At 32.4% G+C, this 144,179-nt stretch overlaps 3 protein-coding genes across 4 annotated transcripts; 2 read left to right on the forward strand and 1 right to left on the reverse strand.

Moving 5' to 3' along the window:
• Positions 1-11,159: 11,159 nt before the first annotated feature.
• Positions 11,160-15,800, reverse strand: LOC132743111 (guanylate-binding protein 3-like). 2 transcript variants are annotated; one of them, XM_060731628.1, is made up of 5 exons: positions 15,679-15,800; positions 14,250-14,429; positions 13,495-13,622; positions 13,179-13,288; positions 11,160-11,796 (listed from the first exon to the last, which is right to left on the reverse strand). In XM_060731628.1, exons 2-5 carry the CDS (start codon positions 14,275-14,277, stop codon positions 11,271-11,273), a joined length of 792 nt encoding a protein of 263 aa, XP_060587611.1. In that variant the 5' UTR covers positions 14,278-14,429; positions 15,679-15,800; the 3' UTR covers positions 11,160-11,270. The 2 variants fall into 2 exon arrangements, with proteins under 2 accessions (XP_060587611.1, XP_060587610.1); XM_060731627.1 differs by lacking the exon at positions 15,679-15,800 and having other exon boundaries at positions 14,250-15,634.
• A 7,214-nt stretch (positions 15,801-23,014) lies between these two features.
• Positions 23,015-82,670, forward strand: LOC132743112 (CD5 antigen-like). The gene is made up of 4 exons (XM_060731629.1): positions 23,015-23,622; positions 24,937-25,134; positions 52,201-52,336; positions 82,499-82,670. Exons 1-4 carry the CDS (start codon positions 23,277-23,279, stop codon positions 82,668-82,670), a joined length of 852 nt encoding a protein of 283 aa, XP_060587612.1. The 5' UTR covers positions 23,015-23,276.
• Positions 82,671-109,999: 27,329 nt separating this feature from the next.
• Positions 110,000-141,089, forward strand: LOC132743113 (deleted in malignant brain tumors 1 protein-like; the record flags this gene model as incomplete). Its single annotated transcript, XM_060731630.1, has 11 exons — positions 110,000-110,373; positions 110,637-111,164; positions 114,870-115,005; positions 122,922-123,094; positions 124,126-124,261; positions 124,465-124,637; positions 130,604-130,739; positions 132,583-132,755; positions 137,044-137,179; positions 137,605-137,777; positions 140,954-141,089. Coding segments are annotated over exons 1-11 (2,105 nt in total), but the record flags the coding sequence as incomplete, so codon positions are not given.
• Between the last annotated feature and the right edge of the window lie 3,090 nt (positions 141,090-144,179).

Raw genomic sequence — 144,179 nt, forward strand, 5'->3', positions numbered from 1 at the left:
GAAACCATGACAATCACACGTAAAACATCTAAACCTTTTCATCCACATCTTTCTATGCAAAATGAAATAATATCTGCAGTTACTTCTCACAAACACCTTGGTTTACATTTTTCTGATAATGGTTCTTGGCATACTCATATTAACTACATTAAGGAAAGAGCTTGGAAACGTTTACATATTATGCGTAGACTTAAATTTCAACTTGATCGTAGATCTTTAGAAATTCTCTATCTGTCATACATCAGACCTATTTTAGAATACGCCGATACTGTCTTTATAAATTGTTCTCAATATGAAAAAAATGAACTTGATAAAATCCAATACGAAGCTTCTCGAATTGTCTCTGGTGCCAGTAAACTTGTTTCTTTGCATGAGCTCAAACGAGAAGTTCCTTTGGAATCTTTAGAGTCTAGACGAAGGAAACACAAACTCATACTTCTTTACAAAATGAAAAATGGACTCTCCCCAAACTACCTTTCATCTCTTGTTCCCCCTTCAGTAGGTGAGACATCAAGATACAATCTTCGCAACTCAAACGATTTTAACGGTATACGAACAAGAACTTCTCTGTATAATTATAATGCTTTTCTTCCTTCTGCTCTAAGAGACTGGAACGACCTCTCTGCTGAATTACAAAATGCACCTTCACTATCATCCTTTAAGAGTCTTCTGAATAGTGACCTATCTAAATGTCCAAAATATTTTTATACAGGTATCAGAAAATGGCAAATATACCATGCACGCCTACGAACTGAGTGTAGTCTTCTCAACTATCACTTATTCAGAAAAAATATAACAAATTCACCACTGTGTCAATGCGGTCTTCCGGAAACAAATCACCACTTTTTCTTTGAATGTCAACAATACAATAATATCCGAAATATTCTCCTTCACACTTTATCGGCTTATTGTTATGTTACTCTCCCCATATTACTGAGAGGTGATAACAACTTAAGTGACGCCATAAACACCAGTATATTCCAGGAAGTTCAAATATATATCCGAGATAGCAAACGTTTTCCATAGTCCTTTGCAAACTCTGCTCACTCCGTTGACATACCGAATAGATTCTATAATAATATCTTTTCCTTAATATAATGTATTTGCACCATTTTTACTGAATCAATCTCATCTTTTTCTGACCATCAATCTAAATAATTATGTTTTTGTGTGTCTTTTCACTAGGTCACAGTATTAGCATTTAATGTTGATTTTAAAACATATTATAGCATGATTTCCTATCTAACTTATTTCAACTACTTATTTTTTCTTTTACTTTTAGCTCTGAATAGACACTTTTGCCGTCCTCGTCTTTCTTCATTCATCATCAAAAAATTGTTCCATGATATACTATTTCGAACATGTAATTTACCGCCGAATTTACAGTAATGAATTATATGTTAGGAAAAGACCTCTATAAGCATTGTATGCTTTCGGATCTAATCCTTTTTCAGCATTGTTTATTATGTAACTTATGATTGTATGTAATAATTGTTTGTGTGAAAATGTTTGAAATAAAATATGTTTAAACTATAGCTTTATGAAATATAGCTGTGGTGGACATTGGACAGAAACTTTAGCCAGTTTCTTGAGTAAAAATAACCATTTCTATTGAAACTTGTGAACGCATGGAGCTTTTCACAAGAAGAATCTAGTTAAACCAAGATAACAAATTGTTTGAATGTATATAAAGAGATCATTTTTATGATTAGAGTGTAGTTGTTTTACAATATCAAGTTCTTCATAATATCTAATCGTACTTTCTTAAGTAAGATAGTGCCCAAATAATTAATTATAATAAACGACTGTTGATTATATAATTTATATAACGATTATCACTATGATAGAGTTAAAGTTAGAATGAAGAAGTATCAGAACAGTATGATCATCAACTTTCGTACAAGAGAGATAATTCATATGGCGACTCGCCGCAGTTTTCTGAGATGATTTTCTCCCTTTGTATAACGATGAAACTGATATCTATGATCTTTGTAGACATCTAAATATTGTCTTCGATTTTTTTCAAATTTTAAAAGTTTTTTATACAACAGGCAACAGGTATTTATAAAATATATGAATAAAAATGTAATCTAAAAATGTAATGTAAAAGTTTCGATAGACGTTATAATTGTAGAATATGTTATAATTGTAACTTTGACATTGAAGCTGGGTGTCTGTCATTTTGTGTTCTGCATATTAAACAGTATTATGAATATCATTTCAGAGGTTTGTATATAACTTCGGACAAAAAATTGTTGGTGCAAACTTTTAACATTTAGATTTGGCGTGAAAATTACATTTAATTACTAATCCGAAACATAGCAATAAGAAAATCTCATGAGTTTTACTTTGGAAGGTCTGGAGTCGACTTACAATTGTTGCCGCAAGGATGAATAATCAGAGGGCATAACAAAATACCAGTACATTGATAGCAGGATATTGTCGTATAGATAAATGTTTTATATTGGAAGCTATTATCTGGTGACTTTATTTTTATAGGTAATTACTTCAAATTTGTATTGTTTGTATGAAATGTCTGCGTTGTTACATGTTATCAAACAATTGTGCTAACTTTGATTTTCAGAATCATCATGACCGTGACAAATTCTTATGTCAAGATTTTCGCAGCAATGACGTCATGATAATGACATGGCGTTTTTATTTCCTTATCATATTCTTAAATGATCAAGCATATAACGCTTTGTAATTGTTAAAACGTTTTATAAAGTAATCTTTATTATTAATAATATTAAATTGAGCACATTAAATGACTTTGTATAAAAAAATTAATGAGTTGAACATTACAATTTGAGGCTAGTCCCTTTGGACCTTCATATAAGTTTTAACGAGCTCATGTTGAAAACTATTACATCTATGTATGTTCTGTGTAAAAACAACTGAAGGAGAAACCATTGCAAAGTGAAACAGTTTATCGATCATTGATATCACTTACAATTCGACAAACTCGATTTTATATATATTTTTATGTGACACAATGTGGTGCATATTCTTAATTATATCCTAAATCAATTTTCAAAACAAAACGAAAAACAGAAAGAGTTAAAATGGATCAATACAATGATAACTTTAAATGATATGCAATACGAGTATATAACCTAAAACGTGACTTTAGTATACCGAAGGCTTTTTCTATCACCATTATTTTGTTCTAAATGTGTATGAAAAATTACAGATTACAAACACTGATTTCCACATTCTTCAGAAAATTCAGAAATGCTTAATAGAACCAGGAAGAAAAGAATATGTTTGTCCTCAATCATTTAGTATGAGGTAAGGACTGGCATTAAAATTTAGAAGTCCATCGAGGGTATTCAGTGCAGCTTTAATTTATTACATGAGAACTTTATTGTGAAAAACTTCACCTTTAACAAGCATTGAAAATTGCTCCATCATGCCGTGATTCAGGCCACAATGAAACAACATATGTGAATCTGTAAGAAGTATACTGATTTGGAAAGTAAATCCTGTAAGTCTACACGAATTTAATAAATCTGAGGATGTACATTTCCCCCATAAATTGTCACTTGTATGCTTTTCTTTTTTCTCCGGCATTGTAATGTTTAAAAAAATTATGTTAAGTTCATCTTTATTATACTGATTTAAACAGTTATCAAATGTAAATTTTAAGTTCCCCCTGGGACACTTCTTAGATTTAGAAACTGAACTTGATTCTTTTTTAAAAATTCGTTATCTAACACAGGACTTGAATGTGTGTAACTCATTTCAGCATCGCATTCAACATATACATTAAAAAAAACTTAACGCACCCCGTAAGGTCTCCATCTTCTGAGATGAAATCACCCTATGCGAGGTACCGGAGTCGAAGAAGAAAGAATGTCATATGGCTTTATTTATGTGCATGGAATAAAATAACTTGGATAAAAGTTTATGTAACCACAAAAATATGCCTAGATCTAAAATGAATTAACAATTCTAAATTTATGTGTATTTAGGAGAACTTGTGATGTTGACAGAAAATAATTTTTGGATTACTTGGGAGTATTTTAAGTATTTTACATAGATTTCAACATTTCTAAATAGCAAATGCTAACGAAAACAAAACATTCATAGGACTTCATGCATAATCTAATGTTGAAGAATATATGATAAGTAACTAGCAATATATATATGGTGTTAATAGGATAAAGAAATGAATAAATATTAAAATTATCTATATGATGATAGTTTTTTAAGAGTTTTCAGAAACCCGATTACACTCAATGATTCAGTATATGACACCTTACATTAGTCGGAAATGGAGTTTTGAGATGAAATGACTATTTGCAGTTCGATTTACGGTTTAATGTCGGCAAAAGTATTACCGACGGACACACTGATACCAGAGACCATATCAAACACTACACACTTTTTTAGTTTGTCTTTTTTTTCCAGAAGTCGTATTTCCGGTTATTATGGCTGCCCGGAAATTGAGGTAATAACTTATATGAAATTACATTATGAAATATCCTGATGATCTTTTGCACATGTTCTACTGTCTCATCTCTGGCTAGACTAGGCAAAAATTGTTTCGGCTGCTCCAGTTGTCTGGCTAAATTCACGAACATCGTAACACCTTTAATTGCTTTATTGCTTTTTACAGACACAAAAACACTACAATAAAAAATAGTATAAATTCAGTTCTAATCATCAATTTGTATTCTCTCAAGCTACATTTTTTCATGTAGTCCCATTTCATTTATTTCCAAGAAATGGAATAAAAATGCTATAATTTATGACAACCAAAGTATTACATAGGTACTCACAATACCTTTTTGAGAAAGAAATGCAGTACCAGTAATTGCAGCATAACCCGACTATGGCTCGAATTCACAACCCCTGGGTTGAATCAAAATGTAATACCAAAGAGAAAAGAACTCTTGAAATATAGGTAGTAAAGTTATGACAGGATAAAAATATCATTCACATAACTCCTTAGAAATATTTTGTGTTTGAAGACAAGTCATTATTTTGCATTTTCAATATGTTAAGAGAACAATTACATAAGCTAAGAACTTCATTTTCCCCCTCGGCTTTTATCATGGCTTGGGACATGCTAGTTACTAGAACTAGACAGCATTTGAAGAAGTGCAGTTTTATAGTTTGTACAAATCACAACACACTGTTTCACTTCAATATACTGGATGGTTTGAATCCACACAAAATCCACACTTCTCCCCCATCCAGTACCCAGACAGTTTCTATGAGTGTTCATGCACGTGTAATTCCGGAATTAAATGTTTCACATCGATTTTATTTCTCGTCCGCCATGAAAAATCAGTCCTGTGAAAATAAAAACAGATTCATATCATTCACAGTAAAATACAAGTATTACCTGAGAAAAAAATATTTATTTCATTACATAAAGTATTTAGTTGTAAATATTTTTTTTCAGCTCGATTGGGAAACAAGTTATTGAACCTTATATTAATCACTTTCGAGACCGCTTCCTGGACTTAACCAGTACTGGTGTCATACCAGGAATCATGATCGTGACCCGAGTCGGACTCGAAGCCATGATTCTTGGTTTAAGAGGCAGACACCTTAACCACTAGACCACCACTCCCCTAAAATAAAAGTTTGCAAAAGATGTTTAATATGTTCTTATTTCTTCTATTACTAATTTCTTTAAAAGGTAAACAGTTCATTAAAACGAAAAAAAAATGTCTTCAAAGTATGGTTAACAAAATTATTAATCCTTTTATTCTCGACACTGCAACCAATCATAAACATGTTGCAAACTTGCCTTTTTGAAATGTCTTAAGGATAAACATTTGAACTAAATATAACTCTGAAAAACGTTAGTAATAACTTTAAATGATGCTAACAACTTAGATATAAAAGTACATTTATGTAATGAAATCACATTTTGCAATCGGGATAACAGAAATTATTAATTAACAATGAAAATGACCAACAAGTCTATATAAAACATTGATCATATAAATTAACAAACTCTTCTCCAAATCCCTCCAGAGGCGTGCACGTCGCGGAGAAGGCACACGGCAGGTCAAGGTCAAGTCATCTTAAGTACCAGAGGTGATTGGTTGGCCTGTCGTGACTAACTCTGGAGGGTTGGCGCTAATGAGAGCCGTTTTTGTTATCGTCAGTATGGAACATGGACTGATTTTTCATGGCGGACGAGAAATAAAATCGATGTGAAACATTTAATTCCGGGACATGATGCCTGGCCAGTATTGTCGTACTTCTCTACCACCAACGAACGAAGAATGGGCTACAGGAAGATTCAGCTTGACAAAGACGTCCCCGATGAGACTACCTTAGTGGACCGGCAAGGATGCTAAATTCTCGGACATATGGAATTTCCGGCGCCGAGTATAAATAAACCGAAATAGAAAGAAAGAAAGAGATTTCCTACTTGTTACGGAAAATTTGTATTTCGCACCCTCAGTTAATTACTGTAAATACCCGATAATACCAAATAATCGATTCTTTTTGTTTGCAATATTACCCAAACGATAATAAACAAATAGCAAAAGAATACTTTATAGACATGTACTACATGAATAAATACATGTACCATGTACATAATATATTGTTTAATAAAATGCCCGCATTAAATAACCATTTACTAACCGCTGCAGTAAAATATCGGTTACACCGGTAACCAGTGAAAAGTATGGCTTTTTCACGGCAAATTTCCCCGTCCAAACAAGTCAGCAAGTTGTTGCTACTTCGCTTTTAGCGAACTTCGGATATAACGAACGATATTTTAATGTCCCATTGAGTTCGTTATAACCGGAGTCGACTGTATTTGGTCAATGAGTAACTTTTTGAAACAAAAATTATAACTTTTAAAAATTGAAAAAGAGTACTATCATTAAGGCTTGAATATCTGTAATGCCATTTTTCCGAGTGTTTAATGGGGGAATAATACAATTATCATCACAACAGTGTTAGTTTCATGTTTGGCTTTTAAAATATTAAAACGGCCAGCCAATAATACTTTAAAATACTTCGATTAAGCTTAGAAACTTGGTGTGAAGAGGAAAGGAATATATTTTAAAATGTCACAACTGTTAGACATAATAGATATATCAAAATATTCCACCAACAGTCACCTTGGGTCTTCCTTCATCAGTAAAAAGACAAATGAACACTTAACTATCAATGAACAACTCTTTCAACTGCCTTTAAATTTTATATCATCACATAGTCATATAGTCATCAATAGTACAAAGGGAACTATTTATAGGAGACAGTTGGCAAACGAAACATAAGAAAATAATTTTATTACGGGAAACATAGAGGTCATGATACAATAAAATTTTAAATACAATTTAACAAAACAATTAAGACAATATACAATAGGTTTACATTTAAAGCAAAAATAGAATGACGACCCGCATGGTCAGGACGGAACGGAAACTATTATGACACATATTTGACAACCGCAATATTAAAATAAATACAGGACACTAATAATGTTTCAAAAGGATGGGAGAAAATTGATTGAATCATATCAATTAGTAACATTAGAACTACATTTTGGCAAATATTAGACATCAGAATTTAATTACAACACAAGTACCATACGTTACATTTTAACGAAAAATAACCGACGACCCGCGTAGCCAGGGCATCGCAACGTGAAATTTTATTACACATGTGGACAATTTGAAATTAAAATATTTATAGAATCAAAGGAACCATACAGTATTTTTTGGAAGAAAGTAATTTTTATTTATATACATGTTAGTAACACTGGAAATATTTTTCACACAAATATTAGACAACATATTTTAATAACAACACAAATTCAAAATGTTAACATTTTTTAGCGAAAAATGAACCGACTACCCGCATGGCCTGAAGATCGCAGCAAAAATTATTTTAACATATATGATAACCGCAATATTAAAATAAAAAACAGGACACTTATAATAATTTTTTGGATGAGAGAAATTTGATTGAAACATATCAATAAGAAATACAATTTAACAAATATTAGACAATGCAAGTACATATGTTTACATTTTAGCAAAAAATAACCGACGACAACACGTACTTCTGTACGCACATGTAACTCCTCAATACATGTCTCCTGCCATTACACCAAAACTTCCACAAAACTATAATTCGAGAGCTTAGATTTTTTATTTATTATAACGTCGGTCTGGCAAAATACCTAAATACTTTTTCTTCGAATTGCTGTTACGTAACGCATCTTTTAAAAATGCAGCTAAACCGACTTCGGATGATGATGTTTTTGTTGATATGTCGAAGTTTTCCCTTTCTCCTCTTTAAGAGCTTCACATGTGTGGATGTGTCATGTAAGCATTCTGAAACTGGAAACGGTGATCTGTTCCGAAACATACAAAATGACTCCAAAATATTTTGTCACCAATGAAATACTCATATATTATGTAGATGTATATATCTCCAAAATTAGGCGAAGTGATTAATTGGACAACCTGATAGTTTTATTAACTTTGAGCATATAAATGGTAAGTCAAAATTAAGAACAAACAAGGGTTGCAGTCGAATAACATATCCCTAGCCATTGTCATTGTAGAAAATGCTATTACTTTATGTATATTTCAAATCCATTTATATTCCACGGTCATAATATAATGACTGGGGGGTCATTATCTTATATAGATAATGAGCAGGGGTCATTATTTTATGAGGTCAGTTTACAACGATAAATAAGCAATGAATGATATTTTTTAAACTCACGCTTCCTTTCCTCTACCAGTTTTAAGTTAAATTTTTATATACATGTATCTAAATTTTAAGTCTTTGATACTCAAAAGAGGCACAACAATGAAAACATCTTAATTAAAGACACTGCGAATGATTTAACATTTATTCCGGTGAAAAATACACAAAAACACAATAATAGCAACAAAAGTAAACAATAAGACAACTCAATGCATTGCATTAATTTCTTTGTCTAGCTAATGTGATGTAACAATGATTTTCAATAGCTTTGGAGTCAAATATAGTCGAACATGGCGCACTGAAAATGTTTGAATGAGCGTGTACGCTGACGGCAATGGAAATGTATGCTACCGGCCACATCCAGTAGGACCGGAATAATTCAACATTAAAATAAGAAAATTACGCACAATAAATATTGTAAGAACCATCATCAAATGTCTTCATACGGAAATGACCATAAAATTGTCATGTTAAAGTTTTGATGTTTTGTCCGAAAGTAAAGGAATGCATGTGCTTAAACGAGAAAAAATTAGATAGGACTGATTGATGCATATTTGCGTCTCCCAAATTTATTCCTTCGCCATCTGTCTGTCTTTCTGTCTGGTTGTCCGTCCCTCCGCATTAAGCTTGTCCGAGTTTCACAGATCAAACTACTGGTAGAATATCAACCAAACTTTACAGTACCATCCGTAATTGAGCACATCACACGTTTCGATTCGCTGCAAAAGAGCTAAAATTTGAAAAATCTTGCCCAATTTTCACAGGTCAAGCTGCTGGTGGGATTTCAAGAAAACTTCACAGGAGTGATGAGTACCATCCATAGCTGTGAATATCGCCAGCACGTCCCTTTTCGCTGCACAAGATGACCACCAGGGGTAAAATAGAAAGGTCAAACTGCTAGTTGATTTCAACCAAACTTTACAGGAGTGATCTCTACCATCCCTAGATGTGTATATCGCCAGAACAGGCGGCTCCGCTGCATAAAATAGCCACCAGAGCTATAACATCTTGTCCGGCTTTCATAGGTCAAACTGCTCGAAAATTTCAAGGAAACTTCACAGGAGTGATCAGAACCATCCCTATTTGTGCATATCACCAGCACGTTCCGCAAAATGGCGGCCAGAGCTATAAATAGAAAAATGTTGTTCGGCTTTCACTGGTCATTTTAATGAAACTGCACAAGACTGATCTGCTTCGCTGCACAAAATGACTGTCAAAGCTAACAATAGAAAATTCCTGCCTAGCTATCACATGTCAAAATGCTGGTGGGATTTCGGCCAAATTTCACAGGAGTGATCAGAGCCATACATTTGTTTTGGAGACATTTGTTTCCTCCTAGTTTGACCTTGTTTCTTCGACGGACTTTCCTTTGGAGTGTAATCAATAATCAATAACAGATCCTTTTGATTCGACAAGGATAACCTTTGTTATCAAGTATAGACATTGTATCAGACAAACCGCATCAAAAATTTGTACTGACAAGCACTTGTTAGAGTAACTAACGTAATGAACATTCCGCAAGATTTTGATGATATAATGTGAACGTACACTTTTTAAAGTATAAATATATAGCATTTATAAATATACACATAAAACAACAATTTCAACAGTAAGTCGCCGAAGAAACTGACAGAGCATCGAAACAAGAGGCTATCTGATTTGTACGAGGAAGACATATATTTTATATCACACAGTTGTTTCACAAATGAACATAAAAATCGATTTCTTTATTATTGAATATATTGAATTTCATCAAATACCAATACAAAAAATTGATGGTTAACTAACAACCATAGATATGTTGTTTTGGGTTTTTTTTTTCGTTTATTTGAAAATAATAAACTGTCTGCTAAAGTCGTGTTTTAGTAGTGCTAGCAAAATACACATTAAGATGATTTGTTTTTAAAAAATATCAAATTTTTATTTTTACAAAAGCTGTTAAAATCAAATGACATTTTAACAAACAAAATCTGCCAAACAATTGAAATAAAATAAAAATCTTCCATAACTTAGGTAGACCTAAAATGTTTGCCTATTCTCGTATACTTCAGGTCTGCCTTAAACTTATGTTATATATATTTCTGTAGTTTGTTACATATACATTTGTAATTTGTTATATATATTTCTGCATTTTGCGTCTCCAAAATCCCCGAGTAAAGTTTACATAGTAGGTTTGACCTCCTGAAGTTAAATTATAATCTTAGGATGATCTGCAACTGTGTTTGCACAATTATCCGCATGGCTTTCACAGCGGTATTGTTTATATGTAACATTGGTAGAGACGTTTTTAACATCATGAAATGATTAATACAAGTTCACGCATTCCCGAGTCCATTTTCATGCATTCTCTACTTTCACGATTCCATCTTTAATTCTGAAAGCTTAAATTTCACTCTTGCTATAAAGCATAGTGATACATATAATAAAATTGTTAGTTCTTTTGTCTTGAACTACCTGAAAACACTTTTATTTAGAATTAAAGCATATGCGTAACATTAACAGAAAGCATCAATATCAAAGTATTACGGGTAACAAAGTATTACGTTACAGAATATAACAGATTCACATTACATTCTGCAATTATTTAACAGACCGGGTAGTGAACATTGATAGTTGTTAAAGTTGTAAATGATACTTTCAGATTTATAATAGTTTACGTAATTACTTCTTCCGTTGACTGGCTTGCTGTTACGGAGCACCTTGCTCTCGCATGCGTACATGTAATCTAAAAACAAATTAGTTTCTTCAATAAATTCGTCGGACAGATCTTCCAATGGAATGCATTCTAACTGCTGCAGAACTTTTCTTCCACCTGGCCTATCAAAAACAAAGCACTTGCGTTTACAAAAATATTTCCAAATACATTCCCGTGGTCTGTTATATTTAATTGTTGTACTATCGTTTTCTTGCTTAAGTTTAAGACAATCTTCAAGATAGACATCTGGAGTGATTTTATTGCCATCTTTTTCTAGCTCTAAAGAAAAATCTCTAAGACAAGGAACAAAAGTTGGGAGAATCATTCCAAGCTGTTCGTCATCGACGCTTTCTGTCCTGTTCCGGAATCTTATATTTTTCGACATTTCTGTTATAAATCTTTAGGTCCAATGTAAGTAAAGTAACCAATGTTATCACACTTATGTCCTTTTGTTTTAATATTTTGATTATAAAAAATTATTTAAGTAATATGAAAGTGGAACCTTTAAAATGAAAGAAAACAGCACATTGATTAACTCTTATGGCACACGCAGATTGTAAAAAAGGTGAGTTTACCCTAGAAAACTCACATGAAGCTCTAGCCTAGAAGATTTTAAAAATAGTTCCTCTTTTTTCCTATAGTAATAAATCTAAGTAAAAGGTGACCCAAAGCGAGGTCAATTTAGACAACTGTTATGAACAAACGTGGTATAAGTCTTTACAACATTATCAAATATCTTAGCACTAGGCATTGGGCTTTGGATATTTTAAAAGGTTTCCTTCAAGAAACTCCGAAAATGAAGTAAACAATGGGCCGGGGTCAATTTGACCCAAGACCATAATTTGTACGATTTTTAAAGTGGAACACACAAAAAAATGCTGCACATGTTTTTTTAATTCTTGGCTTTAAAGATAAACAGAAGTTTTAAAGATTTCATTTCTGTAGAATCAAAAGACCATCGGGACGGGACCAGTTTTTAACCAAGGGTCATAATTCTAGCAAACGTGATGGTTTATTAGACAATTACACCAAATATCTAAGCTGAATGTCTTGTGCTTAGAGAAAATATTCTTTTCCGCCTATAGGTGGCTTTGTTCAAATCAAATTTAGCATGTGGAGTGGTATCTAAGGAATCATTGTAAATGGGTAATAGAATACGATTAATAGCCAACGACGATAATAAAAGCTCATCGTGTGATCAGGTGAGATGTTATTGGAATTGATTCCTAATTTTGGAATGAAACTGTTTTGGAATAAATAAAAACCATACACAAAATACACAAGAATTTCGTGTTATAAAAAATATATATTCACTGCAAAATTAATTTCATTTCTTAAATTTCTGATATTATACCTTCAAACAAACAAAAAGAAAAATTGAAAATAACTCTACATAGGTATGATTTAGGAAAAATAAATAAGCAAAGCGAGAAGTAAATAAAATCATTGAAGATACCCTCCAATTGAAAAGAAAAATGTTTGTGTTTTAATTTTCCTGTTCATGCGCTAAAATGGAAATCAAACCGATAAGGAGAGTGAGACAATGTTCGTAGGAATAAGGTTCTTGATAGACTATATAGTTATATGATGGTTGTATACAATTTAACCCTCGTCCAGCGGTTCGACTAATATATATGTAAACAACCGTAAATACAGGGTCATATTATCTGTCAAACATTTTTATAACAAACAAGGTGGATTAGTTTGGTAGAAGGCCTTTGAAAAGTCAATCGCAATTTTGCAACTACGTAAGTACCGGGAACCATATAATAAAGGATACGTCAGTTTATCTACAGCATCTTGGTTGAAGGTTGACATCATGTTATAGACTAAGACATTACATAGCAGCACCGCAAGCGTAAATATTCTGTTATCATGATCCTTGTCGCCCTGTAGAAAATTTGATATATGATCATGATCATTATCAAAGAGGAAAAAGACTACACAATTGTTTTATTAAATGTTACTGAACATCAAATAAGTAATTCTCTATTTTCTTTAAAGGTACAAATTATAATTATGTGCATATTTGTCATATCTGTTTCTGTTAGGAATTGTAATGTTTGTTTTGATTATAATCAATTCATATACAATACCTTCGAAACATCTCCTAAACCCTCTGTATCTAGAAGGACAAGAACAGTGTTGTCTTTAAGTGGATGATCCTTACACCATATCCAGATTCCCTTTGTTTTGGACTCTATAGTCTTTCCAAGCGGAAACCCTGACATAATACAACGTTTTGCTTTCAAAACATATTGAAGTGGCGATGCAGTTTTCAAAAACTACTAATATCGATTCACGGGTTAATGTAAAAACACGCAAAAACTTTATCAAATCATCTCTTGTTTAGCAGAAAAGACTCATGTCGCAATCCAAATCACCAAAACAAAAATCTGCACATATTTATATATTGCGTTAATCATTATAGAATTGACAATTACAAAGGTAGTGCATTTATTTTATGTATCGGGACTTTCCCTTTCGTGAATAAAATAAAAATATTGAAAAGGGGTAATCCCTCGGAAGCAATGAAAACTACAGGTAAATGCAAATGTTTGATTGAGTCTGTTCATGAGCGTAAAGGGCAACATCCGTCTCGCCTGCTTATAACGGCTTAATTGGTATCCAATTTTCAGCACTTAATGTGCCGGAATCAGTACTCCCGACTGTCCAGAAAAAATATAACGACACTAAAGTGAAGTACGGGGCAACTTTCAAAGCGGTCACACGATAATTGATACCTTCTGTGCTGAATAATATGATGTTTTCTTGTTGTGTACCGCCTTATCATTTTACCCTATTTACCTCAAAATAGTAACCCAGTGTGTAGCACATCTAAAGATTTTACCGTTCGAAGAGTTTGCAAGCCGGTTCATGAGGTATGATTTTCCAGTCCTGTATAGCCCAGTAATCGCCAGTATCACAAGTTGTTTATCAATCTCTTGAAATTTGCTTCAGTATGTCCTCGTCAACTTTGAATTTCCCATTATCATCTGTAGTTACTAAGCACTTTGGCGCTTCAAAAATACTAAATAGGTCATTGAAATTATGACTATGTTACCAGTGTTATAATGTTTTTCATAAACAAAACCATCTAAATAGCGATTTCATATTTATGAAGATCAAGTGTACATAATTATATTTCGCTAAAGCCATTGTTAAAAACAGTAAGAACATTTAATAATGATAACACAAAACGTTTTATTTAAAAATTATATTACAATAATGATTGGTTCTGCAGAACGTTCTGTCATTATTTAGCTTTGTTTTATCTCCTTAGTTGTTCTAAAACGCTCCATTGTACTTGAATAATGTGATCGGATAGTAAACGTTTTCAATTTACTGTGTACAAGTTGCTTTAAAACGATCATGTTATTTCAGATAAAATACGTTCGAGCAATTTGCTGAAATTGCTGAATGTGTAGCCGTATGAAAGGCTTCAGTAGGCTTGATATAGATTCATTCCAAATACATGTATTTGGTGAAATATGTCATAATATAGTCCTCAAGTCATCTTAACATCTCATTGCGCTCTATCTTAAGTGATAAAGGATTTTGAAGTTGTGAAATTATCTGCCAAAGGTGATAACCTATCTGGTAGTCCATAAACCTCTGTACCATCCTAATGATAACTGTCCTCGAATAGGATATAAGACTGACAATAAGAAAAATAGCAAGTTGTACTGGCATATCAGAAGCCAATATGCACACACTTTTTAACAAGTGTGTGTACCTTAAAAAAGGCTGTAACTAGGTATATAGTCGGTTTGCACAGCGAGGAATGAAAGAAGCTATGCCTTAAATGTGTCCCGATATTTTAAGAAAATTTAAAAGCTTCGATAGTGTGGCTACTTGTATCAGTAGACAAGATTGTTAAACATGTTTCTCCAATTTAAATGGGACAGTTCTTCAATTATTTACCATTTGGCCATACAGCCACTGTATGTGTTAAAAATAATTGAAGAATTATTTGCAAAGTATTTTCAGTGATATGGGCTGTCTTACAAGTGAGACAGTGTTAAAGAAACTCCAAAGAGGACTAAAATAAGTTAAAGTCCCATACATCATTGCCCAAACACACACTGAGGCAATTTTACATATCTGCTGTTAAAAATTGGATATAAGGTTTGTTAAAATACAAAGGTTTTGAACAAAGCATGTGAGAAACGGAGCATGTAAGAAATACGTAAACTATCTTTATTTGCCGGACCTTCCTATAAAATATGATAAACTGAGTTTAAAAGAGTAAAAATCGAGAAATATCTGAAGAAATTTACCTCATGTGTTTACCCTCGTTCATTGTCGTGTCGGGTTAGATTAGTAAATTTGGATAAAATACCAATCTCCTGTAAACATATACACATTGTTTAAAGCTGCTATCCCATACATTGTAGTTCGGGTGTTTTTTTTTAAATAAATTGTCATCAAAAGATATAATTTCGACAAGGCTTGTACACTTATATTGAACTAGATGATTAATGTCTTGTCCGACGAAAAAAATCTCTAAGTAAGATTTGCTATGTTTATAATGCAGAAATTATTAACTTTTGCAAAGCTTTATTTTGTAAATATTGGCTAATTTATAAAGACGTCCGTTAACTGTTTGCACGTAGATTCGTTGGTTACGGATAAAACAGCTGTGCTCTTTATCTTGCAAACAATTGCTGCACAAAATATCATTGAAAATTATTTATATAAGAAGAGACAAAAAAGAAGAACATATCCCGGTAATCCGGTTTAAAACTGACATTTATATAGAAGGTTCTACCTGCTGGCTACATGAGAACAGGCGTGATAATAGGAGTTTTAATATCTTTGTCAAGTGAAACATGACAACCGTTAGGTCAAAGATATCTCGTGAAAACTGCAAAATTTACGTCTATACATATTTATAAATTTGGTAACAAGATTAAACATGCAATAAAGCACATGTTGATTTTATTTAACTACCCCTCTGACGCTCTCGAATTCTTTATATAAAATAGTTAGTGCATTAACCCTATTACTATTAATTGTGAAAACCATATTCACTTGTTTCAAGACTATTACTCTCTTCTTTTTACATATAATGTTTAAATAAATATAACGTTTTATATATATAAAGTAGGAAACAGTTGATTAAATTTAACATTTATTTGTAGATAATATAACGAAAGAAGGGCATTCCTGATAACTATCATAATGTCAAATTTATCTTATTGTGATTATATAATATTTAATCACTTTACCTAGTTATAAAATCAACTTAGTTTACAAACTTAAGATGCGTCACATAACATTTATGTATTGTTTTACGGTGCACGGATTAACATCGTTAGGATAGGATAGGGTTTATTAAACAGACTTGACGGCAGGTAGAATGTTGGATTGTGAAATAGGCGAAACGGATTCGAATTTCGGAAGGTGCATGTCACTTTAGTTGTAGTTGATCATGACAAGTAATTTATGGTCAAACACATTGTACCCTTGCACTTGTATGTACAGTAGTTATTAGTTCTTTGCCAAAGTGAAGGTTATTAGTACATGTATTGGTAAACTGCTTGGCAGACTGTCAAGGAATGACATTTATGTCATTTCTGACAACCACTAGGTATCTGTCAAGTATTCCTTGGAGCTTGGTACAAAAATTATCTCAGCTATTTTTTACATTTTTTTATTTACTTTCTGTTGATTAATTTACTAAATGCTCCACTTGCTAGAGATGAATCGTACTCTGCTGGATTGGCTGAATCTATTTTTCTGGCAAATACCAGTACAATAATTTGTGTTCTGTAGTCCTGCAGGAGTTCATCTTACTTCGCTCATGTGCAGTAGCTCCAACCAATTAAAAATTAAACTACATGTCTACTTTGAGAATCGTGACAGTACGTACATCATGTTAGACATTCCCGACTTTGTGCGTGAAAAAAATGTGTATAATAGAAATTTAACAGTGTAAATTTATTTTCTTTCTGGTTTATTAATTTTAAGATACTTTATCAACATTAAATAACTCTAACATTTCAAATGTTCCGTCGTGTATCGGAAAGTATCAAGTAAGTAATATGAATGACTTTAGTTCGTCGTCGTTGTTGTCGGCTTCCTGCAAAACCTTTAATGTAGCCCAATGTTCAATCATTATAAAAGTTATTAACATGAAACTAGGACACAGTACCATTTTCGAGTGTGTCAGAGTGGTAGTAAAATAAAACTTACATGTGCTTTATTATTTTTTATATTTACTCATATAGAATACGAGGTTTAGCTGCACATGATGCAATTGTCAGACAAGGGACATATTTCTGAAAGCTATATTTTTGGACTTATGTCCCTGTTAAACTCTTGTTTTAGTAAGTTCATCACTGTAATAATTGTCTCTCTTTACGGTAGGCCTATTTTACTAATCTTAATTTTAAATATGTTATACATTTATTTATATTTAATGATCAACATTATTTTTTGTCCAATCATGTTGCAGTATTTTTTCAAATTTCTGCTTTGTCTAACTTTGTATAATGTGTACTTACTAAATAAAATTTACTTAATCCGTCGTCTAACCAGTGTAACTAAATTCAATATTGCATTATATTAGGGAGGAGTTAGAGGTGTGGTTTGCACTCTGAAATGTAAAATATGTAGGTACAGCATAAGCGGGAATAATAAACTACCACAAAAATAAAAAAAAGTGATCTGTTTTTCAAAGGAGCAAATCAATAGGGATTTTTTTAATGTTAGTGAATAACTTGCATCAAATAACAAATTTGTATCAATTAATAAGCTCATAATAATTTTCCTCACATTTTCAATTTATTTTAAAAGAATGTACACATTCCATTGACTCCGTTGCTTTTAGCTAATTGTATCATTTTCCCAGACATGATATTCTTACTGTAGACAAAGGTATAAATTCGGGGCATTTTATTTTAAAAAATGTGCCTGATTATATGTTGAAAGGGCCAACTAATTAGCTTATCTAAATGTGACATGTAAGGAACTTGACTAGGTTTAGACATCATGTGTTTGTGTTGTATCACTATTTTGTGAAAACCACAAAAGGGCGGGCTATATATAGGCGACAATGTTCACGCAGTTTATAAAAATGCCTTGTTTTTTGTTGTAAAATAATGTTGATCATTGAATAGGTTAATTTTTAGTAATACGCATTAACAAAAATAGTTTGTCCCATGCCTACGGCACGGTTGACCAATTATTTTTGTTAATACATATTATTTAACACTAACCTATATTTATTGTTGTTACATGCTGAGGTCAAAGTATCTACACACGATTTAAATTTAAACAACTATTAAACGTGCATAATACAAAGCACTGATAAAAAGTCTTATGTTTCATATTTAAGTTCAGATACATGTTTGTATAAAGTCGGAACGGTTGAAATAAAATCTGTCTGCGTCGCGCGTGACAGACTGGCTTTATAAACACTTTCCTAGTTACGGATGACATTTAACACTGTGCAAGTATGATACACTGAGTCAATAGCATAAAAATGATGAAATACATTGAATGTATAAAAGAATTTGCACAGGTAGTACACTGTCCCAGGACATGTCACCAATCATGTTCATAAAGTTTAAAGTTGCCAACTGGTGACCTATTAATTTTGAATCCAGTAATTCACTGAGTATGTGGTTGTTTTGTTTTTTTGTCTTTTGTGTGTGTGTGCGTGTGTGCGCGCGTGAGTGCGTGCGTGCGTGCGTGTGTGTGTGTGTGTGTGTGTGTTTGTTTTCTAAGTTTAATAATGGTCTTTCCGCCCTTTCAGTCACTGTGACCCCGAACAGGTCACCAAGCATGTCCTTAAATAGTATTAAAGTTGCCAAATGGTGACCAATTATTTTTGAATGCAATACAGGCAGTTAAACAATGGGGGAAGTTATATTAACCAAGATATAATGTTGAAATTAATGCAGAAATCAAGATGAGAAGGATTATCTCCCTTATTCATAGAAACATCAAGCTACAAAATAGAATAAAATCTCATGAAATCAAAAATGAGATCTCGACCTAGACTTAAGTATTGAGTTTGCTGGGCCACTGGCAGGCCTATCAGTTATTTACACTTTCTGTGAGAGGCCAGCAGCTGTAGGATTGAACGGTTTTGGACCTATTTCATCATCCTTCTCCTCAGATCAGACATTTTCTGTGATGCCGGCGCTGGAAATATCAAATTTAAGTGGCATTTTGTCCTTGTATAAAAAGGATTTAATCATTTAAACTTTACTAATGATCAAGAAGCAAACGATGGCTCATTTGTATGGCAAATAAGTATTTTTTCAAGAAACTGTAACAAACACACAAGAAATAAGCGATTTATTTTAGCTTGATTGTATTTTTATACTTATATGATTCAAGGTGTTTTCAAATACTAAACTAAAATGTTTAATTTCCATACATTTCTTAAAAATACATTTCTTAAAATTACTTTCTTCTAAAATCTTAATGAAACCCTAGTGTTTCATATTGCATTTTAAGTTTACTTAGTCATACATTTTATATAATTCAAAAGAAAGACAACAAATATTTTAGTATAAGTGCATGTATTTTATTATAATATGAACTTGAAACATGACGAAGATTTATGTATGTTATTTGACAATATACATGCAGGCTGGACTCGGTGGTTATAAATGTCAGAAAGATTAATAATGTACATGAGAATATACGTGTTTCATAACAATTTATGTTAAAAGCTGTCATTATAAATAGTGGTCTCAACGCCCAGTCTAGGAAGTTCGAATTTGATAGTTGACTTGTACACTTGTGTATCAGTAATAAAATATGAAACATCTGTGCGTTCTCTCTCCGTAATACGACACTAGTACTAGCCGTATGAGACCAAATAGATTTACTTTCTTTTTTTTATTTCATTTTTAACTGTAAATTATGCAGTTCTGCAATGCAAAACATCAATATTAAATATCATTATTAAATATGAATACAGGATTTGAAAGCAGGCAGTTAATATCACAGATATTTATTTACATTTTCTATTAATTCTATCATAAATTTTCCTTAATTTTTATCATTCATTGTCTTATTATATTACATTTTAAAACTTCCTGATTTCAACATAATGTGTACTGTAACCCCTCTAATTCAAGAACCCTACCTGTTCCCCATTAATTAAAGATCCATATCTTTAACCCCTCTAGTTAAGGAACCTTTCCTGTATTACATTGAAGTGACATTATGCTCATATTTTCATAGTGAAGTTGAGCTGAACTGACTATATATTTCAAAAGATAGTGATTGACTAACGGTTCATATTGGAAAATGTTTAGGATAAAATTAAATCTGCCTAAAATATAAATAGACTGCCTCACTCTTTTTATGAAATGAGCGTAACAGGTTAATTCTATTGGATATTTACGAAAATATCGTTTGAATCCATGCGTTGTTTATTATCATTTCAAATTATTTTTTATATTAAAAGGAATTATGGCAAAAGGAAAACTTATTTTGACATTCACTTGTTCTTGGATTGGCATAATGTCAATTTAATTAAAGAACCATATATTTAACCACTCTTGTTCAGGAACCATTCCTGCACTTCATTAATTCAAGTATTATATCTTTAACTCCTCTGATTCTAGAAACCTACCTGTACCCCATTAATCAAAGAACCATATCTTTAATCACTCTAATTCTTAGACCATTACAGTAACCCATTAATTAAAGAACTATTATTTTATCTTTCACTTCTTTAATTCATGAACCATATTCGCACCCAATTAATGAAATACCCTTATCGTTAACACTTCTAATTCTAGAACCACACATGTACCCCATTAATTAAAGAACCATAATTTTATCTCTTACCATAGTTTAAGTACCATTCCTGCAACCCATTAATTAATAAACCTTATACGAGGGATGATCAAAAATAAACCGGACTGTGACTGTCAATTGAAGAATTTTCAACCTATCACTTATTGTTATATATCACACTTAATCGGAAAACAATACCGGTAAACTGATGCTTTATCTAATCTGATAACGCAAAAACTTGTCCGTAACAGCGAATTCAAAAACCATGGTAACACACACCCGGCGCAGTGTGTAAATTCAACTTGACATCTGGCGCTTTAAGCTGCGTATATATTCACAATATGGCACATTTAGATTTCAAAATACGCCAAAACGTCATGAACATACTTTGACGTTGTCAGTAAAAATGACTTCATTTAAACCATATTTATATTTGCAATCACAATTCAAACGTCACATGTGAATGAAATATTCCCGTTAAAACTATGTCGTCGGAATGTATCAAAAATCGATCAATAAGAAAAAAATTGTCAAAAGTAAGACGAGAAACTGTTTAAAACGTAGAAAAAGATTATGGGTATCAAGGGAAAATTTCCAGAAAGCCACAGCATATGTTTTGAATAGCATTAAGAATTAAGAAAGGGTAATAGAGAAATTGAGAACAAGTAAGGTAGAGACAGAAAAATAAATTTTCAAGGACGTTGGTGACGCCAAGACGTTGAAAAATAACAGTCGATTGACTGCGGACATTGTCAACGATGTTCGAGAGTAGCTACGGGACGGTGCAGTGCAAATCTAGAGGTTTTAAATGATAACCAGTTAATGCGCATTTATTATATATATTGTATTCTTGGGTTTACAATTGTATCAATTATTTTCTTATTTTAGCGCAGTAGTTTTTATGGAGAAATTGTGTCAACAATTAGTGAGTCACTGTTCAAAATCGGCTATGCGTTCTCAGTATTTCTTAAAATAATGAAATTTTGTTCATAGCTGTATCTTCTTTTATTTTTTTCTATGTATGATACTTATCATTTCAGCAACATTATTTTAACATTTCATACGTATTGTAGTACATAATATAGGTCTTTTGCAATGTGCGATTTTTCCAACAATCAAGTTACAGAAGGAAAGAACGGAAATTTGCGTCATTACAGGAGCTCTTTATCATCATCCATTTTTAAAAAAAATACAATATGATACCTAATTGTACAGAAATATATGGGCAGTGGATCCGCCGCATCAACAACATGATTGTACCACGTATTGGCCTACTCCGTGAATGAGTAAAAAGCTGCTACGAAGGAAAATACGCTTGCGACGTCGTTCACGCCAATTTCAAGTTATACCGTGCGCCGCATTGCTTTACATGTACATACCAATAACAGCATAACTTTTTTATTTGTCAATGTTTCTTGTTGGTTTTTTTGTATCATTTAGGGGATAGATTCCGATTTATTTTCCGTGTATTTTTATTTAAATTCATTTAACAGGTAAAGAATCATGTACAAAGTCCGGTTATTTTTTGATCATCCCTCGTATCTAACCATTTTAATTCAGAAACCATACCTGTACCTCATTAATTGAAGAACCATAATTTTATCTTTACCTTATTTAAGAACCCTACTTCACCACATTCACTCAAAAACCATATCTTTATCTTTAACTACTTTAATTCAAGAAACATACATTTACCTCATTATTTAGAGAACCATAATTTCATCTTTATCTTTAACTACTTTAATTCAAGAATCATAACTTTATCCCAATAATACAAGAACCATATCTTTACCACCACCCCCCCCCCTCCGGACATAATTTCAGTCACGGGCAGACACTTTATACAGAACAGTTATATTATCTTCTGATAAAACTTAATAGAATATGATGTGGGCTGTCTTTAGAAGGTGTATGATAATAATAGTGTAGAGATACGAGGAAAAACTGATTACCTGTACCGTAAACACAATATATCTTTATTTAGTTAAAACATTTCAGACTTTTTGGTTAACAAGGACAAATTTAAACTCCAACGTAATAATAGTTTATAAACGGATAATTTTGTTCTAGATTATATGCGGACATTTTCATATCAAATTTTATTGAAAAAATGAAATTCCTTCTCTCTATACTCATTATCATTAATAACTTGATTGTGTTGCTTGCAAACAATGATAACTGTAGAGAAAACGATCTGAATGCTTTAATGGTACGTCTGCGTGTACTTCGAACAGATTTTGCCGACTTGAAAACCAAGCACGATGAACTGATCAATCGTATCGATTTAATAAATAACACTCAAGCAGGTCTCAAGGAAGCGAATGATAACCAAGAAACAGAACTTAAAAAGCTTAAACAAGAAATCAACAGTACATCTTCAGAAATCAACACAGAAAACAGAAAACAAGATACAGAACTAACCAAACTTAGGCAAGAAATAGATGCAATAAAAGAAGGTATTCTATTAAAATATTTATTCTAAGATGACAGGGCATTTTAAGATGACTCAACTGAGGTATTCTTTCACATGAATGGGTCAGAACCTTTTTTCAAGATATCTATACCATTTGATTTAGGTCTATACCAACACTATGTACGAAATTTCAGAACAGTAAAAAATGGTCATAACTCTTTTCCATAGTTACCACTTTCATTCCTAAAATTAATTTACTGAAAGAAAAGAAAAAATAAGACTCCAATCGGTCTAAAAGTTGCTCTAAAATTAATTTTCTGTATAGGACTTATTATATTTCTACATATATTCCATTTTAAGTGCCCCAGCTAATTTATGTAAAATTTTCAAATTTTATGTTTTAGGGTTTTGGACCTCAAAGGAGCTATTTTATGTAACTTCACAGTAAGATTCAAGAGTTACTACAACACTTTCAGTGTAGGAACTCGAAAACATATGTTATATGTCCACTTCCAGGTCTGCTTGAAAAAAAGATTCCCATCATTTGTCGCGCGCATGAACATAAACTATTTATGTGCCGATTATACACATTATTTTGCAATTCAATTTGAAATCCTCCTACTCAATCAAAATCTGCTACAAAGTTGAGTCATCTTAATGATTATGAAATTCATTTTGTGTCGCATGTAGCTCAAAAAGTATTTTACCTATAGTTATGAAACTTTACAGAAATGTTACTCAAGTTCTGTACCTGGGTCTCGCATGTAGATTAATTATGTTTTGTCAGAGTTATTGCCCTTAACTGGATAAAAATTTGCAATTTTCAGCTTGTGTCGCACAGAACTCTAAAAGTATTTGACCTAAGGTCATGCAACTTTACAGGAATGTTGATAAGCATGTGTAGATGTGCATCTTGATATTTTCGTGTAGAATTATTTTGTATTTGTAGAGTTATTGCCTTTTACTTAGTGAAAATTTGCAATTTTCAATTTGTGTCGTGCGTAGCTCAAACAGTATTTAACCTAGAGTCATGAAACTTTACATGAATGTTGCTCAGCATGTGTTGTTGTGCACCTTTGGTTTCGCTTGCATGTGGATTTATCCAGTAATCAAGACTTATTACTCTGGACTTAAAAACCCTGGAGTAAAAACCGTTCCATTAAGTTATGTCATAACGGATAATTTTGTTGTAGATTATATGCGGACATTTTCATATCAAATTTTATTGAAAAAATGAAATTTCTTCTCTCTTTACTCATTATCATTGATAACTTGAATGTGTTGCTTGCAATCTATGATAATTGTAGAGAAAACGATCTGAATGCTTTAATGGTACGTCTGCGTGTACTTCGTACAGATTTTGCCGACTTGAAAACCAAGCACGATGAACTGATAAATCGTATCAATTCAATAAATGCCACTCAAGCAGTTCTCAAGAAAGCAAATGATAACCAAGAAACAGAACTTCAAAAGCTTAGACAAGAAATCAACACAAAAAACAGAAAACAAGATACAGAACTTACCAAACTTAGGCAAGAAATAGATGCATTTAAAGGTATTCTATTAAAATATTTATTCTAAGATGACAGTGCATTTTAAGGTGACTCAACTGAGGTATTCTTTCACATGAATGAGTCAGAACCCTTTTTGAAGATATCTATACCGTTTGATTTAGGTCTATACCAATACTATTTACGAAATTTCAGAACAGTAAAAAAATGCTCATTACCCTTTTTCATAATTATCACTTTCATTTCCAAAATTAATTTACTTAAAGAAAAGAACAAAAAGACACCAATCGGTCTAAAAGTTGCTCTAAAATCAATTTTCTGTATTAGACTTAGTATATTTCTACATATATTACATTTTAATTAAGTGCCCCAGCTAATTTATGTAAAATTTTCAAATTTTATGTTTTAGGGTTTTGCACCTCAATAGAGCTACTTTAAAATGTTCAGTGCATAATATTTTAATAATAAAAAATCTTGTTTGAAATTAAAGATAGTGTTGTTTGAAAATAGTTTATTATTCAGGTTGAAGACAAACTACTGCAAAATCATTATGATCAACAAATTTCATGCTTTTTCTTGAAAATGATAAAATATGATCCAATGAAATTATGTTTCGTCTGCTGTAAGATTACTTTGCACAACCCGATGTGCAATTTACTTTGTTTTGCAAAAACAGACATTCCATAGATTACACAAATACACGAAAATTTCTTTTTAGATAAAACCATGGCATTTTATGCCTAAGAAACTATTATATTATGTGAGTTCACAGTAAGATTCAAGAGTTACTACAACATTCCAGTGTAGGAACTCGAAAACATATATTATATGTCCACTTCCAGGTCTGCTTGAAGAAAAAAATATTCCCATCGTTTGTGGCGCGCATGAACATTAACTATTTATGTGCCAATTATACACATTATTTTGCAATTCAATTTGACATCCTCCTCCTCAATCAAATTCTGCTACAAAGTTGAGTCAACTTAATGATTATGAAATTCATTTTGTGTCGCATGTAGCTCAAAAAGTATTTGACCTATAGTTATGAAACTTTACAGAAATGTTTCTCAAGTTCTGTACCTGGGGTTTTGCATGCAGATTTATTATGTTTTGTCAGCCTTATTGCCCTTGACTGGATAAAAATTTGAAATTTTCAGCTTGTGTCGTACGTATCTCATAAAGTATTTGACCTAGGGCCATGCAACTTTACAGGAATGTTGATAAGCATGTGTAGTTGTACATCTTGGTATTTTCGTGTGGATTTATTTTGTATTTGTAGAGTTATTGCCTTTTAATTTGTGAAAATTTGCAATTTTGAATTTTGTGTCGTGCGTAGCTCAAACAGTATTTAACCTAGAGTCATGAAACTTAATATAAATGTTGCTCAGCATGTGTTGTTGTGTACATTTGGTTTTGCTTGAATGTGGATTTATCCAGTTATCAATACTTTTTACCCTGGACATAAAAACCCTGGAGTAAAAACCGTTCCATTAAGTTCTGTTATTTGTTCCTTGTGTGATTTAGGTGGAATCAACCAATTTAACAGGAAAAATGATCAACATCACTGTGAAGCTGTGCACCTTGGGTTTCGCATGTGGACTTTTTACAGTTTTGTTTGTCTGTGCATTTATCCAGTAATGAAGACTTATTACCCTGGACTTAAAAACCCTGCAGTAAAAACCGTTCCATTAAGTTGTGTTATTTGTTCCTTGAGTGATTTAGTTAGAATCAAACAACTTAAGGTGACAACAGACACTTTCCGTGGTACTCACATAAATGTCATTTAAACCAACTTATTTTAGTAATAATTGTTATTTATTTAATCTTTGTGCATTAAATGTCGTTGATCAACATAAAAAATAACATATTTGAAAAAAATGCCTTTGTAAATGATTGATTTTTAATAAAAATCCTAAAATTTTAAATCGTCATATCAAAGTCATTTTTTTATTTTTTTGTCATCAAACTTTTGGAAAATAAACATACTTATAATATCTGGGGAACCGTGTCTCAAATTTTTTCTATCTTTTCTCAAAAAAATATTACGTAACGTCAAACATTTTATGCGACTTTTTTCACCATACATATTACGTAATTAAAGATAATTAAGTCGCTGATCGAGCAAACAAAAATCCCTGACACGGTTCCCTCCGTAAATAAATTCCCTTTCATGTGCTTTAAACCGCATGTTAATTGCTTGATTATTAAAAAAAGTTATGCCGATTCAAAGTTAGTCCGACCCGCATCAAACGAAGTGTCATAAATCGGCTGTTCTCTCTCGGACCCCTACGTTTCACGCTAAATAATTGCATAATACACAAATATTCGCACCAGAGAGGGTCACAAGTTGCGCTAACATACTCTAACAACATTTCATGACCAGTGACATCTGACCAATTAAAAAGTTGCTGATTAATATCAGTTTATAACAGAAATTTCTTCAAATCTTAACGTGATTTACTGTCGGTCGCACATGTCACGTGACTTTCGGTAAAATTTGAGGCACTCGGTGGGGGGAAATGGAACGTATTTGCGCACCGCTAGCGGGGTATTTAATTGTTTCACTTTTGAAGATTATTATTATTATCATCAGCATTATTATTATATTATACCAGAGTCACTCTGTCTGTGTATTCGTGTATAAAATTCCGTTAAAATATAAAATAAAATAACAAAAAACAGAGCTTCTGATGGTCTTTTAAAGTCCATGGTAAATGTAAAAATAAAAACGAGATATTATATATTTCTTCCTCCAAATTGAAATAAATGCTTGACATAATTATTACAATAGAAGAAGAAGGTATCACTCGATCATTATGATCTGACCTTTATGACTTCTTTTATCATGAAAATCATCTATGTACGGCATAGATATCCAGTTTCTACTGGGATATACAATAAATTCCATACTTTGTCCCAGGTTTATTAGTACTGTGTTCGATTTACTGGCGAACAATTTATTCAGAGCATTCACTGATAGTATATATTAATATCTTTTTTTATTGATTCATAGAGAAATGATCATCCTTAAACAATCTAAAATGGTTTAGAAATTAGTCAGGGACACCTTACCACAAGTCATATAGGCGTTCACATAAAAAATGTTGTCTGTTTTTGTTGTTGTTTTACTTGACATTGTTAGAAAACGAGGTTGAATGTAAAGCAAGCGATGAATCCGTACAAAAGTCCATAAACTCAATGTAATATCTATCAGATTAACGGGACAGACAAATTATTTTCACACATTATGGATATTTTAGCAACTATATTTTAAATCAACCCGTGGTCGTGCGATTTGCCGCTATGCTTAATTATTTATGTTTCATACATTATGTTACGTACATTGGCCGACAATTTCTTATTTTATAAAAATACTTAATAAAAGGTAGACGATATTCATAAAAGATGTACGGTATTTGTACGATACATGAATTACGAGTAGTATGGACAAGTATGGACGGGTAATTCACGGATATATGGAACTACCCGATTTCCCTCATTGATGCCTCAACAGGGGGGCGAGCGTTATCGATAATTGACAGGTTACGCGAATAGCAGATAAAATGGTACAGGTACCGTTTAAAAACGTTTAAAAACACATTTTTTGGACTAACTGCTTCCAAAATTAAATCACGAATGTGTTCAGAAAAGGTTGATAAATCTACTAAGCAAAGAATCTCATTTTAGGTATTTTCAGTAATAATTGACTCCGTTGTCACCTTAACAGGAATAGTGATCAATATCACTGTGAAGCTATGCACCTGAGGTTTTGCATGTGGATTTTTTCCAGTTTTGTGTGAGTTATTGCCCTTGACTTAGTACAAATTTGCAATTATCAACTTGTTCATGCATAGCTCAAAAAGTGTGTGACCTGTAGGCATGAAAGTTTACAAGAATCGGGTCAGGACGTGTACTAATGCAACTTGGGATTTGCTTGTGGATTTATTCAGTATTTGTAAAATTCTTGCCGTTAACTTAGTGAAAGATTTATGGTTTTCAACTTTTGGCACATTCAGCCAAAACAATATTTGACCTACGGTCTTAAGATTGACAAAACAGTGGAGAATTTCAACCAAAGTTGGCAGGATTGATCCTTGGGTGAAAGGCTTCCTCGGGTGTTCAAAGACTTTCATTCCATGCAGAAATCTGGTTGCAATGGCAAGCAAAAGGAACTATAAGAATAAATTTAAAAATCTTCTTAGGCCTAGAGCATAGATATTTTGCATAAGGCATTGTCTGGTAGACCTCTACCAAGATTGTTCAAATTATAGCCCTGGGATCAAAATTGGCCCCGCCCCGGGAGTCATTAATTTTCACTATATATACATATATAAAAAACTTAAAAGCCCCGCCCCGGGGGTCATAGGTTTTCCTTTAATGTATTTTGTAAAAACTTAAAACATCATCTTCTCTAAATTGACAAAGTCTAGAGGTTGATATTTTGAATGAAACATTGTGTAGTGAACCTCTAGCAAGATTGTTCAAATTATAGCCCTGGTATCAAAATTGGCGCCGCCCGGGGGTCATTGATTTTCACAATGTACATATAGTAAAACAAAAAATATTCTTGTCTGAAGGTATAATGTTTAGAGCTTTGATATGTGGTATATGATATCAGCTATAGGTACTCTATCAACGTTGTTCAAATTTTGCCTCTAGTGTCAAAATTAGCCCCGCCCCAGGGTCATAGGTTTTTACTTATATGAATATTGTAAAAAATCAAAAAAAATCATCTTCTCTAAATTGACAAAGGCTAGAGGTTAGATATTTTGCATGAAACATTGTGTAGTGAACTTCTAGCAAGATTGTTCAAATTATTTCTCTGGGGTCAAAATTTGGCCCGCCCAGGGGGTCATTGATTTTCAGTCACTATGTACATATCGTAAAAAAAATCTTCTTGTCTGTAGGTACAAGGGTAAGAGTTTTTATATTTTGTATATAAATATTTATTAACTTCCATCCGTCCTTTTTATCATATAAAAACGACAGAAACAACATTAACAATATGTTGAAGAGGAAGTTAACTGTCTCTAGTTTATCTGGAAAAAAATGTTACACACGCACACCAACACACACACACACGCACGCACACACGCACGCACACACACAGATTCAATAGATCATTATAGCTAAGGCAATCCGGATCCAGTCATAACTAACACGTGCAACAGCTGGGTTGGTGATCGTGGTTTGTCTTTTCATCTTGGGTGATAAAATAAAGACATTAATGAAAACTGAATAATTCTGGATACTCCCATAACTCAAACATGAACACTGCAAGGACTGGGCAATGAAACTTTATTAAAGTAATTAAAAGTGATAATTCAATTAGGGAAGAAACCCATTCATAAAAGTTCACCAAAATTGTTTTATCTTAATTATTCTTTCAATACTAATTAACCGCTGTAGAAGACTGCAAATTGGTGCTACATGTCAATATCATAGTTCTGGGCTTAAAAGTATAGAAGTAAATACTTTCAAGATATGTTTAAAAGTCTACATTATTTAAAGTGACTCCGAGGTCTGGGGCCAATACTTACCCAAGGGTCATGATTTATGTCACTTTTGTAAAGGTCAACTAAGCAATGTTACATGCCAAATATCTAAGCTCTGGTAATTTTTGATCTACACAATAAAATGTTATTAGGTTATCCTAAATAAGTCTACATTAATTATGTGTCCAGGGGGTGAAGTATTGACCCATGGTTTAATATGAATCAGTTTTGTGGAGGTAAACAAGGTTATACTACAAACCAAATATTTAAATTCTGGATATTACATGTATATTTACAGACTAAGACTAAATGTTGTTGTTGTTTTTCTACATAAATGTAAATAAATCAGATGACCAAAGCGGCGGGGCACATATTCTCAGGGCATAATTAATATTAATTTTGTGGAGGTCCACAAAACATGCTTCATTCAAATAATTAAAGCTCTGGGCATTGTAATTTCACGGAATAAGACCAAACGGTACTTCCTATTCAAATGTATATGAAACAAGTGACCCCCAGAGCTGGGCCAATATAGACCCAAAGGACAAGATCAAGATCCCACAAAAAGGCATGCTACATGCCGAATATCTAAGCTATAGACATTGTCGTTTTGTAAATAATATAAACATTGTTTTCCTATATAAAACATATGTAAATCAAGTGGGGCGGGGCAAACTTTGATCTAATAAAGTCGAAACCTAGGTTCTGCATATTGTCTCATTATAAGTGATCATCTGTCAAATAGTTTTAATTTCCTTCCATCGGTTCAATAGATACAGAACAGACACGAAATTTTGAAATTGATACAAAATAAGTAAGTGTAAACTTGATCCGAGTAAGGTCAAACCTGTGATTCTTCCAGTTCAAAAATATACAGACTAGACACGGAATCTGCTAATGGACGACCATATGCATTAGAATACAGGCCGAAAATTGTTTTGGATGTATAAAAAGTAGATTAGATATATCATTTTTAGAAAAAAGGCAATATAAAAACATGCATGCCATTTTTTCCTCCCTCTATCTATCCGTTCGACTGTCTTTCATTCCGTCTGTCCTAAGATCTAATAAGAGATGTTAAAGACAGTTGGTAAATAGATTGAGGGCAATATTATTATTATTTACGCATGTCATTCATTTTGTGTAATTTACAAAGCATGTATCATTGCCTTGTTATACCGAGGTTGTATTAATCACTCCTTTTATGTCAAAAATGTTTTACCCAAGAAATCACTAAGTTTACTCATATCGTAAAAAATGTATTTTTTTCTCTCCAAAACAACAATTCCTATATAAGACGCATTACCTTATTGTTTTCTACAAGAATTATTTAATCATGCCGTTGAAGTCAAAATAAGTACTCATTGGTCATTTTGTTAAAATAGACTTATTTAGTTAACATGTCTTAAAGAGTTTTTCTTCCGAAACTACAATGCTCAAAGCGTATAAAATTGTAATGACATATCAAATAACATTGGGGGAAGTTTCCTCTTGGTATCAGAATAATTTGGTTTATAGGAAAACTTTGATTTAAGTCTTCTTGTTTAAATAATACAATTCCTAGAACTTTCACTGTAAGGTTGTCTAACTTCTACAAAAATACATAAATTATGCTACTTGAACCAAATATTAAACACAAAATGTGATCTTATTACTTTTTAAAAAAAATGTAAACGAGTGAAATATAAATTAACGTTCAGACATTTACGTCAAATAAATTCTGCATTAATATGACCAAAAATAAAAGACATTGAAACATCGGTCTAGACTTGTTTTTATTTAACCCTTTACCTCATATATACGCGAAACAACGCATTTTCGACCCCCCCCCCCGCCTTTTTTAGGCCTGAAATAGTGAAAAATGTCCTATTTGGGCTCCAAACATCTGTTTTCGTTTGAGAAATGTTGTTAAAAAAGTGAGCACTTTTTCGGCGCCGCCCCCATCTAAAAGATACATCAGGGGGTTGCCAGAAGGGGGATGTGCCCCCTTCTGTTTGGGGGGTTTGAAGGTTGGTGGAGTCCCCCTCATCGCCAAGAAAATTTTGGACTTATGAGAGGCTTAAAATAACCCCAGGTCGATCATAAGGTAATGTGTTACCAACGCTGAAAAGCCTTTGACTCTATCTCAATCCCTTGAGAAGTTGCAGCACTTTGAAATAAGTTTTGATGGAAAAAATCGAGGCAAAATAGTGATTTTTGGCAATTTTGAGATGTCCCCTCGTTGCCATGGTAACAGGAAATTTAAGACTGAGCATGTCGTTACAAAGGCAATGGTCCAGTCAACATTTGTGCCAAGTTTGATTATTATTGAAGCATTTTTCAAAGTTTCATAGCAGTTTGAACTTGTAAGAGGAGGCTTTTCAGTGAAAATGGCCATTTTTCACATTATGCTCATGTGGGAAAGGGTTAATTAATATTATCACTGAAGTCTACCAACTTTTCAAACGTGTTTGAATTGGGCAAAGTAATTAAAGATGTTTAAATCTTTAAATCAAATTTAATTCATATTCATATAATTTTACAATATAAAATTGGCCAGGTTTGATACCGGTGTCGCGTAATTATCACACGCGTGGTAATATTACCACGTGTGTGATTATTACGCAGGGTCGTAATTATCAGACGGGTTTGGGTAGTGCCGTGATAATCACACGGACGGTATTATATTTACACTTAATATTCTTGAATTACAGTAATATAACAGTAATATAAATAATTCCTGATATAATTAAAAAATATTTTTCAGTTTAGGTTTCTCTGTCTTAAAATAGTAAAAAAAAGTCTGTTTCATGGATATCCCTCCGTTTTTTTTATTAATATTAGTTCCCCTTTTTAGCTGAAATATGTTAAGTCTTATTTATTGCGCTTTGTGTGTTTGCATGCAATTAAAGATAATTATAGTAAAATCCAAAATTAAATGAAAAGAACAAATAAATAAATAAATAAATAAATAAATAAACAAGCAAATTCGTTGAATTTATATCCCCCGCCGAGCACTGGTTATTATTAACACAACAACTGAAGACATAAGGCTTTATTTATATATTAATCGTGGCATAAACAGTAATATTCTTTGAACTTGATAAATATTCAGGGCAATAACAGAGCCATAACTTTGTGTTAAATAGTAATATCTGGAAATGCCAATGAGGTGTATGCATACTACATAACTAATAAAGGGCCGTAAATCTGAGTTATAAGTATCTGACCGAACAATCCGACTATATGCACATCTCTTAGTATCCCATCGGCGGGGGATAATAAATAAATAAATAAATAAAAGGAAGACTCGAAATGACAAAGATCTAGTTATAGTAATGGTGTGACAAAGGGTTAAGTGTGAAAAAGGGTTAAGTATAAGGAAAGCAGAGGTTCTTTTTTAATTGGCACGACATTTCCATAATATTAAACTTATATAAACACCTCTATCCGTTTTGATACACCAAAGGATGTATATGCTGTCAATTGACTCGTGAACCTGTAAAAAGTGTTGATCTGTATAACTTCAATGTAATATTTGTTGATTATGAACTTTCCCGCTTTAGTTTATATATTGTGTGATATTTATATATGGTTCTTAGCCTCGTTTATGATGTTCATTGCAAATGTCATGTTTGCATGATCTGAGTGGAATAAAGAATAGAATAGCAATGTAACTCAGAGATATGTCAGGGATATGTTTGCGAAAAAATTGTCAATTATTTCAGAAATATGCATTACATATAATTATATCATTATAGAAGTTTTCAACAAATAAGACATCAACACTATTTCAGTAGTTTATAAAAAATAAAAAAAGATTACGTTCGTATTTGATATAATGAGTATTAAATTTTCTCAATTACAACAGTTTTCACGTGAAATGTAAAAAAAGGCACAATTAAGGATTCGCGCTAATAACATAATATAATATGATATAATAGTAAGTTACATTCAGTATATGTTAAAGTAAAAGATGTAAACTAGCTCTTATTAATCATCAGTATAGGCATTTTGCAATACTATAATTGTGCAATATCTTCCCATCATTATCTGCAGCAAACTGAACAACGCGATATTTTTACATTTCTTTTTGTTTTTAGTTTTTTTTTTCAACAATCCGTGAATTCCTTTTGAGAACATTGTATACACACATTCGCATCCAACAGGTTAAGTATAAGACAAAACACAATTGTGATTAGGATGATAAATGGGCAACAGTAAAAATATATGTACAAATGAGCCAAAATTGTTTAATTCTGAATATAATTGATTATTAACAAAGTTACGTCCCCTTTATAAAACTACCTCATTAAATAACTGCTCACGAGTGTATTTTTTAGTTTGACTGTATACATATACAAGTTTGCTTCTTTAAAAGAAGCATGCGAGAGGTATTTTTGCTGCTGTAGAAGATTTGTTTAATTTGAAAATATTTGGGGATATTATATGGCATAAAAGACACAATGAATGGTTATAAATTACAATTATTAAACAAAAAAGGATTTATTATATATATTGCAATTAAAGTTTGTTTTACACTTCATCTTTTTTAATGTTTTAAAAGATTATATGCCCGAGTAATGGACTTTTTTCTTGGCGCACTAGGGATACTTTTTCTACAAAAAAATATAAAATTACTTATTGTAAATTAAATGATATACATATCATTTAAAATTTGTATTTTAAATTCAGTTCCCTTTGTAGAAAAAGTATATAATTTTATATTAAAAGTAGTATCAAAATAAAAGTTTCTAGTAAAGTTCAATAATAAAATTTTCGGTCACTGTTTTGTTAAATATAATGAAGCATTTCCTCTACATTTTCCAAAACGGGTATAAAGTATGATAATCAAACAATTTTAGTCCAGGGTTTGCATAAAAAAATGTTAATATTATTTGATTGGAATAAACAGTATATACTGTTATATACTGTTATACTGTTATATACTGTTTATTGGAATAAACAGTATATAAAGCTGCATGCCTCCAACCACAATATTAGAAGAAAATCAAACTTGAGGTAAAATTTGTGCCATTTGCGCCAAAAAATCTCCCTTTGCGTTATTTAGACATACCGGTTCAATACACGGTTCACTCGGTCATATAATAAGTTATATTTATAAATTTAGTGCTTGGAACAATATTAATACATACGTAAAAGTGAAGGGAGTTCAATGAGAAAGGTTATTAGTTCAAGGGGTTTTACTGACTTCACTATTCAAGCAAACGGTTGACTTTGAATTTTCAACTGTGTTCAATAGTTTGTGATTTTGTTCTGTGACCAGCGTGTGATTCTTGTGCGGCGGCGTATTTAGGGCACTGTTATGGTAGTGCCGTGAATAATCGTACATTAATCAGTTTTATCCGAATGATAAATGATTATTTTTTCTTCTAAAAACTAGTTCTGCGTTTAACGGTATTTTTTTTTTTAGAATTCTATTATTTGTATTTACCACCCTTCGTTATGATCACACGTTGGGAAGTAGTGTCGCTGATAATCACACGTACGGTCTTATATATACACTCAAAATAACACGAAATATATACCATTTTATTCCTAAATAAATTCCGCATACAATGGCATATGCGAATGCTATGTTTGCCCAAAACGCGGGAATGTACTCAAAAGCTCATTTTACTGATATTTTCATGGATATGAGCCGTCATTTTCATATGAATACATAGAATTGTGTTTTTATATTTTCTGGTGTATAGTTTATAAATACAAAAAAACACCAGACGTTAAAAGATATTTGATTTAGTGCAGTTTGATAAAGTGATCAAGATTATATTCTAAATCAAAGAACTGCAAGCACTGAGATATACATTAACTTGACATTACGGCATCCAGTCTTGCATAAAATCATCATAAATTACTGTTCTGGAACAATAGATATTTTATTAAATAACAAGAATTTGTAACAGAATACCAACGTCCCACGCCTCGGGGAAGTTATATGAATCATAAGATTGTGTTATTTCAAAAGATTGAGTTATGGATCTTAGGACTTTCAGTCCAAAATTATTATCAATGCTAGATCTGCAAATGCAACAATAAATTTATTAAAGAAATAAAATGAAGGTTAAGCTTTGACCTCTAAGTGTGACCTTGACCTTGGAGGTAGGGGTGTAGGTATTGTGCATGACATATCGTCTTATTATTGTAACCATTTGTACCAAGTATTCTTAAATTCCCTTGAACTATGAAGAAGTTATAGATGAGACACAAAATGTAACCTCAGTAACAGTCTATGTAAATCTTTGACCTCAAAGTGTGACCTTGGAGGTAGGGACTCATATTTTGGACCTGACATATCGTCCTATTATTGTGATTATTTGTGCTAAGTATTTTTAAAATCCCTTGATCTATGAAAAAGTTTTGTAATGGACACAAAATATACCCTATAATAGACTATGTAAATCTTTGACCTCTACATGTGACCTTGACCTTGGAGGTAGGGACACTGGTGTTATGCATGTCATGTCATCTTATCATTGTGACTATTTGTGCCAAGTATTTTTCAAAATCCCTTGATCTATGAAGAAGTTATGGACAGGACACAAAATATACCATATAACAGACTATTAACTTTTGATCTCTAAGTGTGACCTTGACCTTGGAGGTAGGGGTGCAGGTGTTGTAGTTGACATATCGTCTTTTTATTGTGACTATTTGTGCCAAGTTATTTCGAAATCCCTTGAACTATGAAGAAGTTCTAGATCGGACACAATATCTACCCTTTAACAGACTATGTTAACTTTTGACCTCGAAATGTGACTTTGACCTTGGAGGTAAGGATGCAGGTGTTAAGCATGGCGCATTGTCTTATTATATTGAGTATTTGTGCCAAGTATTTTCAAAATCTTTTGATATTTGAAAAAGTTATGGACCGGACACAAAATATACCCTTTAACAGACTATGTTAATCTTTGACCTCCAAGTGTAACCTTGACCTTGAATTGTTGCACTTGACATATTGTCTCATTATTACGAACAATTATATCAAGTATTTACAAAATCCCTCCAAAGATAAGAAAGTTATAGCCCGGATACAACATATACCCTCAAAAAGACAATGTTGACCTTGAATGAGCAAGTGCGATCTTGACCCTGGAGGTAGGGGTCTGGTTGTTGTGCCTGACACATCGTCTTATTATAACAAACATTTGTGCCCAGTTATTACAAATTCCTTTGATAAATGACAAAGAAATGGACCATACACGAAATATACCCTGTAACAGATTATGGTAATCTTTGACCTCCAAGTGTGACCTTGACCTTGGAGGTAGGTGACCGGTTGTTACGCATGCCACATCTCATTATTGTGAGCAATTGTGGCAAGTATTTACAAAATCCCTTCAAAGATAAAAAAGTTATGGACCAGACACGACATATACCCTCAAATAGACAATGTTGACCTTGAATGAGCAAGTGCAACCTTGACCCTGGGGGTAGGGGTCTGGTTGTTGTGCATGACACATCGTCTTATGATAACACACATTTGTGCCAAGTTATTTCAGATTCCTTTAATAAATGACAAAGTTATGGACCGGACACAAAAGTGTGACAGACGGACGGACAGACGGATGGAGCCTATTTCTATATCCCCCTTTTTTTCTTCGAAAAGGCGGGGAACAAAAATTATGTATCAATGTAATCATTTTTGCGGGATTACAATCCACCAGGGTTTTACCAGTGCTCTGCCTGGATCGACCGGGGCTCTGCCTGGGTCAAACGGGCTCTTTCGGCGGCAACCGGGAAAGACCATCACAATATTGATTTAAAACATTATAAATCATTCATATATGCAGGAAATATTTATTAATATCACAACTAGGGTGAGAAAAAAATGCAGCCTGACTAAGACCCAATCCAGAGACCCTCAGAATACATGTACTATACCTCAGCATTACCAAAAAACCCAGAACCCGTGGAATACCATACTGCAGGTCTACAGCTTAAACAGTTTCTCTCATCTTTACATTGCCATAACCCCCATTATATTGAAATTTGTCTTTTTTCATGGGAACACTTAATTTAAGTGACTAAGTGAATTGACCACCCTAAGCTTCATATTGGACCCTTAAGGTAACAGGGAGAAAAAGTGCGACCTGACTAGAGCTCAAACCTGTCATGCACTGAGTACCATTACACAGCTCTACCAACTGAGATATAAGGTTTCTTAATTACATATCTTCTTCCCTCATTATTGAACAGCTTTATATACTGCGACATCTCTACCATATTGAAATTTTTCCACAATTCATTTCTTGAATAACAAGTATACTTCTTATAAGCTATATATCACATTTTGCACCAAATATCACAGGGTAAGAAAAATGTGCCGTTTGACCGGGATCCTCAAACGACTAAAGTTCATGGCAATTTCTTTTGGGTTTCAGGTTTTTTTTCTTTGTAAGGGATGTAACTCATGTTTACTAATTTGTTTTGTCTTATCTGTCTATCTTAGTCATTATGTATATTTAATAACAAACATTTATCTTTTATATAGAATAAGATGGAAAATTACCAGTTTAAGAAGTTCATCAAATAGATGGATGAATCGGCATAGAAATATTATTTTTAGACTGGCTTTATAAAGTCCTTATAAACTTGTCTTTTGACGTCTTGTCTGTGATATGCAGGCTTCATAACCTTAGATCCCCTTTCAGAATTCCATTTTATTTAGTTCCGCCTATTGTTTTTTCGTTTAGGGCACACGCATTCTTTTACTTGGGGACCATACGCCGCTTTTCATGGAATTACATTACTGTGTCACAATGAAGGTTCCCTGATAACCGCCGTATGAACACATCTGCGGATGTTTCTAAATTCCAAATTTCACCATATTTGTGTTTAAATGGTGAATTCTGCTTAAGCCGGTGCTAGGGGGCGTTGACGGTAACTTGCACTTTCCAGTACCGTTCATGAACAGGCTCAATCAAACCGAGCCTGCAACATTTTACAATTTTGTCGTGTTAGGCTTTCTTTAGGGATTCTGTTTTTCACTATTTCTATTTGTTGCAGCTAGTAATTTTATAGTCATTCATTTAAACCTGGGTTATCAGTTAAGATTTCATCATAAAGATCTTCAGTTTTTGTGGTAATTTCAGGGGAAAATAAAGCACTATTTATGCCAAATCAAAGCCATGATGCTTTCCCATGGCTAAATGATTCAAAAATATAAACTGAACCATTCATGGGACTTTAAATCAGAAAAAAAACAGTAAATGTATTTATTTAAATTAATTTTTTATTATTTTAAATTTTAACATATTAACTTGGTAAATTTCAAAACATCAACAAAAATATGTTAAGAGAGATTTGTTTAAAATGATATTTTAATTCCAGTGTAATCATCAATTTTAATGTTTTGTTAGTTAAATATATTTCATAACAGTCACAACTTCATGGAAAAATATTTTGGTGTATTATAATAGAGTAAAACACATTATTTGACACTTATATCATTATTCTAAAAGAAAAATATCTAGATATCTAAGTGTAAGAGTGAGATATAGCATGAATCCAGTGAACTTTGATATACAGTAGTTTGCCTACTTTGCCTAGTTTCAGATGCAACAGGCTGGTCCTAGCAGTTTGGTCCCGTCTGTAAGATTGTTGACAAACTTTATCACGGTGAAGATGGGATCTTAGCTATCTCATGATCCTTGGATCACAAGATCAAGATGTTACAACATCAACAACAGATCACCTCCCTAATGGATAAGATTTCCATTTACTTAATTTGCATTTATTCTTAATGATAACAAAACTTTTCTTGAAGGTTTTAAATACATAGTATTTGTATTTAATTAGTAGAATTATGTCATGGTTCATAACTGTTCACTGTTACGGGGAGAATATGTGTAAGTGGACATATAACTAAGTCGGCCAAGTTATGGTATGGTACTTTGAGGGTCCCGGGTTCAAATCCGGGTCTGGCTGCAAATTTTTTCTCACCCGGTTACAATTGGTGCCCAATTTGTTGCCTTGACTGCATATAGCTAAGAGTTAATTCACATAGCTCTGTATGACCGACAAACTTCAATATAGCAGAGAAGTAATTATAATGGTTCAGAACTGTTCACTTTTTAGAGGAGTTGATGTGTAAGCAGCTTAATAGCTCAGAGGGTAGAGCTGTAGTAAGATATTCTGAGTGTCCAGGGTTTGTGAGTCCTGTTCATGCTGCACATTTTTCTCACAGACTGTTACAAAATTACCAATTGGTAGGACTTAAGAATCTTGTGATTATTATAAATACTAAATATAATATATTTAATCAAACTGGACTAAATTTTTTAAGTTTTTATATGCATTAAACACTTTTAATCTCGTTGCATGTAATTATTGGCGTCCGCGCCGAAGCGCGGTGCCCTTTATGGAATGAAATCAGATTTTGTGAAAGGGCGACAGCAACTTCTCGAGCTTTAAGTCGGTCATAATAAAGGCCGATCATTCCGATCGGTATATGGGTGCTTGATTATTAATTAAAAATGAAATGTCGCGATATGTACAATGAATAGCGAACTGGAGAATTTCGCAATGCAAACATTTTCAAATGAAATAACCTTTTCCGTCAATAAATAGCGCTCTTCGGGGTTTTTAATTTATCATTTTGTAGTACACAGTGGGTTATTATGGTACGTTATTGTTGTACATCTATTCGAAAGATGAGTTGATGACTTAAACTTTCTGAAAATCTGTTTATAGAGGGATGTACTCCTATCGGTAATTCCCGGTCTCTCCCGGGATTTACTAGTGACCGGCGAATAGTATCACACGTTTATTGTCCGGTCTCTCCCGGTTTTGGAGTAGATGTTTGATATCGTTACAGAACAGAACAAATATTTTACAGATTTCCAAAATGAATGTTTGTCACTTAGTTTGGTTACACACAGATCAACTCTCAAATTTATTTATTATTATTATACATAAACATACAATTCGAAAAAAACCACCAACAACAATAGCATGTTTCATTTTATGAGATAAAAACAATAAATATGTACAATAATTGAGAAAAAAGGTACATTTTTATGGTATTAATATGACACTATCAACTTTGAAACATTTTATTTAATTTGTTATTCGTGTTTAGTAAAGGTGCCGATTCAAAGTTACAAATTAGATTTTATGAATTATTTAATTGATTGATAATTTCAAAATGTTAAGGAAATATACAAATGTACATGTACATGGTTTAAGAATTAACAATATTACATATTGAAAGATTAACCATAATTTACTGACTATTTCCAGATAATCGTCAGTCATTATGACAATTGAATTCTTAACATTTATTTTACAAGTTTAATAAAAAAGAGTAGTAAACTTAAAAACTCAATATTAAAATAGCACATAAAACAAAAAATAGAAAAGAAAACAATATTCATAAAATCTGTAAATAATTTTATTAAAATAGATATTACAATTATTGTATAATAAACCATTATGCTCAACATGATCAACATGGTAATATAACCAGTGTCATATTTTTATTAAGTGCTTTGCATCAATGCTTTTCTTGTACAAATGGTGGAGTGACAATGAAAAAAACATATGTTCATGTATATATGGAAAACAGCTGTTGAATTATAGAAATTAAAAGGTAAATTTATTTACAGAATGATGTGGTTCCTGCAGGATTTTTACCAGAGGTCCGTTTGTAAAATTTCAACAAGGGGTAAAATATATATTTCAGGGGGCTTCCGTGGCCGAGTGGTTAAGGTCGTTGACTTCAAATCACTTGCCCCTCACTGCTGTGGGTTCAAATCCCGACAGGGACTTTGGATTCTTTCATGCGAGGAAGCTATTCAGCTAGCTTACGGAATGTCGGTGGTTCTACCCAGGTGCCCGTTCGTGTCTGAATTATGCACGGAAGGGCACCTGAGGTCTTCCTCCACCAGTAAAGCTGCAATGTTGTCATATGACCTATCCTGTGACGTAAAACCCAAAACAAACAAACAAACATATTTCAGTATGTACATGTATTTGGTATCGTTGACCTAGTGGTTCAGGTGTCTGCCATCAGTTTGTGAGGTTGAAGGTTCAAACCCCCACAGGGAATTAAGGTATTTGAAGTATGAATGTTTATCATGGGACTCGTTCCTAAATAGCCGCTTATTGAGCCGGTAGGTAGTTAAAATGAATGATTACCAATTTCTATCCGCCTTGCGCCTGGCATAGTGGTAGGAGTTGGGAGGTTCATGGTATGCAAGCAAAAGGTGTCTCATAAGTCAGAAATGGCTGGCCTTTACAGTAGTGGTGACACTAAACGGACACAAGACCTTTCCCCATTAGTACCTTTTATTTGGTATTTAACTTGTTTACAAAAAAGGCAAGTCCTTGATGTAATTCTATATTTATTGTGTCACGGTTCGGGGAAGTAAATGTGTAAGCCCCTGGATAGCTCAGTTGGTAAGAGCTGTGGTACGGTATTCCAAGGGTCTTAGGTATGAGTCCCGGTCGGGCTGCACATTCTTCTCACCCTGTGACATTTGGTACCCAATTTGAAGCTGTGACTGAATATAGCCAAGAGTTAAATTCACATTGCTTTGTAACCTGAGAAATTTGAGGATGAATTTCAATATAGCAGGAAAGTATCTCAATAGCTTTTAGGGGAGAAAATATATAAGAGGCCGGATAGCTCATTCGGTAGCGTCATGGTATGGTATTCGAGGATGCTAGGTTCGAGTCCTGATCAGGCTGCAGAATTTTTTTGTTTTTTGTTTTGTTGCTTTCTTCACTTCACTTTCTTCGCCCCCTTGACTGCAACAAAACAAAATAATGAAAAAAATAGAGAGCCATCGATGGGTCACGCACAGGTGACAGTACGATTAAACACCAAATTTAAGGCGATTGTAGGGTAAATATGGGACGACAAAATGATTTTTTATTGTCATGGTTCAGAACTGTTCACTATTTAGCGGAGAAGATGTGTAAGCGGTCGGATGGCTAAGTCCATAGAGCCATGGTACAGTATTCTGAGGGTCCGGGTTCGAGTCCCCTCTCATCATTTTATCTTTTTTGTGTTGTTGCGGTTGAAGGGCCTATATTCACAAAACACTAAAAAAGGTAAAAAGGTGTGTGACAAAATAAATTGTTATATATGTTTCTCATTCTGTCTCTCTAATTTAAGGTTTTGCTACTTGTAACAACCACAACCAAACAATATAACAAAATGGCACAAATCAGACACCATAGTTAAGTGATCCTCAATTGGCAAAATGGCAGCTCACTTAAATGCAGTAAAGCTGTGGAGTTCCATTGTTAATTTGAATTGTCATTTTTGTCTAAATGATTTGTTGAGTTGGGAAAACGTTTTGTATGATTTTGTTATCAAAGTTCATGCAATATAATGACGCATACGTACTTAATCACATAAAAGAAATTATACAGATCGTATTTTAACAGAATTTGTCCGCCATTGGAAAAACGGCCAAAGGATACAAGCCGCTTTAAATCGTGTCATTTATATTTATGGCGTTTGTTGATTAAAAACAATCATTGAATTGTGAATATTAAAATATATGACAAGTTATTAGACCTTTATTCTAAAGAATAAATGTGTATGTTAATAAATGACAAGTTTTAAATTTATAGTACCCTTTCGGGCAAATTTTTTGCGTAATTTGACCTAGTTTTCGGAGAAATTGGCCATTTTCAACTACGGCTTCAAATTAGTTCTAGCCAATTTAGAAATAAAACAATGGACAAGAAACAAAGTTTAACACCCCTGACAAGTTTTAAAAGCAATTATTTTCATGAATTTAATACTTTTAGAACCTTGCAGGTTTTTTTTCAAAATGCCCTACGAAAGATGCAAAATTTGGCGATTTAGCTCAATTTCACGCATATATTCTTGAGAAAATAAATAATGTTAGAATATTCAAATACATGCACCGAAATAATTATTCTATGCTGAAGATATGTCCAATTTTCATAGCGCTGTGTTTGTAAACAAAGTTACAGGCAAGTTTTAATAAACCTGTGTAAACCGTGGTAAAATTACGCACGTGTGATTATTACGCGACACGGCCGAAAAATAGCTTAATGCATAATCAGTCTTTAAAGGGTTTGCCTAAAATACGAAAGTGAGATTTTTGACGAAAGTGAGCGAAAGTGACTTTAAGAATTTGAATTTTACCGTTTTAATAGAATTTTACAGTAAAATTGCTTTTTGTAGACGTAAATTATTAGCAACTTATTATAATAAATAACCATAATCATGATTTATTGGTCAAATTTCTATATACAAGTTTAGCGATCTTCCTTTCTCTAGATCTTGCATAGAAAAACACGAAAGTGACTTGTAAAGTATTAAATATAGAGTTTAAATTGAAAATGTACTAAATTCGCAGTTTGTGTATTATAAGAAATTTTCTAAATAATATGATGATTTATAGTTTTATACCGCATTTTTTGGCATAATTTCTATATACAATATCAGCGATCTTCCTTTCGCTTACATTGAAAATACGAAAGTGACTTGTAAAATATCAAATATAGAGTTTGAATTGAAAATGTACTTAAAGTGCAGTTTGTAAACGTATATTTTCAGAAATTAATAATTTGATATTTAACACTATATATCAATTAAACTCTATATTTGATATTTTAGAGCTCACTTTCGTATTTTCTATGTGAGCGAAAGGAAGATTGCTGAACTTGTATATAGAAAAAATATGTAGAAAAAAAAATGGGGTAAAAATCATCATAATGATTATTTTTGAAAATAAATAATATTAATTTTTTATATATAATACGCCTGAAGAATGCAATATATGTAAATTACTTTCAATTCAACGCTTTATTTCATATTTTACAAGTCACTTTCGTTTTCTTCAATGTGAGCGCAAGGAAGATCTCAGAACTGGTGTATAGAAATTATTCAAACAAATGGTGATTAAATCATCATAATGATTATTTTTGAAAATAAATATATATTTCTGATAATATACGTCTGCAAACTGCAATTTTAGTATTAATTTCAATTTAAACTCTATATTTAATATTTTACATGTCACTTTCGCATTTTTCAAAGTGAAATTGTGCAAATAAATGGCGATTAAATTATCATAGGGATTATTTTTGAAAAGAAATATTATTAGTTGGTAAAAATATACGTCTATAAACAGAAAACTCACCGTAAAATTCTATTAAAACGGTACAATTCAAATTTTAAAAGTCACTTTCGCTCACTTTCGCTCACTTTTGTCAGAAATCTCACTTTCGTATTTTAGGCATACCGGTCTTCAAACGTAAAAAGAGAAACCTTCAGCGAACAACGTGAAATAGGGGAAAGTGTAATATAAACCACAACGCATTTCACAAGGTAAACTCACTTTAACTAGTAGAACCAACAATTTTCTATTATGTGTTTACAATGTTTAGTAGAACCAGTAGACGCATAATGTCTTTTGAACTGAAATGATTTATTTTACGGTTGTAACAACAAAATGTTACATTGTTATCTGCCAATTGCAGACAAAGAAATAACAAACATAATTGGTTTGGGAAAAATCAGTGACTTTATTATGCATTTGGTGCAACTACATGTCAATGAAAACAAAACATGGTAGACAAATGTTATGATAAAATATGACAGACAGCTTTCAGCAAAAAGGCTTGGACAGATACATAGCAACACAATGATGCTTAAAATAAGATATTTATTCTGAATATGCTGAATTATACAAAAGTAAGATATATGTAATTATACTGAATGTGCTAAATTATATTAGAGGAAATGTACAATACTGTATCATTCTCTCAGTATACAGTGAGATGATTCACATAACGTTTATTTAGGGCCACACAATATTTTATTACATTAAATTCGCCAATCAGAAAATACCTCTCATAATATTGTTATAACAATCACAATTTTATTTAAGCTAATGTAGATTTAACCTTTATAAGGCGGAGACATACATACTTATATTCTTACAATCAATTTAAATTTCAGCAATCTAGTTACAATCTGTATCAGTATTACAATAATGGCCTTCATAAAATTATATGCGATTGCATGACCATTTAATGATAGTTAAAAGTAGTTATTTGGGCCAGAAAAATTATAACAAAATTTAGAGTTCCAGAAAAATCGGTATATTTTCAGATAAAACTTTTTGTACTACCTCCCTTGTTATTTGAAAGGCCCATGGTGGCTCAGAAATGCTACTTTTTTATTTCTCAAAGACATTTCTATAAAGTTTAAAAGAAATTGTTTTCTGAGGATCACCATTGGGAAACTAAAATTTTTATGTTATATGCAATAAATAACTAATTTTGTTGTATTTATAAGCATATTTCTAGTGACTGACAAACGCAGTAAGGACAATTTCCATATTTTGACCCCTGGTATTTTGGTTATGTACGATTACCCACTTTTTAACTCGAAAATAGTTTACTTTTACATTTTCAATTCTTTCACGAAAATTAGCATGAATCTGAATCTGGAGCATGCTGCTTTGTTATGATGAATTCAAATTAAAGCAGAATATATGTTAGAGAACCGTCCCATTTATAGAAAGTTCTACATTCGATGCTTTAAAGTCAGTAATGTAACTTTTATCATAAATAATCCTTAGTGCAATCATAGATGTGAAATATGAGTAGAAATAAAATGAGCAGTTTATAGCGGAAAATGATGACCGATCATGTGTGAATAGCCTTATTACCTCAAAGTCATGTGTATTAAATTAAGTTGATAACTGTCAACTTTAAACCATACCATGCCTCTATGCCAGATCGTTTTCCTCTTAAAAGATGTCTTTCCTCATAAGAGACAACACGTGTCTGTCCTTTGATAATTGATGGGCGTAGGCTCACGTGCCGATAACCTGCCATTTTTTTGGTTATGCTGCATAGGAATACAAGAATAATAGTTAAATATATATTTACATATCAATTCTGTACGCTCAGTCATAGGATAGAGTCCTGAAACTTATATCAATTATTTAATTTATAACTAGCAAGAATGAATAAGGCAATAAACAAAACGACAGTAAATTCGAATCCAAAGCTATAAATTATAACATTTTATAAGCAATAATTTTTTAGCTTAACACAAAACTTAATTCAAGTTATATTTGTACAAGACAGGGTCTATCATTATATGTTTGATCATACTTCAAGTTCATGTTGCGATAAAACAACATTCAAATCTTCGGATTACCAAATACAACTTTATATACCATCTCTAACATACGGAGCCCAAAAGGTGACATTTTCCACAATTTTTTCCCGTGAATTAATTCGTCTTTATGGAATATCAATTCTTTATGACGAAAAATAAGTTCGTTTTTACGAAATATTTTTTGGTAAAAACGAAATATTAATTCGAAAAAAAAACACGAAATATTATTTCGTAATTACGAAATGTTAATTCGTAAAAACGAAATATTATTTCGTAAAAACGAACTATTACTTTGTAAAAACGAAATATTAATTCTTAACTTGTATTTCGATTTTACGAAATAAATCCTGTGATTGAAAAGAATCACAATAGACATGACACAATAGCGTCTTTCTTGTCTTGTCATTAATTGATACCTATTACATTTACTGTCTTCACATTCAGTGATCCCCGGGAGATGCTTTGGTAGTTTAGCGCGGAGGAAGGTAGTCTAGTACTGGTGTAACTCTCCAGGAACGATTAGGTTAGGAAACTACCCGCCTATATGACTGAAATACTGTTGGGAAAATGCGTGAAATGAAACAAACAAAACAAAACATTCAGTGAGAGAAGAGGCAAGGGAGGCCCTTTCCAGTATATAGCCCCAATTGATTTGTTGGTCATTTGTCATAGTTAAAGGTCACAATTAAAAATTAGAAAATATGCAGGGCCTTTTCAAGCTATTTTGGAAATGGTACCTGGTTTAAATTATGTGTCATTTTGTGAAATTGAGAGAAATTTTCAAAGATAAAAAAGCTACCTTATCGATGGGTTTAAAGGGGCTGGCCTCCAAATGACAGTAAATACGGTTTTGGTGATATTTATAAAGAAGGCTTTGAAACTTATTAAATATCTGACTAAATATAAGTGAGGTAAACACAGTATAAATAGTGATTTTTTTCTTCTAATTCTTATATCTTAACGCGACGGTATAACAGTACTGTATATAGCTTACTGATTGAGTTGCCGCGATAGGCGTGATAGTACAGGCGATAAAACAATTGGGGTCAAGGGGTTCACATCCAAGGTCGGACATTGTTTTCAGTTTCGTTTTATCGATTTAATACAAAACCATGTTTCTATGGTCGCTTTAAGGAAATCTTTTCTAAGTGAAAATCTGGAGGCCAGCCCTTTTAAGTTATATTAACATGTATGATAAAAAGAAAGTAATAATATAGTCTGTTTCCTTTTTAAAATAAACGTATCAGAAAAGATGAATTGTCTCAAACATATAAATATTATGATTTTTTGCCAGCTGTTGGGAATAGGTGATTGAAGAAGGGGAAAAAGAGGATATCTTGGATTAAGAATGACTTCTTACTTCCAATACCCTGTTCATTCAAATACATGTAAACTATAATAAATCGGCTTATAATCGTTAAATTTGGTACAGGCTTGTAAACGATCCAGTTTGATCGTAAAAACGAATTAATATTTGCAAATTACAAATTGATATTTTGAAAAAAAACGAATTATTATTTCATAAAAATGAATTATTACTTCTTATAAACGAATTATTTTTATTTTTTTTTTTGTCAAAGCGTAAAAAATGAAATTATATTTCGTAAAAATATGAAATAATATTTCGTTATTACGAATTAATAGATTGCTGGGTTCCGTATTTAAAATCACGAATTTAAACAAGTCGGCATATTTTAACCATATCAGCTGCCAAATTAAAACATCGTCTGTGGATTTTAATGAACGATTTTACGAAGTTTGAATTTAAAGTTGAAGTAATTAACTAAAGCTGCAAGATATTATGCACGGAATTGACGTGGCAGGATTAAAGGTGTATATTTTCAAATCAGTTTTATTTAATTTTAGACAAGTGTTGAGACCACCATGCATTGATAGCCCGCAAAATTAAAACGATTTATTTCTTAAAAAAATAAAATTCAATTAATTAGCAAAGCAATCGATCTACGTTTTGGTTCTCAAAAGAAATGTATGCATTTTTTATGACAAACATATTGTGATTCAAGTGATTGACTAATTTTATATATGTGGAGATAAAAATCGACAATTAAATGATATATTATTTTAGTCCTAATCCTCTGTTATATGGGTCCGCACACTACGGCGTCGGAACATTACCAGTACATTTGGACGATGTTAAATGTACAGGCATTGAATTAAGCTTATTTGATTGTCCGCATAGAGGTTGGGGATCAAATAATTGTGGTCATTGTGAAGATGTCGGCATAGCATGTACACCAAAGGGTAATCTTCCTAAAATATACATTTTTTATGAAATATGATTTAAAAATAACACATATTATGTGAATAATCATGTCTGCAAAAAAGGATATAAACCAATTTTTTATTTTCTTATAGCATATACTTCACTCCCACATCATAATAATTTGACAATTGTTATTCTAGCGTCCATATTTCAATAATTATCTCTTCCTTAAACTTTGATTTTTTATTCATTCTTTAACTTTCTTATTTCTTCATTGATTTATTTCAAATTTTAAATATACACTCATAATCAACACCTGCATCATATGTGATTAGATTTATAACTCATGGGTTTCGATGATTATTTTCATTTTGAACTTGAATTTTTTTAATGTTCTTCTGTTTTACTGTAAATGGTATATTTGAAAATTGTTATTTTTTCACTATTCTTCCTTGTGACTATAAATGGTATATTCTTTAAACTTAAGAGACCATTGTTCTTTGTTACAATCACACTATGTATGACAATATTCATAAGTCTAGCATCTTTATTTCAAGAGTTATCTCCTCTTTAGTTTGCTTTTTAAAATATTTTATTCTTGTAACAACCAGGGTTAAAGAATTTGCCATTAAGGCGTCCGATAGTCCGAATTGTATCCTTCAAAAACATCTAAAATGACAAAAAGAAACCCGACACAAGTATCTTGTTAGTCAAACAAAAGGATTTAAGAAGTAAAGACGTTTGTAAGACTGTTAGACTTATTTTAAAGATAATACATATCGTTGACGGGATAAAAAAAAATGCGCATAACGTTAACGTTCTCCGTCGCTGTGGCGCTCGGAGGAAACAGAAATGCGCTGTCATGTCCAGCTTTGCCGAAATATAATGATACATTGATTCTTATTGATACATTGCATGTATCTAAGATTAGTTTTAAGTATTTATTACATTTACCTAAAACTTATTCTTATTGAAATTATTTAAATCTTAGACTATGGATTCATTTGTTTTTCTAATTAAGGACTTAACGGTAAACGAAAACTAAAACATTTTATTTATTTCCTGACATCTTATTTGTTTCTTTAACATCTGATTTTATCACTCATATTTTATTCATTTAAATGATATCAAGAAATGTAACATTTTTATGCCTATGATTTTACTCCCTCTGCAATAAAATCAAACAACAACAATAGCCATTAGGTTTGAGTTGTTATCACACTAACGGTGAATGACATACTGGATTTTTCGACAAAACGAAACTTCATGGTATAAGAACATTATCATTAACCAAATGGGTTATAAAACATCGATCTTTGTTGCGAACAGCGGCGAATACGATAAAAACATTTCAGTATGTTTTGACGACAACGCTAATAAAGTTGTGACCGCATGCGCATTACTATGCTTGCTTTAATATGCATGTTGTGAGCATAATGTTTTTAATTGTTATATTTCTGTTTTCATTGTGAAGGGGATATTTTACGCAATAATATAGTGTTTTATATGAACATGTAATATATAATTTTAAATTTATTGTTTAATTTCGGGGTATTTCTGGATCGTCCCTCGTATGCACTTCATTTTGATTTTATCATTTTTCGTTCATTCAAAGAACCTGGTCCTTCTGTATGTGCCACTGGCATATCGTCTGAAAAACATATCTGGATCCTGTCAAAAATGCATGTCCGTGTTCAGATGTATATTGGCTAGGGTAGAGAAGAGCAATTTCTGTGACAATCTCTTGTTTTTAATGCATCAAACCCCTAAATGAGAAACTGTTTTTATTTTTTATTTTTAATTTAAATAAGTTTATGACATAATTACTGTGACACAGAAGTGACATTTGTGCATTTTTATTTATCTCGTGCGCACGAGATACTATGTTGTGACCAAAAGTTACAAAGTCGTGGCCACAAGATAATTAAGTTGTGTGCATGAGACACTATGTCGTGGCCACGAGTTACAAAGTCTTGGAAACAAGATAATTAAGCGGTGCGCAAGAGAAACTTAGTCGATGCCACGAGTTACTAAGTCGTGCGCATAACTTAATTATCTCTAGCGCACGACATAGTTACTCGTGGCCACGACATAGTTTCTCGAGCGTACGAGATAAATAAAAACACATACATGACATGTCATCTTTGTGCAACCTTACTTATCGACTACAGGAATTTCAATAAGTAAATGCAATACTACTCAGGTGCAAAGTAACAAATATATATTAAGTATTATTGTTTTAAAATGTTTATTTTGTTCTTTAAAGTTCGATTGGTTGACGGGTCAAGTCAATATGAAGGTAGACTGGAAGTATGGCAGAATAGCACTTGGGGGACAGTATGCGATGATGGTTTTGGAACGCAATCAGCAAAGGTGGCTTGTAAGATGCTGAATTATCCACAGTAAGTATAAAAAAATCTGATAACATTCTAACTCATTACTTTTCCTCAAGTTTGAATTTGTTGTTAACGCCTCGGCCATGACTCAACGGCATATCGGATGAAAATCCCTCTTTTATGTTGAAGATACGATAGCAGAACTACATGTTTTGGAGCCAAGGTTGATATTTTATGTTGTTCTCTTGGTTGATTTTTTATCGAGACGGTCGATGCAAGATTCGGTAACGCAAACCGTACCAAAATAAAATTAATACAACTCCGACTGCGCAAACAATACATACACGAAAATGCAAGTTGAACGCTGCAATCACAAAATTAAACAAGTTTGCTTTTTATAACAGAATCATTCGAGGTTTCTTTGGAAGCTGTGGAATATATTGTAGCTTTAGTGTTTATTGTTACTATCTTTCAAAACATGAAATAGGAGAAAGCGATTCAGAAAAGAATAATCAACTGATACAGTTCAAAGGATTAAAAACGAAATAAACCATTGTTTGTAGTGTTAAATGAAACTTAAATGATATTTCCCTGTTTTTCCAGTTACTGCTTTATTCGCCTCGTTGTTAATTTTTCGTTTAAGTTAAGTCGTATTTTGAAGAGAGAAGAGCATGCACATTACAATTATATAAGACTGGTTCTAATAATTCTACTCTTTAAATAAGATTCACCACGCAAAGTTAATGCCGCCAGCAATCAATCTTAACACGGTTTGATGACCTATTCAATAAGCGATAGACATCAATTTCTATGACTATGCCTCCCTAATGTTAAGACCTTTTATCGAGGCTTATTGACAAACACTTAAAGGGTTTTCTATATTTCAAAATTACTACTTACGCTTACTGCGGCGGTATCGGCCATGCATCGGTCACAAAAACTTCTGGTATGTTAACACTTATACTTTTAACTACTACTTTTATATCAGAAAAAGTAAACTTTAAGGCAAAAGACATGAGTGTAAAGTACTGAATAAATGTTTAAATTATTTGGCAACATACGGTAATTTTTTTTTTTGAAAACAATTTTCCAATGACTACGCAGCGACGAACTTTGCTATGCCTTGTTTATTTATTTATTTATTTTTTTTTTTTTATTTTTTTTTTTTGGGGGGGGGGTCTTCTTTTGCTTCTTGGCATTTGTTCTTGTTGCTGGGTTTTGTGGTGTTGCATTCATTGAACGCCGGCTTTCCTTGTTAATCTTGTCTATCACATTTTTTTGCTTGGCGGGTCATTAACTCCTTCGTCATTTTAATAATCGTAACCTCAATATCATGAATATTTTCACACTTGCATGTTCATTTCTTATGATAAAACCATTAATATTCCTTAAAATATTTAAAAACAACATTTACTCAGATAAACTGGTAAATTGTCGCTTACATCAGCGACATAGATCATGTCTCTCTACACTTTTTTTTTCCAAACATATCAGTACACACACGCGGAAAACGCACACAAAACCACTATATCATATAGATGTAAGTAAATATATTGCATACATTTAATTAAGAATTAACTGATTGTGATAAACATATAGCTTGAAAACATTATATTCTTGAACCCTTGTCGCACAAAAAAATCAATATTTAACTACTAAAACCTGTTAAATACCTAAAACTTTGAATTTGACCTCCATTAAAATGTCAGCGCAAGAATACATTTAAATTAGAGAAAATAATAAACTTATTCATTTTACCAACTCAAACGAAGTAAGAGGGTATATATGAGTCAGCTTGTCGGTCGGTCGGTCGGTCGGTCAGGCCGTCGATCGGTCTACATCATAGTTTCCGGACGATAATTAGAGTTTAGAATGAGATATTGTAATCAAACTTAGTATATATCAACGTTGTGTAGAGATCCCGGTCAGTATTGCATTTAGACCCTCTTGGGTCAAGGGCAAGGTCACTGTTACTAAAAATGAAATATGTTTTCCGGACAATAACTTGAGTTATGAATGAGATTGTGTAATCAAATTTGGTGTATAGCAAGGTTATATGAAGGCCCAGGTTGGTATTGCATTTTAACCCCTGGTGTCAAGGTAAAGGTCACCGTTACTTAAAATAGAAAATGGTTTTTGGACAATGACTAGAGTTAGGAATGAGATTTGTAATCAAACTTGGTGTATAGCAAGCCTATATGAAAACCCCGGTTGGTATTACATTTGGACCCCTAGGGTCAATGTCAAGGTCGACGTAACTAAAAATAGAAAACTGGTTTCCGGTTAGGAATCAAACTTGGTGTATAGAAAGCTTATATGAAGACCCCGGCTGCGATTGCATTTAATTGAAATAATTCTTTGTACAAAGTTGATTCTTCTTTAACTATAGGTTCAGTTCAATTTTTTCTTCAGACCACTAATTTTTCAAAAAGTCAAAGTTGCTGGTTGGGGTTTTAATCACCTTCAGTGATAGGTCTAGTTCCACATAATTTATCAATCAATGTCAACAAACATTTTTTTTTCAATTAATATGTATGGCAATTAATGGCAATTATACATTCAGTTGTTTACCAAATAGCTACAAGTTAACTAAGCTTATTTTATTCCATACTACAAATGTAGAAATTTTTAAATATTAGACAGAAACAAACATGACCCAAAGTACTAAGTAGTTGTTTACCTGGTTGTGATTTCATTAAACTGATTATAATTTCGAATTGATTAGAAAACACAAATAAAAGCATGTGCTTCGGTACAGCAACAAAAGCCGGAAGTAACGATTACTTTAATGACAGAAAGTCAGTTCCTTTTGTCTACAATGGTCAAATATGTTTTCTTACCAGAACAGAACAAGAAAATTACTATTTCAGAGAAAGACGCAAACATCAGTCTTTAACCAAATGAATGGCCCCGTATTGACTATTTAGAAGACTTTGAAGTTTATTCAATTCCAGGGCGACACTTTATAAGTTGATAGTCCATATGTTATAAAATTCAACATTTGGATACAGTTAAATAGAAGAGAAATAATAATCTTCTATAAAAAAAAATATAAAACGCATGTATACAAATGACTTACAGTCAAGCATCGAGGTAAAGACAGATAACTGTAGTAATTCAGCGGACACGACTTAAATCACGGCTTTAATTCATCAACAGAGTTTACGAAACTTTAATTCGAAAACGATATTTGCGCCAAAGTGATTATTGTTCACAATATCGTTCATCTTATTTTAATAAATATAATTAAAAAAAACTTATATATTTGTGTTTTTACAATAATCGGCGGCATAAGAGGAAATTCGTATTAATTTTACAGCACTTGATAAATTACCAAAGGAAAACTGTTATTTCCCCAAATAGCTTCGTTTACAACAAAAACTTCCAAAACAGGCTATTTTGGATTATTATTATTATAATATTACAATTCATAGAACAGACGCTTCGATTTTCGCATCTATATGAGAAAATAATGACACGTACACGATTGCTAGGGATAACCTATTAATAACGTATTAATAACCCGGAAGAGTGGCGGAAATTACAGATCGCAGACCCTTTTCCAGCAGATTTTCAAGTTAGTCAGGTTTAAAAATATAATCTAAAGATTATCTATTGTAAGTTGGTTGAATGTTGGTGAAAAATCGTTGACATGTGCAGAGTTTATTAGTGTGGTGCATAAAAAAAACATAAAACTTTCTGATCACTTTACACTTAAATTAATTCAATTTTGAATAAGCTTTGTAGATACGTATTTTTTTTGTTTGTTGTTGTTATTTCCAAAATATTTAGCTTAAATAAATATTTGAAGCCTAAAAGTCAGCGACGAGTAATGACAATTACAATTCAAATTGGACTAATTGTTTTCAAAATTAATATTTCCGTGATTTTATTCAAGTTTGCAGACACATTTTTGTCCGTACAGCAAGCATATTGATACTTATCACAAACCAGTATTTTTATTTTTCTAAATTATGCGTTATGTTAATATGTTTATGGTAAATTAAATGGTTGCATAACTTGCAGTTGTTATTATCATTCAATGATAAATGACATAAAGTATTAATGCGAGCAAGATTAACAGTCCTAGAATATTGTGATAAGGAAACGTCAGTTTCAAAATGATATTGTGATGTTATAATGAACAGTCGTCATACATTCATTTAATATTGACAGTTTAGGTCTTCAAATTTGCATGATTAACATTCCGAATGTAATAATGAAAAAAAAATGAAATGTTGACAAAATGATTAGTCCACCATACAGTTCTGATAAAAGGGCCACAGCTTTAACCTGAACGAATAATAACATTCTTAAAGTTCAACAGTTTATCCAAGCTTTCAAACGTTTTACCAACTAAATATCCACATTTTTGCCGATCATTTCCCGATAAAATTGTGTGCAGACTTATATTTCCTATTCTTTATCTTAACTCTAAACTTAATATAGATATTTTGTCTTCTTTTCTTCGATACATTTTATATAATACTATATGAATAGTTAACTTAAATCAAATACTAGTTAAAAAGAATATTTTATTTTGTAAAGAAACTGTTTGGAGTATTCTCTCAATGTACAATAATCGTGAAACAGAATTTTCTTATTATTCTACTCTAGGCAACAATGTTCTAACAAATTTATTCATTTGGCGTATGTGCATATTCTTCCTATTGCAAGTACCTTATATGTAGGAAGAAATTTACACAAGAAACACTTGACTTGATTTCCACCCCACGAGATTTGTTTGTGTAAACTTACTGTATCTATTTATGTTGTGCAAATTGAAATAAATATTGTTTAATAAAAGTAAATTATAGTTTACGATTCTTATATTCTTTGTAGCTGTTGATATCACATTTACGTGAAAAACATAAAATGTGTATTTTCTACGCGGATAAGATCTACTTTCTTTTTTAAAGGTGTTTTGAATGCTCTACAATAGTAGTATAGGGGGCGGTTTGGCATCACGACTGCGCATGCGCGGTGCCATATTGGATTCTTTATTTAGAATAACATCATCGTTCTGTTTTTAGAATGTTATCATCCATCTATTTTTAGAAATCTATTTTTAATCTCCCGGAAGTATACGGAGCTGACTCGTATACACGATCTAGGGCTTAAATCGTGGACATTGTAGGTCAGGTCCTCGGCCCTAGACGGAGAGATATTTACCATAATTACAGATAAATGAAATGTCTGTAAATAGATATGTGCTTAACATTTTCATTGATAAAAGAGTTAAATTTAAAAATAACAAGTAGTTTTTAATATGTTCAAAATAAATAATATTTATGCATTTAATATCTGTAAAATATAACTTGTTTACTCTCCAAAATCTAGTAAGGAAATGGCTGTAATGGCGTAGCGTCCTTGTAGACTGCGCATGGGCCGATCTTGTTTTAGTCGCGGTATTTCACAATCACCAGGAGCTATTTCATTAGTCCCATGCAAGTGTCATTGAAAGAAAAAGCATTGGGCATTAAGTACAGTCGCCGCTCAGTCTAGGCTCATAATACCTAGCGGAACTATGTTGAACAAAATTCCTTTGTCCTTCAATACTAAATATAGTTTTTCATTATTGACCAACACAAAAGATGAAAATAATTAATTATCCTTTCAAACGCAGCGACTGTCAAGTACCGGCGTCGCTCAGTCTAGATTCACAATACCTAGCGGAACTATTTTGAATAAAACCCTTTATCCTTCGTTACTAAATATAGCTTATTTTTATATTTAATTTTCCTTTAAAATATCCATCATTGGATGAAAGTTTACTCATCCTGGCAATTTGGTTGTTCATTAGAGAGGTATTGAGTGTTACACTTTCTTAAGGTATGCAAACTGCATTATTTATTGTCACCTTCACGTCTTTGAAAAACCTGTGGTCCCTACTATCCTTCACTAAATCTAAACAAGTTCCAATAAATTATAAAACGATATGTTTGAAATCATTTTGGTAACTCAATAATTTATGATAGCAATTGCTGCTTCTGTTTGAAATACTCTATCAATATACATGAAATCGACCTTCTAGGGTACAGCGCGTAAAACCTCATCAACCAGAAATTGCTACGCATGCATTAACATATTTTACATGTATTGAAGAACACTTCATATATTGTGCTCCCTTAATTAGGTTCCTTTTAAGTGCATGCTACGGTCAACTGATGGTTGCCCTTAGCAACTGGTCAAATTTTGTGATTTTTATGAACACTTCAGATTCATTTTTTTTTATACGAAAGTTGTTAATTGATTTTGAATGAAATTTATAATACACTTATGTATACGAACGTTGTAAACTGATCTTGAATGAAATTAATTATACACTTATGTATATGTCTGAGCAATTCCATTGAAAGAAATTAAGCTATAAACGGGTTATCATCGTTTGGGCAACCATTTACGCTCAAACCTTTTGAGATAAAGTCGTTATAAGATAGAATGAACCAAAAGCTTTCGTTTCGACCCGGGGTTTTCGATTCGATTTTCAGCCGTTTTCAAGTTATGACGCAAGAGCGATTTTAAACCCTGAATTGCGAAAGTCAATAAAAACGTTAGAACTTTTTACCAATTGATCCGTCTCGTCGCGGTGATTAAGAAAATATAAAGTTTTATGAGTCTATCTTTTACCGTTTTCGAGTAATTCGAGTTTAAAGGCACCGGAAGTGACGTCACCGAAAGCATTTTACAACACCTGTTACCTGACGCTCTTCAAAAAGCCATTGGACCGGAACTGAAATCACTGAAGCGTAAAAACGGGTTTTCTGTACCACGCCTGGACCTAACTTATGTGTGTATGGTATCAAATGAAATGTCTTAAGCCGCTCTTTATGAATACCGTCTAAAATTGAAATTGAAATCACTCATGCATAAACGCTTTCTCATAAACTTTGAAAGCTTAAAAGATATAGTAACAGAACCACAAAACAATTTAAATATCGTAATTACAAACCCTAGTAAAAATTTTAAAAACTTTTCAAGCAGTATAAGTAAATAAATTGTTGAACAATATTAGTGAAAAATAATTTTGACATGTCAAATAAATTACAGATAAAAAGAACAATATACAAAATATATTTAAATATCATATAGATTTATCCATACACGAATTGAATTTATATAAAAAACGAACTATATTGATGCAAAAATGAATATACAAAACGAAATTTTTCATTTAAACTAAAACATTAAACAATGTATAAAATAAATACATTTTACCTGAAAATAGTACTTTTGTTGACGATGTTTCCTGCTAGACGTCCAGTTGTAAAATGACTCCAATCATCAATGTAATTGTACTTATTGCGCATGCTCGGACTTGTTTTTACAAACGACATCATATCATCAAGTTATATTTAGATCAGGTCACGAGTGCACCGAACGTGATCATAGTCTCAGTGTCTAGCGTCTATTTATTTAAGAGCGAATGACGGACAATAAAAGTAAACATGCCAAAGTTAATCTCCTGAGTATGTTTATTTAAGACCAGATGGTTTAACAAAAGCCTATTCAACTGTTAAAGTTAATCCCCTTAAAGTCTCCGCGATGTCTTGCATGTGTTTATTTAGGGACGGATACACTAACAAAGGACTATTGAGATGCCAAAGTTAATCCCTTTAAAGTTGCCATTACGTCTAGCGTGTGTTGGTTTAAGGACGGATGGGTTAACAATAGTCTTTTGAAATGTCAAAAATAAACCTTTACAAAGAGTCGCCTGTATATAAAACATGTATATATCTAAAATTAGCAATGATGTTCTATTCTAAAAATAACTACCAACAAAAACGTTTTTTAGACAGTCAATCAAATGCAAGAAGAAAGTGACCAATCAGGAGAGACCTCTGTTGTATAGAAGACACTGACACACTAACACTGGTCATTAGAGCCCTGATACTCGACCAATAATATATGTTATTTTGGTTTTGGAGTGATATATGTGGATATATTACCTGTTAAGATTTTATATCACCCGAGCCGTTAGGCGAGGGTGATATTTTATCTTGACAGGTAATATATCCACATATATCACTCCAAAACCAAAATAATAATTTTATTACCCTTCCCCTGCCGAGTTTAGACGATTTTTTAAAAAATCATTGCTGTTTCAAATGAAACGTCGAAATAAGATTCCCTTTAGGATACCTCTTCGTCACAACATGACGTCACATAAATACATGACGTATTTTTCCCGTACCTTACGAAAGTAAACACTAGAAAAGGAGTAGTCTGTTGAACGCACTTTTTTGTAATTAATATCAAGCTTTCACAAGGTCATATTTGTTTTCGATACTGATGGTTATATGTATCATTACTCAGTTTTGGTTAATATTTATCATTTGACAGTTAAAAAGTGCTTTTAAATCGGAATTTACACCGCGTAAAATCGAACCGTACGCGCATCACCTCAGCGCATATTGTTTACAACGTTGGGTACCAAACGGGGAAATTTAGTGTGTATATTACCCGTCTGGCTCGGTTATATCAATTTCTTTCGGGTGATCAATATCCAATCAAAAAGGCGGAAAAAATCTGGAAGGGTAATAAACATGACTAGCTACAGATGCAAGTTCAGTATTGGTAATCAGAGATATGAACAAGTTAACGAATGGAATGGCGAGCTGAGAGTCGATATCAGAGAATGACAGGATGATAAACCAACAATAAAGGGCATCAACTTAACGTTAATGCGATGGAAAATCCTGGTAGATCAGTTAGAATATGTGGACAGGGCTTAACAAAACAAGCAAAGCTATAGGACCCACGTTGGAGGAAATGTCTACTGTAACATCACCGACAACAGCGTATGTGTAGACATGAGACAGTACTGGAAGCCAGAACAGGAAATAGTACCAACTAAAAAGGGTATATGTTAAAAACCCAAAGAGTATTCCTGTTTCAAGGAACTGGTTGCAGAGATAGGACGAGTGTTACCTGAATTGGATGCAGTAGTATCCTGCTACCTTTAAAGTGATCACATGAACCAGATTGGAGCTCTACAATGGCCAGAATGCAACCCCAATGATTGTGGAATCTGGTAAAATAACGTGACTATAAATAGCAATGACATAAGTACTATAAATAGATCGATAACCTCATTCTAAAAATAACATCCAACCAGAAATCGAACAGCGAGTAATACAATTGAATACTTTACGAAGCTTCGGCATACACAAAATGAACATCACTGACTGAGCACCCCTTAACGGAAGTATGGAATATTACGAAAATAGACTGAAAACGTTTGAATACTATCCGAAACAAATATTACCGGATAAATACGAACTGGCAAGTGACGGAAAATCAGACGTGTGCGAGTGTTTCAGATGTCACATTAAATTGAGTGACTGGGTAAGATCAAACAACGCTTTGAGAGAACATTACAAGCGGTCACCCAATTGCGAATATATTAAAATAGAAGCCGTTCCTCAACAAAAACCGACCCCAATAGGCGGATTTGGCACGTTTGTATTGTTGTTATCCAAAACATATTACAATACAGTGGAGTATAAAGTATGTGTTCTGGTTTCTTCTATATAGCGTTCCAAAATGTCGAGTAAATGTTATGTAGCTTCGCGATATTCTCGTCTCACTTGATAGTGTCTCAGCCATATCCAAACCTTACAGACAAGTGTTAACATATTCAATGCGTCTGGTGGGTCGTGTTAGCCTTTTTATTGACAAACAAATTTGCTCTAGTTTTTAGATGAACTGAATCCTCCAAAGCCGCAAGGTGTTGACCTAGTTGTTGATACAAAAGCGCCAAATCCGCCTATTGGGGTCGGTTTTTGTTGAGGAGCGCCTACTATTTTAATATATTCGCAATTGGGTGACCGATTGTAATGTTCTCTCAAAGTGTTGTCTGATCTTACCCAGTCACTCAATTTAATGTGACATCTGAAACACTCGCACACGTCTGATTTTCCGCTGTAATACAATCCGGCGCTTGCCAGTTCGTATTTATCCGGTAATATTTGTTTCGGATAGTATTCAAACGTTTTCAGTCTATTTTCGTAATATTCCATTCTACGTTAAGGGGTGCTCAGTCAGTGATGTTCATTTTGTGTATGCCGAAGCTTCGTAAAGTATTCAATTATTTTCGCGCTGTTCGATTTCTGATTGGATATTAATTTTAGAATGAGGTTATCGATCTATTTATAGTACTTTTGTCATTGCTATTTATAGTCACGTTATTTTACCAGTTTCCACAATCATTGGAGTTGCATTCTGGGCATTGTAAAGCTCCAATCTGGTTCATGTGGTCACTTTGTAAATAACAGGGCACCACTGCATCCAATTCAGGTAACACTCGTCCTATCTCTGCAACCAGTTCCTTTAAACAGGAATACTCTTTGGGTCTTAAACATATACCCTTTTTAGTTGGTACTATTTCCTGTTCTGGCTTCCAGTACTGTCTAATGTCTACACATACGCTGTTGTCGGTGATGTTACAGTAGACATTTCCTCCAACGTGGGTCCTATAGCTTTGCTTGTTTTGTAAAGCCCTGTCCACATATTCTAACTGATCTACCAGGTTTTTCCATCGCATTAACGTTAAGCTGATGCCCTTTTTTGTTGGTTTGTCATTCTGCCATTCTCTAATATCGACTCTCAGCTCGCCTTTCCATTCATTAACTTGTACATATCTTTGATTACCGATACTGAACTTGCATCTGTAGCTAGTCATGTTTATTGGTCGAGTATCAGAACTCTTATGACCAGTGTTAGTGTCTCACTGTCTTATATACAACAGAGGTCTCTCCTGATTGGTCACTTTCTTATGCATTTAATTGGCTGTCTAAAAAAACGTTTTTATTGGAAGTTATTTTTAGAATAGAACATCATTGCTAATTTTAGATAAATACACCATCAAACACGTTATATATATATAGGTGACTCCTTGTAAAGGTTTATTTTTAACATTTCAAAAGACTATTGTTAAACCATCCGTCCTTGGCAACTTTAAAGGGATAAACTTAATGGCAACTTTAAAGGGATTAACTTTGGTATCTCTATAGTCCTTTGTTAGTGTATTCGTCCCTAAATAAACACACACAAGACATTGTGGCGACTTTAAGGGGATTAACTTTAACAGTTGAATAGACTTTTGTTAAATCATCTGGTCTAAAATAAACATACGCAAGAGATTAACTTTGACATGTTAATTTTTTATTGTCCGTCATTCGCTCTTAAATAAATAGACGCTAGATACTGAGACTATGATCACGTTCGGTGCACTGGAGACCTGATCTAAATATAACTTGATGATATGATGTCGTTTGTAAAAACAGGTCCGAGCATGAGCAATAAGTACAATTACATTGATGATTGGAGTCATTTTATAACTGGACGTCTAGCAGGATACATCGTCAAAAAAGTACTATTTTCAGGTAAAATGTATTTATATTATACGTTGTTTAATGTCTTAGTTTAAAAGAAATATTTCGTTTTATATATTTATTTTTGCATCAATATAGTTCGTTTATTATATAAATTAAATTCGTGTATGAATAAATCTATATGATATTTAAATATATTTTGTAAATAGTTCTTTTTATCTGAAATTTATTTTGACATGTTATAATTATTTTTTTCACTAATATTGTTCAACAATTTATTTACTTAAACTGCTTGATAAGTTTTTACAATTTTTACTAGGGTTTGTTATTACGATATTTGAATTTTTTGTGGTTCTAAATCTTTTACGCTTTCAAAGTTGATGAGAAAGCGTTTATGCATGAGTGATTTTAATTTCAATTTCAGTCGTATTCAAAAAGAGCGGCTTAAGACATTTCATTTGATACCATACACGCCTAAGTTATGTCCAGGCGTCGTACAGAAACACGTTTTTACGCTTCAGTGATTTCAGTTCCGGCGTCGCGTAATTATCACACGTGTGGTAATATTACCACGCGTGTGATTATTACGCAGGGTCGTAATTATCATACGGTTTGGGGTAGTGCCGTGATAATCACACGGACGGTATTATATTTACACTTAATATTCTTGAATTATATATCATATTTTTCCTAAATGATTTCCGCGTCTAATGGTGTAAATTTTATTAAAAAGCTATGATTTTCCACCGCATAGGGTTATCTTAAAGTGTAAACTTAAGACAGAAAATGTTCTTTCCTAAATATCAGCGTGTAATGTTTCGATACAGACATTAATATAAATAATGCCTGATACAATTGAAAAATTATTTTTCAATTTAGGTTTCTCTGTTTTAAAATAGTTACAAAAAAGTCTGTTTCATGGATGCCCCTCCGTTTTTTTAATTTATATTAGTCCCCCTTTTTAGCTGAAATATGTTAAGTCTTATTTGTTGCGCTTTGTGTGTTTGCATGCAATTCAAGATAATAGTAAAATCCAAAATTAAATGAAATAAATAAATATAAATAACTATAAATAAATAAATAAATAAATAAATAAATAAATAAATAAATAAATAAATAAATAAATAAATAAAAGGAAGACTCGAAATGGCAAAGATCTAGTTATAGTAATGGTGTGAAAAGGGTTAAGTAATACGGAAAGCAGAGGTCCATGAAGGTGTGAATTCTTTTTTAATTGGCATGACATTTCCATAATATTAAACTTATATAAAAACCTCGTTCCGTTTTGATACACCAAAGAATGTATAATTATGCCGTCAATTAACTCATGAACCTGAAAAAAGTGTTGATCTGTATAACTTCGAGGTTATATTTGTTGATTATGAACTTTCCCGCTATAGTTTATATATTGTGTGATATTTATATATGGTTCTTAGGCTTGTTTATTATGTTCATTGCAAATGTATTATTACCTCATGTTGTCATGTTTGCATGATCTGAGTGGAATAAAGAATAGAATAGCAATGTAACTCAGAAATATGTCAGAGATATGTTTGCGAAAATATTTTCAATTAATTCAGAAATATCCATTATATATATATCATTAAAGAAGTTTTCAACAAATAAGACATCAACACTATTTCAGTAGTTTATGAAAAATAAAAAAGATTGCTTTCGTATTTCATATAATGAATATGAAATTTTCTGAATTACAACAGTTTTCACGTGAAATGTAAAAAAGGCACAATTAAGGATTCGCGCTAATTACATAATATAATATGCTATAAAAGTAAGTTAAATTCAGTATATGTTAAAACTAGCTCTTTTTATTCATCAGTGTACCTTAAGAATTTGATAACACATCTTCTAATCTTAAGATAAAGATAAATTGGTGCAGGTTGATGCTGGCTAAGTAGTCCGAAATGAAGGGGAAAACATGTAAGCCGTGATGATCACACGTACGGTCATATACTTAATCAGACATACTGGTAATACATTTTTTTTCCAAAAGTTTTTTTTCAATAATACGGCATTTTATTGATTTCTTTTTTATGACAACAAGACGACCAATCGTAATGAATAATCATAGTTTTGTTTTTGAAGTTTTTTTTTTATTACAAAGAAAATATCTTTCAATGACGATAGTACTGGTACTGACCACACTGAATGGCAATGATGATATTGGTTGTCGCCATGCAGCTCCACATAGTTATGATGACCCTCTTAGTAATTATAATAATCATTGTGTTAGTGATTATGAGAAATATTTCCACCAGTGTGATTATTACGCTACAGCTTTAATATTACCACGCTTGTGATTATTACGCGGCGGCGTAATAATCACACGGTTAGGGGTAGTGCCGTTAGAATCACACGTACGGTCTTAGATTTACTCCAAAATAGTTAAATCATACACCATTTTATTTTAAAATGAATTCCGCATCTAATAGTATAATTTTTGTGAGAATTAAGTAATTTTCTAACACACGGGAGTGTTTTAAAAAACATGTATTGTAGCGTGATAAGCCGTGATAATCGCAGCATGGTTTTATATTTAACCAAACATACTAGAATTAATAATATTGTTTACTAAAATGAATTGTGCCAAATAATTGTCCTTTTTTACATATATGTTTGTTATCCAACATACAGGAGCATCTTGAAAAAAGTAATTGCAGGGAATTTGAAAAAAGCGTCTATTCATAATTTTTGTTTTATTTTTTCTTACATAAATTATACTTGTTCATGTCGAAAGATTTTATGATAAAGAAATATTTTTACCTGGATTGAAATTATCAATGTAATATCCGGTTGTTTATATGCATAATACGTATTGGTGTCAATTCTCTTAAAATCGCTAGGCGTGAAAGTTAACATTATGCACTAAAACACGAAACATACTGTTTGAAAATGATTGAAGTGTTCGCCATTTCTTATATCAGTTTATTGACAAATATGGGTATTGATAATTTTTGTAAACAAGCACATTATGTATCGCCTAAATCTTTTACCACCTGATAAATCTCTTATTAGCATAATAGCGTCGCGATTTGTGGGTGTATAGATACTGGAAAAGGCAAACTTTTTGTTTTTAGTTTTTTTTTTCAACAATCCGTGAATTCCATTTGAGAACATTGAATACACACATTCACATCCAACAGGTTAAGTATAGGACAAAACACAGTTGTGATTAGAGTGATAAATGGGCAACGGTAAAAATATATGTAAAAATGAGCCAAAATTGTTTAATATCAGAATAATTGATTATTGACAAAGTTACGTCCCCTTTATAAAACTACCTCATTAAATAACTGCTCACGAGTGTATTTTTTATTTAGACTGTATACATATATAAAGTTATATTTATATATTTAATGCTTGGAACATATTAATACATACGTAAAAGGGAAGGGAGTTCAATGAGAAGGTTATTGTTATATATTTAAGGTCACGGGGTTCTACTGACTATTCAAGCAACGTTGACACAAATTTTACAATTTGAATTTTCAACTGTGTTCAATTTATAAAGTGGTTCGGTTCTGTGACCAGCGAGTGATTATTGTGCGGCGGCGTAATAAGGGCACGGTCATGGGTAGTACCGTGATAATCACAGACACGACTTTATAATTAATCAGTTTTATCCGAATGATAAATGATGATTATTTTATTCTAAAACCAGTTCTGCGTTTAATGGTATTTCTTTTTAGAATTCTACTATTTGTATTACCACGCTTCGTTATATAATCACACGGTTGGTAGTAGTGCCGTGATAATCACACGTACGGTCTTATATACACTCCAAATAACACGAAATAATTTTAAATTATATAGATCTATACCATTTTATTCCAAAATAAATTCCGCATCCAATGGTATAACTTTTGTGCGAATGCTATGTTTGCCCAAAACGCGGGAATGTATTAAAAAACCCCATTTTACTGGAATTTTCATGAGTCGTCATTTTCATATGAATACATATAATTGTGTTTTATTTTTCTGGTATATAGTTTATAAATAAAAAAAAACTTAAAAAGCCACCAGACGTTAAAAAATATTTGATTAAGTGCAGTTTGATAAAGTGATCAAGATTATATTCTAAATCAAAGCACTGCAAGCACTGAGGTATACATTTGCTTGACATTACGGCACACTGTCTTGCATAAGGATTTTTCAGAAAATCATCATAAATTACTGTTCAGGAACAATAGATATTTTATTAAATAACAAGAATTTGTAACAGAAGTACCAGCGCCCCCCCCCCCCCCCTCGCCTCGGGGGAGTTTTATATGAAGCATAAAATTATGCTGTTTCAAAAGACTGAGGTATGGATCTTAGGACTTTCAGTCCAAAATTATGATCAATGCTAGATCTGCAAATGCTACAATAAATTTATTAAAGAAATAAAATGAATGTTAAGCTTTGACCTCTAAGTGTGACCTTGACCTTGGAGGTAGGGTGCAGGTGTTGTGCATGATATATATTATTACTTTAACCACTTGTACCAAGTATTTTCAAAATCCCTTGGACTATGGTGAATATATAGATGGGACACAAAATGTACCCTCTAACAGACTATGTTAATCTTTGACCTCCAAGTGTGACCTTGGAGGTAGGAATCCATGTTTTTGGGCCTGACATATCGTCTTATTATTGTGATTAATTGTGCAAAGTATTTTTAAAATCCTTGATCTATTGAAAAAGTAATGGACTGGACACAAAATATACCCTATAACCACTATGTAAATCTTTGACCTCTACATGTGACCTTGACCTTCGAGGTAGGGACACTTGTGTTATGCATGACATGTCATCTTATCATTGTGACTATTTGTGCCAAGTATTTTCAAAATCCTTTGATCTATGAAGAAGTTATGGACGGAACACAAAATATACCATATAACAGACTGTTGACTTTTGACCTCTAAGTGTGCCCTTGACCTTGGAGGTAGGGGTGCAGGTGTTGTACTTGACATATCCTCTTATTATTGTGACTATTTTTGCCAAGTTATTTCAAAATCCCTTGAACTATGAAGAAGTTCTAGATTGGACACAATATCTACCCTTTAACAGACTATGTTAACTTTTGACCTCGAAATGTGACTTTGACCTTGGAGGTAGGAATGCAGGTGTTGCGCATGACACATCGTCTTATTATAGTGACTATTTGTGCCAAGTATTTTCAAAATCCTTTGTTATATGAAAAAGTGATGGACCGGACACAAAATATACCCTTTAACAGACTATAATAATCTTTGACCTCCAAGTGTGACCTTGACCTTGAAGGTAGGTGACCAATTGTTGCGCATGACACATTGTCTCATTATTGTGAACAATTATGGCAAGTATTTACAAAATCCCTTCAAAGGTAACAAAGTTATAGCCCAGACACGACATATACCCTCAAAAAGACAATGTTGCCCTTGAATGAGCAAGTGCGATCTTGACCCTGGAGGTAGGGGTCTGGTTGTTGTCCTGACACATCGTCTTATTATAACAAACATTTGTGCCAAGTTATTTTAAATTCCTTTGATAAATGACAAAGTTATGGACCGAACACGAAATATACCCTGTAACAGACTATGTTAATCTTTGACCTCCATGTGTGACCTTGACCTTGGAGGTAGGTGACCGGTTGTTACGCATGACACATCTTCTCATTATTGTGAGTAATTGTGGCAAATATTTACTTAATCCCTTCAAAAATAAAAAAGGTTATGGACCGGACACGACATATACCCTCAAATAGAAAATGTTGACCTTAATTGAGCAAGTGCGACCGTGACCCTGGACGTAGAAGTCTGGTTGGTGCGCATGACACATTGTCTTATGATAACAAACATTTGTGCCAAGTTATTTCAGATTCATTTAATAAATGACAAAGTTATGGACCTCACACGAAAGTGTGACAGACGGACAGACAGACGGATGGAGCATATTTCTATATCCCCCTATTTTCTTGGAAAAAGGCGGGGGACAAAAAGGAAAAAGGCGGGGGACAAAAATGTAAATGTAATCATTTTCGAGGGATTACAATCCACGAGGGTTTTTCAGTGCTCTGCCTGGATCGACCGGGGCTCTGCCTGGGTTAGTTGGGAATTACCGTGGTGCTGCCGTGGTTAGTCAAACTGTGACCGCAACAATAATTTCACCCCGGATTTCCCGTATCATCCCAATAACTTATTGCGGTGGTCCTGGGCTCTCCTGGGAGTAAGCAGCTTAAAACTCACTGGTGAGGAGTTATTTAAGGGCTTTTTTCATTGGAACACTTAATTGACTAAGTGAATTGACCACCATAAGCTTCATATTGGACCCTTACAGTGATTTTTTTACAAACTCATCATTGTGGGTCCTAGGACTCGCTGGGCTATAAATCTATGAGTCCTAAAATTTAGCCGACAAATCCAAGTTACAAGGCTTAATATTGCTTTAGTGAAATGAAAGGTATATTAACAATGGAATGAAGAAAAAATGAATTTGATTTCTACATTAATTACAGTGCTTCTGATACTGAAATTATTCAAAACTGTCAAATAAATTTAATAAGTTTTTTTCAATTAATTTAGTTTTAGATTAATCAAAACTTCATTTTCCTTAATATTTTTATGCTTATCTATAGTATAGCACATTATTATTTCTATTGTATAGAAGATTTGCAGACCTAGAATATGATTGACATAACTTGAACACAATTTGGTATTTATTACCAAATTCCTGTCAGACAAGACTCCCTACTCAAAAAAAGTATGCATCCAAAAGATGCACATTATTTGAAACTTTGCATCCACAGCAAATTCAATGAGTTCTGGTCTCAGGATGCAGAGGTAAAAAAATCACTGCCCTTAAGGTAACTGAGAAATAGTGCAACCTGACTGGAGCTCAAACCTGTCATGCATTGAATACCATTGCACAGCTCTACCAACTGAGATATAAAGTTTCTTAATTACATTTCTTCTCCCCTTATTATAATATTGAACAGCTTAATATACTGTGACATCATTACCATATTAAAAATTTTGCACAATTTATTTCTTGAATAACAGAGTATACATATATATAACCTATATATCACATTTTGCACCAAATATCACAGGGTAAGAAAAATGTGCCGTTTGACCGGGATCCTCATACGGCAAAAGTTCATGGCAATTTCTTTTGGGTTTAAGGTTTTACTTCTTTTTAAGGGATGTAACTCATGTTTACTAATTTGTTTGTTCTTATCTGTCTTTCTTAGTCATTATGTATATTTTATAACAAAAATATATTTTTTATATTTATAAATTGAATAGAATAAGATGGAAAATTTACCAGTTTAAGAAGTTCATCAAATAGATGGAGGTCCAGGAATGATGAATATGCATAGAAATATTATTTTTAGACTGGCTTTATAAAACTTATAAACTTTATAAAGTTTTTCTATTTGTTGCAGCTAGTAATTTTATATTTATTCATTTAAGTTAAGATTTCATCATAAAGATCTTCAGGACTCAATAAACATTTTTTTTGTGGTTTCAGGGGAAAATAAAATAATATTTATGCCAAATGAAAGCCATGATGATGCCCATGGCTAAATGATTCAAAAATATAAACTGAATAAACCATTCATGGGACTTTAAATCAGAAAAAAACTCAAAGATGAATGAGTAAATGTATTTATTTAAATTTATTATTTTAAATTTGAACATAACTTGGTAAATTTCAAAACATCAACAAAAAATATGTTAAGAGAGAACTGTTTAAAATGATATTTTAATTCCAGTGTAATTATTAATTTTAATGACTTTGATTTGTTAAAAAATCTGAGTTTTGTTAGTTAAATATATTTCATAACAGTCACAACTTTCTGGAAACATATTTTTGTGTGTATAATAATAGAGTAAAACACATTATTTTGGGACTTTTGAGAAAACTCTAGATAAAGTGTTTTAAAAGGGGGAGAATTTTTTAGCTGAATTTCCCGGTTTTTCTTTGATATTTTAAAAAGTTGTAGTTTGGGGCCATTTCAGATGCAACCCTGGGTCCTAAAACGTTTGGTTTCCCCTTTTGTAAGTTTTTTTTGAAAAAATTTTTTCATGGTTTAAAAATGGGTCTTACTATCTCAAAGATCCTTTGGGAACATTAAATCCCAAAATGTTTTTAAATTTTAAAAACAGATCACCTCCCTATTTGGAAAAAGATTTCCATTTACTTAAAATTTTCATTTATTTTTATAAAGTAACAAAACTTTTCTTTAAGGTTTTTTTTAAAACATACTTTTTTTGTTTTTGAAAAATAGGAAATTTTGTTTCCGTGGGTTATAACTGTTCACTGTTTTAAAGGGGGGAAAATTTTGTAAGTGGCCATATAGCTCAGTCAGTAAAGTTATGGTATGGTACTTTGAGGGTCCCGGGTTCAAATCCCGGTCAGGCTGCAAATATTTTATCACCCCGTTACAATTGGCGCCCAACTTGTTGCCTTGACTGCATATAGCTAAGAGTTAATTCACATAGCTCTGTATTACCGACAAACTTCAATATAGTGGAGAAGTAATTATAATGGTTCAGAACTGTTCACTATTTAGAGGAGTGATGTGTAAGCAGCTTAATAGCTCAGACCATAGAGCTGTAGTAAGGTATTCTGAGTGTCCCGGGTTTTAGTCCTGTTCAGGCTGCACATTTTTCTCACCGTGTTACAAAATTACCAATTGGTAGGACTTTAATTAAGAGTCTTTTGATAATCCTAAATATAATATATTTAATCAGACTGGACTAAAATTATTAAGTTTTTATATGCATTAAACATTTTTAATTTTGTTGCATATAATTATACAAATTGATTAACTTGTATGAGTGATATTGGTGGGGTGACAATAAAAAAACCATATGTTCATGTATACATAGAAAACAACTGTTGAATAATAGAAATTAAAAGGTAAATTTATTTACAGAATGATGTTGTTCCTGCAGAATTTTCACCAGAGGTCCGGTTTGTAAAATTTCAACAAAGGGTAAAATACATATTTCAGGGGGTGTCCCTGGCCGAGTGGTTAAGGTTGTTGACTTCAAATCACTTGCCCCTCACCGCTGTGGGTTCGAATCCCGACAGGGACTTTGGATTCTTTCATGTGAGGAAGCTATCCAGCTAGCTTACGGAATGTCGGTATTTCTACTCAGGTGCCCATTCGTGCCTGAAATATGCACGGAAGGGCACCTGAGGTCTTCCTCCACCAGTAAAGCTGGAACCTCGCGATATGACCTATACTGTGTCAATGTGACATAAAACCCAAAACAAACAAGCAAACATATTTCAGTGTGTACATGTATTTGGTATCGTTGACCTAGTGGTTAAGGTGTCTGCCTTCATTTTAGTGTGAGGTTGAAGGTTCAAGCCCCCACAGGGAAGGAAAATGAAGTATGAATGTTTATATTGGGACTCGTTCCTAAAAAGCCGCTTCTTGAGCTGCTAGGTAGTTAAAATGAATGGTTATCAATTTATATCCGCCTTGCGCCTGGCATAGTGATAGGAGTTGGGAGGTACAATTGGTATGCAAGCAATTTATAGGTGTCTCATAAGTCAGAAATGGCTGGCCCTTACAGTAGTGGTGACACTATAATAAACAAGACCTTTCCTCAATACCTTTTATTTGGTATTTAACTTGTTAACAAAAAAAGGCAAGTCCTTGATGTAATACTATATTTATTTGTCACGGTTCAGGGAAGAAAATGTGTAAGCCCCTGGATAGCTCAGTAAGTAAGAGCTGTGGTATGGTATTCCAAGGGTCCTAGGTATGAGTCCCGGTCGGGCTCACATTCTTCTCACCCTCTGACATTTGGTACCATTTGATATAGCCCAGAGTTAAATTCACATTGCTTTGTAACCTGAGAAATTTGAGGATGAATTAAATATAGCAGGAAAGTATCTCAATAGCATTTAGGGGAGAAAATGTATATGAGGCCGGATAGCTCATTCGGTAGAGCCGTGGTATGGTATTCGAGGGTCCTAGGTTCGAGTCCCGATCAGGCTGCACAATATTTTTTTTGTTTTGTTGCTTACTTCACTTCACTTTCTTCGCCCCCTTGACTGCAACAGAACAAAATAATGAAAAATAGAGAGTCATCGATGGGTCACGCACAGGTGACAGTATGATTTAACGCCAAATTTAAGGCGATTCTACGCTAAATATGGGGCAACAAAATGATTTTTTGTTGTCACGGTTCAGAACTGTTCACTATTTAGGGGAGATGATGTGTAAGCGACTTGATAACTCAGGTGGTAGAGATGCTGTACAGTATTTCGGGGGTCCTAGGTTTGAGTTCCGGTCAGACTGCACATTTTTCTCACCCTGTGACACTTGGCACCCAACAGGGGACCGTGACTGAATATAGCTCAGAGTTTAATTAACATTTCTCTGTAACTAAGAAAATTCGAGGATGAACTTAAATATAGCAGGGGAGTATGTCACGGTTCAGAACTGTTCACTATTTAGGAGAAATGATTTGAAAGCGGCCGGATAGCTAATATGAATAAGAGCCGCAGTACAGTATTCCGAGGGTCCCGGGTTCAAGTTCCGGTCAGGCTGCACATTTTTCTCACTCTGTGACACTTGGCACCCAACAGGGTACCATGACTGAATATTGCTCAAAGTTTAATTTACATTTGAGCCGCGTCACGATAAAACCATCATAATGGGTTTGCGACCAGCATGAATCCAGACCAGCCTGCGCACCCGCGCAGTCTGATCATGATCCATGCTGTTCGCTATCAGTTTCTGAACTTGTTATAGGGTTTGCAAGCGAACAGCATGGATCCTGATCAGACTGCACGGATGAGCATGCTGGTCTGGATCCATGCTGGTCGCAAACCCATTATGTTGGTTTTGTCGTGACGCGGCTCATTTCTCTGTAACTCTGTGAAATTGGAGGATGAATTTCAATATAGCAGGGGAGTATGTCATGGTTCAGAACTGTTCACTATTTAACGGAGATGATGTGTAAGCGGCCGGATAGCTGAGTCGATAGAGCCATGGTACAGTATTCTGAGGTCCCGGGTTCGAGTTCCATTCAGGCTGCAGATTTTTCTCACCCTGTGACACTTGGTGCCAAACAGGGGACCGTGACTGAATATAGCTCAGAGTTTATATTTATTTTTCTGTTACAAACTCTGTGAAATTCAAGGATGAATTTAAATATAGCAGGGGTCAGAATTATTCACTATTTTGGGGAGATGATGTGTATTTTAGCGCCAAGATAGCTAAGTCGGTAGAGCAGTGATATGGTATTCCAAGGGTCCCAGGTTCGATTCCTGCTCGGGCTGCACATTTTTCTCAACCATTGACACGTTGCGCCCAATAGGGGACCGTGACTGAATAATAATTAGCTCAGAATTTAATTTACATTTCTCTGTAACTCTGTGAAATTCGAGGAAGAATTTCAATGTAACAGGGGAGTATGTCACAGTTCAGAAGTGTTCACTATTTAGGGTCCCCGGTTCGAGTTCCAGTCAAGCTGCACATTTCTCTCACCATATGACACATGGAAAAAAATGTGTCCCCGCTCATCATTTTATCTTTTTTGTGTTTGCGGTTGAAGGGCCTATATTCACAAAATACTGAAAAAGGTGTGAGACCATAGTTAAGTGATCCTCTATTGGCAAAAAGGCAGATGACTTAAATGCAGTAAAGCTGTGGAGTTCCATTGTTAATTTGAATTGTTATTTTTGTCTAAATAATTTGTTGAGTTGGGAAAACGTTTTTTTAATATTTTGATATCAAAGTTAATGCAATATAATGACGCATGCGTACTTAATCAGTTAAAAGAAAGTATATAGATCACATTTTAACAGAATTTGTCCGCCATTTTGAAAAACGGCCGAAGGATACAAGCCGCTTTAAATCGTGTTATTTATATTTATGGCGTTTGTTGATTAAAAACAATCATTGAATTGTGAATATTAAAATATCTGACAAGTTATTAGACCTTTATTCTTAAGAATAAATGTGTATGGTAATGAATGACAAGTTTTAAATTTATAGTACCCTTTCGGGCAACATTTTCGGGTAATTTGACCTAGTTTTCGGAGAAATTGGCCATTTTCAACTACAGTTTAAGATTAGTTCTAGCCAATTTAGAATTAAAACAATGGACAAGAAACAAAGTTTAACACCCTGACAAGTTTTAAAAGCATTTATTTTTATTAATTTAATACTTTTAGAACCTTGCAGGTTTTTATGCTCCCCGAAAAATTTCGGGAGAGTATATACTCGGCGCCTTGTCCGTCCGTCCGTCTGTCCGTCCGTCCGTCCGTCTGTCCGTCCGTTTTCTTGTCCGGAGCATAACTTGAAAACCCTTGGAGATAATTTGTTTAAACTTCATACAGTGGTAGAGGGCATTGAGGGGGAGTGCAGTGTTAAAGAACCATAACTCTATTTTGCCCGGTTTTTGAATTATCTCCCCTTATAGAAAAATCTTGTCCGGGGCATAACTCTAAAACTATAACAGATATCAACATGAAACTTTGTAGGTGAATAGATCTTAATGGGTAGATGTGCAGTGCATAAGACCAATAACTCTTTATGTCCTAATTTTGGAGTTATTGCCCTTTGTTTATTTCAACAATTTCAACTTTGTCCGGAACATAACTCTAAAACTATAAGAGATATCAAGATGAAACATTGTAGGCAGATAGATCTCATAAAGTAGAAGTGTAATGCAAAAGAACCATAACTCTGTTAAGCCACATTTTTGAATTATCTCCCCTTATAGAAAAATCTTGTCCGGGGCATAACTCTAAAACTATAAGAGATATCAACATGAAACTTTGAAGGTGAATAGATCTTAATAGGTAGATGTGCAGTGCATAAGAACAATTACTCTTTTTGTCCTAATTTTGGAGTAATTGCCCTTTGTTAATTTTAACACTGAACTTTGTCCGGAACATAACTCTAAATTTATAAGAGATATCAAGATGAAACATTGTAGGTAGATAGATCTCATTGAGTAGAAGTGCAGTGCAAAAAACCATAACTCTGTTAAGCCCATTTTTTTAATTATCTCCCCTTTTAGAAAAATCTTGTACTGGACATAGCTGTATAACTATAAGAGATATCAACATGAAATTTTGTAGGTAGATGTATCTCAATGGGTAGATGTGCAGTGCACGAGAATCATAACTCTGCCTTGCCTAATTCTGGAGTTATTGCCATTTGTTTATTTTTACTTTTTGAATTTGTCCGGAACATAACTCGGAAACCATAAGAGATATCAACAAGAAACTTTGTAAGTTGATAGATAACAGTAATTAGAAGTGCAGTGGAAAGAACAGTAACTCTGCCTTTCCTAATTTTTGAATTATTGCACTTTGAACTTTTTCCAGGGCCATAACTCTGAAACTACAAGAGGTGTACTTTCCTGTGTCCAAAACCTATTTGGGGAGCATCACCCGGCTCAAACCGGGGTCTTGTTTTAAAAATGCCCTACGAAAGATGCAAAATTTGGCGATTTAGCTCAATTTTACGCATATATTCTGGAGAAAATAAATACTGTCAGAATATTCAAATACATACACCGAAATAGTTGTTCTATGCAGAAGATTTATACCAATTTTCACAGCGCTTTGTTTGTTTATAAAGTTACAGGCAAGTTTTAAAAAACATGTGTAAACCGTGGTAAAATTACGCCCGTGTAATTATTACGCGACACCGGTCCAATGGCTTTTTGAAAAGCGTCAGGTAACAGGTGTGGTAAAATGCTTTTCAACGATACCAACCACGTGTATATTCGGTCAAGTGATAACAAAGAAATTGATTTTGAAATTTTCGTGACGTCACTTCCGGTGTCTTTAAATTAGAATTACTCGAAAACGGTAAAAGATAGACTCATAAAACTATATATTTTCTTAATCATCGCGACGAGACTGATCAATTGGTAAAAAGTTCTAACGTTTTTATTGACTTTCGCAATTTAGGGTTTAAAATCGCTCTTGCGTCATAACTTTAAAACGGCTGAAAATCGAATCGAAAACCCCGGGTCAAAACGAAAGGTTTTGGTTCATTCTATCTTATAACGATTTTATCTCAAAAAATTTGAGCGTAAACGGTTGCCAAAACGATGATAAACCGTTTCGTAGCTTAATTTCTTTCAATGGAAATGCTCAGACATATACATAAGTGTATTATAAATTTCATTCAAAATCAGTATACAACTTTCGTATACATAAGTGTATTATAAATTTCATTCAAAATCAATTTACAACTTTCGTATAAAAAAAGAAATGTGAAGTGTTCATAAAAATCACAAAATTTGACCAGTTGCTAAGGGCAACCATCAGTTGACCGTAGCTTGCACTTAAAAGGAACCTAATTAAGGGGGTACAATATATGAAGTGTTCTTCAATACATGTAAAATATGTTAATGCATGCGTAGCAATTTCTGGGGTTTTTTTACGCGCTGTACCCTAGAAGGCGATTTCATGTTTATTGATAGAGTATTTCAAACAGAAGCAGCAATTGCTATCATATATTATTGAGTTACCAAAATGTTTTCAAACATATCGTCTTCTAAATTAAATATAAAAAATCTATATTTAGTCACGAAGGATAAAGGGTTTTGTTCAAAATAGTTCCGCCAGGTATTGTGAATCTACACTGAGCGACGCTGGTACTTGACTGTCGCTGCGTTTGAAAGGATAATTAATTCTTTTCATTTTTTGTGTTGGTCAATAATGAAAAACTATATTAAGTTGCGAAAGACAAAGGGTTTTTGTTCAACATAGTTCCGCTAGGTATTATGAGTCTAGACTGAGCGTTGACTGTACTTAATGCCCAATGCTTTTTCTTTCATTGACACCTACGTGGGGCTGATGAAAAAGCTCCTGGTGATTGTAAAATACCGCGACTAAAAATAGTTCGGCACATGCGCAGTCTACAAGGACTGTTGGAGAGTAAACAAGTTATATTTTCAGATATTAAATGTATAAATATAATTTATTTTGAACATATTAAAAACTATTTATATTTTTTTAATTTAACTATTTTATCAATTAAAATGTTAAGCGCGTATCTATTTACAGACACTTCTTTTATCTGTAATGATGGTAATTATCTCTCCGTCTAGGACCGAGGACCTGACCTACAATGTCCGCGATTCAAGTCCTAGATCGTGTATACGAATCAGCTCCATATACTTCCGGGAGATTAAAAATAAATTTCTAAAAATAGAGAGATGATAACATTCTAAAAATAGAACGATGATGTTATTCTAAATATAGAATCCAATATGGCGCCGCGCATGCGCAGTCGTGATCCCAAACCGGCCCCTATACTACTTACAATTTAAAATCCCATGCAGATGTCTGATAAATTTATTTAGATCCTATCTCTAAGATTATCATTGTGCTGACACGCGTGGTCAATCAAACTTATGTTAAGAAACGAAATATATACCGCTGTGCACAAATTTAAAACTTTCATGATGTTGTGTTAACTGGCCGAAAAACTTAATTAATCAAAACTGAATTGAAATATCAGGTAGAAAAAAAAGCAGTTAGAAAACTATAAACCACGGATTTATATTACAGGGATCGGACACTCCCAGTTAACCCTATATAAATGCTTAAATATCTTGTCGTGCACCCGATAAAGGTACATCGATCGATAATCTACCGGCGCTAAGCGTAAATGCCCGTTCGCAACGGATACATACTTTACAAAATACCACATAGCTTTTCCATTTATTATCCGATTTTGTAATTGAAAGTTTATTTTGAAGAAAAATACTTATTTAAATCAAAATCTAATTTATTTTAAAGGTATAGTTTATTTGTCCGCAACTGTGATTTAAAAAAATAACTTGACGAAATCTGCGGTAAATTTACATTTTTTATATAAAAAGCAGGTATTTGAAATTAATTATTATGGACACGTAATAAATTCAATTTCAAAATAAAAAAGAAGCCGATGTAAGTTATTCACAGTTGATCAAAGATGCAATATTTAAGATTTATTGGGTTATGTAGTCAAATTTATTAACGTACAATTGTTTTACGGGTAATGTATTGCGGGCTTTACAATTCGCACAACACGTGAAGAAAATATTCATTTTTTTAGTACAAAATATTGCCGAGATTTTAATATTGCCATATTCATACAATTATAATTTATATCATTATTATCTGTCGGTGAAGTTAAGTAGACAACCATCGTAACAGTAAAGTAGGCCCTACTCTCGTGTAGCTGTCTCGATTCCGGCCTTTTTAATGTCACTCGCATATTTTGATTATTCATTTTATTTGAATGCCTGTAGAAAGATATTTCTGATATTTTTTAATGTAACACTAGAAACACAATAAAAATCTTTACAGTTTGAGTCAGTATTATGCGAAATAAAAGTAGCTGTTGATTATTTTTTACACATCGGCACGGATTTATATTGTAATATAAATCCGTGACATCGCTTAAATGTCTTTGAAGTTTAATTACTTTTGAAGGGGGTTAATTACCAGGTAATAAGTGATAATTGAAATACTTTATTTTCAAACTTTCATTACAAGGTTGCATGTGATAATTGCAACAATCAATCTTCAAAAACAAATAGAATTTGAATGTATATTTTGTATGTGCGCGGTCTTAAACTACAGTCCATTGTATGTGTAATAAGAAAATGATTCTGAAGATGATAGATATAAATACAATGTAAATCTATTTTCTTTATTAAATGTTATAAATGAAATTGAAAATATACAAATCCTTTCGTTGAAAAAAAATGTAAATAAACATATAACAAATAAATCATTTGACGGGAATTGTGAAGGATAACTATGAAAAATTCTGTGTCAACATAAAAAATAATGTTATGAAACAGCTGTTCTGTATGCCAATAAAAGTTTCTTCCTTGCCAATATAATGAATTCATCTATGTATGAAGGCTTTTTTTTCAATGATCTGAAAATATATTTAATACACTAATTAGTAGAATACTACATTTATACTAATATTCAGGGAATCAAATAAAAGATGCTCAAATCATTTGGAAATAATTCACAGAAAAAAAGACAAATTTCAAACATGAATTTCTTTAAAAGTTTTTAAGCAATCAAGAAACTTTTTTTGCATTGCAACCATTAAACCATGTAGAAATTAACTATCTTAATCTGAATCGCGGTAATAATTTGTGCTTGAAGTTAAAGGGCGTCAAAGTGTAGAGAGTACGCCTAAACAATAGACGAATATTTTTTTTAAATTAGGTACTATTTTAACTCAGCGTTGCAGCGTTCTATCGGAATATTTTCATATATTAATATTTTAGCGACACAAAATAATACTGTATAAATACATTAATATGTGTAAAAATTTTCACAAAGCTGCCATAACAAAACATACTCTTGTGAAAATCGGTCATATTTCGCACTCCGCGCGTTCCACCATCTCTCATTCTGTCCACTTTTATCTGATATGCGATTCCGCGCATGCGCGCGACGAGATTTTAAGCTAAACGATAGTGTCCGATCCTTGTAATATAAATCCGTGTATAGACTTATTATTTGAATTGTAACATGTTTTATCATTTAATGAAATAAACAAATGAGAAAATAAGTCTCGCATTTATTGAACGTTTTTTTTTTTTTAAAAAAAGATAGAAATAAATGTCTTCAAATGAATTGCTGTTCTTCATAAAAAGCAGTGTATTCATGCATAAAGATCACTATGAAGTATAAGATGCCTAATTGTTGACACTCTTCTTTCGGTCGCATATTCATTTACAGATAAGAAAAGGAGTTTATATGGTTTAGAATGGTATCTTAATAATTTTAGAATGCCCTTGTGATAGATGACACATTCAAATGAGTTTTTCCATTCCAAACCTTTCTATTTGATCCAAACTGTAAGATAACAGTTTCATTTACCGCAAGTCTTTTATACTTGTATCATCTTTGCGCTAAATTAATACATGCGTTTATTAAATATGTGTTCATATTTCAAAAAAGGCTTGTCCATGGCCTTATTTGTTGTTTATTCCAAACCATCGTTCTTTCTTGATAAAGCCAGCTGGAGTGGATTTTGTTTATCTTTTTATCTATTCATTTCTTTTGCATCAAGTATTCACTAAAGTTTAGTTTTACGTATAAAGTTTAAGATGACGTTTAAAATTTGTTAGTTAAACTTAAATGATGTCTTAAAAATCATTACAAAGTGTTTGAACAATTAACGAAAGCCAATGCTTGGAAAAAGAATCGTGTTTCTATTTTAAAATACTCATTGACCAATTGATTGGTTTTTTTTAAATACTAAATTTAAATGTTTTTGTTTTGCGTAACAATGATATAGATTCGTCATTAATTGATAAATTATATTGTAAAGCGGTTCAGTTCTTCTGAGTACAGACAGACAAATGGTTGTCTTTATGGGACAGAATATTTAAGAAATGTAGTTTATCATCAAACATGATATTTACATTTCCGTAACGATGAAATGTTTCATTATTGATTTTGAATTTAGTTTCTTTGTAAAATTTCAATAACTGTCTTGCAGTTAAACATCCTAGGTTTATAAAGCTGACAAAATGACAGCAACAACTAATTCATTTTTTTTTCAAAACCAAACTTGCTAATACTTAACTACAACATCAAGTATAGCGGTGCTCTTTGGAGTTCCGACAGATAAAACCGTATTTGTTTCATATATAGCATGTAATGCAGATATGCAAAGACAAAGAACGATGGTTGAAATAGGCTCTTGCTGGACTTTTCTAGTATACATGTATTTAATAGAATTAATACAACTTTCAAAACGTGTTTGTCTTAAACAATCTAAATTAAATGATAACGGCAAATAATCTCCTGTTTGATCCTCATAAAATTGCTTGAACTTACACTGCTCATTGATCAGATAGCATGTTAAGATTTTTTGATGTTATCATTTAAGTGCTGATCCTAAAGTATTCACAGATGCTTACTTTGGTCGTGGAACATTACCAACACTATTAGACGAGGTACAATGTACGGGATCTGAAACAAGCTTGTTTCAATGTCCGCATATAGGTCGGAATGACGATAATTGTGGTAACCATGAAGATGTTGGTATATTATGTAAATAAGGTAATATTATTTTTGTTATTGTTTCTGAAATACAAAATTCGTACAATAATCATGTTGAAGTTTTTCAAATAAAACCTTCAATTTGTATGATAAAGCATGATAAATTTCTTTTAATTAACATAAAAAGAATAATTGTTCTCATTCATGTGAGAATGGATGTGGCATGTATAATCAGAGCACACAATGTTTATAACAAAATTTAAGTTTTGTTTAAAACAAGTGTACTTCTTTAATTTACCTTTTCAAATATTTTTATCGTCAGTACAGAATGCGTTTATATTTATAGTTATGAAGAATTTTCCCAGGTAAAATCAAGTTAAACGGTTGTAAGTTCTATGACCATTATATAGCGGCTCAGATTTTATCACAGACAATCATTCATACATGGCCGTCAAGAAGACTGCCAATAGTGGATAAACTATTTACTTGAAATAAGCCGTATGTTTTAACCGTTACTGATTTTATATTTTCTTTACAGCTGAATGCAAATGCAAAAAGGGATAGCTAGAAAGGTACCGGGTCATCTTTATTCAATTGTTGTTTAAAAAAGGATTAAAGACTGTTTTCTTTATCTAAACATTTTTCTTCTCCAAAGCGATATTACTGTTCAACGTTCCGAGCATTTATGGAAAAGAAGTAAATACGAAGACTTGATATTTCATTTAATTCACAAGTTTACATATTTTCTTCAAATTTTGATAAAATACTTTATAATTAGCAAACATATATTTCTATATGTCATTATGTGCTACAAATGTTGCGAATTGATAACAAGCACAAAACAAGCGAAACATATATAACTTTCCTGGACTTATGTACTGTAATGCACAAATTTAGTGTTGTTTTACATATATTAATGAATTGATGGTGTTTAATCAATCAAAAGTGTTCAACGTGCATCCGAAGGTCTTCTCCAAATAATGTTTGATTTTTTTTATTTAAAATTATTATTTTTGTTCTGATTTTAACATGATTCTTTTACCATCAGTGTTATTTAGAATAGAGTACACGCATACGATTGATAAGTATTGGTAAGCAACAATATTGTATATTTTTACATTAAAAAAGAAAATGTAGCAGGTTACAAAAGATGTCATCATTTTCAGTTAGTAATGCTGCATTATCAAATTTCCAAAAAAAAAGATAGTATCTAAGAAAAAGAATGTATTTAGAATGATTTGTAGAGAATAACTGTTTTGTTCTTTTAAGTCAAATGCTTGATATTAAATACCAAATGTATGTTACGTGGTTCAATATACTATTAGACATATACAAAATATGATATAACATTATTTAAAAAAAAAATTGTTTGAAATGTTATTTTTCTATACACATGTCACATGATAAAGTGTTGATTTTTTATTTCAAAATATAAGTAAGACTATTTTTATATTGCATGTGTAAACATTATTGGTTTATAAATTATCCTTAAGATATTCGCCTTAATACAGAATTTTGTAAAGTGCTTCACCATGCTCTTGTTCAAATATTTTATTCACGCTTCACTATATTTTCCTATCAAACAGATATATGATTTACATAAAAAAGGAATGCTTACACGACAAATGACGTCAGATATGATACCAAAAAAGCAACTGACGTCAGGTTTATTACTTCATCGCTCAATACAGTTTAACATATTTTTATCAATTATCTGTTTAAGCATGTTAAAATGGAAATACACTGTAGATATTAATCTTCTTGCATTATGCTATAATAATGCACGGTTTATCATTCAGATGCTTCAGGCATGTCGGCCTTTGTGATTATATTTCTGCGCATTTCAACTCGAATCGTGCATCATTCTACAACAACTAAAACATCTACTAAAAATTGATATATATTTTCTAATTTGACAAAAGAATGGACAACAATTATAATTTTGGTGAAGCCGTTTACGTTATGTCACAAACCTTATTAGGTCATTGGGGAACGTGGTCAGATTTCTTCTTAAATTCAGTATGAAAGTTACGATAATTGATTTGAATTTCATTTTCATACTTGTGAAAAATATTAAAGCACATATTAATTTGCACATGACTACGTCAGTCTATGGTCCAATATGTAAAAAGGACTGTTTCATTTACAAACACATCTCACAGATAGATTTTCAAAATAATTAAAAATCATCAAAGGTTATTCGGAATTTATAAGGTCGTTTGGTATTTACGTTAATATCCCAGATCCAAGGATCGAGTATATCGACAAAAAGTGATTTATATAACTCCTGTTCAATTTTGTTTTTCATTTGATTACTATATCTTACTAAATTTTGTTTAAATGTTTCATCACATCCGTTATCTAAAAGGTATAAAAATGAGGGGAAAATGAAATGAATGTTCAGTACATTATTACATTATTTTATTGTTGTTGTTGTTTTTGTTGTGTTTTTGTTGTTTTTTGTTTTCTTTATTTTTTTATATTCCTAAAACGACTAACTGTTGACCGGTCCCCGACACAGAGGGACAACTGGTCGACAGTTCCGAAAACACATATGAAATAACTGTTTTATTACCTGATCAATTACGGTCTTGTTTAAAAGTACACGCAGAAGAATAGGGAACAATAAATAGTTTTTCAAATATGTTAATAATTAAACTTTCTGAATTTACAATCTTTTAACTATATCACGTCTCGTCTGGTTTATGCCACTCCAAGGGGGGATCCTCTATGACTTCAGGACACGCGAGGGAAATAGCCAAAACTATTGACCGGTTAACAGTTAGTCGTTTTAGGAATGTCAAAAAACAGTAAAAAATCCAAATGACATTTATATCAGGTATCAGGTAATAATAAAAAATACCAAATTACATTTATTTGAGGTATTAGGTAATAATTTACGTTGTTTGATCTTCCCGCAATTGAATATGTTAAAAAGTATCATCGCAAAAAAGTCTATGTCACTTTGAATGTTCACAGTCTATTACAATTACTTTGTACCAAATATGTAGGCACTGGGTACGTAACGATACCGAAATCAACTCGATTTTTCTACATAAATAACTAAAATTGACTTCCAGTGAAAAAATCTACGAAAAGAATTTTGTTTTAATGATGTTATTGGCATAATTTAAGCATTATTCGAATAACTTCCCTTGTTAGATACTAACCGAAATATATTAAGCAATACCAAAATCAATTAAGTTAGTAAAAATAACATAATATCTAATACTGTTTTTCAAATATTTGGATATGAATTAATGAATACAACTTATAAGTAAACATTTTTTGGGAAGATATTTTGTTTCGATGATTGTATTATATTATTTGATTTACCTCCTTTGTTTGACACATCGAATACATTCAATGTACGTAGAGAAACTCAAATAAAACAATGAATGAACATTTCATCCTATTTGTTTTATATCATTATTGAAGGAAATTGAAACAAGTAAATGTGTTTAATGCCAGTGTAAATAAATGAGCAATTGAATAGATATTCATTCAGATTTGTTTCTCCTTTTAAACTTTATTTTATTTTTGAAACAATTTTTTTTTCTCATCTTTTTCCTTTTTGTGTCGCCTTGAAAAGGCGACATATAGGGATTACTTTCTCGGCGGCGTCGGTGTCGGCGTCGGCGGTGTCGGTGTTGTCGGCGTCCCGAAAAGCTTGTCCAGAGCATAACTCAGTCACTTTAAGGTGGATTGACTTCAAACTTGGTATGCATGCGTCTTTCAAAAACACGAAGTGCAGTGCACAAGGACAAGTACTCTGCATTTTTTATTTTTTTTGAGTTATTGCCCTTTGTAAATTTTCATACTTTAATTTTGTCCGGACCATTTCTCTTCAACTATAGAAGCTATGGACATGAAACTTCATATGATGATAGATCTCATTAAGAAGAAGTGCAGTGCACAAGAATCAGTACTCTGCCAACCCTAATTTTTGAGTTATTTACCTTTGTTAATTTTCATACTTTATTTTTGTCCGGGCCATTTCTCCTAATGTATAACAGCTATGGACTTGAAAGTTCATAGGATGATAGATCTCATTAAGAAGAAGTGCCGTGCAAAGGAACAGGTACTCTGCATTTCTTATTTTTTGAGTTATTGCCCTTTGTTAATTTTCATACTTTATTTTTGTCTGGGCCATTTTTCCGAAAGTATATAATCTATGGACTTGAAACTTCATAGGATGATAGATCTCATTAAGAAGAAGTGAAGTGCAGTGCACTTCTTTTTGCATTTCTTATTCTTTGAGTAATTGCCCTTTGTTAATCTCCGTACTTTATTTTAACCAGGTCATTTCTCCTCAAGTATGAAAGCTAAGGACATGAAACTTCTCAGGATGATAGATCTCATTAAGAAAAAGTGCAGTGTACAAGAACCGGTACTCTGCATTTCTTATTTTTGAGTTATTACCCTTTATATATTTTCATATTTTATTTTTGTCCAGGCCATTTCTCATAAATTATAAAAGACATGGACTTGAAACTTCATAGAATGATAGATCTTATTGATAAGAAGTGCAATGCATAGATACTGCTGCTCTGCACTAATTATTTTTTGAGCTATTGCCCTTTGTTAGTTTTTGTATTTCATTTTTGTCCTGGCCATTTCTCCTACACTATATTGTTCACAAGGCGACACATCCGACTCGCGCAGTTCTAGTTTAAAAAAAATCGTTCTGAAATATTAACATTTATATGCATTATCATGCATAAGAAAATGAATTAAAAATTGCCGGTTACAGAACATTTACGTGATTATGTATATTACTTTCTGATCCCATTATGCACCTATTATCACCTGATTTCTACAATAAACATTCATATGTATCAAATTTATCATTAATAAAAGGTGATAATTGACTGTCCAACTGGATGACAGACACTAGCCTTTTGATCAGGTGTAAGCTATTCGCACTTGATCTAACACAGAAATAGAACAGAACTAAGCATGTCGTTAATCAAATTAAATGAAAGCATACTTATTCATATTTGTATATATGGGATGTGTATTGAATTATTTTTATCATTTTGATGCTATAAACATTTGTACATTTTTATAATATGTTTACTGCAGTATACACTTTGATTTTAGTAAAAACTAGTTCATTAATAAATCAGTTGCTAATTAAACAACTCTATATAAATATATTGTTAGATCTGTTCAATTATATGTCAATTGTATTAGAAAGATAATTAACAAAAAACGTTTATTTGAATATGGAGATAAATTTTAATTAGACATAATTATAACATGTTTATACAGTAGCTTTCCAAAAATATTCATGTGCCAGCTACAGTAGTATCGTAAAGATCATCAAAATCACGTTTTTGTTAATTTGTGTGTCAAATTGAATCTTCATTAGTATTAAAAATCAAAACAGGTCTCACATAAATTATTCAAAATTACTTTTACACGTCGATTTCTGCATATAATTGTTGATTTCGGTTTGTATTAGATAGGGGAAGAAATCATAGAAATATATCTTCGTCTCTTATATCATCAATATCTTTTATTTTCAGTGATTTTTTTTGCATGTAAGTTCAATTCAACCAAATAACTTAATTATTCAAAAACAATTCAAATAAATTGTTTTATTGTAATTTTATGAGTTGATTTCGGTAATGAAAAGTTGATTTCGGTAAAGTTACGGAAATCAAGTTAATTTCGGTATCGTAACCTACCGGTAGGCACCCTGCACTCTACAATGTTTCCAAATCTTTATTTTTTGTTGTTGTTTAATTTCTTTAAAAATGTAAACAAAGAGAAGATTGCTCAAAATCTATTAACACAAAACTTATATGGTAAAAAATGGAGACTAGTTTTGATTTTGTTCAGCAAAATTGATAATAATAATTATCTTCAAATAAGTTTAACAATTCAATGTATATCTTTTGATCATACAACCGATATTTTTCCTTTTTTCCCATATTATGTGTTATAGTTGAATAATAGTTTTATCATGTTTGCTTAAAAGCCTAATTACTCCCCCAAAAAGTAACATTCGGTCTGTGTGTTGGCTTCATCTTCCTGTATTAGCTGTATCTAAACATTTTGATTGATATAATGCATTCTATGTTTTGTCTTGACTAAATTAGAGCAAACTTTTTTAATTTAGATTCAGTAAATAAAAAACGTTTGATCAATTTTTAATTTACGTTTTATTTTAATTATTCATATACCAACTTTTAAAAAGTAGCATCGAAGAAAAATTGATCGGATATTATTAACCAATTTTCAATATTTCTACCTTAAGTTATAAATATCATTTAATATAATTATAACGTAAGTTTTTTAAGTTGTGTAAAATCGTTATAGTAGCATTAACAATTGAGTTTTTGGCCTTTTTCTTAAAAGTGAATTGGTCTTCCATAGGCACATTTTCAATAAGTATTTTCAGATAGAATTGTATCATTTGGATACTTGGCATGGACTTTTTTTGAATAACAAAATGTTGATTAGAGTTTTAAGGTGTATTAGTATGAACATCTTTATGATGAAGAAGAATATTTTGTTCTAGAACCGTTGATAATCTGTATAAATATATTGATATATCATAAAGGAACGTGTATCTTGCACTTATCAATAACATCTGGATATAATTATTTCGTAGTTCATGTTCACGTATGAGACTAAATACTACCAACATAATTATTTATATTTTTGATTTCTTTTGTTTGTTTGGTTTTTTTTATTTGGGTTTTACGTCACACCGGCACAGTATAGGTCATTTGGCGACGTTCCAGCTGTACTGGTGGAGGAAGACCTCATGTGCCCTTCCGTACAGTTTATAAGGCACTAACGGGTACCTGAGTAGAACCACCGATGTTCCGTAAGCTAGCTGGATAGCTTCCTCACATGAAAAAGTCCCTGTCGGGATTCAAACTTAAGCGGTGAGGGGCAAGTGATTTATGGTATTAAAGATGTTTCAATATTGACCAATTCACTTTAAATTAGCTTTAGATTATAATTTAGATTTTAAATTATTTTTAGTGTTTGCTTTATCTGTAATACAATAAATTTATTAAACTGCTACATTAGGTTATTTAACTAATATACATTAGAGTTTCTTTTTTTGTTCTAACTTTTGAATATGTGTAATAATGATAATTATAATAAAAATAATACAATGATTCAGTTTCAGTTTCCATAAATACGTACTAGTTATCATTTGTTTGTTTTTCCAATGAGCTATGATAATTTCTCAACCTAACTGTATATTTAAAATTGTATCTTATAATTCTTTAAATGTATGCAAGTTTTTATGCTGGTTATAGGCTTATAGCGTTTAATCCTTTATCGCTTGTTCCACTATAAATATTTATAAAATAAAATATATTAGTACTCATATCGAACACGCCGTTATCTTTGGTTTATTACCCAAACTATAAATACGAAGGTTGTTCAAAATGTTTGTGGACTTTGACCCTTCTGTTTATATCTTTTGGTTTGCGTACAGAATTTTACAAGAGAATAATATTGGAATAAATAATATATGGTGAAAAAAAAACAAAAACAATTTGATATCTTTAAGAATAACAAATCTGTAAAAATTACAAATAACAAGGGGAACGCGACCCGGAGCACGTTCATAATACAATAGAATGAAGTTCGTGACAACGCAATTTAAATAAAATGTAACCAGTATTTAAAAGTACTCCTTCGAATGTTCATTGTCCCCGAATCATATATCCATAACAAGTCTTTTGTTTGTTTTCGATGAAGCTAGAAGGAAAGCGGTCATCTTTTTGGTGATTTATAATATCAATTTAAAAACGATCAACTTTAAAATTATTGTCTGCGGTAAAATACTAATATATAATAATACTATTGTAGAAACTGGTGGGGGCAATTTACCATGCTAAATAGTTTCACACTAGAAGACTTGAAATGCGTTTCAAATATACTGTATGTTTGGTAACCTTTGGATAGGAGCCAATGTAAACTGAAGATGAAAAAAACGATTTACATGGGTTGTGCAATACAATGCTATACAAAAAAGTGACCAAAGTGCTGAGAAAAAATATTTTAGAGTAAATACAAACTAATTTAGGTGAGTGATGGCCTATGTGAAAGGTGGCATAGTGGGTAAGGTGACTGGCAGCGGGTAAGAGCCCTTTTTGAATCAAGACAATGTTTCCTTATAGGACATCAGTGATGGTTTAGTTCCCGTAAGCACACCCGAAAATTGTAAATATGAGTTACAAGAACTTGTTTATCTAACGAACTAAAAAACATAAATGTAGATATTTTTAGGTAGGTGCCAAAGACATGCTTTTATAAAAGGTTGAAGAAACGATGAAAGAACACAGTGTTTAATTGGTGACGTCACCATTAAATAGATGCCAGATCTGGCCATTTAATTAGCAGTTAACGTTGCACTCAAGGCTAATTGCATAGCATTTCTTTTCAGAAATTTTGACTTGATAATTGAATAATCTGTCTAAAAGGAATTTAAAGCATTGCGACATGCTCAATCATATCATGCACATTTGCTAAAAAACAGAAATGCTGCTTCATGAACCTGCCTTATTATCTTTAAATACATTTTATAATTCTTAAGACTACACAAAAAGAGAGTAATGATGGTCTCGAATCACTCACATGAGATCAATTGATAAAAAGTCATAAGGCTTTATAATGCTGAAGAATGGCGTGACCACTTTTTGACTGTACAGCAATTATTCATAAGTCATTAGCAATGTCTTTTGTAACTGATAATGCTACATGTCACCTTTTTAAGTTCTATTCTATTATGTTTATTTTAAAGTGTAAGCCTTATGTTTATAAATATAAAGGAAATGATCAACAAGGCATTCAATGAACGCATCCCCCAACACAACGAAGCACAGGCAAGGAGCCTAGCAGGACACCAAACTGGACAGGACACACGGATTAATTAGGGCCGGGATGTCGTTATATTAGAAAGTCATAGAAACAGAGGAACATTAGTAAAAAAACCTAAAAAGATAACAGTGTAAAAGAAGGGACCAGATGTACAAACGGGTGGGATTGGGAAAATTGGGTAAAAAAACGAGGAAAAAACCTGTTAATTACTGTAGAAAGGGACACGCTTCTGTAACCACTGTTACCATAACAATAAACAAGGCATACATCTTGAAACAAATAGGGGCACCAACCTTACACGATCATCAGCATAAGCACTCCTGGGGAGCTTAAACCAATTAATGTGCACCAAATCTCATTTTAGCTTTTAAACTAAAATGAATCCCCCATAAGCGAAATTATAACAAATGTTATGGTTACAAAGGGTGCAAAAATTAAAGCACATAAATGATCATGTAGATACATATAACGAGTAAAAAGAATTACTGAGACAGGACCAATGATAAGATTGAAAAGCCACACGATTTTGCTTCATTTAAACTATGTATGCTCTGGGTTACTATCAGGACGTTTCTGGGGAGTTTTATTTATGTAATTAGATATGTCTTTACCTTAAGATTAATTTAATGGCATGCGATCTACACATGAATCAAGCTGGATCTATTCACAACTTTTTTATAATGCAACCTTATTTATACCTTTGAAGTTTGGCTGCTCAAAGACATTGTAAGTGATAACCTTCAGTCTTTGACAGAATAGACAACAACAGTTGAAAAAGGGCCTACGAATTGTTTCAATAGTGTTGTATACAAATTAATACAAATAATAACTGTTATTTCTTTGAGTTTAATGATTCCATGTGTCATGATCTCTGGACATGCAATCTTGTAAGCTCACAACCTGCAGAATAAACTGTTATATCTTTTATTTAAAAGTTGATTCAACAAAACAAACACTTTTTCACCAACAATCAATCAATGGTTGCGAACATATGGTTTAATCAAAGCATTGCTTCTGGGTGGTCAGTTGGGATGCGATGTGTTCACTTCAATGCGAAGTTCTCGAATGGTGATTCTACCGCCTTTCAATTTGGTATCCATATCACGAACGGCGAGCACGAATGTTCGTGTTAATTATGTTAAAATATGATAAACAAGATCAACAAGGAAAGGCGGCGTTCAATGAAACCTCACTTAACCGAACAATTATAACTCTTAACCTTAATTTGCTCTGCTTAACCGAAAATAAATTATTAAGCACCCAAGAAGAATTATGAAACCTTCAATCTTGGAGTAAACAACAAAACTACAGTAGAATAAAGGCCTTCGCATTTTTCAATATCTAAAAAAACAAAGGAGAGATTAATAAACTTTAACCAATTTAATTATAACATTCATTATGTCGTAACAAGTATAAACATTCAATTGACCAAAAATAGATTTCTTGCTAAAGTTATGTAAAAAATTTCAGAGTTTGGCTAGAATGCAAGAATGTCAGAAATTTTACCCTTTATAACTGCGTTAAGACCAAATATCATGCACCAAAAAGGAGCAGATAGCTAAAATAGAGGTACCAGCGTCCCTGGAGCATTGCATGTTATTATATAATCAAAAGTTCTTGAAATCATGTTTATCGGTGGAACATACCAGTTGTTTTCTCCTGCCCAGTTCAAGGAAAAAACATTCATAGCCTCTGTACCCGGTACCCAACCTTAATAATTGAACCGATCTACTACTTGGTTGTAAAGATTTGCGAATTTGTCAACTGTATGAGGGCCAAACAATTTGTCAAGAAAATAAAAAAGCCATTGAAACTCCCCAATCGTCCAAATAAACCAGTTTAAATAATCAGTGTAGATATTTTTATCTCTGGGAACCCATTCCATAAAAGATTGATATATGATTTTTTAAACACAATTCAAACTTAGATAATGATATTCTATGCAAATCAGAATTCATAATACCGTTCCAATTAAAGATACACAATTTTAATTATCTGTGCACCATTTTCCGCTAGGTAGAACTGGTATTCTGGTAACTGGTAGACCAATTTCTATGGCAAACGGTTGTCGGATAGCCTTGTATGTAAGCTGCGCATGCGCGTTGACTTGCGTCAGAATAAATAGTTACTGATTACTTATATCAGAAAAAAATAACTTTTTAGTCAGTCCGACAGCAAGTGATTTCTTTTGAGATCACTCCTAGATCCAAAACATCTATAACCGAGTTCCAACTAAAGCTATATTCATTGGCTCTATGCAGATTTTTGGTCATGAGCTTACATACATTTCCTAATACTGGAATCAGTGAAATAATTTTACAAGTACACCTAGCCATACCTTGCACAGACACGAAAGGACATTTACCTATAATAAAGGTACACAGTACTACACTTTTTACACGCCCTTCGGGAATTTCTAAAACATTATCTTTGAAATATGAAATTCAATAAAACGCCTAACCATTCTAAGTTTTTAACTGGAGTTAATATCGATTCCTGAGTATTGATAAAAAACCCCGCTTTCATGAGAACATCTTTAACAAAATCAGCATCTTTAAGCGTACATTCAAACGTTTTGTTTACTCCCCACCATCATCTAAAACCAAAACAAATCTGAATCCTTGAAGACGAATGAATCTAACAATACGTACATGTATATTTTAAACATTAAGTGCAAATAAAAGGTGCCGACGTCAACCCAAATGGTAATACACTAAAGACAAAACACTTAAGGTTAGCGTTTTCAGTCCATGAAAATCACGAAACGTTTGTTGCGATGTGGCAATGTCTATGTGGTGATATGCGGACGAAATGTTAAATTTAAACATAAAGCCATCCTTTACTAAATAATGCTTGAGGACTTCCAAGTCCAAATTTAAATGTTCCTTCTTAACAAATGTATTCATATCACTAAGATCTTAGATTAAACGCTTTTTCCCAAACTGTTCACAAACACTGAAAAGGGTTCACCAAAAAAGGCTGGGAATGCACTTTTAAGTGTTTTGTCTTTATCACAGGGCCAGACTTAACTTAATAAGCAACTGTGTCCGTTACAAAATCTGAATGATCAAATGCAGATTTATTATTTTCATGAAATATGATTGAGGAAAATTGTAAAACAGTATTACCTAACCATTTTTACTACGTCAAAAATAAAATCAGATGCCCTCAAACATTACACCAATGATAAGCGTGTAATCGCAACCTTCCCTTAACGCCCGAATTTACCACAATATTATCATCTTTAGAAACATTATATTGAAATTCAAATTATCTTGAATGTGAAGAAAAAGTATAAGTTTCAACTTCATTGACTGAAACATTACAAAAAAAATACTTTGAGCTGAAAAAATACTCATTTATATCACTAAACTGTCTTTCATTAGTTTGTTTTGGCTATCTGTTGCTAGAGTGTCATTCCTCGGTCGTCGCCCTTGATTCCTCGTTGGGACTTGTAAGTGATAATATCTTGGGAAGTTCTGCTGATGTCGGGAACGTGACGAAATCTCTGCTCTTCGATGAAGATTGTTAAAATTTTTGACACTCTGCAAATACTGTAGAAAGTAGCGTTGAATGAGAATTAATGCGTTGGAAAGGTATGAAAATGTAAACAATGTAGTATTTGACATGCATACAAAATACTAACACACTGCCAATTGCCGAAGGGAAAAAGAAGCAAGAGATAGTTCATCTATTTGACCAATGAATATTTTTCAGAAACTGTGATAATATTTCAAAGAAAACTGTGATAATATTTCATTGAAAAGTAATTTTGATAACATTTAAGGAGCAAACTGGGCCTTCCGGATTTTTTAAAAAGTAAATATAATTTGGATGAGGACTAAGTTCAAATTAACACTTTGAAAGCATATTGCCGCCGTAAATAGAAAGCTAAATTATATTTCTTATTTCCAAATTCAGATCAAATGTACGTGCTTAAGGTAGAACGCGACACTTTGCGAACTTTCGAGTAGCGTCTTGAAAATTGGCATGCAGAAAATTGACCATATTTCTGATTAGATTCCGTTAATTTTATTTCAATAGTTACAACCAATTTGTGTACACTTGACGTCAAAGTTGTCCAACATAGCCCGTTTTTTAACATGACGTCGTTGCGTATCCTTGGCAACTGTTACGGGTATTACAACGCCAAAGGCGGAAAAAATATCTTAAATTCTACAGCATTCGATTCACATTCTTTTTTCCTTGAAGCTGATATAAAATTTATCGTTTAACGCCTGAGAATGTTTGAAACATGGAAAGAAAACTGTCAATTTTGTGTAAAATTTGACGCTCAGTTTAGCCGCATTTTTCGGCTTTAAAGCTGCTTATTTAAAAATTCCTGAAATAAATTTTTGATTTTTTTCTTTAAACGTCCTTTTAAATGTATACTCAGTCAAAATGACTAAAAAAAGTAGAGGGTCACCGACTCAACTTTTTCGGTACACGTGATTTTATTTCCCTCACCCCTTGAGCAATTTTGTAACAAAATTCGACGTATGCAGATACGTTTTGAAACTTCAAAGTGCAATAATAATGTTCAGGCTATCAGGAAAATCGTTCTAGAGTTTTACTTATACATATAAAACAACCACAACAATGTTCCATTGCAAATGCCTAAAATTTAAAATGAGACCTTACGATGAAAAAGCATATTTATATTTAAAATCTTAACCTGGGATTTAGGCGTTGATATTTTATTTTGCTTATTCATAACATACGCGCTATTTCGTATGAGCACGTCGCAATTTCTGATTGATGTATAGTCGATTTTCCGAAAAGAAGCAAAGACTAGTACCCTGGCTAGTAAAGTCTTAATACATGTACATTTTAATATAACGTGTTACTAGAGCGAAAAGGAACTGTCAGCAGTGTATGAAACTTGATACATATGTAACAACAATTGTCTAGTTAACTATAATGGGCTTGGCCGAAGTGCAATTTTATTGATTTTATTATCGCCTTTCCATTTTGTAACGTTTATGTTTGCTGAAAAAAAATGTACAACAAAACAAAATGTTTCTTGTTTTTAAGCATGATTAATAACTCATAAGAAATTGTAAACAGACGCATGTAAAGAAAATGACGTCAGCGTTCAACGGCAACGCGTACGCTTCGCAAACAAATACAGCTGAGAGTTATCATTGCGGTGTAACTTTTTGATTCTCAAAGAAACACAAAGTTTAACTATTTAATGTTATTCTGACAAATGTCAGATCAGACTATTATTTCTTTCCTCTTGTAGAAAGTGGGTAATTCTTAAGTACATCTTAATTCTGTTTTTATATACAAAATCCATATTTACAAGAATAAAAAAATTCATATTTTGGGGGTAATATCTGACCCTGTAATTAAACAAATTCGTATTTTAATAAATATGGACTTCAAACAAAGTTCTCGAGTGTACGGATCACGGTATATTAGTCATATACATATTGCATGATATACGGTCCCGTACATCTACGTATTCAAATTTCACTTATTTATAACTTTCTATCTATAATATACGGAATTTCGTACCCTTAATTGTATCCATATATATTCCGCAGTGGTCATAATGGTATAACTTTTATAGAAAGGGGTGGGGGATATAAGATCACGTGTACCGAAAAAATTGAGTCGGTGACCCCCTATTTTCTTTAGTCATTTAGGCTGAATATACATTTGAAAGGACGTTTAAATTTTTTAATAAGCCGCTTTAAATCCGAAAAATGCGGCTAAACTGAACGTCAAATTTTACACAAAATTGACAGTTTTCTTTCCATTTTTAAACAGTTTTCGGCGGAAAACGTTAAATTTTATATCAGCTTAAAGGAAAAATTAATTTCCATCGAATGTTGTAGAATTTAAGATATTTTTTCCGCCTATGGCGTTTTATACCCCTAACAGTTGCCAAGGATACGCAACGACGCCACGTTCAAAAAACGGGCTTTGATGGTCAACTTTGACGTCGTCTGTACAAAAATTGGCTGCAACTATTGGAATAAAATCAACGGAGTCCAATCAGAAATATGGTCAATTTTCTGCATGCCAATTTTCAAGACGCTACTCGAAAGTTCGCATTGTCGCGTTCTACCTTAAAAGGGCGTTAGTTGGTAAAGTAAACTTTAATTCTTATATTTATAATGCTTTTTGTTTTGGTAAGTCCTTTACTGACATAAGCACACAATATAAGGTAAAACAATTTCAGTCGTGCAGTGGATATTACATCCTCTTTACTAATATCATTGGAATATAAATATAGTGATGAAACTATATAGCAAAGATCCTCGGAAAGTCCTCTTCAAAGATTATTCATTTGCTTGTGAACACGATTGCCTGCAGAGCTAAACATAGAAAAACCTTTACAATATCTCCTCAGTAACTAATTGGTAATCTTTGATGAAACTATAATAAAGGAAAGATCAAAAGGAACATTTTAAAAACTGTTTACAAATGGCTTTGGTCTGTTAATCAATATGACCGTCAGAGCTAGAAATAGAATAATCTTTAACTGCCATTTCCTACTTAACCAAATTGTGATGAAAGTGCAGAAAACATAATACGGTAGTCTTTACCACTCATTGCTCAAAATATTTCCGTTTTTTTATAAGATTACTGCTGGAGCTAAAAATAAGAATTCAGCTTAAAACAAAACTTTTTGAAACCGCTTAGTAGATTTTAAACTGCACAAGAGTAATTATTATATTAATTTGCTCAAATTGTTCCGGTCTGGTCTGATAAATACGATGGCTCTCAGAGCTTAAAAGGGAAATAAGCTTTAAATAACTTTTCTTACCTTCTTGATAGATCATTGGTTGAGGAACAAGGAATGATTATTATTGTAACGGTTTAGTTCTTAGATAGTCTTATATGATTTTGAATAAGACGCATGATTTACTGCGGGATAACACGATTTATTTTGCGAAAATCTAAAAGTATTGCAAAGTAAATAAAACATCCACATACACATGCAAAACATTTCTGTACCAATATCCTGTTTTTCAATTAATTGCATAACATTGTTGATCCCCGATCATGAAGGGGCTCAATCAAGCCGAGCTTGCAACATTTTGAATTTTGTTGTTTTGGGCTTTCTTTCGAGTTTCCTATTTTCTCTAACCTATATTTTTTGTCATTTCGACGTAAAATATTTTCGCACTTGTTAATTTCCTACATTGAAGTAGCTTTTTGAGACTTTGTACTCCTCAACTTGTTAATTTCCTACATTGAAGTAGCTTTTTGAGACTTTGTAAAATTGAACCAGACTTAAAAGCACAGAAAATGATGAAGCATGGAATTCAGCTTAAAACGCGTTGTCAATCTATTTAAGAGGTATCATTTTAAATTGGACAAAACAGCATCAGCACAAGGACCGTATATGGTTATATAGTTTCATCAGATCAGTGTAATTCCTTACAACAGCTTTACTTATTTTTCTCCCTCGCTATTACCTACACAGACGTATTTTCGAATTTACACTCGCGTTAAAAAGATAGATCTACAAAGCTTATAAAGAAATAAAACGACGAAACCACTGAGTCGGCTGTGCTTAATATACATCTGATTACCAGTAATAGGTTTAAACATGTTTATTTAAGCTCGATTGCGAAACAAGTTCTTGTAAGTTATATTAACCACTTTCGAGTCCGCTTCCTGGAAACAACCAGTGCTGGTGTCATATGAAGTAACATGCTCGTGACCCGAGTAGGACTCGAGCCAATGATATCTGTGTTGAGAGGCATACATCTTAACCACTAGCCAACCGCTCCTTTGTAATATTTTAAGAAATAAATTATACAGTTGTAAGACGAAACAAGTTTAAAATCGAATTTAGTTTGAAAATGAAAGGGACAACTAAACACTGTGCTTATTGTTCTTGTGTTAGTGACTCGAGATACCTGACAGGCCGTGAATGGAACATTTTTATAAGTTTTCAACAAATAGCTACACCATAATTGGCCAGTCATTTTAAGTGCCTAGTAATGTTATGGTAATTTAGTATTTGGAACGGAAGTCAAAATACTACTATCATTAAAGACACATCATTTCACACTCATTACAACTTTCTTCATGTAACATTTGACTTTACCCTTTCCATATAACCAGTTCCTTAGCAGCCATTTCACGCTTGCGTAAAACCCCGCTTGAGTAATTTGGTTTGTAGCTATGCATAGCTAATCTCTCTCTATGTTTTACAAGTTTTCCCCTTTGTGTAAGCTTATAAGTTAAATTATGGAAGGGAAAGAACTCATTATGGAATATTTAGCATACATGCTATACACATCGGCGAAGAAATAGTTCTTGAATCAGATTACTAAACTTGAAGTAATGACCTGTAACAAGAGTGTCGTTTTCTTTCCAAAGATATTTATGCAATGATTTGACCTTATTATAAGGACATTATGATAACACCATGTACATCATTTTCTTCTGCGAATAGAGGAGTTACAAATTGATTGAAATGTTATATATACGAGTACATTGTCTTTCATGATGTTTTAAGAATTAAATATGTGTATGCTTTTTGAAATAGGTAATGCTTACTTAATATATAAGACAGCTTTAAAGAAATTCACTATCAGTGTATTTCAAAGTTCAAAGTTTAAACAAAATAATAGATCTGTGAAACTATCTCAATATTTATGTTGTGATCATTATATATATCATTTGAATCAGCTGTAAGACATGTCCAGTTTTCTTAAGTAAACAATTTCAATTGGCATGTTTAAAGTTCTAAATGAGTTGAAGTGCTTGATTAATATCGTATTTCTGTAATGAAAGGCAGTTTTTTTCCTGAAATTATGCAGGGGCCTGGGCATTTGTACTTTTCAAGAGACAAGCGAATTTTTTCTTCTATTGTGAAGTTTTAGCATTATTTTTCTAAAGATTGTGAAAAATGGAAGTACGAAACTGAGTAGCAAAATTTGTGAAAATTGTTCCTCACTTAGGCGAAATCAAGAAATAGGTTGTATAATTGACTTTTCTTTATAAGTATGCTTAAAGTGTACCTAACTGCTTAACATCAAAATTTTTTATATGGTTGTACTTATCAAACAAATGCCGAAATAATTATACTCTGATAAACAATATTGCGGCTTGCATACTAAATATATATTAATAACAGCTTAATCACAACACCATCTCATCTGTTTACCTATTTTTCTGGATCGGGCTGTTAGCCTTTTTACACCTTTTTACACCATTTATTAAATACATTGGGGTCGCGTTCATTGAACGCCGCCCTTTATTGTTGATCTTGTTTCTCACTTTGTTCAGGTGAGCGAGTAAGGGTCATCATGACCCTCTTGTGCGTGCGTGCGTGCGTATGTTTTTGTGCGTTTGTGAGTGTTTGGGTTTGTTCGTGTTTGATCCAAATCTGTTTTAGTCATTCAAGAGCATTAGAACTTTTTCTAATGTCAATGACACAAGTGCAATTTGCAAATTTACAGAACACGCGAGCAATCTGCCAACTCAATGTTTATGTCACATCTAAAAGTCGCTGTATATCTTGTACATACTCTTTAAAGAATTTAATGTGAATTGAAAGTTCATCGTTTAAGGGATTTAAATATCAAAATACAAGAAATAAGATTCCTGTTAGACTTTACTGGCTTTATGCCAGTGACAAAGGTTTATCACATCATGTTTCACCGGCTTTATGATCAATGTCAAGGTGGTAAAATGCAAATTAAATTTAAAGTCTAGTGACAGCGATGGAGATAATTCATGAATTCTCTTGAGAACTTTCAGACTGCCGTTCCAAAATAATATTAAATTATAACATTTTTCAAGCTGCACGCCTCCAAAGGAGCTAATGAATTTTAAGAAAATCAAGCTTGAGAAAAATGTAAAAAGATTTAAAAAAGTAAATAAAATATTAACAATACAATTAAAAAATAATTAACATGTTTTATGCAATTAATGACAGATTTTGCAGTTTTCATCACCATAGTTCTACTGCGTCACTTACGCAATAAGGGCCTTTTTTATTTTTTTATACCTATTTTTGGTAGTTTTCGTAGATTTTAAGTTCAGTTTTTAATCGGTTAATTGCTTTCTTTGCTCATTTGACAATGTGTTACTTTTAATACATTTAATCATTTTTTGTGGAAATTCTATTTTTGTATACTAGATCTACTACATTTTAAGACTGAACTTTATCTCAAGTCACATTAAAAACTTACTCAACCTACTTAAACGTTTATACATAAAAAATGAATTACAGGCTTTTCAATATGACCCAAAAATACCATGTTTGATTCGAACACTTGTTTCCGTCTATGCTACATCTAATGTCGAAACTAACGATCCTCTTCACTAGGATATTTGTTAGACGGAATATAGTCAATGAAGTCGAATCTACATCGGCCAATCATTGACAATTATTGTTCTTCCTGTTTCTTAATCCACTTATAGTTGATGTTTTATAACTTTTATTATTATTCATCCTGTTTGAGCAATGAATAAAGGGGAATTTGTAAATAACTAGTCTATGTTAAATTTAACAATGTGAGAATGTTAGTTCAAAATAATATGTAACATTTCCTACGTCTTTGCATATGTCTTAATATAAAGTTATTGCCATATCTTTGTTTAAAGATGGTGAAATTTATAATCAGTGTTCATATAAAGTACTTACTTATCAAAAAGTGTGCACAGTAATAATTCGCTTATTTAAACGATTCTTTTCCTCATCATGATCATTCCTTCAGAATGCATTTAATGAATAGCATACTTCTACCTTACTTGAATTAAATAAGACAAATTTTGTTAGAAATGATTAAACAAATATAACAGTGTAGCATCACATGCCCTTATTAATAAGGTAACATACATTGTATAATCTTTTAAATAAAAAAAACAGACGTTTTTCAAGTCATTTGTTTTCATAAAAATGCTAAAATACAGTGGAAATCTTGTACATGGGTCCTATTGAAATTTAGAACTCTCAGCCTAAAAAGTTGTCATTTAGAATAATTTGCCCATGGCAATTTAGAAACTTATTTATTAGGTGTCGCGTGTCTATCACATAGACCTGACATTTAAAAGGCATGGTGCTTTAATAAACATGCATTTCTAAGTGATTTTCTTATTTGTATTAGCTTTTTTATGTCATAAGGAAAGTTTGACCTTAATAAGTATTTCCGACAATTTTCTAATAGACAGGATGTAAACTACAACCTTTGTAAAGCTATCATATATTGTATTTAAATTCATATAGATAACCATCAAGTTTTCACAAGTGTATTCACACGATTTTCACTGACAGGCACAAGTTATTTTTTTCACTGTCATGCAATAAAATGCAAGTAAATCACGTCATAAAAACTGTCCTAAATTGTAATATTCTACTCTCCTTTTCGAGTAAACAGCGCAAAATGAAATGAATATTTGACATGTATGAAAATGGTAAAATTTATGAAAAATCAAGATCTTAAATCCGTTAATAATTTTGACAACAAACTGTTATTTTTACTTAATGATATGCGTTGATGATCAACGTTTCAACATCTCGATGATATACTATTATTTTTAGTGATTTATAATGACATGGGCTAGCTGAATAGAAGAAACTTGTTAAACTTGTCGATATTCTGTTTCCGTTCTAGTAAGATTTTTTTAGAAGGGTGTTCACTTAATGAAAAGCATTAAATGTCGACAAAAATCCATGACAAATAGAAATTTTGTATGTACTAAGATGTTAACTTATTCGAAACAATATTAATGTCACAATTGAAAACGGGTTTTTTTACTTCAAACTTCATTTTTAACCGCTCTACGTCGGCATGAGCGACGATATAGAAGCTCCCATACATACACATTTAATATACTCATAGACAGAGTATGTATCATTAAAACCTTAATCATGCTGAATGTCTATTATCTTTTTCTTTTATGGTGATCTTATAAAGGCCGACTTGGGAAAATCAGTCTATAACAGATATAAGTTTTGTCCTGCTGGGTTTCTGTCCTGATCCTGTGTTGCTGGGTTGTGTAAGGCTTGTGTTCATTGACCGCCGCCCTTCCTTGTTGATTTTGTTTTCCATATTTTAATGAAAGAATGATTCACAAATTTATTAAACATACATTTCTTCAAAAAAGTGATCCGTAATTATGTTGATGATTATAAATAATGCACTTAGAGCTCATGTGGAATTTCGACTGGAGATTCTTTAGTTTGGAGTGAAATCTCAATAAATGTTTCAATAAGTGTTTGTATGAAGTTTTTTATCGTTCAGAGGTAATAATGCCTAAACATTTTGAGTCCGTTAAATGACATTTTCCTATGTATTGCATGTTTCGGACACACCATATCATACGACGAAGAGAATATCTCGACAAAGCCTGAATAAGAATCTGAAACAAATATTCGGATAATAAACAGGAAAGTTAAGAGGGTGAATTACATTTCGATTTCTTCCAAAAAGCTTTTACTTTTACATAAATGTTTAAAAAGTTGAAAACCTCCCCTGGTTTTGACATAGATTAAGTTCTCAGCTAACCAACAATCCTTTATTTAAAGAAATCGATTTTTGGGTAGGTCACGATAAGCAAAGGTACAAGCACGTAATTTGTATCGCCCTAAATAAGAGAACATTCTGAATATATGGATTCTTATCCCGCCTAACAAAGATTAATAATGACCAACTAAAATAACGGTTTAATCAAATAAAGGTCAGATTTTTGGCAGTGTATGCTAACAAGTTCCTTGTGTCTGAACGACCACGTAAAGGATTTCTTAAGCATAGGATTTTTAAGCATAAGATACTACCGAATATGTCGGATAATCTGTAAAGTATGTACGAGCACTGCATTTATAAAATATGAAAGATCGCTACTGTAAAATGTGTTAGTAAACGAGAACATATCTGGATATTATATTAAATTAATACTATGTTTTGTTTGTTTGTTTGTTTGTTTGTTTGTTTGTTTGTGTTATTTTACGCCCTTTTCCAACAGTATTTCAGTCATATAGGCGGAACTTAATACTAAGGCTACTTCAAAATATTAAGCTGCAGCATTATATTATCAAAGTATAGAAGTACTGATGGGCCGACTATTTGTCATTTTGTTATACATTTCTCTAAAGGAAATGAAAAACAATACAGTACGGTAATTAACCAAGTCACAACTTCTTGAGAATTTCTTAGTTCTTGACTGTACAAAAATTCTTATTTACCAACATTGTTTTTGGAACTTTCGGGGATAGAGGATATTGAATGAGTGCAAAATAATGTCATATACTTATGACGATACTACCAGGCTGTAGTGAGTATACACGGTGTCAAAATAACTATCACTATTTTAAGCAACATTGCATAAATTTTTTGAAAATATATTTAACAGTATAATATTATGAAGTAACCAAAAGGAAGCAATTCACATATTATCAATGGCACTTACAACCCACGTAAATCACCAAAAAGTGGTCAAAATATGCATTAATGCCCTTACTGCGTTAGTAACGCAGTAGCAATATAGTTGTAAATAATGAAAAATCAGTCATTAACCGCACATAACATGTAAAATATAACTTTAATCTTTAATCATTTTACTTTTCCCTACATCTTAGTACATATTTCTCAAGTTTGATGTTATTGAAATATTTTTACTCATCTGGAGGCATGCAGCTTTAAGTATTCTGTGTTAAGAGGTTTTTTTTTCTGGCCGAGTTTTTGTACAAACAGAATTTGCAAAGTATATGTCAAGGTCATGCTTTTGGTAGAAATAAAATAGTCATAAATTCTTAATATATAGCTAATTAACCAATATATTTTCTTTAAGTATACAGGACGTACTTGAAAAAAAACACACAAACAAATGGCAAATAATTACGATAACAAAGTACACTTAATCACTCATTTTCTTACAAAATTCACGGAAGCAGTTCAATTTCAGTTTAACTATTTTGTAAGAGTCTTTTGAGCAGTAAACCTTTGAATGGTTGACTAATGTGTTTGTTGTATTTTTTGTTTATGACACTAACATTTTGAAAAGAAAAGCTCTGATATGCAATATTTTGAACTGCTGAAACAGTTTTTTAAGCAGGGAGGGGGTAGGCTTTATGTATAATATGCGTCCTCTTTTCAGTCTGTCTGTATATCCGTAATATTTCATGTCCCATAACTATCAATGAACTTTTTGTGAGGACTTTTAACTGAATCATACATTTATCACATATTGAACACATATGTACGATGAGCAGACTGATACAGTTCAAAGATATGATCTATCAAGAAGGTCACTGTTCAAGTTTTCTTCTGTAACGGCATTTCATAAAAAACATTGCCAGTGGCATAAAATGAGCTTTCAGAATTGAGCTGTCAGAGCGAATAGCACAATCGTGCCTACTCAATGTCTAGGTAACATCTTAAAGTCAAATAGAGGAGTTTTCATTTTTGTGTCCACTCTTTACATCATATAGAACTTTCCTTTAAAGAGTTTTATGAAACATTAGTAATTAAACATTCTAGATAATGCACGTAGCGCACAAAATAGGCGAAATTTAATGACAGTTCAAAGAAAAAATATACCATCCGCTTTCCTTTTTTGTTCCATAATTCTGTATTCTTTGAAAAGCATATTCTTGAATCTTATTCACTAATCATCAGACAAAGATCATGTCAATGTAAATTTCAACATAATCTAAAATGCCAAACATTGTCAAAAGGTAAGATAATACATTAAAGGCAGCTTGAAAGTCCAATAATTTCAGCTATCCACAGTCAGCTAAAATTTACAGATATAACAATAAACAATACATTATTTATATACTGATAAAATGGTTATAGAAACCGAAAGTATTAACTGTTTACCTGTTTGTCAACCCGTTGAAATATTTGGATTTAGTTATAATTTCACCTCAGTGAGCATTTTACGTTAATGACTTAATAAATGATGATTGCAAAACAATAAAGGACATGTTTTGCTACTGTGATGAGTATTTCCTTTAGGCCAAAATAAAAAAAAATGTGTTTGGTTACGACCCTACGATTTTGCGTCTACAGAATTTTTCGGCCATTTTTTATTATTACAATCATAAACAAAACGTTTGATTTTTTTTTCGCACTCATTAAAAAATTTGCATTTTTATATAACCAGTAGAATCTATTTATGACAGATGTGGCATCGGTAACTTTTGCGGTCAATGACAAATTTTACGATGCCGCATGGAATTGCTGATGTTTAAAAAAAGTAAAAAAAATCAAAAGGTGTTTGATTTAATATAATTACAATCAACAACTAAAATTTTGAATTTTTTAGCAGAAGACAGTCAAATGTGCATTTGTCATATATTTTTGCGATGCCGCTTTTTATGATTTAAAACAAAGGAAGCTATGTTTTAAAGATATGTAATAACACTTTAAATGCATTTTTGAATTAAATTGCTTAAGTTATTGTATATATTAGGTGAGAAAGAGTTATTTGTCAGTATGTGTTCCTCACATATTCATAAAATTTAATATATATTCTAAAGGGAGAAGTGAATCATGAAGGAAACAGCAAAATGATAATGTAAGGTCTAAGATTTAACTCTTTAAATCTTACCAGCCACTTCTTTATGGTACAGCGTTTAAGATTTTTGTCAAATGCATAACTTCCCTGGGTTAATTAAAAAAAATAGAATTTGGATTTGCATGTTCTTAATAAAAAGTAATGCTTATTATGCTTAATTATAATGGATTCTTCAAACTACAATTATTAAATTTCCGTGTTGGTGTATTTTAATCCACTTCCCCGTAGCGGAAAGGAGGATTATAGGAACGGCCTTTGTCTGTCAGTCCGTCAGTCTGTCTTCGTAACACTTTCGTATCCGCTCCTTAACTTTTAAAGCGCTGAAAATCTTTTGAAGTAACTTGACACAAGTGATTTCCATAATATGACGATGTGCAGAGCACAATAATTGGGTTGCTACCCCCAAGGTCAAGGTCACACATAAACGTCAAATGTTAAATAGTCATCATTCATAATAAGATAAACGTCTACATTTCGCGTCCGCTTCATAACTTTTTAACCGCTTAGATATTTAAGAAATGACTTGGCACAATTGATTACCATTATAAGACGATGTGCAGAGCGCAATAATTGGGTTGATACCCCAAAGGTCAAGGTCACACTTAAACGTCAAATGTTAAAAGTCTTTATTTCATAATAAAAAGTCTACATTTCGTGTCCGCACCATTACTTTTTAACCGCTTAAATTTTTAAGAAATGACTTGGCACAATTGATTACCATTATAAGCATATGTGCCGAGCGCATAGGTAGGTTTCTAACCTACGGTCAAGGTCACACTTAAAGGTCAAATGTATAAAAGTCTTAATTTTTGTTCCTTCCATAACCTTTAAACCTTTTATTTTTTTAAATAGCTTGGCACAAGTGATCACCATTATGAGACAATGTGCAAAGTGCAATAATTGGGTTGCTACCCCCAAGGTCAATGTCGCACTTAAAGGTCAAGTACTGAAAAATGTCTACATTTCGTGTCCGCCTCATAGCTTTAAAACCGCTGAATTTTTTTTATGTAACTTGGCACGAGTAATCATCATTATGAGACAATGTGCAGAGTGCAATAATTGACTGCTACACTCAAGGTCAAGGTCACACTTTTACAGGCCAAATGTTAGAAAGTATACACTTTGTGTCTGTCCATAACATTTTAACCGCTGCAATGTTTTTAAAAATTAACTTGGCAGAAATTATCACCATTATGATACTATTTGCAGAGCACAATAATCAAATCACAACCCTGAAGGTTAGGGTCATATTTAAAAACATCTATGTTCCATGTACACTCTATAACTTATTGACAATTCAAAGGTTTTAAAATTACTTGGCACAAATGATCACAGTCTGCAGAGCTCAACATCCAGGTTGCTACCCGAAGGTCAAGGTTACTAGTATATTTTCAGACAACATGGAAAAGGTTGGGAAGTTTTATTTTTTTTATAAAATAATTTACATTTCTTACGGGTACTTAATCATATTCACAATAAAAAGGACCGAAAAGCTGCTATGAAAGTTTGAATAAAAATGATAAAAGGTGTTACATTCAGGCCTATACTAGTATATGTTCTCCATTACTTTTTGACTTTATGGAATACTTTAGATAACTTGGCACAAATAATCACCATCATAAGACAATGTGCTTATGATATGTATGGCACGATATTAAGGTCATGGGTTGCAAACGGACAAGAAATAAACATTCATGTTCACTGCGGAAGGGGATTTAGCTGTCCTTCAGAGTGCCTTGTTAACTAACATGAGCACACAGTGCTCAATGGTTAGCTATTGTGGTCAATCGCTGTCTGTTGTACGTTGTCTTTATGTAGGATAAATCACTTGAATCCGAGAAAAAAAAAGAAGTATACCTACCTGCCCTTTTTCACCCATGTTACCTGAACCACACATATATTTGTTTGGCCTTAAAGGCCCGTTATACCTCAGATACACTACCATTTTTTTCCAAAAACTTTCAATTTTTGGTATCGTGTTACAATTTTAAAAAAACTACTTATTTGTCATATATATTGACTAACTTGGGGCGTCCGTGGCCGAGTGGTTAAGGTCGTTGACTTCAAATCACTTGCCCCTCACCGCTGTGGATTCGAATCCCGACAGGGGCTTTGGATTCTTTCATGTGAGGAAGCTATCCAGCTAGCTTACGGAACGTCGGTGGTTCTACTCAGGCGCCCGTTCGTGCCTGAAATAATGCACGGAAAAGCAATTGAGGTCTTCCTCCACCAGTAAAGCTGGAACGTCGCGATATGACCTATACTGTGTCGATGTGACGTAAAACCCAAAACAAACAAACAAATATTGACTAACTTTTGCAAATAAAGCTATGTTGGTAATTGGTATAATTATAGTGAATTAGTATTTTGTATGGAAGTCAAAGTACTACTTTGTTTACATTTTACTACCTTTATGACACATTAGTTCGCATTCATTGCTACTTTCATCAGTTATTTAAGATATACTGAGATGCTCAGATTTGATATTAGAAAATATTGATAATTGTTACACAGCATCTTAAAATTGTAAATATAAAATAAACACATTGAGACTTCACACAGAGTAGATATCTTATGTTTAAAATCTACATACTGCAGGTGGTCAGAATATATATGATCATTAACAAAAACTGGCAGTTTTTTTAAGAATGGAAACACTACTTGACCTGTATAAGGGAACGCAGCTTCCCATACATAGTTTATCTATTCTTTGCATTTAAATTATACACATTCAGTAAGAATTTAATAGATTTTAATAAATTTCTGTGCTTAAAATATTTAACTCAAGGATGAGCATAGTATGTCTAACATCTAACATGCTCTAAATTAATAATTAAACACTGTTGAACCCTTGTTTGTCATATCTAAATAACAAAACAAATATTGATTTCTGAGGTATAATGTGTCTTGAACAGAATTTGAAAACAACATTCTATTAAAATAGAACGCATTAACTTAGCCACTTACGAGAAACTCTTTACATTTCCATGTCAAGTCACACTTAATCTCATTATGCATAACGATGTAAGTAGAATGCTAATATCAACAGAATCGAGTCATAATTGTAAGAGCTGTAACGTTGCAAAAAATTTGTTTTATACAGTATGATAAAAGTTGTGATTAAGTTTTAGAAAAAATTTTAATTTATGGAATATTGACGATATTTAAGTTATCTTATTCTGTCTAATGATATTAAAATCAAAATGTTCGTTTTGTACATTGTTATTTCGTTTGTTACCATCACAATTGTAAAAGGTGAAGGGGATACAATTTGTGACTGCCAGGAAGTCGGAATATTAAAGGAAATAGTGCAACAAGTTCTGATAGAGAAACGAATGGAGTCTGCGAGACTTAGTAGGGTAGAAGCGAAACTGAGATCATGTGAGAAAACTAAGACGATTCCAAATGGTATAACTAACTCTTATTTGATAAATCGTATATAACTTTATTTTTTCGTCATATTAGTTATGAATTATGAATTGAACTCCTCATCTTAAACAATGCTTGTCTTTATTCATAATATGCCTCAACTATAAACAATTCCTTAAAGTAAAAACAAAAACACATTAACTTTTGCGTTATGTATTAAACTACTATTTCAACTCAATTTTTGTACGTTTTATTTCGGTGTTATAGAATGTATTAGCAAAAGCATTATCTTTTTATTGTAGCTCGTTTGGCAAAGTTAGAAGAAAACATGAGAGATTTAAATGTGAAATTTAATGAAACAGTTACCGGAACTAAGGGCAAACACACAGGACTCCACATGGACATCGGTGCAGTTATGAAGAAGACATTAATGTCAGAGAAACATGAAACGAGAAAAATAGTTACAAACATGAATGAAAAAATTATGGAACATAGGGACATCATTGAAACATTTAAAGTCACAATTAACAATACAATAGAAAAATTCATCCAATATATTGATGCCAAGCAAATCAAACGCACGAATGAAATAAACGAATTTATGGATGATATACAAAATGGCACTGCAACTTTCATCAGGACAGTTTCTAACAATATCTCTACATTTAAAAATGAAATAATTATGGAAGTAAATGAACGGTTAGATAGCATAAAAGAAGTGAATAAAAGCGTTCAATGGATTTCATCAGATATAATCACAGTAAATCAAAGTGTAGTGAAGACTGGAGACATGGTGGATATACTGGGCAAAATAGTGAAAGAAAACAAAGGTAAACCTTAAAACCTCATCCGATTATTTTCTCGAAAATCTACAATCATAACACTTGTTATATAAAAAGGGTATTATCAATTATTATGTTTTCTTTTCATATCATGTTTCATTGACATCTCACTTTCACTTACGCACATTTTTTTCCATACCAGTTGATGTAAGTTATGTAAGCAAGATCTATGCCAAATTGTAAATTTCTTAATAATGTCATCCTAAGTATGCATCTCATTCATAAAGGCGCTATTGATGCCCTTTTAAACTGACATGGTTTAGGTATGAATATTTATCGAACACTGATTTAAACACAATACAATACAGTGTTACACGCTAGTTTAAAGTGTTGAAAAATTGATTAAATAATTCATGAAAAATAAGATGGTCTTCCTTTATTATCATGCAGTCCAAACCGGTGTTAAATACCCGATAAATCGATCGATCGATTTATTTGACATTACGTTTTTATCAAATGGCTTTATCACACTCCTGTGCGTTGTAAGTGTGATGAATATACAGTAAAATTTCATGCTAACTATTGAAATACTGGTTTTACATCGTGTAAAACAATCAATATAAGACAGTATATCACCCGCAGTTTGGATGATGATGTTCTATCGAACTATGTTTTGGTGTAGTTTTTAATTTTTATGATATCGTAAATTTGTAAATATACATCAGACTTTATTTTTCCGGCTTTTATGTAAATGTCTCAATAATCCAAAAATTAATTAATCTTTAAACATGTTAATAGTAACGCCGCAAAATAATAATGGATAAAGATTTAGATAAAGAAATCAGTACGTCAGGATTACATAAAGCAGTATTTTCACAAAACGATAATAAAATAAGTGGAATAGATACACTTATATCGAAAATATATAAAATTTCTTTTAATGAAACGTCTGATTTTATTCTAAGACTTTTTAACAGGATATTTCATACCGGAGAATATCCCAGTGAGTGGGGATCAGGAATTATTGTTCCTATACATAAGGGAGGTGACCCGGAAGATGCCAAAAAATTATAGGGGTATAACTTTGATAAACATTATTGCTATAATAGATTCACAGGTATTACTTAATCGCCTAACATCATGGACTATAAAACATAAAACTATAATAGATAATCAATACGGATTCCAAAAAGGAAAATCAACTACAGATTGCATATTTATACATCACTCAATATAGTAAAAACTCTTCTGATAAAAATAAATTACACGTAGCCTTTGTAGACTTTGAAAAATGCTTTGATAAATTACAACGTTCGTTTATCTTTCAAAAACTAATCCAGGAAATTGTTAGTTCAAAATTTGTAAAAGCAATTGAAAGCATGTACAGCATCGTAAAATCAGCGGTAAGGTTAAAAAAAGAGATATCACCAAACTTCATCTCAAACATAGGTGCAAAACAAGGTGACCCAAGTTCAAGTCTTTTATTAATATTTTTCGTAAATGACATAATTCATAACATTTATTGTAACATTGATGGAATTTTCACCGTACATGAATTAAAATTATTTATGCTACTTTTTGCTGATGATACAGATCTTTTTGCCAATACACCCAATGCATTACAATCAATAATAAATGATTTGAATTTATACTGCCAAACATGGAATCTAAAAGTTAACACATCTAAAACTAAAATAATGATATTTGAACAAGGTAGACATTCAACGTTTAACTTCATTTTCAACGGTCAGACCTTAGAAATCGTTAAAAGCTTTAAATATTTTGGCGTTTATTTCTTTAAAAATGGACATTGGAATCGGACACAAAAGCAGCTTGCTCAACATTCATCATTTTCTCTGCATAACCTTTTTACAGTATTTAACCAACTTGATCTAAAGATTCAAGATAAATGTAAACTGTTTGATACATTAGTTTGATTGTCTTAAATTATAGCGCAGAAGTGTTTGGATACAATGATTGTAAAAATATAGAACACGTACATTGTAAATTTATTCGAAAGATCATTTGTGTCCTAAATCAACAATCTAGATGCATTATATGGAGAAATAGGGAGATATCCAATGGCAATATACCGTAAAATCATAATGTTCAAATACTGGATTAAAGTACTTAAGTCACCTGATAACTCAATTCTTAAAACAATGTATAACATGCTAAAAGAAGATGCAGATAATGAGCTATCATACAGAGAAAAAACTGGGCTTATCAAATAAAAAATATACTGCACCAAATAGGAATGTCTTACGTTTGGCTACAACAAGATAAATTAATTATAAATGTATGTGTCATAAAACAAAGAATTTTAGATATCTACAAACAAAATTGGTATTCAAGTATTAATAATTCTAACAGACTTTTGTCTTATAGCCATTTTAAACACAAATTTCAGTGCGAAAAATATTTAAGCGTTATAAACAAAGATAGCCACAGGATTATTTTAACCAAATTCAGCTCATAATCTCGAAATAGAAAAAGGAAGGCACGATAATATTCCAAGAGAAAACAGAAAATGTCGAAATTGTTCATTAAATTTAGTAGAGACAGAATATCATTTCTTATTAATATGCCCGAAATATTACAATTTACGTAGAAAGTTTTTTAAACCATATTTTTGTAGATGGCCTTGATGCAGAAATTCGAAACACTAATGACAAGCACAAATATCAAAACAATTAATAATCTGGCAAGTTATCTGAACTACGCAATTTAAGAAAGAACATAACTTTAGATTTTAATATCCGATAACATACTTTTTCCTTATGATTACTAGTAAATGGGAGATAACTACGACAACAAATGATTAGTACATATACAACGGTTATGTCATCTTAGAAATATTATAATTGCCGTTTGATTTGTGGATATCGATATAATATAACGTTAACAAATATCTTTCTACTTAGTTTCTTACATATTAACGTGTATTTATGTTTATACTTGTCACCAATAATTCTCGGCACGTGGACAAATCTCGTTCTACTGTGTACATGTATAAGTATTTTATGCAATTATGTCGTAACCTTTGTTTATATTTGTCAACAATACTTCTCGGCAACTTAACAAATATTTTTTCTTCTTTGTTTAAGTACATTTGTTTCTTACATGTATAAGTATTTCTTATGCAAACTTTGTTACATATATCATAACATTTGTTCGTACTCGTTAGCAATACTTCTCGGCTAATTGTAACTTGTAACACTTTACACTATACATGCTAAATAAAATTTATGTAATGTTAAAAAAAATTATGTTATGTTATGTAAGGTTATGTTTACATTGCGTTTGTGTAGCCGTTGAACGTCTGACGTCATCATATTTACGTGTGTTTTTTCCCGCGCTTCAATGTAAACAATCTATAATTGTTCTTATTTAAATTATAAGGCATAGAAATGAAAAAAAAAATGTCTTGATTTTCATGAATATGCTATAATCATACGTCAAAGTAAAAAAAAATCTCATTTTCGCTTGAGCTTTCGCACGTGAACAATTGTAAATTTCTCACTTCGACGTGTAATATATAGCATATTTATAAAAAGAACTATGATATACAGTTTTCATAATATCATCAAGAGGATCATAAAATAAATTGACATGACTTCAATGTTAATAAAAACAAAAGGACACATCAAAACACGTTTTGCTTTTTTTTTAACGGAAAAATTGAGAATTTTGGTTGTTATATATGATTATAATATATATTATAGTTATAAGATATTGATATTTTTCTTGAAGTTCGATTGGTTAACGGATCGAATCAATATGAAGGGAGACTAGAAGTATGGCATGATGGGACTTGGGGAACAGTATGCGATGATGGGTTTGATGTGATGTCAGCAACTGTTGTATGTAGGATGCTAGATTATGAACAGTAAGTAATATACAATTAAATGCTTTTTTATCACTTTATGCAAGACAACTGTGTTTGTTTTAAGCAAATCTAATAAAGAGGCTAACGATAAAAATTAAAATACATGGACAAATGATTTGTTTGATTCTTAAAAGAAATGTATATTTTCGATGTCACACACGTGTAAATGTAAAATAATAATTAGAACGTCAGGAATCTAAGCTGTGCCTGTATCCATCGTATAGTTAACATACGCTGTCACCTTGAAAAGCAGCATATGTGGTGATGAACAGTATTTTTTTCTGTATAAATGACATATATATACACACGTTTCTCAGTTTTATCGTTACATTTTGATTTATATAAAACGAAAATATTGTTTGAAAAATGGAAGTAATACTTATCTGAAAGTTATCAGAGAATAATTTGCGAAAGTTTGCCAGATAATTTTGATTAGAATTATTTTCCATTCACTAATTATTTAACTGTTTCGTTCATAACCTGAATTTGTTGTTCAAATTATCAATTCACAATCTTATATCAAAGTGGCGAATGGTTTTTTACGAATACACAATGCATTGATTGTAGCATACACTACTATTTATCCTGCAATATTGATGATGTGTACAGTATAATAATTTCATGTGGACTATTTATAATGTATATATGTTTCAGGTGACTTATTGGTCCAATGGGCAGGGTGTTATGTTAAATTATTCAATTTCGTTATTTGTAAACTGTCATACACGTGTCACTATGATACCAAGTAAAATGGTTTCCTGCGGTGAACATTTTAATGATATAAAGATATTTCATTTAACTATTTTCAACATTATTTGGGGGGGGGGGATAAATAAACGTTTGTATCAGGAAGATAGTTGACAATAATCAATCAATATAGAAGACTGGTGACCGTTGAATCGAACATAAAACAATAATTTCTTTTTAAGAACCTACCATTTTATGAATAATTCAGAGCAAAAAATAAATAAAGTAAACACTCAAGTTTACGATTTATTATAGCAGATGCCACTACGAATATTTGAATTTTGTAGATTTTCAGTTTAAACAATTTATTGTTTGTAAAATTTGAGATAGATATTAAAGAAACATTGATAATTTTCAAACACAGCATTCAAGTTTTTCCGCCTTAAACGGTGAAATAATTATAGAAAATTAGAAATATCACGTAATAGTTTTTTGTTCTCAATAGGTATAATTCGGACTAATTCCCTACAGGTAAATCCGTAACGTACCGGCAAACGGTATTTAACTGGGTTTTCGAAAAGGTCAATTAACAAATCATATACGGTTTACAGATCACATGATCCTCCATGTACCGAAAACAGGTCATGTGCTCCTCCATGTCTCAAAAGTTAAACGCGTACCAATACCCTGCGGTCTCCAGACCGCAGGGAATAACATATTGACTGACTGACTGACTGTCTGACTTCCTTCCTTCCTGTTTGGTAAATATTTGGTTGATTTTGGTTGAGTTGTATGGAGTGATATTGTCTTGTCAAGATTATATTAGTTGATGCTTTGTTTTTGAGGATATCTATAAATATTGGGTGTTTTAGTTTAAGTTGTTTCCTGATGCTGATTTGATTTTGTGAAGTTAATATTGTTGGTTGAATGTTTGTGGTTTATACTGTATCTCAGATTTGTAGGAAAATACATTTTGGGTCCGTCTTTTTGTGGCAAGTTTATTGTTTTGTTTGATCATAAGTTGCTTAGAGCTCCGGCTCGCCAGGTGTCTAGTATTGTTTTGTATAAAGACGTTTATTATATACTTATAAATGAAATATTGAGAAATATTGATGAAATAAAATGCATATTTTCATTTTCCGTATTTTCACTGTAAAAATTTATTTTTCACTGCAGTGAAACATATTTTCCGTATTTTCACTGGTGTCTTGCCGGACTACTTTCTTTTAAATTCTACCAGTACACACAATTTAAGGGAAAGTTTTTCAAATTTTATCGCAAAAAAGAGAAAAATGTACATAATAAACAGAAAATTCAAGTTTTTTCTATAAATACATGATTTATTTTCATCTTGTGGCATGAAAATTACCATATTTCACTCGTGGCTACCGCCACTCATGAAATATTTATTTTCATACCACTCGATGAAAATAAATCATGTATTTATAGAAAAAACTTGAATATCCTATGCAAAAAGATATATTGTATAATTGGTTGATAAATGATGTGTGCTTGTTTTGGGTGTAAATGGTGATCAGAGTTCTATATTTTGGCTGTACATGATACCTAAAAAGTTAGTGTTTGCTTGTTTTTCCAACTGAGAATATTTCAATTTTAAGTTAGGCTGTGCTGCCAAGTCTCCAAATCTTTGAAATCCGTTCTAGTTTTTATAACTAAGACTTTCCGTAGATTAAATAACGTCAAGGCAGTCATTCTCCTGACAAAATTTATATGCCGTGGGTCTGTTGCATGACAAATATTGATCTTGTGCAAGTCCATATATTTTCAAGTAATATCTGTTGAGAGCGTGACACCGTTTAGATCACAATTCGAAAAATAGAAAAATAAAATGCAAAACAATAATGAGTGTCCAGTATTTCCTCCTTGTTTACTAATACCGTGTTCCCGACAATACGATTTTAAGTTTCGATATTTGACACCTTCAGATTTGTAACAAGATAAGGCCTAATTTAAAAACGTTCCTTATGAATCTTTAGGTATAAAGTTGATGTTTGTACTGAGCAATCTTTGATTCCATTGCTCTAATGTATATAAACATGTAAGTGAGAAGTATTTTGAAATATTGGTTTACGCAAAATCCCTGTGTGCAAAGCATTGGTGTTTCAAAGAAAATAATCTAAATGTTTTGCTTGTAAAATCTAGAAGTGGAAGACCGGTGTTCTAAATATCATTATTTTAACTTGTTTATTTTTGTACCTTTTTAGAACAAAGCCTTGGTGCTATCAAGTTTATAAAGAAATCAAAATAAAGTTGTGGTCAATGTTTCTATGTCCTTTTTATTGAGTAATTAACATTAAAACATTAATTAAAGTAAACATGTCTATATAGACCCTTTCATTTAAGCGATAACAGTCAGTGAAGAGTTACTTCCCTTACCGGATGTGACGTAAATGGGGGATAAAACTATGTATACCGCATAGAAAGTTAGCTTATTGAAAAGTTAAATGCGTAAATACTGATCGTTCAATTATGATTATAACATGTAAAAATTTACGCATGCATATATAAATTCAATATCAAGACAATAGAAAAAAATACAAAAGCAAAGATTGAGATTAATTCTCGCTACCACATATTTATAAATCTGTGTCGCAACGGAGTGAAACAGCGAAATTTCAAAGTGAATATTTTTATTTATAGATCTAGATTTTCTCAAATGCCAGGATAAAAAGCTAGTAACTTAATCAAATTTTAATATTTTACAAACACCTATACACACCGAAATTGCCTATTATAAATTTAAATGGCCGTTTTCTAGTTTTCTGTGTTATTGTCTGTCATTTAGAAAATTCTGGCGTATTTGTGACAAACCTGAAAACACGGATTTATATTACATTAGTAATATAAATCCGTGTTGAAAATAAGATTGCCAATGTCTTTTAATGATTGTTTTTAAGCTTTAATAAAACAATAATAGAATGCATTATGTCAATACTTACTGATTCTTTTTCATTACGCCGTATAAAAAATATTTCAAAGAACTGGTCAGTGAAGGAAATAATTTTATAAATATTCCGGAAAGAACGAAAACCATGTGGCATTGACTTTTATAATTTTAGATTCGCAACAGACGATAGTAAGATAATTTGGATATTAAAAATCCATTCTTTAAAGACCTTTTCTCAGCAACTTATTTCATAGATAAGTAGATGTGTATATATAAGCGCCACTGGGCCGTAACTTATTTATTAAAAGGGTACATATGTCGTATATATATACAAGCGGCACTTGGCTGTGATATCATAAATCATCAGGGTGCATTTTTAGAGTTATAACATTACATCAGATTACGTCACTTTTGTTAGTTGTCAAAATATTTATGGTCCGAATCTTGTTATAGATCATCCTTGGGACTTTATCACCGTAGGGAACGTGTTACAGTATCGCGTTTTTCGGTTACAGTATAGAATTTTCAAGATGGAGGATTATTTATTGGAAGAGAGGTAGGTGATTTTTATTCAGGTCCATACTATAATAGTAGTTCAGTTTCTAAAAGATGTTTTTGTGCTTTGCTTGTAAGGAACAGAATCCGGTATATAGTCATATATTTCTTCAGACCCTGCACCGCAGATTTATTTCTATATTGTCTCATAAATGTGTAGATTTGACGGTTGAAAAATTTGAATCGAGAGACCAACGCATTTTTCTCCCATTCCGACATTATTTAAGCATGCCTAGATAAAGTAAATCTACAAAACGTTAGTCCTTTATGTTTAGAAACGTTTATAAAAGTAAATGACAAGTTGAATCTATTTTCCTGTTCGTTAAATGCGTTTGAAAAAATAAACAATGTTACAGTATAGAGCGAGGTTAATTTTGAAGGGTTACAGCATAGACCTAGCGACTTTCATCCAATTTTGTTACAGTTTATACCCAGATTTCTGTTACAGTTTAGATACTTGCCAAATTTCAAACAAAGTTCGTATATCCATTATTTTTATGAAATAACTCATACCTTTCTATTTAATACATTATTGAAAGGTTGTATTACTTTTTTTCTTCAGCAGAAAAGTTATAGTTTGCTATTTTTCTTACTTTAAGTTACAGATTGAGACTTTTTGCAGAATAGTAATGTCCTAAGTAAGGACTGTTTTCACGACAACAACAGTAACTTTTATCGAATTGTATTGAGAGAAGAAAGATTATTGCTTGATATCCTTACACATTATAATAATGCCAATAAGTAATGAAATAGAGAAAAAAATAATCCTTAACAGAAGTCCAACACGGAAAACATGAAAATGTTGCAGGCCTCAGTTTTGATTAAAACCTGTTTCATGGACGGTAGTTGTAACTGCAAGCTACCGTCCACGCCCCCTAGCACCGGCCTTCAGCAGAATTCACATTACACATGAACTGGTACATTTAAGATTTTTTTAACATCTGTGGATGTGTTCATTTGGCGGTTATCATGGAACATTCAATGTGACACGTTATTGCCATTCTGTGAAAAGCGGCATATTACCCCCCCCCCCCCCTCAGGTTAAAAATTACGTGTGCCCTACGCGAGAAACTAAACAAAATGAAATTTTGACAGGGGATCGGAGGTCATGAAGCCCGTATACCATAGATAAGCTGTCAAAAGACACAATTAACAGGCAGGAAATACCCTAAGAATTATTAAACAGTATTTAAGTGAGCGATACTGCAACCTTAAATTTTATTTTCAATTTTGTTGTGTTGGTATTTCTTTAGGGATTCTGTTTAACTCTATTTTGTTACGTTTGGCTCTCTTGGATTTTAAGTTTCAACGACACTGAAGTCATGTGAAAACATTTCTGCTTTAGTGTAAAGAAAGACCTCAGCTACCCTTTGTGAAACATTAAAGACACGAGCGGGCACCTGACTAGAACCACCGACCTTCCGTAAATTACCTTGATAGTCCTCACATACAAAGAATCTAAAGTCATGATTGGATTTCAACTACAGCAGTAAATGAAAGATGATTTGAAGTCGACGGCCTTATCCCGACTCTGCCACTATTATGTACCTCCATCAGACTCACTAGAGAAAATATTGTAATTGTCTGACCTTAATTTATACTCTTTAACTTTCAATATTATTTTCTTTTTCAGAAAATTGAAAACTGCTATACAGGATGTCTGAAATAAAGAAAAACGACTTTTAATTTAATAATGATTAAATAATCGTAACTTCAACAAAGAAGCATTCGAAATGACGCCATGATCATGAGTTGATTTGAATACTTTTGGTTCGACATGAGAAGGGTCTTTAAACACTGCCTTTTTTCAAAATCTATGTTTTGGGTTTTCTTATCCCCGATTGCAACCGAAACCATTTGAACAACTTAATTGGTAGAAAGTCATGTAAATTTCATCACAGTTACTGAACGGATGAGATTGCACACACATATGTACGACATATGGACGAATAGCCATAGGGCCAATAAGCTCACAGAGATTTAAAAGTCTATGTAACATTCATACATTTTACCTAGTATATATAGAAAATATCGAAGTCTAAACTGTAACCGAAATCTGGGTATAAACTGTAACAAAATCGGATATAAATCGCTAGGTCTATGCTGTAACTTTGCACAAATTACCTCGCTCTATACTGTAACATTGTTTATTTTTTCAAACGCATTTAACGAACAGGAAAATAGATTCAACTGGTCATTTACTTTTATAAACGTTTCTAAACATAAAGGACTAACGTTTTGTAGATTTACTTTATCTAGGCATGCTTAAATAATGTCGAAATTGCAGAAAAATGCGTTGGTCTCTCGATTCAAATTTTCAAACTGTCAAATCTGCATTTTATTGAGACAATAAAGCGATAAATCTGCGGTGTAGGGTCTAAAGAAATATATGACTAGATACCGATTTCTGTTCCTTACAAGCAAAGCAAAAAAACATCTTTTAGAAACTAAACTACTGGTAGAATGGACCGGAATAAAAATCACCTACCTGTCCTCCCAACAAATAATCCTCCATCTTGAAAATTCTATACTGTAACCGAAAAACGCGATACTGTAACACGTTCCCTACGGTGTTTATTGGTCATGCCTTACTGATTTGATACTCGATCCACAGTCCTACCAACTGGCACAGTCAAAAAGACGTAAAATTATAATTCAGTTAATAACGAATTGTTTTTGTTGTTTTTTGTGGTGCTTTTTAAAATATTTGATAAGCAAAGTATGAATTAAAAAGTATCAAGTTGAAAATATTATTTTACCAGCTTAAATAATATTGGTGTGATGTACGATTTTTGAGAGTGCATTTTTGCCGACACAAATAGTATACAGTCCTGTACATTCAAAAGAATTTTTATTTTTTATGCCTTTACATTTTTTTTTTAAATTACATAGGTTTATATTGCTTTCTTTCTTTGTGCTTCCCGTAATGCTTAAATCAAATTATTTTTTAATAAACCAGTATCTTGCAATTAATTATTACGCAGCCGTTTTTTTCGAAACTACAGAATCCTTACAATTTTGAAACTCAAAATACCTTTGGGCATTTTATATTAGCAGAAACCTAGATACATTATTTATATCTCTGGTATTAGCAAGTTAGTACGATTTAACTGCCTGGTAAAATTTTCATTATTAAGAATCTAACGAAAATAGTAAGATCATGATCAGTTACCCAGCAATATGGTCTACAATTAAAACAAATCGTTAACCATATTATATAAGTAAACATATTTATTCATTTCACCATCATTTTTATGTAATATCTTATTTAATTACTAATTACACAAAATTTTGGCAATTTCAATCTGTCAATCTTAAAAGAGAAAGGTTTAAGATCTTTATATCCCTCTATTTTTATACTTAATCGTATCGGCATTGTACACCGTATCCCCCAATGACGTCATCCAAGGGCAACAACTTGAATACGGTCTTAAATGAAAGGGTCTATTGTAATTGACGTTTTGCCTTTAATCGGAGCTACGAAATGTGCCAAAATTCTTTATTGACCAAATTTTCCATATATTATTTTGTGTCTTGTTTGTTTTGTATTTGTTTGTTTTTGTTCAAAGAAAAAATAAATTTCAAGTAACATACAATAAATTAGATGAATATTAGATGCGTGTTTATAAGAATATCACAATAATTAACATTTCCTACAGAAAATATATTCAACAAAAATATACCCTTTTTATAAAGCGGCGGTTTGTTTATAAAGTGATGGAAACGACACAGTTTTGATTCCCAGCCATAAAAATTTTTATTTCAGGACGAATGCTTTGGTGTTCAAGTCCGCATACTTCGGCGCTGGATCACTACCAATTCAGTTAGACGATGTCAAATGTACAGGAACTGAAACAATCTTATCTCAATGTCAACATAAAGGCTGGGGAAAACATAATTGTGGTCACAATGACGATGTTGGCATTTCATGTACACCAGGTAATCTTTGGCTGTTAAGATTTTTTTCTGAAATACACACTTTGTTTATTGAATATTCTAAAGAGAGGGAAAGATGTTTAAAGTATATAAAGCTATATATCTGCTGCAAAAAAAATGTTGAAGTACTGAATATGTATACTTAAATATACTTGTATGAAATAATGAAGTTATTATATTCATAAAGAGCCGATGATACATGCATAAAATCATTGTCAAACGGTTAAAATAATTATTAAAATAACAGCACAATATTTTGTTGCGGAACATTTTATTCTTTTTACGTTATATTCCTTATATGTTACAACTTTTTTAGCCATAATATTATGGAAACAATATAATTCTACAGTTCATAAATTTTGTTAACATATTTCATTACATACTGATTTCTATCCCTTAATTATACATGTCTGTAAATATGAAATACGATTTAAACTGGCTAGCCAAACGAAATTTAGAGCCCCGCAATATTTAAGTTAATATTACTGTTTAGTCTAACCAGTTAAACATGTTTTGAGGATTAAAATAAAACATTTCCTAGAACTTTCTAACAACTATACAATTTCGTTCAATTTGCTTTCGCGATGAGCAATTCACGAAGGTAATTTCAATAAATATGTAATAACAGTCGAAAATAAACGAGCATAGTTGTGAAGTCAATTGTAAACATGCACTTGCTTTAGACAATTTGCAAAAATGTTCATGCTCTGTAGTAAGTGATTCGTTTGTTTGCGCATACCGCTATCATTAACGATAATTTCGATAGAAATTGCTCCTTTAAGTTAACAAATGCGTAGGAATATGGAACATTTAAGTTTGTTTTTCTATATATCAGTATTTTCATTTGTTTATTTGTTTGTGACAGTAGTTTTCGTTTATAAAACATGATTGAGGTTAATCTTATTATCCGCTTAACATTGGGTTGCAATAAAAAATTTGATCTGCCACATAAAATTATAGAAAAAAGAAAGATGAAAAAATGACCGTACTCTTATAAATACCTTTGTTATATAATATTGACGATCCTCTTGAAGTTCGATTGGTCAACGGGTCGAATCAATATGAAGGGAGACTAGAGGTATGGCATGATGGGTCTTGGGGAACAGTATGCGATGATGGCTTTGATACGCTGTCGGCAAATGTTGTTTGTAAGATGCTTCATTATCCGAGGTAAGTAAACAAAGAATAAGATGTGTTTATCACTTTAACTAACCAACTTTTTTCTACAAGCAAAATATGATATTTAATTTAAGAGTTAAAACTGAAATCGAAACGAAATGTATACATTAACTTGAAATGCAAAACAATTCGAAGAATAAATGTATTGCATATAACAATAGATTATAAATTTGATGCGAAAAATTACTTTTTAGATCTAATATTTTCGTATTTGGGGCTGCGTACTTCGGCGCTGGATCTTTACAAATATATATAGACGATATTAATTGTAAGGGAACCGAAACAAGCTTATCTGAATGCCCGCATCTAGGCTGGAGGAAACATAGTTGTGATCACAATGACGATGTTAGCATGTCATGTGCACCAGGTAATACTTTCTTTAAAAAACAATTACAAAATCATTTTTCTTGTAAGGTATCTAAGTTTTAAGTAACTTGCATTTAGTTGTCGTGGATGTTGTTTTATTTTGTTCTACAGGTATTAGATAAAATCAAAATATGCTGTAAATAGTTAGGTTCTAAACTTGTACAATTATTTATTTTCACGCCTGGTATATATGATAGAGCTATTTCTTTCGGAGGTATACGGTAAATTGCTTTATTGCTAACTTGTTTAGCTTTAACTGAGCATACCACGAAAATGCAGTTCATAGTGCAACAATTAGAAATGGCAAGGAGAGACAAACATGTAGATAGATTCTGGACCTCCGATGGCCGTATTTTTTTTATAAAGTTAAACCCCAAGATAAAGTTCACTCCATCAGACAAAATGGGAGATATCGATAATCTCCAACCGGACTCATCAGACCAGATGCTCAGCAGTTCTTTGACTTTGATTAGAAGTAGCCTTGTCACAGATCAGCCAGGAAATAACAACAGTGTATTGCAAGATCATAGACCTTAAATAGACTATTAAAATTCCTCTTTAAAATAAAAAGAATAAAAACTTTGTGTGAACATTATACAAGGGAATCATATCTTATTCTTCCTAATCTCTTCATTCTCAAGGTTATTTCCCTTCCATTACTTTAAACAAATATAAAAAACACTTTCCCATTTAGATTATCTGATAAGTAATAGAAAGAGCACCGAAACACGAGGCCCCCTCGTACAAATCAGATTGCCGAGTGTTTTGGTGTTCTTTCTCTTTTGTATTATAGTCAAACATAAAAACACGTTCCCTTTTGTCACAATATGAAACCCCAGAAAAAAGTAACCAATGAACGAGCATTTGAATATGATATTTCTGCCGCTTTCCCTTTCTCTGCCGTCACAATAAGTAAACCCCAGCAAAAATGAGCCAATCAACGGGCATTATCTGGAGTGCGGGTAACTGATACCTGCACTCCAGTTACCGCACTGTGCATGGATATGTACACGATTTAATTCTGACACTTTTTGAACAGAAAGGTCCCCAAACTATGATACAATAATATATGTACTGTACCCCAATGCTTGTTTTTGCCCTATTTATACATTTAATCATGTATATTAAAATCATGTATAAGAGTCACAAACAAACTATTTTTATATCCTGAACACTATTAATAAAAATGGGTCAAAGACAGAAAAGGCCGGGTTGCATTTGTACACCAAATATCATGAGGCTGTGATGTTACGAAAAAAAAAATGTCCATTGACCCATTAATGTCGAAAATTTAATTCAGTAGGTAAACAGGAAGTGGATTAGCTACACACCTAAAATCGAATCCCACAGTATGGGACCATGTGTCAATGCTGTATTCCAAATATCAAGAGGCTGTGATTAGTAGTTTCTGAGAAAAATGTTACGAAGATTTCCTACCATTGACCATTAATGTGAACAGGAAGTGGATGAGCTGCATACTTGAAATCGAATTCCACAGTATGGGACCATGTGTCAATGCTGTATGCCAAATATCAAGAGGCTGTGATAAGTAGTTGCTGAGAAAACTGTTACGAAAATTTCCTACCATTGACCATTAATGTCAAAAAATCTAACTAATTTAACTAAGTGGATAAACAGGAAGTGAATAAGCGACAGACCTGAAATCGAATCCCACGGTATGGGACAATGTGTCAATGCTGTATGCCAAATATCAAGAGACTGTGATAAGTAGTTGCTGAGAAATCTGTTACGAAAATTTCCTAGCATTGACCATTAATGTCGAAAAATCTAACTAAATTAACTAAGTGAATAAACAGGAAGTGGATGAGCGGCAGACCTGAAATCGAATCCCACAGTATGGGACCATGTGTCAATGCTGTATGCCAAATATCAAGAGGCTGTGGTAAGTAGTTGCTGAGAAAACTGTTACGAAAATTTCCTACCATTGACCAATAATTTTTAAAAATCTAACTAATTTAACTAAGTGGATAAACAGGAAATGGATGAGAAACAGATCTGAAATCCAATCCCACGGTATGGGACCATGTGTCAATGCTGTAGGCCAAATATCAAGAGGCTGTGATAAGTAGTTGCTGAGAAAACTGTTACGAAAATTTCCTAGCATTGACCATTAATGTCGAAAAATCTAACTAATTTAACTAAGTAGATAAACAGGAAGTGGATGAGCGACAAACCTGAAATCGAATCCCACGGTATGGGACCATGTGTCAATGCTGTATTTCAAATATCAAGAGGCTGTGATAAGTAGTTGCTGAGAAAACTGTTACGAAAGTTTTTTCCCCGCCCGCCCGCCGCCCGCCCGGACGCTCGCCCGCCGCCCAACATTCACCATACTATAACCCGGGTTTGCACCAGTGCAACCCGGCCAAAAATGATATACATATCACCAATTCATCTTGTATATCCATCATCCAGTATACATCCATTGGTTCCTTTTCAATTAAACACAATATACATTTCCGTGTTCAAAATTGTTTACATATCTATGATAGCAATAATTGGTAGTATATCTATATTTACGCTATGTATTATGTATAACGGTCTTAGATAGCATTGTGAATTACTCACTATATACCGTTACTGTTTGTAAACTTCTAAACATACATACATGACATTATAACCGTGTATCATTCAGCACATTTGCCTTTTTGTGAAGTCGGGGTATTTCTGGCTCCCGATTTAAATATGAAACTCGAGGGTCAGGAATGCACCAGGCACTGCCTGGTCGGCGTTAAATTGCGGGTACACTTAATTGGAGCTTTTAAGCCCCAGGTTGTGCCCTGGTTGAGTTCAAGTCCACAATTGAGTAGGCGGAGACCATCAATTCTAGCTGATCGGAAAAAATTTCGTCTCCACTAAAGTTTATAAAACATAATAATTATACACTTTCTAGAAAGAATTAAACCAAATTTAAAGTAGAAGTATTAGGTATTATATTATACGTATCTTATAATTTTTTGTTACATATAAACTACTGCAATTAAAGGGAAAGAACTTCTGAAATATCTGTAAGGTAAAGTTAAGATATTCATAACTTTGTCTTTGCCATACAAGAAGTTCTCATCGATTGTTCTTTATCTTTTTGATGTGTTTTACCAGTAACATGATATTGTGTTATATAACATTGAAATGTTTAAAACGTTATGAATATGTCACATTTTTATTTTATTTCTCTCTGTTAAATCAATTTTGATCCACATACAAACACTTCATCTGGTTTGCAAATATATGAATACCCTTTATCCATCATAGTAATTGCACGTGTTTTCTTGATCAATTTTAGTTTTGATTCAAAATCTAATTTAATATAAAATATAATCAACACATTGTCTTCTTCTTTCCTAATCTGACTAGAAATGTTAGTGTTTGACTTTTTTTATATTTTTATTCTGACAATATGGGGTTTGTTCGGATCAAGTATTGGTGATGTTGTTTTGATAACGGGATTGTTTCAATTTGTTCGTAGTTGTTTTTCTTTTGTAAAAAAAAAACAATCGTCAAAGGTCATGATTTTTGAATTTCGTTTCCTCGTGCTTTATGGGTAATTGTGTAGAAGCATGGCGGATGGCGATTGGTTTATTAGTATAACATGTAAGAATATAGTAAATTTCTATTTTTATATTTTCTCTTGCAACAATTTGTAAGCTCTCTACTGACATTAGAAATTATAGGTGTAAATAATATCTATTTTTCGACTAATGCTATCGCTTTTGTTTTAAAAGATAAATTTGAAAACCAAGGTCCCGTCGAGAATGACGACAACTGTCTAGCAATATATATAGTCAAAACATAAGAAGTATAAGAAATAAACTTAGTTACATCTAAAACAATTGACTCGAGTTTTATATATCATGTTTTACTGAAACACATCTTGACATTTTGCTTAAAAAAAAGTTTTCTTAGAATCGTTCTATGGCTTATCGCAAAGACGTTACATGCCACTCTGACGGAATCTTAGATTATGTTTCTGACCAACTTATATCCAAACGTGAATCAGAACCAGAAGGTATTTTACAGGAATCAATATGGATTGAATAAAGAAATAAGCATTCTAAATACCTTATATGCACTATTTAAGTATTTATAGGCGACCCAACTAATCTGTTACTTTGTAGAATTTTGAAATAAATTTAATGTGTGCATGGAAAAAGCTATTGAACAATGTGATAAAAAATTCAGTAAGTGTTGTAAACAAGAAACAACTGAACTTAATAGTAACTTATTCAAAGCTATTTTACTATTAAACGATCTTTATAATTTAAATACCGACCCACTCCTGTAACCGAAAATTCATCAACTTTAACAGAATTCATAGCTATTTCCAATAATATCCACGTCATACTGGTATATTTCATACACCGCGATAAATAAGAGACCCCTATGGAACCTACGTTTTTATCAAACATATTTATAAATCATTTTATACATATAAAAGACGCGTTTGGATTTATAATCGTAGAGATTTTCAACGTTTGAATAATCTTATACAGTCAACAGACTGGTCATCTACACATAATGATTCAGTTCACAAGGCTTGTGAATCTTTTACAGCACTACTCTTAGACCTAGCTTAAGATTATTTTCCAACTCGTTTAGTAACAATACGGCCAAAAATACAAGTACTGTCCTGGTGAGACTCAGAAATCCACAGAACATTAAGGCAACGTGATCGAAAACGGCAAATGCTATTAGAACCAATTATTTAAAAGATTGGAATGCCTTTAAACGTCTCTGTGATAAAGTTTTCAACTTAAAAACTCACGCTAAAGAATCTACATTTAAAAAAAATAGAATACTCTTTAGAAAACAGTCAAATTAGTAGTTAAAGAAATCACTAATGCGATAGGTCAATGCAATCCCTTATCCTTGATGAAAATAATAATGGCAAACATTACACAATTGATTCTGAAAAGGCACTTGAAAAGAATATTTTACTTCCGTTTCAATTATTCAGCTTCCGGAATTTGTTACTAAATAAAAATAATACAATTAACAAGGTTGTAGCGTAGATACTCAGGAAGTTTTTGACACACTTCCATCATTGCCATTAATTAAAGCAGTCGGCGTGATAAAATAAGTCATAAACTATTACTAGCAAATGAAACTCGTAAAGCATATGCTACTCTTTAACTTTATTGTTTAATAGATCGCTCCATGTGAATGTATTTTTTCAAATACGTAGAATGTGCAAAGTTAATGCTACTTTTTAAAAAAGGTAACCATCAAAATTCACCATCAAACAAAATACCTTTCCCATTGATTAGCTGAGTATGTAAAGTAATGGAAAGGATAATGTTCAAACACATATATAATCATCAAATTTTACAATCAAATAATTCACTCTATCCATTACAGTCCGGTTTTTCCCGGTCATTCTACGGTTTATCAGCTTATTGACATTTATTAACTTTGTGAATCATTTGACAAAATACAATGTCTTATCGTTATTATATATATATATATATACACAAATATACATTTTTTGATTCTGTTTTATTTACTTATTAGATTGGTTTTATCCATTTAATATTAACCTGTCTTGATTTTCTTTCTTTCTGTCGCTTTATATATACGAGTTACAATTTTCATATAAATGACATCAATGTTGATTAATACAATAATTTTCAGGGGAGGGCCGATCGCTAGACCTGTAAAAACTTGAATCAAACCCTTTTGCTATTTGTAATGAATTTGTGTTTCTGTATATTTACATGCATATATTAGGAATAAAATATGATTATATTGTAGTTTATAAAAACATACTTTTGTTGCATTATATTATACAGTAACAACTAGGTTCAAATAAAATCAAATCATTTTACTAAAACCATATAGCAGCTTACACAAACTTGAAGAAAATGAAATATGAAAAAAAACGCTGGATCAAACTTACCTATCTGATGACTGAAATTCTCATAGGTTTAAAATATTCATTTATTTTTGAAGTAAGATTGGTTAATGGATCTACTCAATATGAAGGAAGACTGGAAGTATGGCATGATGGGTCTTGGGGAACAGTATGTGATGATGAGTTTGATGCGCTGTCAGCAAGTGTTGTTTGTAGGATGCTGAATTATCAACAGTAAGTAGCAAACATTTTTATGCTTTTTATCAATTAACCAAGCAACTTGTTGAACGTTAATAAAAAGTATAAAAACGTATAACAAAAATATAACAACACTGAAGTGAAGTACAGGACAACTTTTAACAGCTTCCACATGGCACTTGACGCCTGCTGTTTGGATGAATGCATATCCGGAAAAAAGTGATCCATCGGAAGCACCAAAATCAGCAAATTAACATGAAAATTACAGACTCGGTTTGATTGAGTCTGTACATGTGGGATAATGAAAAGTCCCTCACGTCTTCTAATACAATTATATCTGAATTTTGTTTAATAAGAAACGACATTTGTTGGAAACAAAACTGCGTCGAATCTATTATTTGGTATTCAAACCCAAACAAAAAAGGTGTCGGTTTATTTTTCAATAATTTTCAGTCGGAAATAAAAAGCGATATACATATTGACACGCTTATTATTGTTTCGTTTTATTTGGTGTTTGTAACTTGCATATATAATTTGAAAAACAATTATAACTAACTGGAATATTGAGTACCACAAAAATTTGCGAAAGTGTAACTAAAACGACCCGGTGGAATACAAATATGTCAACGCTTTCACTCAAAATTTTTTTAAATGGAAGTTTAATGCTTGAACATGTAGACACAAAATTCCACATTTAATGTCAAAGACACATTAAAAATCTAACATTTATTTATCAAATAAAATATGTATTTTACAAAATGATACGACAGAGTTGACGTTTATTATAAGATTTAGTATGACAATTCACATTTTTACATTTTGTTAGAGAATGTCTTGTAATGAAGACTTTTCTTGCAACTGCAACTTTCAACAGGTATCATTTGAGTTGAAACATGGTATTCGGTTTTGTAAAAAAAATGATCAATATTTTTAAGATGGCGAATACTAAAACTTAACTGTCATACAAATGTCATAAATATATCTGTTTAATCGTAATTAAAAGACATTTTGCCCGCTGAATAGCTCTGTACTGTACAAGTTTTAATTATTTTAGCCTACGTTACCTGCAAGTTCTTTTGCGCTTTACTTTGCAAAGATGTTTACATGTAAGATGCAACGTGTCAGGACCATGCTTGCTCTTTTTTCGGTTTTGAGGTCAAATCAAATACCAAATATAAACAAGTCCATAAATGAAGCTTTATAAATTCAAAAGCGATCATTTATAAGATAACATGACGTTGAGTTTATTTAACCGAGCAAGTTTATGCCAACAACATGTATGTCAAATAATTAAGATATTATGTATTAAATATAGACTTAAGGGAAGAATTCGAAAGTGTCCGAGAACAGAATAAAATATAAGACTAGCCGTGAATCAGAAAGTGAGTTTAACTAATTTACATATACATGCTATTAAAGACTACTTTACAAAAATGGAGCGAGTTTTAAGAATTGGCACAACAACAAGAGTATAACAATTCAAGCATTGAAAACAATCTCTTTGTAATGATGAATTTGAATTGAATGTTTTTTTAATTATTATCAAAAGATTAAAGACAAGAAATAAAATCGAAAACAGCACAAAATATCTAAATGAAACCAATTGTTAATGAGGCATCGAAAGTCAGGTGCGACATAACATATTTCACTTTTATTTGCGTCGTATCATGTTACACAATTTGTTGTCTTTATAAATAATCATTTTATCTCCATGGTTCTTTTAATTATTACGTCAATTGCTTTCATTTACCTACATATTTGCTCAATATATATTGTGTGTAAAACTTAAAAAAAAAGACTGGTTTCTTAGCTGGCAGACAAAATGTTACCTACTAAACGTTCTTGATTCCAAGTACTTACAAAAGTTTTCGTTTTTTAGGACGAATTCTTTGGTGTTCAAGTCCGCATACTTTGGCGCTGGCACATTGCCAATACATTTAGACGATGTCAAATGTACAGGAACTGAAACAATCTTATCTCAATGCCAGCATAAAGGCTGGGGAAAACATAATTGTGGTCACAATGACGATGTTGGAATATCATGTGTACCAGGTAAAGTTTGCTGATAAAAATGATTGTAGATATTGGTACGATTTAAATTGATAACCTTTTTCAAACAAATCTTAAGAACTTCACCTTTTAGCCTAACCAGTTAAATATGTTACCATATAAGATAAAATTGATATATATATATATCTTGATCTGGAACTTTAATTTGACTTAAAGGAAAAGATCTCACAAGGCTTGGACACGCAGCGTATGGTCCGTTCTAGTAGTCACTGCGAGTAAAATACAATCAAGAACCATTTTATTATATGTCTTGTCGAACTCAACTTTCAATTACTTAATTGGTATAACGCAAACAGCGTCATGGATCACTCTCTAGTGATATACAGCATTTTTTCTGTAAGACTGTATTTGTACATGTGATTTGTACGCGGAAAGTCCGAGCGGGGCCGAAGGCTCCGCGAGGGCTGTAGCGCTCCTAAATAACATTTATGACGTGAATCAATTCAAATGAAATCAAATTTAAAATAAATGAAAATTTCAAAAAATATATATCCAATACCTAATGAGCTGTGATAAAATCCTTAGTTGGCCTCAGGCCACAATTAATTTCACTATATGTTCTATATAAACATTAAACCCTGTGGCAATTTACTAACTCTCCAATCAAATCAAAGTCACTTGTGCTTACAGTATCATCCAAGATAAATAATTCCAGCTATAGCAAACTAGGGGTCATGCATCATTTTTTCACAGCATTTCAGTCCAAAATACATCAGTCTGACAGTTTTCAGTAATTAGCCTGAACCATGTGAGTTCTGTCATGTAGAAAAACACTAAAAAAATACTTACTCACATAAAATCTGGATCAAAATTGGCATTTACCAACTATTTGAAATGAATTCTGTCAGAAAATTTCCTTTTTTCTACCTCTTTCATTCAATTATTCATTTATATCTGGCATTAAACACAGGCACTCTTTTATGCGGATTTATTTCCTTATTGTGGTCAACGAAAGGCAAATAACTGTGGACTGATTCCAGTTAAATGGGCGCCGCCACTTTGAAATCCTTTTGAGCTAAATATAAACATCAGAGCGCTTTTAATTAGCGTCTACATAAATCAGACTATTGCTAGCAGACGCATGCTAAATACGACTTCCGGTGAAAGAATGGTGTACAAAATCAGAAAATAAACATTCATTTCATTGATAAGAACTATAGTAACGATTATAAATATAAAAAGTTACTTTCACATATCCTTAAATTAGCATTAAATCATAACGTTAGATTACAGATTAACAAAATGGCGGACGGGATTTTCCCAAACTCCTCACAGTGATTACCTCCCTTGGCAGAATTGTAATCTATGTACTCATAAGGGGAGATCACTGCGTAGGAGATGGGATTTTCCAAACGCCGATGCATGCGCAGTGTTCGGAGATTTTCGACATATTCCGAGCGCTCTGATGATAGGTTGAACACTACCAATTTCTTCTATCTGTTGACGGTACAAAGTACCTGCAAGAAAGATCTGGTTTACATGTACACTAAACATGTAATGCTAAAATCGTAATTCATAAGAGCTTTCTGCGACATAGGTAGCACTTTATATCATATTAGAGAAATATGTACAGGTATATATGATAAGATAAAACATTTTATACATTTTTACTCCTAATTATCAGTTTCATTTTACTGCTAATAAAGTTATTTAAGTTTTTAAGCAGGTATTTCTGTCCCATGTTATACCTAAGTTTTCAATTCAAAAAGAAATGTTAGCAGTGCTTGAATAACAATGGCATAATACTTATTTCTTGTAGCTTTGAAAATTCCCTTTGTAAACATTGGAATTAGATTATAGCATATCTATAGTGATGAATTTTCACAGTAAGGCAACTTCTATTTTAGGCATTTCTTGCTTTGCGTTTGACTTTATAAATTTCGTAATATAATTTTCAAATCAACCAACAGATAAAATTAAAGAACTATCCTCATTCTTGTATATTTTATTGCAAGACTATCCTTCACATTTAATTTTATAAAATAAATGCAAAAACCATTCCTTTGAATTTATTTCAGAGCTACCCTTAAGATTTTATTCTGTCTTTTACATTTTATGACTAATAACATTCACCGATTTCAGCTTTCAATTCTTAAATGACCAATGATTTTTTTTTTGTGTTCCGTCCTTCCCTGTAAATGTTACAGGAAGTCCAACTGATAACAGACGGACTTCGTCCGAAAAACCTGCAAAGTTCTTAAAGTTTTAAATTCATGAAAATAAATGCTTAAAACTTTTCCAGGGTGTTCAACATTGTTACTTGTCTATTGTTTTAATAGGCTAAATGGGCTAAAACTGGTCTCAAGCTGTAGTTGAAAATGTAGTTGAAAATGGTCAATTTTTCCAAAACTAGGTCAAATTACTCGAAAATTTTACAAAACGCTTTCTAAACTCAACAAATCATTTAGACAAAAATGACAATTCAAATTAAAAAAGCACTCCACAGATTTACTGCATGACAGATCTATGTTTAAGTGAAGCAACAGTCAAGCTGCTGGTTTACCATTTGATGATGAATTATAACAAAAATTTGGTGTCTGATTTCTGCCAATTCGTTATTTTGTCTGGTTGTGGTTGTTACAATGAAAGCGTGACTAAATGAGAAACTTATCTTTTTATATTGTCACGCTCTTCTTTTCCTTTATTCTCTATTTCGTAAATAGGCCTTCAACCGCGACAACACAAAAAGGTAAGATGAGGGAGGGGAGGCAATTTTTACCATGCGACAATAAAACATTCATTTCCTTGTCTCATATAAATGTTAAATGCCTATCAAAGGTAAATACTTTTAGTCCTATTTGATTGAATATATTATATTTAGAATTACCTAGTCTTTTGTCCTACCAAATTGTAATTTTTTAACATAACGGCCTAAATAATAAAACGCAACAGGAACGGCCAGAAAGCGCAGAAGGATCGCCGAATGAATGCCATTATTACCATTATTATTATTTTTTCATGCTTGAACTGGAACTTACAAGATTTACTTAAAGTTCCCTATGAATTAAATAATAAGTGCAGCATAATTACACTATGCATTCTATGACCACAGAAGGCAGTGTATGACATAACTTAATTTACTTGTTGTCTTCCTTTTTTATCATCACCATCATCAAATTAAAAATCACTATCAAAACACTTCTGCTCATGATTACTACCGTCATCATAACCATCATCATAATGCAATCAATATATTTCTGCTCATCATAATCATCATCAATATAATCACCATCATAATCATCATCACATACTTCTGCTCATCATCACCGTCATCAATATAATCAATATATATCAAACACAGATAATAAAAGTTTATAAACTCTTACTCCACAATATATGTTATGGTAAACTTAAAAAAATTCCTTGTGAAAACAGGCAATGTCCATTTTTGTACACACAGTAACATCAGTAATGGTTTTTACTTTGGACTCCGTTTTCCACGGCACGACATCTCTAGTCATGATTCAACCTTATTAGCTCAATTATAAAATTTAAGAGATACAGGTAACACAGCTCTTTGAAACTTCTTCTACGAATTATAAATTTCATCCCCTTAATTTATTTGCCGCTAATAATTTGTCTACTAAATATAGGTCATAGGCTAAAACCACATGCAACACGCGGATTCGCTGTTGACCTTGAAAAGTAACTATGATATATATAATTACATGTAAACTGTGCATTTTTCTTTAAATCGAATAAAACGTGATGTTTTCTCTTGTAAATTCCGTAGTATTTCGGTTCGCTTTGTAACAAAAATAGTGATGTTCGTTGCCTTTACACTTCCCTGTAGCGTGGTGGAAAACACCCTTGAGTCACCATATTTAGGGCATTTATGCTATATTTTTATTGGATAAAGAAAGGAAACTTCAGCCTCCTATAACAGTAAGATCCGTGTTCTTTTTTAAATATTGATATGACAAAATTTAATTTATTTAGATTTAACCAAATAGTCAGTTCAAACTTATCAATATTCCTGTATGAAGTAACGTAAAGCTTTGGGATACCGATTGTTAATCTCGTTTTCAATGTATCGTTTTTCATTTATTTGTTTGTGCAAGTCACTTCCTGTCAGCGTTTATGTGATTTAGATTTATTATTAAACGCAAATATATATTGGTTTAAATGAAAAGGTTAACTTAAACCCGTTATTAGCTTCAGGAATTTTGTCATATAAATATGCTTAAAAGAACACTGATTTTGCTATTCAAGTAGATGATAAGATTATACGAAAGTATGTGAAATTAATTATTGTATGTTATTCATATAGTCCGATTGGTGAACGGGTCAGATCAGTATGAAGGGAGACTTGAAGTATGGCATGAGGGGTCTTGGGGAACAGTATGCGATGATGCGTTCGATATGCAGTCAGCAACTATAGTCTGCAAGATGCTTCATTATCAAATGTAAGTAGCAAAGAGTATTATAATGCTTCTAAATCACATAAGCAAACCAATTCTAAAAAGCGTTTAATATTAGTAACATATGATATTTTGTTTGTTTGTTTGTTTGTTTCATTTTACGCCTTTTCCTAAAAGTATTTCAGTCATATAGGCGGATAATCTTCCTAACCATCGTTCATGGAGAGTTACACCAGTACTAGACTACCTTCCTCCGTGCTAAAGCATCTTCCGGGGATCGAACCCACGCCAGGGAGGTAACCGGATTAGAAGTCATCGACTTTACAAGAGAAATTGACCTCTTGATTTTGAAAAGAAATGTGATGATTTTCCAATAAATTAAAGAGATAAAATGAATAAATGCATTGGATGATGACATTCGACAATGTTAATATCTGAATTTGTTTTGTAAAAAAACAATATTATTTTAGGACAAATCCTATTGTATTCAAGTCAGCGTACTACGGCGCTGGAGCATTACCGATATATTTAGACGATGTTAACTGCACGGGTACTGAAACAAGTTTATCTCAATGTCAACATAATGGTTGGGGAACACATAATTGTGATCACGATAAGGATGTTGGCGTATCATGTACACCAGGTAAACTATGCCTGATCATTTTTTTTCTGAAATAAACAATTTATATTCAATAACATTTGAGAGATTGTCTGAAGAAACGCATAATTTTATTAGATTTTCCCTATTGGAAAAGATTATAAAGAAATGAAAGACTCCACAAGGAACAAGAGAGTTAAGGTATCAAAGAAAAGATATAATTGTCAGGATATCAATAAAATCCCTTAAACTATTACTGTTTAGATTTGTGTAAATAGATAAACATGTAACTGAAAACAGAGTAGAAAACATTTTCTTAAACTTTCAAACGGTGCTAAATTCGGTTCCTGCCCCTGAGGGACAATTTCTCAAAAAGATTTTTAACACAGAATATTAAAAATTGTTTATGGCTCCCTTTCCCAAGAATCTTTTATGTGCAATTGTTGTTTAACTTGTTTTAGCATCGCAAGTTAAGATGGTATTCTACTGTTTATCAAAGGAAAAAAATGACTTGGTAAATTTGTTGATTCTTCATTTATATGCCTTGTATCTTTCATAAACAAGAGCCGGTTGAACCGGGTGATGCTCCCCGACTAGGATTTGGACACAGAAAAGTATATCTTTTGCAGTTTCAGGGTTATGTCCCAGTCATTTAAGTTCAAAGTGTGATAATTCCAAAATAGTTGTAAAATCCGACTTCAAATAACGACGTTATGGGCCGGACACAATTTTGCTTCAAGGTCATGCTGTGACATTGACCTTCAAGGTAGCGACCCAAATGTTACGCGCGACACATTGTTTAAATGTGGTAATCATTTCTGTTAAATAGTTGTAAAATCCTACTTCAAATAACGAAGTTATGGGCCGGACACGATTTTGCTTCAAGGTCATGCTGCGACCTTGACCTTCAAGGTAGTGACCCAAATGTTGCGCGCCGCGACACATCGTCTCAATATGTTGATCATTTCTGTTAAATAGTTGTAAAATCCGACGTTAAATAACCAAGTTATGGGCCGGACACGATTTTTGTTCAAGGTCATGCTGTGACCTTGACCTTCAAAGTAACAACCCAAATATTGCGCGCGACACGTCGTCTCAATATGGTGATCATTACTGTGAAATAGTTTTAAAATCCTACTTCAAATAACCAAGTTATGGGCCGGACACGATTTTTGTTCAAGGTCATGCTGTGACCTTGACCTTCAAGGTAGCGACCCAAATGTTGCGCGCGACACATCGTCTCAATATGGTGATCATTTCTGTGAAATAGTTCTAAAATCGAACGTAAAATTACCTAGTTATGGGCCGGACACGATTTTTGTTCAAGGTCATAGTGTGACCTTGACCTTAACGGTAGCAACCCAAATGTTGCGCACGACACGTCGCCACAATATGGTGATCATTTCTGTGAAATAGTTTTAAAATCCGACTTCAAATAACCAAGTTATGGGCCGGACACGATTTTTGTTCAAGGCCATGTTGTGACCTTGACCTTCAAGGTAGCGACCCAAATGTTGCGCACGACACGTCGTCTCAATATGGTGATCAATTCTGTAAAATAGTTTTAAAATCCGACCTCAAATAACCAAGTTATGGGCCGGACACGAATTCGGGACGTACGTACGTATAGATGGACGGACGGACGTTCTTACCAGAGCTACATTATGGGGTTTTCTTTTGTTATTTCTTTTGTTCTTTTAACCCCACAATGCTGAAAATAACCCAACAAGAGAAACGGAATGAATGACATCAAAGACATCTATTGTTATGAGAACAATAGACCAAACCCCATAATGTAGCTCTGGTTTGTACGGACTGACGGACGGACGGAAAACCCGACGACTAAATTTTTCGGGGAGCATAATAACATACGCATATTTGTTTTCTGTTCGTGTCATCTAATGAGTCGTGATTAAAAATGTGCTAGAAGTTTCGAAATGACACCAAATAATAAGGTGCATACATAACTTTTTTAAATTCTTATTATTAAAACAATTATTCTAAAACGTTTGTGTTTATCTTAGCCTAGAGAGATAAACACTAAATTCTAAATCAAAAATATAATTTACTTACCCTCTGTGGCGTCATAGTTATGCATTGTAATATTCACTCCAAGATTTTTTTTTTCAAGCTAAATACATTAAAAGAAGCAGAGCTTACCCATTTCTTTTTTTTCTAAATTTCTGCATTTTAAGCAAGCTTTTCTTCTTTTTTTATATGTAATAAAAATGTTCTAATCTCATTTACGGATATAATTATGCTTCTGATAGGATGAATGTCCATGCCCATGTGAAATGTTTAAGCTACCAGTAGTTTCGTACATTATGGTATCCGTCCGTACTTCTTTACAATAATATTAATAATTGTTTTCATAATGGCCTTGTTATTGGGCTGAAGACTGTCATATTAGCCTATGGCCGAGAATGTTTGACAATTTTATTAATTAACTACACATAAACTAAAATAGTTAATTACTCAGTCAACCAAAAATATAACTAATGTAAAATTCCGTTGTTATGAGGTATTGCAAATGAGATTCATGTTTTACAATGTCTTGCAGCAATTCAAAATGGCGACTTTTTTCAATGAAACAAAGCAGATTCATAATGGCCAAGCTTGGGAGCCAATCGAAACTCTCAAATCTCACAAAAGCTGAGTTTTCTCATAAAGGCCGTACTTTTTTCATAATGGCCTTGTTTTATGTTCATAATGCCGTGCTGAACTTCATATTAGCCTTAAGTTTGAAGTGAAAACGTGCCTTATATTGAAAGTTAATAGATAATTGGTTTTAACTTATAAAGCTACTTAAGAATACAGGTTCTTGATCCTTGAAAGTAATTTTACTGTTACAACACTTTATTTGTTATCTTCCCTTTATTTAACACCATCTACAAATAGTATTGATACTTAATTAATAAGGTCATGGAACTTGACCATCATTTTCATGACCATGACAACATTAACGAAAAATGAAACGACTTAAATTTTCGACTGAGATGGTGCGACGTAAAACGCAACTAAAATACATGTATCATGTTTTTTCTCTTTTGTGGACATATATTTTTCTTTTAAGTTATATTTACATCCAAAGAAAACGTTTAAATAAAAATTATTATTAATTTTGAGTGTGTGATTTAAAATTACCACTTTTGTAGATGTTTTAGATTTTGGTTTATTTAAAATTGTGAAATTGTTATGAGCAATTGTTCATATTCTTGAAGTTCGATTGGTTAACGGATCAACTCAATATGAAGGAAGAGTAGAAGTATGGTATAATGGGACATGGGGAACAGTATGCGATGATGGGTTTGATGTGCTGTCAGCAGCTGTTGTTTGTAGGATGCTTCATTATCCACGGTAAGCAATAAACTACGCAAGTATTTAGTTGTAAAAAGTATAATTACAACGTGTTTTTGTTCTTAGACAAATATACCAATATATATATACGTTTATGTATTGAATTATTTTATTCAGAGAAGAATCATTTTTTAAATGGGCGAATTATTGAAAATCAGAGTAATTTAATTGTAAAAGTTATATAAAATTATATGGAGATTATATTTGAAAATGACTTCCTCGGAACACATTTTCCACAGTATCATTTACATCTACATATACTTTTTTAGTCTCTCTGCTACTTCTGTCTTGCTTGTAGGGTTGGTAAATACCCTTTTATCCATCATTTCTAAAATATTTCTGCTAAGTATTGGATTTGTCTACACCATCTCTTAATATAAATGTCTTCTTAAAATAACACCGACTCAGATACAAGGACTAGACTTCATTAAAAGAAAAATGTTTGGTTTGAGTGATGGTTGTTCTCTCAGATCACTGCTTACATTAAATATGGGTCTGTCGTTCACTTTCGGCACTAAGGGTCAATCACTTTCAGGAGTTGTTCTCTCTCAACAGTTTTCAGAATAGTATGCATTGACCTAACTTAGGGTTCTCATGACCCGCACATGTGACTAGTATAGGGTGGATTAGAGTGCCAACATGTCCATTCGTAATGGTAATGGCAAATAATCAAAACTATCACGTGACGATAGTCGAGCAAGTATCATATTCTTTAATAATGTATCTTCCAAATACACGGATAAATCCATTAACTAGTATGAGGCTTAATGTAGTTATGTGTCCCTTTTCCATTAAAACAGTAAGATTTCATTTGTTCATATTGTCCAGTCCCTGTGCAAAGTTCGAGTTCTGTATATTTCGTAATATAGCGTTAGCTGTGTTCATTAAGTCGGAAACGGTAAGAAAACTTCGTTTTGCAAAGTAAGGTGATGTTGTTTCTTCAACAGGTTATGAACCGCAGTAACCTAGCAACTGTTTTAAAGACTATTGTCCAGCCGGAAAGAAATAGTTGATGAAGCCATCTTTTACGGGACCTGTCCCGAAATAATGCCACTTTCAAGGGGATGTAGTCTGGAAAATGTTGCTCATGATATTTCCAACGATTGTCTTAAAAGGCCGGTATTTGTTCTTAATATTTCAAGTGTTATCATAGAATCCGCCAAAAATATTACTTGGTCGACATCTTAATCAAGTCCTTCCGACAACATAGCGTACACGAGGCATTCTTTAAAAGCCCCACACAATGCTGATGATCTGTACCATGCAGGTCATATGCTTTATTGGTGCTAATCTAGACTCACAAATAACAAAACTGCGTGATATTCTATTCTGAAGGTCAGTCAAACGTGAGTTTTCGCATTCGAAATAACCTATCTATTAGCGATCTTTCATGAAGAATTTGGACAGAAACAACGGTTAATACTTTTCTTTTCAAAAGATTTTAATTCGCTATCAACTGTTTTTTTGGTTTTCTTTCTGCAGAACCGTTTTCTTTCCACCCATCGTCTTCCTTCAAAGGCTCTGTACAATTGCCATCGTCGCGCAACGTCACAGGTGAAACAAGTCATAATGTATCAAAATGGCATTATTGAAATATTTCCGTAATACGGGTCGTTTCTGTGCAATTCAATATTATTACAGTCCAAAGCCTGAGGGTCAAGTAGGTTCTGATATTGTTTAAATCATCTTTAATTACAACTATAAATTCAGTTATATTTATATCCATCTTCATAAGGTTGTTACATCAAAACAGTAGGTACAAACCACTCTGAAATGATGATATAACAATGGGTAAATATGAAGTGAAATAAGATAGGAAGAATGCACCTCATTAACTATAGTCCATATCTTCTGTTCACATCCAAAACATAATCATGAACGTGTCTTGTTGCCAATCAATCATTTATGCTAAGTAACAGTTCTTACATATACATTTGGAATTTCACAAATTTAACACATTTTACATTATATACAAGACACAATACACTTAATTCAGCTTACCATCTGCGTGATTAAAGAAGTACATCAATCCAATATAATCACATTCCCTTCTCTCTATCACACCAGTGACTGTTAACTGCGAGGTTAGATATTAATAGTGATGTAAAAAAGAGAGATGCCCTTGATACATACGTGACATTTTGAAACTCATGCAAATTTCACAATGAATGGACTGGACTAAAATAGAGAGAAATAAGAATCCCTAAAGAAAGCCCAACACGGCACAATTGAAAATGTTGCAGGCTCGGTTTGATTGAGCCTGTTCATGGACGATACTGTCAAGTGCAAACTACCGTCCACGCCCCCTAGCACCGGCTTAAGCAGAATTCAACATTTAACATGACCTGGTAAAATTTTAAATTTAGAAACAGACAAGGATCACAATAATGCAATTCTCAATATTTAAAACAAGCGAGGTTTCACGCATGCTTAAAATGGCTGCGAATGACTGGTCAACTGTGTACTGCATACCCTTAGAAGAGCAGACTTGAATGCTACCAAAACGAATGTTTGTTTAGATCTTTGCACTTGTTGATATAAAAGGGAAAGTGTTACGACACGCAAATTACATTACGTCCGTACTACCAGTACTGGTTATAAACTTGGACAGGACGGGTACGCTTCAGTCAACGCCGTAATGTGCCAGGAATCCAATTTGTGTCTTATTGACATAAAGACAACGTAATTGCTTTGCCTTTTTTAGATTTACCAGACATACTATAAGGTTATTTTCTTGTCTGACAATGTACATTTTCTTCAGAAATATCTATATCATTTAACGAACAAGCAAGGTCTGATCTTACTGTAACAAATTTCAACAAATCAAAGAAATCTTGCTTTTTGCAACTCTCATGGATCGAATTTAGATTATCAGCCTACTTGGTTTAAATATGCAAAGACAAACATCTAACGCTTCGTCTTATATTTCCCGTAATTATTTATAACAGAAACAAGCCTAATTGAAACAAGGTCATGTCTAGCACTAACTTAGATAGTTTGCCAATAAAAGATGCTTTTATTTGTGGGCCATACAACAGTTTATCAATATAACTTCTACCAATTGCATGTGAAAACTCATAATTTTACTGT

Source organism: Ruditapes philippinarum, unplaced genomic scaffold (assembly GCF_026571515.1).
Source record: "Ruditapes philippinarum isolate M1 unplaced genomic scaffold, ASM2657151v2 ctg981_1_1_1_1, whole genome shotgun sequence".
Classification (NCBI taxonomy): domain Eukaryota; kingdom Metazoa; phylum Mollusca; class Bivalvia; order Venerida; family Veneridae; genus Ruditapes; species Ruditapes philippinarum.

Excerpts from the sequence above, each read along its gene's own strand:
- LOC132743111 (XM_060731628.1), bottom strand. The coding sequence starts at position 14,277 with ATGAACCGGCTTGCAAACTCTTCGAACG. Across the intron at positions 13,623-14,249 it reads GCTTGCAAACTCTTCGAACG|GGTTTCCGCTTGGAAAGACT; the intron begins GTAAAATCTTTA and ends GTATTATGTCAG. Across the intron at positions 11,797-13,178 it reads GATGCTGTAGATAAACTGAC|ATTTATAACAGAAATGTCGA; the intron begins GTATCCTTTATT and ends TTGGACCTAAAG.
- LOC132743112 (XM_060731629.1), top strand. The coding sequence starts at position 23,277 with ATGAAATTCCTTCTCTCTATACTCATTATCATTAATAACTTGATTGTG. Across the intron at positions 25,135-52,200 it reads AGAAATAGATGCATTTAAAG|TTCGATTGGTTGACGGGTCA; the intron begins GTATTCTATTAA and ends TGTTCTTTAAAG. Across the intron at positions 52,337-82,498 it reads AAGATGCTGAATTATCCACA|TGCTGATCCTAAAGTATTCA; the intron begins GTAAGTATAAAA and ends TTATCATTTAAG.